The sequence below is a fragment of the Drosophila grimshawi genome, unplaced genomic scaffold, assembly GCF_018153295.1.
Source record: "Drosophila grimshawi isolate 15287-2541.00 unplaced genomic scaffold, ASM1815329v1 contig_1377, whole genome shotgun sequence".
NCBI lineage: Eukaryota > Metazoa > Arthropoda > Insecta > Diptera > Drosophilidae > Drosophila > Drosophila grimshawi.
This window is the reverse complement of record NW_025062900.1, coordinates 8113208-8257386: the sequence shown is the minus strand read 5'-3', so window position 1 is coordinate 8257386 and position 144179 is coordinate 8113208. Positions and strand designations below refer to the sequence as shown.

Here is a 144179-nt window from a genome sequence, read left to right as displayed (position 1 = left end):
TAAGGGATGGTGGGGGCTACACAGAGTTTGTACCGCTGCTGTTGGTAAATTAAAAAGCGTAGCTTACATGGCGTATGTGTAATATTTTTATTACACTTGCCTCCTAATTAGGCAAGTCAGCTGTCAGTTTGCCAGCTAGCCTGTGCATGTCAACTGAGCCACAGTGTGGTACCTCAGATCCGCATCTGCCTCTTTCTCTGTCCCTGTCCGTGGCTCTTGCTCGTGATTTACATTTGCATTTTCATTTGCGTTCAACTAATTTGCACGGTTTCTTTTCAGTTGGTGATTAATTTGCTCTGTATTTGGGCCAAGCGGGCATTGCAGCCTTGTGGAACAGTTGTCATAGACTTTTGTTAGCAAAGCAAGAATATGTCCAACGGGTGTGCGTTAAGAAGGCCATCTGATAAAAGATCAAGTGACCCAATTACGATTTTAAGTAGTCCAATTTGAAGACAAGTAGGCCAGAAATGGCAAAGTGGTTTCTACAAAATACAATTGTTTTAATCATCAAGTAGTGAATAAAAACTTTAGCATCTCATTCAAATTTTAATTGTTTGATAAACTAGATAAGATAAAATTCTAAAGATATTCAATATTAATTGCTTCATTTAAGCAAAATTTATTTTCTATCAAATATTATATTAAAATAGTCTATATTAGATAGATTAGGTGTTCTTAAATATTAGATTATACATATTTCATCAATATTATTATACCTTATACAGATATTATTTACTTCATTATTATATTTAATGAAGTGGCGTCATATTGCTTAGAGTATTTTAGTTAGAGAAATACTGTCTAATTTGATGGAATCCAATGTGCTATCTTCATATAGAAGTTCGGTGTACATATGTCAACTTAGATCTTACATTTGAACACCAGCTAATAAACTACACAGATATCTTCTCTCCTATGCGAATAAGTTTGAAAGTTAAATCCTCTACATGATTTTGCAATTCCACAACTCCAACATTACCACGAAAATCGATTTGAATTCAATTTGTTTGATTGCCGTCGCGTTTAGATCAAACGAACTAAATGCCAGCCACGTTCAAAACTAACACACGCACACACACAAAAGCAGCCCAGTCACACACAGTTCACACACACACACACACAGGCTGTTATGGTTGCAATCACGAAAATGGCCGGGCAATAATTGCGCGTGTCGTTGGCTGCAAACTGGAACTGTTTCTACCTGTTTCACATGCGAAATTAGCTTAAAATGTCTGACGCTAATGTGCAAACAGCCCCAAGCCCTTGATACCACCCGCTACAAGCCGCACCTCGGCGCACAGCACACTTCCGCACCCCAAACTTCCCGTCCTTGTAGCCATTAATGCCTTTTGATCTGCACCGAAAAAGAGAGCCAGCAAACTTTTCAACGTACGTGTCTGTGCCATGCTGAGAAGCATCCATGTAGAACACACACACACACACACATAGAGGCGACAGGTATCTTCACGCTGTTTGGTCTTCTGTTTCTATAGCTGACATCTCAGCAGCCGGAGCAGGTAACTTTCAATTGAACGCACTGCACAGGCCAACAAGTGAATTTTAGCCAACCAAAGCCGTGAAAAAGATACTGCCAGTAATGAAGCCTAGCATATGTAATACACCAAACGTTGGGTTCTTTAAATATTCAATGTGCTAAATTAAAAAATATATAAGATTTCAGTAACTTCATTTTTATTCTCTACAAAAATAATATGAAAATGTTTGCAAATAGAAGAAAACGAAGAGGGTCAGTTAAGAAGCAAGAAAGGAAAATGAGCTCAGATGAAAACAGATTTGACAAGGATTGAATATATAAAAAGACGAATTATGAATGAAAATAACTTTATATGCAAAGAAATACATTCGGCACTGTACTGAAGCTCAAGGTCTTCAGTAAGTGTATTTTCAATTTTACCTACAATAGATAAATTCATATCGTGCTTTTATTACCAATGCCGGCTTTATTATGGCCGTTTAGCGATTTTTTATGTCCTGAACTGTGGAACTATGGGCTGTCTGTCGACTGCGCATTTTATTGCATTGCATAACGCGCTGCGGAGGTGGGGGACCGGTTAGAGAAGGCTAGCGTAACGAGGTTGCTGTTGCTCTGTTGGCTTTTTGAAAACCATAAAAATCGAATGACGGCGGTCGACGCAAAACAAATCGATTTGTTAAATTGCAGTGCAAAGTGCGGGAGCATTCAGTAGGTTGGTGGCAAAAAATAATGGTAGAGGAGGACAAAAGGCTCACACCCACAATTGTCCTGTCTTTATGTCCTTGTCCATTTGCATGAACAGTATCTGTATCTATTAAAAGCATCAGAGCTATTCAAAGATCCATATCATTTATTATTTTACCGTATAATTTTACTTATATTCTTGTTATCTTCTTATTTTCAAACCTTACAAAAACAATAACAAGCTTTCATAAATAAATAAATTGTTTTGTCTTAAATATGAATATCATATTTTAATGTGTACATCCAAATGCTGAAACCCTTGTGAAATCTGTTCGCTTCTGCCAGAGTTGTGTGCATGGCGAATGGGAAAAGGGACTGCACCATTTTGCGGTTTGGTGGTTCGATGGTTGCGCTGGGTGGTTGCACGGACCACAAGATGCAATTTTACAATGCAATATTTAGTTTTGGTTTTTCAAATGTATGCTCATATTGGCATATTTATGTTAATCTTAATGAATAATAATAAACATTTTTATTTTATTACTAAATTTGTTTGTGCTTAAGGTAGAATGGCTTTATTACAATAGATGCACTTCAGTTAGTCACTGCTTTTGTCATTTTTATCTGGTTTTCTCTGTAGTAAAAATATAAAATTCAAATATTTTGTAAAATTTTATTTATATAGATTTCACCAATAAGTTGTATTTGTCAGCTAGATTTAAATAACAAAGTATTCATTTTGTGGGCTTACTTGAATAGCTCGCTTTTGACTTTTAAGACCACTTAAAATTTCTGTGTAATTATTAGTGTGATTTAAATCAGCTTGTGAGCATTTAAACTATTTGCGATTTGGGAGCCTTAAATTCTAGTTTCAAATAGAAGCTGCCAATTACATGCCATTTGTGCCTTGTCTCTGTGTCAGGCTTCGCCTTCAGAGCTCGACCACAGAAACCAACTCATTTATTCATGAAAATCTTGTGGCAGTACAGAAAGGAATCGGTACACTGTATCCTTTTCATTTTTGTCCAACCACAAAACACATTCCATTTTAAAAATCCGTAAATTAACAATTTGCAACAAAATAAAAAAGAATAAAAGAAAACTTAATCGAGAAAATGAAAATGATGAAAATGCAACTAATTCCTGACGGCTTATGATTATTAGCCAAGCCCACCCGTTACACTCTCTATTCTTCACCTCTCTCCATCCTCGTTCTTGTTATAATTTTTATTTTAGTTTGTTAGCACACATTTAATACAACAGCCCCGAGAGCCAAAGATTAACCTTCAACGTCGCTCAGCTGTATATCATTTAATTTTGCGGTAAGCTTAAAATCCAAGCTATTTCAATCCATTACCTCACCGTCCCTGTCTCCACGAACAAAAACAAAAATATGAATAAAACGCAAAAGCATCTCAAAAGGTATACGAATATAGTTTGAATAGCATTCGTTCAAGGTTGAAATGCGAACTGCCTGAGATTCCATGCGTATTTCTTTTCTGTGGGGTCTTTTGTGTGTTTCATCCCACTGCTGAAAGGTCAGAAAAAGGGCTGACGAATTTATAAATTGTAGGCTTAGTATGGGTGTATTTTAATTATAGACGAGTTGCCTTCCCTTAAATTGAGTTTTGCGAGTCTCTCTCTTAAACACTTGTTGAAACATGAAACTTGTGCCCGAACTAGGCCTTAACTGGCAGACAAACCGCATTAACAATGGCATTCAAACTGCATAAATCAGCATTCAAATTAGAAATTAGCCAAAAATACAAAGCCAAACCAACTGCGTCCAGATTCGAAAGTCATTCAGATTAAACTCTTGAACAGCTTCTTGAGGTAACTCCAGTTTCATTTATTTCTCTCGCTTTCGCTCTTGTTCACTCTCTGCTGTGGCTGTGTCTGTTTTGTGTCTGCAACTCATTCGTGGCACACTCGTCAGCGCACTCATTATTAGGCTCAAGTGCAAATTAGTGTGTTTGTTAGTAGGTTATTAAGTTCTCCTGAGCCTCCTTACACACCACCTATCCCCCTTCTCTCCATTCACTCCCTGCGCATCCCATTCCTCTATTGTTATGCTAACGAAATGAGTTTCTGGCAGTACGAAAATGTTTGCTGGCTTGTTTGTCTGCACAGTAAAACTTGAGTATACAAATTTCATTTCATTGTTTTTCGAGTGCACTCACAGCACTCAAAAAAAAACAACAACAGCAAGTATAAGCGAGTGCTAATGCTGCTGCTGTGTGGGCGTTTATTTTGTTCTGTGTGGGCGTGGCATCGCACTGTTCATTGTACTTGAATAGTTTTTCCCATCAGCGTCATCGTCGAATGAGCAAAGTTTGTGCAATTAACATGAAAATACTCAAGCCCACAAACACACACACACCTAAAAAGAGACCAAACATCTGACACAGATAATGCGGAAAAATTGTGCTGCTTACTTTTTGGAGAGATTCGCATAAAAAATGAAATAAAATCAATTAAGGCAGCAAACCGGAAGTTGCCATAACGATCATAATGAAAAAGTCTGCATAAAATAACCTTAATTATGGTTTACATCCGTTCACACAACGCTCTCCTCACGTAGCCCGCAAAGCAAGCAAAACAATTTGAAAACAAACGCGGGGCATAATAAAAATTCAATCAGTCCACTTGGAAAAAACAAAAACAAATGACAGAAAAGTACTGACCCAAAACACTCAACAAGCCACCAAAATGACATTAATTTACACATCAACGAAGCGAAAACGTCGGAGAGGCGGGCGGCGGGAGTTAAAAAAGAGAAGGCGGCAACAGGACGTTGCACAAGGAAATGTTCGAGGAGCGGCTGACCAGATGACAAAGCGCGTAATAAAAGGCAATAAAAAAGGGGCCAGGCGAAAAAATATAAATAACACAACATTTTTTAAGCGATTACAGAAATGATGGAAAATGCGATAAAGTTACAAAAAATAATGCCAAGAGCGGTTAAATACAAAAAGGCTAAAGTATTTGAAACAATATTTAAGCTTCTTAAGTCTAGCAATAAGAGAAGTGAATAGCTAACGAATTTTAAAAGGACATATTTTTAATAAATGGTTTGTTGTTGCATAGACAAAATAATTCACTTGTTTCTTTATTAAGGAAGTTTTGAATTTCTGAGGAAATTAAAAATAAATGTAAATATACTTTTGCGCGAAAAAAATTCTTCAAAGCAATTGCTATAACATATTCATATCGTTGAGACATAATAATATAATTTCGAGCCTCAGAGCGAAGATTGCATGGATTGAATCAAAGACTGAAAGTCGTGGTATAGTGCATAAATCCTGACATAGCGGGACTTAAGATGAAGTAAGTTATACCCGATTGCATGGCTAAAATAGAGCTAGGGACTACAATGTCGCAACAGTGGCTAAGCAGACTGTGAAATCTGTTTAAGTGAATGTTGAAGGAAATCCAGTGCAGGATATAAGACTATGCAGGCAGGCAGGAAGGCTGGCAGGCAGGCAGGCTTTTACAGGACTGGTCTGGCCATAACCGCCAAGACAAGCAAATCAAGCAACTGCCACTAATCACAAAGGCGAGCCGCAAGGCGAACGAACAAACAAAATGGCGCACAGCTGCCCCAGTAGAAACTGAGCATGTATGTGTATGTGTGCTGGATTTTGTGTTGGTGTGTGTGTAAGCAAGTTTGCCTGGGTATATGCATAATTGAATTTGATAGCCCAAAAGATTGTTATTGCTAGAGATTTGTGTGGTAAGCGTGTCGAGAGCTGAGTGAGTTCTCCAACAGCTGCTGCTACTACTTTAGCCCTTGCTGCTGCTGCTTCTTCTTCTTATTATTATTTTTGAGCTCTATTTACTTTGTGGCAGGCGCAGCTAAATACAAATATTTTCCAAGCCTTTGCCAGAAATGAAATTAATGCCAGGCAACTCATCCGATGTATCCACAGCTACTTCACATCTTAAATTTATCAACTTGACGACAGTTTGTTCTCCGTATCCGTGTAAAAATAAATGAACTTCTGGGCTTCGACACACATACACACAAAATACATCCGCACACAATTAATCAGAGAGCATTAATTATTGTAGATTTAAATTTAGAGTGTATGGTCGATGTGGTGGAGTCTGTTGCGTATACACAATGCCGGAAATTAAAAATACGCCATGCAGGCAAAAAAAGGACGGAAGTATATTATTATGCAGTAAATGTACGTAGAAGAGCAAGGCCAAGCTAGTAAAACTATGCAAAAGAAAGCGTTGTTACTAAGAACAACAAAATTTTAATATTTAAATACGAAAAACTGCTCATGAGGAGCCAACAACAAATGAACACTACTAAAATGTAAACAAATGCGCAGTGAAAACAAGATGGAAAGTGCGCCGAAAGGTTGATGGGCTTAAATATATCCTGTAAACGAAGGCATTGGTAGTTTATTTGTTTTATATATTCATTCTAATTCAAGAATATTAAAAAAAATATATTTTTTTATATATATAAATACGTGTAAATTGGCACACAATAACAATCTTCGCAAATATTTAATTAAACGGAATAACTCGATAATATATTTCTGGCAAAGAATGATACAACATTTGACAAGCTACAAAATAATGTAGAAGTACCATAATAAAATTGAAAGTGGAATCTTGAATTCAGAACTTTCGTTATTGGAATATTAACAGCATACTTAAATGATGCCAGCATCAAATGATTAATTTGAATAAGAAAAATAAATTATGCTGGTTTCTATATATATAAATTACTGCAAATTGCAGCTTCTGAGCATTTCCCGTTACATTTGCAGTCAAAAGGCACAATCCCTTCCATAACAAACCACTCGTAGCTACACATATATGAAAAGATATGCGAAATTCGTTGCTGGCAACGAAAATTTTAATTTATACAATTTTTAGCTGTGTGACTTCCTGTTGCAAAATGCAGTTCTATGTGCAGAGAGCGAAGTTTGCACAACTTGTTTATGATTTCATGTCAAATACGTGGTAAAGTGGCTGACTGTCCTAGCCTCTTTTTTTGTTGGAGATGGGAAGGGGGGAGGGGGTTTGAGGGGTCGTGACACGAAGTCGAAAGGCCTTGGCGACACCAGTCGAAATATCTACAAGTGGAAGTTGTACTAAAAACACGCCCCTATTTGGCGCTAGAAAACTTTGTGATTTACTATGTGCAGAGAGGATTCGTTTGCTGTTGCTGCAGCGTGGCATGTTTGCCATCTTCTGTTGCCTTAAAGCAACTGCAAGTACATGTTTATGCTGCATTTTATTCAACGGATGTTCAACTTTCTGTTGATTACATTAATATTGTTTATATTGTTAAGGATATGAAAAGTTATATTGTTTACAGTACATGTAATTTGAGCACAAATTGCTATTAATTAATCCATGTGAAGAAAAGTAGCCCAATTTCTCTAATTGAACTACTTAATATATGAATACAGACTATGAAACGGATATATTCTTCACTTATGAATACACTTTGTAATTCAAATATAATTGCATTATTTCCACTGTTTATTTGAATCCAAATCGATTGCTTATATTAATTTAATAACACTTCCTTTGTATTAGATATTAAATGTTTATTTTGTTGGTTTTATTGCATTATATTTTGTACCCACAATACAATTTTTATTAAACTTACTTATTAATTGTTAAATATTTATTCACGTATCTTTTCATTCACTTTTGTCGTACTGTAAAGTATATCAAATTTCAACTTGATATGTGAAGAATTTACAATTGCAGTTAAAGTGTTGGACTTATATTTTTAACAGTTGCAAGCGAACAGCCAAAGCTCACACACACATTCGTGCAGACAACTTTGTGGCATGCAGCTGCATTAAAACGGCACACAAACCACCGCACAACCTATCACACTCCCTCCCACTTCGTTCGCTCTCACAAAACGCGACTTCAAACCAAACACTTTGCATATATGTGTTCTCAGCATAAATGCATTTAAAATATATAAAAACGCGAGTGCAAAATAAAAAAAAAATATAATAAAAATATAAAAAAGTGTGAAAAGAGAAGAAAAATCTTTCATGCGCCTGAAAGCACGCTTCAGTATAATTTGCGGTCATGTTCATTGATCTCCTGGGAAGCATTAAAATTTAATGATTTATATTATGGAAACCATTTGGGAGAGTTGCGGGGCCACCTCCACTGGGCGCTAGGCAAATGAATTTATGTAATGTCTCTGCTGCGACGTGCTTTAAGGGGTTAACATTATGAAATTAACAACAATTTGACTTATACGCGGGCGTAAATGCCAACACGCACACAATCAAACACGAGCACACACACACACACAGAGAGAGAGGACAATATCTGGGCCCAAAAGTATGCTAAACAACCGAAACGACGGCAGTAAAAGTCATAACTCAGCTAGGGAAACTTGGCGAAAGGTAGTGAGAAATGTGAGTTTGGCCCCCGCAACTGCAACTATTAATCAGGCTTTAATTGTTTTGCGTGTATGTGTGTGTGTGTGCGTGTGTATGTGTGTTGGGTACATTTGTGTGTAGGGCAAAAGGACAGACAGACAAACAGAGAAACACAGAAGGAGAGAAACACACACGCGCTCGGTTGAGGCCCATGCATCATGCGGCCGAAATCTTATTGTAATCTCTGGCATTTGTCTGGATTTTTCGTAAAGTCTTTGAATAGATTTATGCGTCTTTGACAGGCACAAGATGTGAGCTGGTGTCTGTGTACCAAGCAGCTTAAAGTATCTTAAAGATATGCTACTGCCAACAACTTGAATAAAAATGTTCAAAACTTTTTGATATTAGGCTGCAACTAAAAAGTGATGAGAATTAAGAAAGGATATGTGAAATGGATTTTAAAAATTCAAATGTTTCATTAACCGAAGGCGGTAAGCCTTAAAAATTGCATTGCTTCACCATACAGATCTTTACAAATATTTGATCTGTAAAAACAAAAGTAAATTCTACAATAGTTCAAAAAGTTTTCCAAAATTATTTCATTTAAATAATCGGAGTCTTACGGAATTCTTTCTTAGTCATATATTTTTCTAGTATTTTTTTTTAATGTCTTCAGATAATTGAAATAATCGATAACATATAGTTTGATGATTTGCCAACTCTATGTGATGTCCCATTTAAAAATGGGCAGCACAAAAAATAATATTGCACAAATCTGAAATGCCAAATGCCAAACTGTATTTAAAGGCTTAAAAAAAAGCTACAAGTTTTAGTGTCCTCCGAAACCCTGTGTTGGTTGGCTGTTGGCTGTTGGCAACTCTCTGGCAGTGACAACAGCAAACCCCACCAACATACAACACTTGCCCGAGAGTACTGGGTATACCCAGTGCAAGTTGAAGTGGTTTTTGCGCTGTGGTTGCGCAATCGTCTGTATGAGTGTTGGGTTCTTTTGCTTGTTTCTGTATTTCTGTTTTTTTTTTTTTTTCTATGTCTGCACATGCTGCGGTCAAGGGTTGTGTTGGTGTTGCCAAAGTGTTGCCATATATTCTAAATATGTTGGTTGCTTGTTCGGTACGCCAATGACCAGTTGGTTATGGCCACTTGGCTGGCTAGCTGTTGGGGTGGGGCGGTTTAGGAGAATCCACATAAAAGTGGACAGTTAAACGCAAAAGCAGGCTCTAAAATCCACTTGGCAACTAAACGCGTGATTTATACCACAAGTAAGATAACAGCAGGCAAAATGCAAAATGGACTTTGAGGTAAGGCAAAGAAACCAAAAATGAAATGTTTAAAATAAACCCACATTTTTGTTTGTTATCACTGACATACTTAAAGCTTGTTTCGCTCGCGTCAGATAAATGGTTTATATACAAAAAAAAAAGAAAACTCTTGCACTGAAACCAATGAAGAGCATATTTAAGTTATTTATAAAACTATATTAATATTTTTTAATTGCTGCTGATGATATTTAATTAGAAAATATTAACAAATATGTTTTAGAATACTCCTTGAGCATTGATCTAACGGTTTTCAAATTTAAATTGCATTTCTTAAGTTAAGTGAATTGGGACTTAACATTGATTATTATTTCATCAAATACATTAAACCATTTAATTTGCTTTGCTACAAATTGAACTGTCTGCATTTGCCGGTGTCTGTGGAAATATTTGACTATGCTGAAATAATTAATAATATTTGCCCAATAGCAACAATAAAACTGATGAAATTTCTCGAAATTTTCAGTTAGTCGAATAGACACAAAGAAAACATTAAACTTTGGTGTCTGGAAATTCCATTTTTATTTTATTTTTTGCCTGGGATTTCTGCCGTTTTATGATTTTATTTAGCGTGTTTATCTCGTGTCCAGATTCACATGGTCACATATATATATGTTTTGGTTTTGTTTGTTTGCCAACTGTCTGGCCCTTACCAACTTTCCCTTTCCCCTCATCCTACAAGCGACCGTTTCTGTTTCTGTTTCTGATTATTTATGCGCACAAAACAAATAAAATGTTGCCCCATTGGCCATAGGCAGACAGTCTAAGCGATCCACTACAAAAATACACATTCTGAACCAATAGAGCTGAAATTTTTATTACAACACTGACTTCAATTGTTTTGACTTCTTAAATGGGCTTTATAATAAAAACCATTGAACACATCAACAAAAAAAATGTGATTCTTATCTTTGTGGTGCCGAAAATTAAATTTAGTCAACAATTTAAATACGCTTCACATTCATATACTCCTAAAAAAAATCAATACCTAAAAGTTAAAAATGTTATAGCAAATATTTAAGCTGAGTACTTTGATAGATGATAAAATGGATATAGCATACGAATAAAAAACATTTTAAAATTCAAAGCTGTCAGCTTTTGATCGTTTTCAACATAATGTCAAATGTAAGTAATATTCCAGCAATGAAATGTTTTTAGCTGAACTGCTCTTTCCCTAAACAAGTTGCATACAGTGGTAGACATTCTCAATATGTACGCACGTGAAAGAAGTAGACCTTTTTTGTTAACATGCCACGCCTTCTTTGTGTATGCTAAAATATGTACTCATTACATTGAACTAGGTTACAAATATGCAAACCATGCTAAGCAAAAATTGGATCTCTGCTTGTCTTGTACAAAGTTGAGTCGTGGTTGATGAAGGGATTGGAACGTGAAGCGGGACAGAGGAAATGGAAAACAAAGGCGAGAACCTTTCACCTACAACATGGCTATTGAGGTTTGGGGCATACACAAAACACTAAACAATGGCGCTCATCAGCAGAAGAAGCGCAATGAAAATTGGAAAATTCTCTTATTGTCGATGCAAAAAGAAATGGAAAATAGAATTGGAAAGAAAAGAAAATGTTTTGCACAGACCTCTCAGCAGACCTCTGCCTCAATGCCTGTTTCCAGCAGTCCCAAGTCCTTAATAGCTTACCTGCCAACTTTCCGTGTCTCTATCTCTGTGTGTGTATGTTTGTGTGTGTATGTTTGTGTGTGTAAAGAGAGTGTGTGTGTTTGTGTGTGGGCGTTAACGTGCCTATTAATGCCTTCGACCTGGTTTGTGGTTGCATTTTTTTATTTTCACTTGCATGCCGTGCTAAATTGTAAAAACAAAGAAATCAAACTTCAGTTTAACGTATGAGGGGTTCCCCGTCGAGCTTCTTGAGATTGGGCAAGCGGCGTGTGGCCTCGGCAATAAAGACAGCCGTATCCATGTTTTCGTTCAAAGGATTGCCCACAAACGTGATATCGATGAGGCTCGGCGGCACACCTATTCGTGCAAACTCGGCCCAGTCCTTAACCAAATTGTGCGATATATAGAATACTTTTAGGGCTTTCATCGCTTCAATAGGCTTGATTTTCTCTATATTGTTGTAGCTAACCCAAAGCTCCTCGAGGGTATCGGCGAGAACTTCAATGCCATTCAGATTCTTGAGATAATTGCGCGCCAAGCTCAAGATACGCAAATTTTTCATGCCCGAAATGCCGGAAATCTTCTCAATCATATTCGAGGACAAGCTTAACTTCTGGCACGCCACGAGGTTGCTGAGTGTTGCATCCATTTTCTCAATCGGCGGATACTGAAACTGCAAGCCAATATCTAGAGCCGATATTGCCTCCTGCTTGGTGCGATCCTCCCAGCGAGCCAAAGCATCCTTAATTGTTGTTGGCTTGGCCATTTTTATATAGGATTGTTAAAAATTATTTTTGTATTTTAATTATAAGTATCGATTGTGCTTGTAACACAAACAATCTGTGATGAAAAACACACAGCCAGCTTGAATAATGATTAATTTTTAGTAGCTTACTTGATTGGTTCAGAAACTGTTACAATATTGAAAATTTATCATTGTAATTGTGAAAAGTTGACTCTTATCTAAAAATTATTTATAATTTAACTCATATATGAATATCCACACAAATATATATATATGTACTTATGAGTAAATTTATATGAATGTATTTAATTTTTATTTTTTCAGCAAAGCATAAAATCTTCAGGCTTAAACATTTAATCAATAAAAATGTACGTATGGAAGAATATTGCAAATAATAGTTAGTGTTTTGTATTATATTTCTATGGCAAACCAAATAATAATATAAAATATGGCCGAAATACAATATGCTACAATATTTAAAAACAAAGCTATTGTCCAGGTAGATGAATTCTTTTTTTGAAAATAAGAGTTAACTGGCATCTTATTACATTCGCTTTAAGGCCTGAGGGGGGTCCTGTGCTGTGGGTACAGTCTTTATTTGCCCCCCTTCAGCCTCTGCTGCTTCTCTCACACATACATACACACATACACCATCTAAATGTAATTTATTTATTTCCCTCCATGTTTACTCGGCTTTTGGCTGCTCCCCAAGCTCCGTCTGGCACACGCTGATAACTTCATTGGCAATGCCTTTTGTTTGAGTCTGGTTTAGGGGCTGGCATAGGGGTATTTTGTGGGCTCGGGTTCGTTGCGACTCCACAGCTACCATATGCCACATAACCGTCTGCGCTTTTTTTAAGGTTGTCTTTTTTTTTTTTTGTCATGTTCGCCCTGTGTGTAGCTGGGTGTATGTGTGTGCTGTGCAAGGACCCCTAGGGAGTTTATTACACATATTTGAGGTGATAATACAGTTTGTTTTGCCCTTTGAGACCGTGGTCGGGGTAACTGCCGTCTGTTGCCGTTTGTCGAACAATAATTTAATTTTTGTTTTTTTATTTTTTTATTCGAACTTTAAATTGTGGCATTTTCATTTAAATATTTGTTAGCAGCTGTTATCGCACAAGTTGCAACATACATATTTTTAATTTATTGATGCGGCTCAAAATGGTAATAAATATTTAAAAAAAAAACTGGTGTCACACATTCCCATATGGCGTACGTTTTTGATAATCGTCCAGAAATTTGCCAAAACATATTTGACCCTTTTCTGTGTTTTTCTCTTACATTTTTTTCGTGTACCAAATGAAATTTGTTCGCTCATAAATTGCGTGCTCAATGCGGCAGAACTGACAAAAAGAGAAATAGAGAGAGAGAGAGATGGAGAAGATATGTTGCAAATTTGACCGAAAACATAGTTGAAATGCGTACAAAGTCTTATTTATGAATACGGTGGGCCTGTTTGGGACGCTAATAGGTGTAAGCAAATAGCTTGCCTTCAGGCAACTGAATGCCAAGAGATACTGGTACGGCACTGAACATTATAAGAACATCAAGAAATTGTAGAATTCATATATCACAAAAATCTAACTATTTAAATAATTGTAGGAAACATTCGACAAGGAAACATTCGTTTAAGGAAATATATTGTTCATACTGAAAAATTCATTAAATAATAAGAGCTGACAACTAAGCAGTTCCGCAACCAAAATGAATTTCAACAATTAAACAATGTTGGCTAGGCGAGTGAAGGGGGATGTTTTGCGTCGAGCCCAGCTAGAAGCGTCCCAAATGGACACATGCATTATCACTTACACGGAACAAACATATGAAACCGGGCAGAAGCTTTATTTTCCTCACTCTCGCCCATGCTCTGTACGAGTGTGTGTGTGTGTGTATATATGTGTGTGGACGTGTGTGTGTGTGGTAGCCCGAGAAGCCACAACATGTCCTGTCATGCAGCGCAGGACGTTGCGCAGCGGTAACATGCGGTAAACGTTACAGTTGTTGACAGTCGTGCTTGTACTGTTTAGGTTCAGTTAACAAGCGAGAGGCGACACAGCCAGAAAAATACTGCACAACCAACTTAGGGGAGTGGAGCAGAGTGTGAGTAAAGGAACTGAGGAGCCATCATCTTTTTAGTGCACAATCAGTTAAATGAATTAAAGTGGGCTGTGTAGTATTGCAAAATGCCATACTGTCCTTCCCTCTCACTATGTAATTAATTTTAATGTATTTCTTTTCATTTTTAATATCCCTTTTTGCCATAGCCACTAAATGAAAATATTCATAGTTTTAAAAATATTTTCTCGAAATCTTTTCGAATCTGTCGCTGTCTTTGCTTTTATTATTACTGTTTGGTAGTCTTATGCACACCAAGTTTGATCTGTTTTCTTCCAACAACTCTTATTGTGGCAAAAATTGAATAATTTTTGTCCGATTTCAATGTTTTCCGAGCTTAAGACATGTTGGCATTTTCACCCATATGTGCAATTTTAATTAATTATTCATAGTTATGTGCAAACCCTTACTTAGACTTTCCAACTCTGTGTTTAGCACACATATTCACTTTGTTAAGTGAATAGCTATGCATTTCAAGCTTCTCCAGTTTTGCAAAATACTTCTAAGTATGTCGCTCTGCATCCATTTGCACGGCTCACTTAAGGCAGCTAAACTTTTCTTTTAGTTAAAGCAACTCGGCCATAAGTCACAAAATACTGGCAAGTACACATTGTAACTGTTGTTGTTGTTGCCACTGCTGTCGTAAAACTTTTATGTACGAAAATATTTTTCCCTATAAAACACCTGGCCAAAGCAAAGCACCAACAAAAAAGTCACAGAGACGAGCGAAGGCGAGAAAATGTTGCATATTGAAAACTTTGCATTAAGCAAACAAATTGAGAGCGACTGAGAACCTGATAACGACTGAGAAATATAGTTGACTATAAAAATTGTAGCTTGAAACTATTCTCAAGGTAGTCTTGTGTACATTAAGACCAAGAAAAAATCTTTTCAAAATCTAGCCAAGACTGGGAACCAGCATAGATAGGGTTACCTGTCCTAAGTTTGAGCTTAAGGTTGTGTATTTGATTTTTTAAACTAAAACGGTTGATAAATATTAAAGCAATGTGCACGCCAATTAGGTCCTAATAAAATGTGTTAAAACTAAAATGATTTTCATAAGGAATAACTTGTTTATCATAGTTTAATATACAAGAAAAATAGTCCATGATAAATTAATAATTATTATTCCGATGTAGGCCTTATAAATGTGTTAATTATATATAATGATAGTTAGTAATGCTGTTTTTGACAATTACTAGTAGATGCTTGATAAATATTTCTCATTTAAAATAATTTAAATACCGGCAAATAAGAAAACATTGTCAAAACGTTCAATTATACTACCATGTTGACATCTAACTACTCCAAAATGTTTTTATTTAGTTTGATACCCTTGAAGTTACACATGTGTATGTGTACTCGCTTCTGAGTATATTCTGAAGTATCTGTAAGCAAGACTCAGTCCTAATTAAAAGCATATATCTGCATTGCGTGCCAATGTTTCTGGCAGTCAAGGATGTGGGGCAAAGCTACGTGGATGTGGGCTGTGTTCCTTGGTGCAAGAAGGCAACTCACGTTTCCTAAATCAATAATATTGCAAGCGACTGTTTAATTGGTCCGGGTAGGTATAGAGATTGCCCAATTTCTTGGGCACCCAAACATAGACAGCATTCGAGTTTGAGTTACATAACCGCAAATAGACAGTAGGAACCGGTTGAGTCATCGAGTTGCAAGGAGCCCAAGAGCCTTATCTGGAGCCGTGCTGAGGAAATTCACAAACAGTCTGACGTTTATGATTGCTGCAAACAAAAGCTACGATGACTGCACTTGAAATTGATAATTACGATGCAAAATATTTGCCTATTGTCCCTGCACACAACATACTTACACACATTTGTGCACTTAATAATGTTGTACAGGGAAGTCTATTGCTTTGGGCTTATTGATTGCCTATTGCTCATTAAATGTGGATAACTGGCAAAGATAGGAGGAACTGCTAATTGCTGCATCCTGGTTCGAAATTGTAAGCTAAGTAGAAGACTATGAGTAATAGCATTTGCTTGTGCTTTTGATATTTAACTTTGCATTGCCTCACAGATAACGCAAACCGTATCTATTTTTGGAAAATTCAAAGATTTTTGAGAATATTGAATCATTAAATATTAAATTCAATTAATTCGTGTAGGTATTTGAAGTGAAAGGCTTAACATTCCTCAAAATTTCATCCGTATTTATAGAACGAATATTAAATTACGAATAAGCAAGCAAAGTCTTTTCGCTATATTTCAATACTTCAATTAAGTAATATTTTATTTAAAAAAGGTTGCTTTATATTTCCTTTTTCTATTTCAAATCGTATTTGGAATAAGCTCATAGCACGGGAGCTACCATAAATGTATAAATAGTAAATATTAACAAATTATTCCCATTGGGGTCATCATTAGCAGTATAAACTGCATTAGAGGTAATTTTTTAATATTTAGGTTCATTTTTAAACAATTATTAATGCGGGGTTTTATATTTCAAGTGCTGGCAATTTGACTACTGCGACAAATATCCAAAATTGAAGTTGACGCTAAAAGAGGAGTGGATTGGGTCGGATAGAGCACATCATGTGACTTCATGTTGTATAACTTATTACAACCATAATTAACACTAAATTCCCCAAATGGCAACAGACAACTGTCAACTGCAAAATCATTTGGAGTATGTCCGAGCATCATCGTTATAGACAGAGATAGGCAGACTGAGAACAGCACTGAGGACAGAGAGAGATAGAGAGGAGGAGAGCGAGATTGATAGGTAACGTTAGAGAGAGAAAGACAGATGTAGGCTGAGTGACAGACTCGTCTGATACGGCTGACTGTTGTGCCGAGTGCTTGTCATGTTGCAGGACTCGCTTACATGGCAGCTGAAAGTGCTTCCACTTTGCCTGCCCTTACTCCCTTTGACCTTTCTCTCACTCACCACTGCTGCTGCTGACTTATGTGTTGCACCGTGCACCAAATTATAAAATGTTAGCTTAGGCCGCAATTTCACATATCAAAAAGTTGTTGTCAATGCCGATGGCATTTCCTTGTCCCCTAATGCACTGCGACAAAGCATTTCCCTCTCTCTCTCTCTCTCTCTCTCTCTCTCTCTCTCTCTCTCTCTCTCTCTGTGTATACATATATGTATGTGTGTGGACATGTGTGTGCACAACGTATGCGTTGAAATTAGTCAAAATCACATTTGGGTCACATGTTGCAGATATGCTTAACAGAGCATTCAACCTTAAGTATGAATGCGACTATGATAATTATGTGAGTTTCGCAATTCCAATAAGAGTTTTAAGCTAAACTATTTATATTCCATAGTAAATAAAAGAAATTCAATTAATTAATTTATCAGTATTTATTTTTATTTCTATATAAATCCGCAAAAATTGCAAGCAGTTAGTTCAAAGTAATAAGAATGCCGTATTATAATGTGAGATGGTTAATTTTAAATTACTCGAGTTACACAAATATTACAGAAGTCATAAAAGAAATTTCACATTAACTTGAGAAAATTCACAAAAAGAATATCATTCCATAAAAGAGTTATGCCACAATCGTCGGCAGCAAGTAGCTTGCCAATTTTCACTTAACATATAAATTTACATGTTTAATTAATGATACCCACCAATCCCCGCCCACGCGGACTCTCGAGAGATGAGAGCATTTCAGTCGTTGCGCAAATCGCTTGATAATTACTTAAAATAATCTACAGCCACACGATGTCTTTGTGGGCTACGCCCACTGGCAACAGGGAAAATACAAGGCTAACCAAGAAGTACAGAAAAAGCAGGCCAAAAGCATGAGAAGGCAAATCAAAAACACCCTTTCAGTGTCCCAAGCACGCTTACAGAACGTTTGCCAAGTGCAATTTCTCAACTGGCAACAAAAACAGCAACGCGATGACACCAAGAGGGGAACTATGTAAATGCAACTCAGACCAACATATTCGCTTAATGGGTTTTTTTTTCATTTATTATTTTATTATTATTATTTTTTCTTTATTTTTTCTAGTGGCAAAACTCGAAAAACAATTAAGCGACAAGTGTCTCAATTTCAACGTCACTTACTAACATTTTAAGCAACTCTCAGAGACAATCAGCCAGCGAGAAAGAAAGAGAGAGACACAGAGAGAGACCAACAGAGAGAGAAAGAGAGAGTGGGTGGGAGATTGCATTGTATGAAATGCAAAAGTTTTTACCATTATAAAGTTGCGTGACAAGAGTGCAGGCGGGTGCAGAGAGCAGAACACTATGAGAGAGACACACACAAAAAGTTAGGGGAAAAAACTTAATTATTTGTGTGCTCTATGGGCTGGTTATAGTCCTGGTCTGTCCGTGCTCTGTGTCAAATGTGGAAGGGGGCAGATACAAGGGATATTGCAACCCAGCATAAGTCCTTGATGTGAATGTGTGAATTCGCGCTGAAAAGTATGCAACGTATTTTAATCGAAAAGGTCTGCATAAAATGTGTGCGATCTTTTTGCAGTTGCAGCTGGGGTGTTTTAATAGCTTGACATGGTAAATTATTGGTATTAATATGCCAAAAAATATGTCAAATAAAAACATTCTAGACAAAACCAGTTGCCAGAAGCAAAGGTAAAATCAGAATTCTTTTAAGAATCATTTTGTATGCGAATACAATTTGAGAGTCATGTTTGCAGAATAGACTCAATAACTAACTAACAATTATCCAACAAAATGCGTACTCTACATATTGATAAAATACCTGAATTAAATTATTGTATATACATGAACATATTCCTCAAAATCTATGTAAATCTAATCACGCAAAAGAAATGTGCAATTTCGTCAAAGAGCAAACAACTTTGTAAAAGAGAAAAAGTTGAGGTGTGCCCGATTCTTGAATTTCTTGGCGACTAAGGCAAATCCCAGTGGATTATGCCATTTCGCCACATTAATCCCAACAACGTCAATAAACTGTGCGTAAACTGTTCGGTCACTCCACAGCAAACCACAGCAAGCAAAAGCACGCACAACCACGCCCACAGGTTACATTAAGAGTCGGCAAACGCCCACAGGTGTGGTTCAGTGCTGGTCAGCAACTGCCATCAGCTGGCTGAAGCATCTACGTACACACACACACACACACACACACTCACACATAAATACACACACTCACGCACACATAATTATACTCTGGCAATCATTCCCCATTTCGTGTTAAATAACACATTGAATCGGATTGCGGCGCCCATAACAACTTGCCCATACTTACAGCAACCCTTCGCTCCAGCCCATACCCGTTCCCTTCTCTTCTCTTCCCTTCCCTTCCTTTCGTCCAACCCTCACTCCTATTTCGCCGCTGGCAGCTTGTGCGCCTCCGTATGTGGTCAACGCATTGGGCACTCGATAGGTTTTTGCGGTTTTTTAATCAAGTTATTTGCGCAGACCATCTTTGGGGTTGGGGCTGAGGGTTGGAAGCTATGGACTGAATTGTGGCCATGGTGCGAGCCGTTTGCTTAATGGCTTAAGTAGCCCCTCGCATAAATAAATACTCACATATATATCTATATATATCCAACATATATACATATATAAATTATATATATATATTTATATGTATACATATATATTTTTGGGGGCAATTTGTTAAATGTGTGCTCAAATAAATCACAAATGTGTTTCGCAATCAAAGTTTTCTCTGTTTGCCCAACGCATTTCACAGTTTATTGTGGCAGTTGCTGTTGCTTCTACTTCTTATTCTCTCCCCCCTTTTCTCCTATGTTTGGTCGATTTCTGTTTTGTTCTGTATTTGGCGCATCTCTGGCATCAAATTTATTGCGTTAATTCGCATGTAAAATATTTCGTACAATTCTCTAAGCATTTATCAAGCGTTTTATTATTGACAGAGGTCAGACCAATTGCCAGCTAAATGGGCGTGGTGGGGACGAAAATAACTTTGCTTACAGTTGCCACATTAAATGTCAAAAGTTTCAGCTCAAAATAAAAATGGGAAATTTGTATTTATGTGGATTTATTTGTGGCTGCGGTTGGCAATAAATTCTGCTCAAGTTTCGGTTAATAGGCAAAATAATTTTGGCATATCGATATTAAGTTTTGATGCCTTCTTCTTCTATACGATATTGGAATGCTTATTAAAATGTCAGTAAATAACATATGTGTGTATATGAAACAAATTATTTACTTACTTGCATATGTTTGTAAAATGGTAAGAATTGGTTCAATATTAATCGCGAATAATAGTTTTAAAGTTCTAAGAATAATTTTTAAAATTCGTATATTATGGGATTACGCAAAGCGTCCAAACTTGTACTAAAATAGTTGTATAATTATTTTCAAATCAAGAATGCATCCCAAATATGTATATATTTATATATTCTATATTTCAAAGTTAATTAAAATTGTGATTGCATTGCAATGCATTATTGTTATAACGCGCATGAATTTCACATTTATTTTAGTTCAAAATTGGAAATAAACAATTTTACCAAAGTTTTCGGTCAAATTTAATAATTTTATTATTTAGAAATCGTAATGGAAACTTTGATTCTCACTTCAATTAAATATTCTGAAATTTAATTACAAAATTTTAAATGCCAAAATTATCTTTTAATATGATCACAAATGGCATAAGTAAAATGCCTCACAGACACTGCTGCACTGCCATTCATCCTCTTGTTGCCTCTACATCTCTTTCAGACATTGAGCGTCCAAAAATTTCTGAACAAATTTGAAAATTCCAAAACTCGCTGAAGCATGCGAGTAGAAAATGATAGAATCCGCAATGAAATGCACAAAAAGAAGAGCTGAGAAAAAAAAAGCACATCATGCAGCCAGAATACAAGACACACACACACACACACACATATACACACGCTGTGTGTGACTTCGCTGGCTGACATCGACGACACATTGCCGCAGAATGCAATTGCATAAAGGTCATAAGGCAAAATGGCAAAAGTGGGTCGCAATGTGGGGCGGGCCGTGTGGCAGTGGCATCAAAGTCAAAAGCAACTTTTCGGCGAGTGAGTGTTGAAAAGAGTCGGCGGGTGTGGCTGGCAATGGGTCTGAAGCTGGGGTTGGGGCTGGAGGTGAGGAATGACGAACAAAGACGCCTGGGAAAATATTTTGTCATGTCATCAAGTGTGCTGGCAACTGTTGCAGTGGCCATTGCCGCCATGTTGATGATACGCAAGCCGAACGGTCCATCCATCCAACTTGCCCCCTCTCTGGCAGCACTCCCTGTGCGCAGAGTCAGAGTCAATGGGACTGACGCCAGCAAATGTGGTTACAATAATTTATGCACTTGTAATGACAGACAACAAAGCGTTAAAGAACAGAACAACTCCCGTTGCCCAAAAGCCCGAACCCGAACCCGAACCAAAGCCAAAACTAAGGCCGCACCCGAACCCATATCCGAACACAAACCAGTTGCCCTCTGCTGTCAGTTGTGCGACTGACGCGCAATAAAATGCGTATCATGTGTGTGTATTGCCAACGATCTACCCGTCCGCCAGCCTGTCCACCAGCCCGTCCGCCCGACCGCTCGCTTGTATGCGGAAATGTCTGGCATGAGGCTCCGTCAGACGTTGATATGCAGGCTTCGTCACTGCTGGTTGCTGTTGTTGTCGTCGTTGGGCGCATTTGGCCTCCACTTCAAAATTAATTTAAAATTTATAGTTGGCGCTATTGCGTTGAATGACGCTGCGGGTCCCGACCTTTTAGCCAACCCACCAATAAAACTTATCCACTTTCACCCCTTTTTGGGATGTGTGTGTGGGCTGGCGAGGATCATGTATCATGCTGTTGAGTGATTTGCGAGTGTCAAAGGAGTCTTCACCGGGGTCTTCACGCCACTTCGTCGGTGTCCTTTGCGTCGCATTCGATTTATGTTAATATACGCGTGCCAGGCGTCAACCACAAAAGCGTTGCGCTGCGGCTGCAGCACTCGCAGCCCACTGCAATGCACACAATGCACGCACTCTGCCACAAAATCGATAATCGTTTAAGACAAACATTTAAAAATTGTATTATCAAGAGTTGTTTTTAAAATTGCTTAAATTCAATTTAAATTGGCATACTGATATACCTATGAATAATGCATTTAACTTATGCGTACAATTTATTTGCTTATATATTTGATGTTTGTGGACAAATTTTTAAACAAAATATTAATCCAAATTTTTGTTGGCTTATTTGTTGAAAATTTAAAACAATTTTTAGTACACATGGCACAGCAACTGATTCAAATCAATATGTCAGGCTTTGTTCGAGCTGCAGAATTGAAACTACACTCAGAAAAGCAATAATTTTGGAGAATGCCGATTTTGTTTTAATGGTGCAACATTTTATGCTTGTGATATAATTCCGATTTCTGTTTAAAATTTCCATTATTACCTAGGACTAATTTATAGACAAAATGCGGAATACCATGAATTTGATCTACAAAAATGATACTATTATGATATATTGTGATAAATAATATATTATTTAGTTGCATTTCCTGAAAGCTAATTTTATTGCACATTTCCTCACTAGCTACCCATTGTTATAAAACGTTTGTATTCTCAAGACATTCAGCTGCAGCACATTGACAGTCTGACTATAGCTTTACTACTCCACCCACACCATCCACAAACGTACCCCCCCTCACCCTATCGTACCCCGCTGGGTCGCTCATCAGCAGCTTTCTCGTCAACACAGTAAGTGGGGTAATTTTCAATGTAAACGCAACGCCTACGGCAGCTGCTGCAACAGGACTACCTCATCCAACCCCCAACCCCGTCCTCTACTCTGCTGCCCCCTGTGCTATCCTTTGAACAGTTAGCAACTTGAGGACAACTTTGGGCGTATGCGTAGGCCTTTGGGGTGTGGCGCCATTCATTTGCATTGTGTGCGGGCGGAGGATCTGGCCGCCGCGTACGGCAATTGCATTTTAAATGCAGCTGCCACGCCCCCCGAGGCATGTCTCAGCGACGCCAACGATTGTTAAGCTGACAGCGCATTCTGTGTTTGTGTGTGTGCGATGCTTGTACTACGGCTTGCAACGTTTTTATAGACTGCAACAAATATACACCTCTCTCTCTCTCTCTTTATTGCCCTATCTACTTTACGTTATCTGTCTCGTTTCCTCTTTGCTGCTAATATGCAATATTCAGTTGGCCTGCAGTCACCACGTTTAAAATATATATATACTTTTTTTTTTGGTTTTCGACTGGTTTTAATACCCTTGTCTTGATGGGGGAGGAGTATGTATGGTATTCATCTTATGTTCGTTGGAACTTTAAGTTGGATACTTGATAATTAAATTTATATATCCAATATATATATGAATACCATACATATTCTTATTTATTTATATAATCGAAGACGTCGACGTTAACCAAAGACTTACTATTTTATGTATACTATATAATATAGAAGTTTCAAGTGACAATTTCCGCTGATTCAAATATTCATTTTGAGATTTGGGTTAGCACACAGAGTATTTGTCATTCGCCTATGAGCGATTGTGACATTTACACTTGTTTTTGTTTCTTCTCTGTGCACCCAAACTTCAAACTAAGCATAAAGTGTTGCCTAATGGGTTTTGAGTGTTTTCGACAACTACAACAAAAAAAAAATGCAGCAGCTACAACAAAAACACCAAGGAATAGAAACCCGGAGCCCTGAAATATATGCAATGCAATTTTTTTGTTGCTTATTGCCTTGCAAAAGTTGGTCATTAGCGCGGCTTCTGCTGTTACTATTGTTGCCCCTGCCGCCTTAGGGTCCCTTGCTGCAACAGCAACAGCAGAGTAAATAACAATTAAATATTGTTTTACAGTGCAAAAAATCTCCTAATGACTTCGCTTTGATTCCGGCTCTGAGGTCAAGGATAAAATTCTTTTGTTGCCAGCTTTTTAATTTTATTTTGTTGATTATCGCATTTGTTGCATATTTCAAATTTTGGATATAAAGCAAACGTGTTTGTGAATAGCGAACTAAGTTGATATTCTGAATTTTATAACTAAAAGATAAGAAAATATAAATTGTCCTAAGGATTTTCAAAGTTTTTTAAAATGAATTCACTCAGCTCTTGAATTTTAACTAAAGTCAACAAAAAATACCCGTAAAACCCCATTAGTCTCCCACAAAAAAAATATAAAAAAATAAACATAAAATTTCACCTTTCGCATCTGTGCTATGCATATAAATCAACTATTATCATTGTGACACCAACAAATTATGATTGAGAATGTACCCAATCTATGCGTTGACCCAAGGGAACCATCCCAAACCCAAACCCAAAGCATAAGCAAATGTTTTGTGCGTTTTGTGTTTTTGTACAAACAGTCCAAACCCAAACGCTTTCCCCACCCCCTTCCCAAAGGCAACTAAACGCAAAAAATGACAAGCGGCGATCCGTGATATGAAAATCAAGTTGAATAAATCATTTAAATGATTACAGCTTAACTTTTGGCGCTTTTAAGCGAAATTAAATGAAGGCCAGACCGCAAAGGATTTGGCCAGGGCATATTCTATCATAAAAATTATTTATTTGCAACGTTGTGGCAAAGGACTTAAGAGGAATAGAAAAGAAATGTAACCCAAATCTATGTAAGTGAATCAAGAGAAATCACTTAAGTATATTTTTATGCTGGACATGCTGCCACGAATTACAAATACAAGGCGGCACGCACGCACGCACATCGACCAGCAGGATGGAAAGGACTCACGCACAAACACACACATACATACACACACAGACAAACAGCCGTCGAGGGGTCTTGGGTCGCTTGGCGGTTTGCTTACTTGCCCAGTCATTTGCCCAGGAGGCTTTTCGGCCTGGCCGGCCTGCAAGTTGTGCTAAAGAAGTGCCATCAAAAGGACATCAACACGTAGCAAATAAAGGACACGCCACAAGGATATGCGACACAGAGAATGCGGCCTCTGTTACGGTTGCTGTTTCTTCTGCTACTGCCGCTGCTACTGCTGCTGGTGTTCCTTTTGCCATTCGCTACATTGCAAAATTATTATGATTTATATAGCCTTTGGGAATGCGCACAGCTCAAGAGAGACTCGCAGGCGCAGACAAACACAAAGGACACAGCCACGATATGTGTGTGTGAGTGTTCTGTGTGTGCCACAATCGTCGTCGCATTGGCCGCAAAACTTTTGCCGCTTTTGCCTCTGCGACAAAATAGAAAACTTTCTTGGCATAATTCTTTCTATTTGCCTCATGCTCCGCCTGTTCCGCCTGCATCCAGCCTCCTGTCGTCGAACTTTGTTACCAGCCTCGGCTCGACTACTCGAAATTAGGTTAACACTGACGAATTAAGGACATTAGCGTCATAAAGAAATAAGTAATGAAAGGAGCTGCGCAACTTGAAACATTTTTTGCTGAGTGCGTAAAGCGCACAACAACACAAACAACAAATCAGGAATAGAACCGACATCTTCATTTCTCTGTGCGTTCGCTGCAGGCGTTGTGCATTTGAAAGGCATTTGGAAGGCGCTGCACGCAGTTGCTGCTGTGCCAAGGATATATATACATATACTATATATATACGAAATGAACGTCTTTCTTGACTAAGCAGACGGGGAATGTTGTCCTGTTGACCTGATGTGCTGTTCATGTTTGTGTTTATGTTTCTGTTTGTGTGTGGCTGCCAGTGGTAGTTGAACATGTGTTTCATTTGCTTTTGATCTCGAGCAGAAAATGCCAAAGAATTCGAACAAGAGCACAGATTTAAAAAAAAATGCAGAATATAATGTCTATTAGCTGCAATTTTCAGTCAAAAGAAGTAGAATGAGAGATAGAGATTGAATAAGCAGGAATATAATTACTGAAATAGCAAATAGCTCAGGCTGAAATAGCAAATAGCTCAGGCAAGTTGTATGGAATTTAACTTAACTGAAAGGGAAAAATTGTGTTTTACTCCTAACTTGAAGATTATTTATTCTGCTTCATCACTTTTGTGCATTTCTTTCAATTGCAACGATTTTCATTTTGCTAATTTCTATCGAACTTAAGTATTTATATATAATGATTATTTTGTATACCCTTGTAGAGGGTATTTAAAGTTGAATCTCAGACTTGCAACTCATTTAAGGAGACGTCTTCGACCCCACATGGTACATATATATACTCATGATCAGCTTCATTGGCCTAGTTCACATATTTGCGAAGAACTCCCTCAGCTTAAAACCAATTGTGATTAAACTTAGTGTATATTCCTCTATAGAATGGTGATAACCGGGTCGGACCACTTTATATAACTAACAGAGGAACACTCAGGTTATCTCGAGTGTACGGTTATCTTGAACACGCCGAAAATTACATGCCCTTGGGAACAAAAGTTCATTTGCTGACATCTAAATTGTTGTTCGGAGTCGAAAATATTATGTTTTCTGCTCCACAACTTGTGTCATGCACTAGCAACAATTTCCTTAAATAAAACTAACAGAAACAGAGATAATTAAAATTTCATAAGATATGTGTATTTAATCTTCGGATTGCATAAGATAACAGTTCTATTTTGATTTGATCTTTCGTCAATATGCAAACATATTTCTTCAATACAAATTTTTTATAGAACTAAATGAATTATTTATTTTTTAAGCTTAATGATACCTATAGAAAATATGCAAAGTTTATATATAAGTCTGAGTCAATAGCAGTGGCAGCTGTTTGTAAAACTTGTCACCTACGTCACACGGAAGACCCCTACCACCCCCCACACACACACACACACACCCACAACCACATCCCGCCGTGCATTGTCAGTCTGCTGCGCCCACGTGGTAGCTAATAAAATATTGATTTATGAAATTATGCACGGCAAGCGTTGTTGTCGTCATTGTCATCCTCATCCTCATCGTCATTGGCGGCGGCGTCGTCGTCGCCGTTGTGGCTGCCATTGCCTGTCAATATTTTGCAAATTTGCCAGCAGGCTGACAAAGCATCCGCCGACGCTCTGCCTTCCCTTCACTCCCCATACACGCCACCACTGGTTGCTTGGATAAGTGCTTTTTAAAATCCCACCCGGAGCGCTTTGTTTGTCTGCAACGGCAGCTGCTTTGCACCATTATTGGGCAGAGGACTGGCTGCTTCTGCCGGGCGGGGGGGTAGCAACAGTTAAGCGCTGGCTGTGTTCTATAACTGGGCTTAAGTAACCGCAAAACTTTAAAAATTTTTGACACTCCACCCCCAAATAAAAAAAATTGGAGGCATGGAGGCTTTATTTGTTTCACTCAATAAAGGATCTTTGATGTGTACTTTTTGTGACGCCCAATTCCACCGCCCACAGCCAACGCTTAACCCGTTGACCAATAAAAAAAAATATGAAGAAACAGTAAAACCTGCCAGTGGCCGGAAGCCTTATGGCCGTTCTCAACTCTTTAGCCCTATATCCCTTGTCCGCTGTGAAGCATGTCCTAACTCTGGCGACTGTCTTTTACAGTGTTTATTGATGCCTTTCTTTTTGTTGGTGCTATTGTTGTTGCTGCTGCTATTGCTGCTGTAGACATTGCTGACGTCTTTTGTGCCTTTTTATAGAATTCTCTTGGTTTTCAACAACAGAAGCAGCTGCAGCATACACCCACTCTCCCAACTGCTGCTGCTGCTGCTGGTGTTCTTAGTTTTCAAACATTGTCCTGTGGTTAGCAGCATGTAAAATGGTTTTATGCTAAAATTTCGTCAGAGTTTTCGGCAACTGGAAAAGTTTACTTGGCGCGTTTTGTGCATAGCTAAAAACAAACGATGAGTGAAATTAAGTAACTAATTTATTCTCCAGAGCGAGCTAGAAACTTGAAATGATTACTCAAAAGTTGTTGTAGATACTGGCCCTAAATATATAGATCACTTAAGTGCTCGCTCTAAAATTAAAAACTTTTAAGATTAGAATTGTTTACGCTTTGCGGCAACCCTTTCAATATATCATCACACGGAAAAGTATTTATTATTTAATTAGTAATATCTCACACATATTTATCTTATTATAACTCAAGTATTTCAATTGCTTGATATTTATTGATAATAATCATTTTTTGATTATTCCCTTAGGTATAAGTTTTAAATATTTTGTAGTTACACAAAATTGTCGAAATATCACAATTTAAAATTGATTTATTAATAGTATTAATTTGTTTTGAAAAGTAAGGCTTATTTGGGAAACTCAATTCCATTGTGGAACCGATACTGGAGCGGCCAGTGTGTTTACTGTACATTCATTCAGCATACCTGGCACTTCCGCTTGGACAGGACACACTCGGGCACATTTCCTGGAGCGCGGTACAAAACTGCTATTATGCCAAGCGATAAAAAGCGTAGCAAAAAGAAACTAATAAAAAATAAAATACGAAAATAGGAAGCCAAAACGAGCGCATAAAAATTGCATTAAAAATGCTGTGCGGATATCCGCAATGGACTCCATTTCCTTCAGAGCCAATTCAGATTTTCAGTTTCAGTTTTTTGGTTTTCCAGTTTTTTTTTTTCAAGGTTTCGTAACGGAAATGCAAAAGTAGACGGAAGTGCAAGTTGTGCAAGAAACTCGGTTGCCAACTTGCCTTGCCTTAACTCTAACTACAAACATACCAGCGACAGTTAACCCCTCAACGCCTCCCACCTATGTTGATCCAAAATGAGGCTCAAAATTAAATGCTTCCACATGAAAATAAAATAAATAAAAGGAAAGAAGAAATTCAAACAATTTTCTTGTCTTTTGCCTGGTGGCATTTTGACATTTTATTGCATACATTTTGGCTCATCGTTCATTCTACCCCCTCAGATCCTATGCACATCCCTCAGCAAAACTTTGTGGCGAGACCGTGTCCAATTTGGCACATCATTTAGTAGACGGGCTCTTGATGATTACCGTGCCTCGAATCCCCTTCTTTGACTTGCTGGCCACTTGTCACCTTCGCTGACATTGACGTCCATTAATCAATCAAGTGACATTGTCGAGTGCCTGCTACAACGGAAGCGAGGGGGTCATTTGGGGTGAGTTGAGGCGGGCATTTAGCAATACACAGCGAGACAATTAACAATAAGTTGCCGTTGTTGACCTCGATGTGCTTCGTTCTTAATGAGATGAACGCTAGAAGTTTTCTGATTTTTTGTTGAGTTCAAGCTTTTCTTTTTGTTATTTTTCCAAGCTAAAAAGATTGTAGCGATGGGCTGTGTTGTTAACTTCATGCAGAGTCGTCGTGTAAATATTTAATAGGGAGTTGCTTATCTGTTATTGTTTTGAATTGTGTAAGAGATTAAGAAACTTATTAAAGCATCCTTATAATATTGTTTATAAAAGTATCAGCACTGAAATTCCCAATGAGAGTTTAAAAAAATCGTTGTCTTTTGTGAGTGTTTTTGAGAAAAGGCTTAAAATCTAATATATTAAAGTAACTTTTATATTTACTCATATATAATTAGTCATTAATAAGTTAATTAAGAGAAAATTAATTACTATGTTTTTATAAAATAATTATTATTTAATTTATTTATATTAAAGTACAGAAGTTTGTAAATTTGTAATTAGGAAACGGCACTACTGAAGTTCTATATAAGAACCTTAAGCAACATTGTCTTCATTAAATGTTTTTTTTTTTTTGAGAGATATTAATATAATACTTCACCTTGTTAATAATATATAATTTACCTAGATTTAATCTGCAATATTTATGATATTGTAAATTTAAGCGATAAGTTGTAAAACATTGCTGTATCTTAAAATTTCAAACTTGCCGGCTAGCATGACTCAACTGTTTTGCTCTTTTGCTTGCCACAAAATATTTCAACTCACTTTGCGAAATCCCCAAGAGCTGCGCGAGTGTAATAGATACACCTTACCCCACCACGCCTCACCTCAGACCCCCACGTTGAACCACGCGCCACTGTGGCATCATCAACGTCGCTTCATTAGCTGCGCTCGCTGCAAAGGCCAATGCCAAAAGGTGTAAAACAAAAAGAACATAAGCTAAGCATAAAACAGAGAGAGAGAGAGAGAGCAAAATAATCGAGAAAAAGAAGCTGCTACTCATAGACAATATAAAAAAGAAAAACGAAGAAAGAAAAAACATAAGCAGACGCACTACCAACTTACCAATACAAAAAGAAAAAGTTGCAAAAAGTAGTAATAACAGCAACAAAAGGAAAAGCAACTGTTACAACAACAACAAAATGTTGGGCAGCAGCAACTTGACTCTTCTTTCTGGCACTGCTTCTGCTGCTGCTGCCTGTGGCTGATTGATCTCGTGGGAAATTTTGCACAGTTGCCGCAACAGCAGCCAACAACAACAAAAAGTAAAATAAAACTCAACTTTTTTGTTATTTGCTATTCTCTGTCACACTCTCTAGGTCACTCTCTCTCTCTCTCTTTCGCTCAGCACCTGCTCTATGATTATTTTGCCGCGGCATCTGCTTTGGGCTCGTCTTCAGCTACAGCTTCAGCTTCAGTACGAAAATTAACTTAATGTCACTTACACTTTAGTGCTTTGGGTTAATTTGGTTAGATTATTGTTAATATCCTTTGGGGTGCTCTCTGTGCTCGCTTAGCAAGTGTGACTGTCCCTGTCTCTCTCTCTCTCTCTCTTGCTATCTATCTAACTGTACTTGGGTGTGCGTGTGTGTTGCGTGTGGCAACTCTTGGCCTCTGGGCACATTAATCGCTGCGGCAGTTGTAAACTTTTCGGCATAAAAATGATGCATTGCTTTTCTTATTACTTGGAAATTGTTTTTGTGTCGCCTAAGAGAGAACTCTCACAAATTCAGAACTTAATGGCAGAGCAGCTTCTGGCTTTAAGTCTAAAATAATTCAGGTCTATCACATAATTCTTATTTTTATATTTATAAGCATAAGAAATTTAATTTTATAATAATTCAGGTCCATTAAGATAATAATTATGTGTAAATTGGTAAGAAAAGTAAATTTAAATCTCTTTTATTATTTGTTTCATTTTCATTTTATTTATTAAATTAAAACTAAGCTAAATGTTTATTTTCAGGAAACACCAAATGTTAGTTTATTCAACTTCTTACTATTTCCAAGTTGAAGGTTATTTATTATTTATTATTCAGTTTTCTGTGAATAATGTTTTAGAGTTTCTTTGTATTTTATGGCATTGAAATAAAGGAATTGTACGATTGATAATTTGGTTTGATTTCCAAACGCAAAAGTTGAAGTGTGAGAGAGCAGAGAGAGCACAGCAGCCACAAATTTGATGTCCATCATAAGTGGCCATTAGTCAAATGTCAAAAATGTCGCCATCAAAGCTACCTGTATACTGATACTAATGGCATCAAGGTCCATAGATCAAGGACGCTTATTTCAGTGTAAATATTTTTTTACACACATATTTACATAATGCAGACATTGTTGGCCCCCCGCCGCAGTCACTCCCTATTGCCACCATTTATTCAGAAACTGACTTTGCGGCTAATGCAGATGGCAGGCGAAGCGAAGCGTAAAATGCTTTGTAAATTATTATAGAGAAACAACAAGTCCCCAGTCACCTTGGTATGAGAAGAGGGACAGATCTAAATTCAAGGAACTGGAGCAGGGGCCATCAGTAATATATAAATATTTTTGCAGATAAGCAAGCTGTGCGTATATGCGTAATAAATTTCAATTGACTTCTTGAAAATGGGGTGAAGGTTTTCCATTTGCCGCATTCCTAACAGAGCATGTTTAAACATGAGCTTAAGACACTTGCAAATTCACACAGTGCGTTCAACTCGAAACATTTTTGCCGTTAAACTAATTTAACTGACACCTCCGCACTCCACACTCTCCAAAAGTCGCACCTGCTATCTCTCTGCACCCAATTAGAAATATAATCAAGAGAGCAGCCAATTCAAAATGCATATTTCATTTGGAGGCTTTGTCACCGCATTGACAATAAAAACATAATTTTTACGACACTCGTCAGGTGAACACATACTGAAATTCCACACACACACACTCTCTCTTTCATGTCTTTATAAATTATGCTTTAATTTGTATGCATGCTGTGGGGGCAGGAAATTGACACGAAGAGATGGGGGAGGGCACACTTTACTTGGCACCTGTAATAATTATATTAAGCATATTAAAACTGATTTCTGTGTTCATAAAAGTGAGAACTAAAGACTAAACATAAAGGATTTGCCGGCATTTAAGGTGATGATGTTTATGAAGTGAGTTTTAGCAGGGAAAATCTCTCCTAATTCAGCCATTTAATTGTTTTCGCTGGTTAGCTCATAATAACTAATAGTCTCGACTCGTTAACGTATAATTTGCAATTAATAGCAATTATTTGAAATATCTGTGTGTATAAAAATGTGTATGAAAATGGGATAATAAATTTAAAAAGCTTTCGAATATTTAAAACGAAATTATTATGGAAAGTATTGCGTATTTAATATATATTATAAATATTTGATTTTAATTAATTATTTAATGAATTATTTTAAAAGAGGTCTTAGCAATATTTTAAATTAAATGAAGTATTTAAAACAGTTTTGACTGATAAAACGGATTCTTCTGAAATGAGACTAAGCTTCAGAATATTTAATATAAGATCAAAAATTGTAAATGTGAACAGCCATTGAAAAATATTGAAATTTGAAATTTTTGTTGTTATATTTAATATTTATTACATTTTTAATACGCATGTAATCTTTTAAAATATTCTCAATTTAAACCAAATTAGCTAAGGTTATTCTTTTAAATATTAAATTAAAGATTTGACAATTTACCGTTAAGTATTCAAAATTAAGGCTCTACTCAGGCAGCAATTCGCGAAATTTCCCAGTATTTTTATAAGTTTTTTGGGACAATTGAAACCTTGTCTGAAATGCCAACGTTCATAACGTGGGGAATTTGTATATATCATTTGTTGTGCCTTTATTAATAATTAATTTCAATAATAATTGTTTCTGTTGATATTAAGCAATAGTTGTCCTTAATCAACAATTAACCAACTACGCATATGATCAATGACATTAGCTTGGATCCAATATAAAACAAATTGAAAAATTGCATAGAAAATTCTGTTAAAATGCTTAATAATATATATGAGATATACATTTAAATGAACGTATATATATATTTATAATCAATCTGATAATAATGCATTTACAATTACTACACTAGATTCCGAACATAAATGTACCTGTTACTTTAACATTTAATGTTAATGTTAAAATATCCCATGCTCATCATTCTCACTCTCTCTCTCTCTCTCTTGCAGTACGAAAACAATTGCTCATAGCTTACGCTCCTCGAGGAGCTGCCTTTCGTTAAGTAGACTCGCCCGCCCAAAACGAAAGCGAACCGAACCGAGCCGAATGGCCGAGAGAATAACGCGACGACGAACAGGACGATATAAAATTCCTTTCTGGGGTGATGCTAGCGACGATGACGAGAAAAATCAGCAGTTGAGCAGTTCCATTGATAACGTGCTACGAACTGGATCTACCCCAGGCGAGCAAGGCAACGCACGCAGCACACGAAGCTGTCGCCGCTACGTACAAATAACAACAATAACAATAAGCGAAAGAACAGCAACAATAACAGCAACAACAACCATTGTGCGATATAACGTACCTCGAGCACAGGCGGCGTATGAGTGATGTGGAGTCCGTTGCTGCTGCTGCTGCTTCTAGTGCATTTTTCATAAATTTCAGTAGCTTCGTTCGATGTTGCTCGTCAGTGTTTCTTTGGTATCCTTTTGTTTGCCAGTACGCGACGCGTGTGTTTAATTATTACTGCCTTTGTGTGTATGTGTGCATGTGTGTGTCATAGGGAAGCAGCAACGAACTCGTGTAACAGGAACTTCAAGCAGGAACTCCGAAATAAAAGATTGCGTGCTTGAAACAATTTTCTAATGTGCCAGTGTCAGAAGCTGCAATTAATTGGCTAATGGATTCGAGCTTAAACAATTTACAAACACAAATTACTGATAAATAATCAGGTATGTGAAATATACAAGTGGGTTTTAAGCTTGCTTGCCATTCGTAAGATGAATATATTATAAAATCAAATTGAATAATTTTCCCTAAAGTCTCATCTTACACTACTAGCCATTTTCATCAAAGAAATTCCTATAAAATTCAATTTCATATTTTCCCTTAGGCATTATTTGGCAAAGAGTTTTACTATCACAATCCCTGATAAATATAATTGCTGTTTAGGCCACTTCCTGATGTACAGCTACAGTTTTGAGCATTTTAATTAAGTTTCTGTTTGTTACACAGTCTGTGGCCCAAGGCTACCAGAAAATGTGTTTGATTTCAAATGATAACCATATTTTTACCACAAGAAATGTTCTTCAATATGTATACCATAATAAGCCACTTATAAATATATTTAAATAATATATTTAATAATAGTTGCAAGGAATCTCACATAAATTCAGCAAAAATTACGGATTATTTTACAAATGGAAGGCCAGTTGAACGTTGTTATTTAAGCGATTGCTAAAATAACTGTTTGCAAACAATAAATAACAATAAATATAACGTGCATTGGCTGAAGTCATATTTCAATTTGTTGTTAATTTAATTCTACACGCACTTTTCTACCTATTATTTTTATTTTTTAATGTGCGCTCATCAATCCAAACAATTTGAGGCTCGTGCTGAATTTCAATTAAACTCCTATTAAAATTTCATTAAACAGAGCAGCGCCCACAAAACGGCCACTAATTAGTTTGGCCACACCCAGGCCGAAACACTGCCCGCAAACAAAATTGACCTTCAACTGGGAGCGAGGCCAACACTCTTAAATATTTTCTTGTATATAGGCCACAACAGGCAGACGGCCTAATTAAACTTGAGGCCAAGGATGAGCAAATGTTTTTAGTGAAGACAAAAAACAAAAAAAATAAATAAAAATAAATAAATAAAAAGTAGAAAAAAGGACAAAAAAATCGGTTATTTTCATTTAATGTGTCGACATTTTCGCTTAGCCTGTATATTAAGGGTGGTAAATGGGAGGTGGTAGGTGACAGCAACCACGGTTTCTCCTCACCCAGTTTGACCTCTGGCGCTGATATTTTTATTTTTGCTAATTTACGTATTTCTTTGTGCTCGGCTTGGGTCGGCTCTGTGGCCCTCATAATTTACATGGGGGCCAAATGTTTTATTTGTTTTTGTTGTTGTTTGCTGTTGTTTTGCGAGCCAGCGAACTTTTTGCTGCCAGCCTCTGATTTGTTTTTGCATGTGTAAATGTATTTGTGTGCTGTCGTCCAGTTGGCGTCACATATATTTTTATATACAAGTATTTGCCTCCTTCTCTCCCAAGTCCCATCACTTTCTCTATTCCTCTTTCCATTTGTCTGACAGCGACTTAATGAGCTGCGGAAGTTAATGTGCAGCATTTTGTTGTTGCTCTACGTTTTGCTCGCAAATTCATTTGCATATTTGGGTTAATTCTGTTTCAACTTTATACCAAATACACACACACACACACACAAACACTGAATGACTGGCATTTTTATGCCGAGTACCCATTAAAAACTGTGTCTAAGGAAAGAGTATAGTTTATGTGTGTCAATGTAATGTAATAGAGAGATTTAGATATCTTAGATGCCATTCTTGTTGGGGATCAAAAGCTAAGACTTTAAATTATATTGTCTGTCCTAAAGCACCATATTCGTCTGCAATAAGGGTATTTATCTTCGGTACCCCAAAGATTACTCTTACTCCCCGTTAAGCTGCTATGCCAGTTGGCTTAATCAACATGCCATATCATTTGTCATGCTCCAAGCAAGTCTGAAAAAAAATGCTATTCTTTCTAAGATATTAAATTGTTTGAAAGTCTGCGGAAACAAATATTATAATTGTATCTCTGAATATTTAAAAATTTCTGCAGAAATGTGTGGAAATGTGCGCTTAGATTTGTATTTTCGTTTATTCCGGATACGTATAGAAATGAAAAATGGTTTTTCTTTTATATATTTTTGGTTTCATCATATTTTGCTTAACATTTTCTTTCTGCTTGAAAATGCAGCTCTCAAATGAACGTCTTGAAATCTCCATTTATATAACATGTGCGTCTCGAGTGCTAAGTCTGATGTATCATTTTAAATACACATACTTTAAGAATAAAAGAAAAGTCTTTTCAGTGATAACTGTGACAGTGTGACAAGTAGCCCACTCAGAGCTCAACTGAACAGAATCACTACAAGTAATATCCACAAAAATAGTTGAATATCTGCGATGCAGTTAGAAGAAGTTTAAATACCCTTGCAGTTACTTACCAAATTTATAATTTAATTTTCATATCTGAAGATCTAAGATATTGCACAAAGGCAGGAGAAGGTTACAAATTTAGGATAATTGAGCAGAGTTAAATTTTTTTGGGCTGCGAGCTAAATTTACAATGAAGCTCAAATGATAACCTTCTATAAATAAACAAAATAAATACATAATTTCATAAGAAATTTTGTGAATGCATTACAAGTCTTGCGTCTAAAGAAAAGAACTCACTGTCGTGGAAATAAAAAGCAAAAAAAAAAAGTAAATCAAAGGAGTGCGACTGACTTTTGTGTGTCCACAATGGAAACCCAAACGTGGCTTCCCCACAATGTCCTAGCATATGTGTAAATACACAAAGACACACACTCACACACACACTCTCTCACACACACAATCAATAGCGAAAAATTCGTTGTATAAACACGTCGCCGAACGTCCAAAATACAACATGAGGAAATCTGTAAGTGAGCAAATGTTTTTTGCGCAGAACCCTTTAATCAAAGCTGCTGCGATTTCGTCTACAACTTGATATTCGTTTCGTTTTGGCAACTATTGAGAACATTATATATATATAAGCCGAGAGAACTCAAGTACGTTGCTGTATTTTTTTGGTGTGTATTTTGTCCATTTGTATGCTCAAGTTCATTAGCGTCAGTTGGCAAATATTTACCACAGTTGCCAATCTCGTTACTCTCTTCTGTTGCCTTTTACTTGACTTTGGCTGCAAGCAACAAACATCATTAAATTTAATTTGTTGCCAATATTGATTGAACACATAAAGGTCTGTGATGCTGTGTGTGTGTGCCGACGGTGTGCATGAGTTGCCATCTAAAGTAGTCGTTAGTTTTCCTTTTAAAAACAAACATATGAGCCAATGAATAATTTTGCTTCTTTAGTTAGAAATAAAATGAGCAACTCAGAAGTCATTGTGTTTATATAACTAGAACAGAATACCAATCACTAATAGGATTTAATAATAATACAAGGTTCTTCTGATATCAACACAATATTCTAAAATCTTGAATGCATTCTTAAATTACTCACATAATTCTCATTTTTTGATCTTATATTACCCACAACACCAGAAGAACATTTGGTTTTTCTTATTATGCACTCAACCATCTACTCTCAAACAATGAATATATATTTTAGGATATCAATCAAATTTAAATAGCCAAACTAAGACTCGCAGTAGCAAATAACTAAAAAATATTTGTTGGTTTCTTTACTGACACCATGATGAATCATCTATTGTCGCTTCCAATACATCGTTTTTTTTTTTTTTTTTTGAGGAATAGTTTTTTTTTTATAGTTTTACTATTTTGAAAAATTCAGCAAGCATATCTATTGATTGATTATTAATACGAATATATTGATATATCCTTGATAAGAATTAAGGCAGGGCTATAATGTTTGTACAAAAAAAGGGAATAAAAATTGTAAAATAAATGATTTATAAGCCGGAATGCGAAGTTTCCGTAATATTCTTTTTGTATGTTATTCAAACATTTACTTTGTGAGTGTTTCAATAAGCTATTTACAGGATTGCAATGGATTCTTATAATGCTTATCACGCTGACAATTGCAATTAAGCTCTTCCAAACGATTCTTAATATGATCGAGAATCTCTGTAATATTAATCTTTTTCAAGTCCTCTGATCGTAATAGTTTGCACTCTTCACAAACATGCCAGAGTTTCATTCTTGCGATCAGATCCGCACAGAAGCTGTTCTCATTAGAATGCACACTGCGTATGCGTAACTCTTGATGTGTTGATGTAAAAATGTATGATTATTATGTGTAAATAAATAAGCACTTGAATGACTCACTTGATTCCGTGGACTTTAGTTGGTTTTTCTTTCGATAATTAATCTCACTCTCAGCCGTAAATTCCCGTGCGACATCATATTCACGAAGTCCATAGACTTTGGTCTCAATATTCCAAGTGTGACTGAAACCCGGATATGGCACAGAAGTCCAATAAGCAGAATCTAAGAACTGATGACGCATTTGTGCTTGGAAACTTTTGGCCGTCGCATACTTGTTGGCCATATATCGATTGTATAATCGATAGGACAGACTCGTAACGAGGGCATCAACTTTTGTGCGAAGACTAAGTGAAGATATGAATCAAGATTAAGAATTTTGAGTATTTTTCAATACGCTTAAATATCATTCGAAAGGCATTGGTTTAATTCAAGCAGTGTCATAAGAAATTACTCATAGCACACTTACTGATCTTCGCAAAAATCGTAATATCCTGGCAGTAATGCGCTCCGATGCAAGGAATGTAGCTTAAGTGCACAATCGTTTAATACATTCTCGAGGCAATTAAATTGCATATTCTTTAAATAGAGCATGTTATTGATGTATTTACGCGACCACCAGCCACGAAATAATTTTTGAATCTTCAGAGAGCTATCATTGAACATGTCCACAATGGTGGTCTGCGTATGTATCTGAGCCATGAGTGCAAAATGTCGCATGGCAGTAAAACTCCGCCAGGATCTTTGAATCACAATCGCAGCATGGCGCTGCTTCTCTATTAAATGGCGCACTTGCCACCCCCGATAAAATCTTTGAATGCTGCGTGCCGCCTTGAACTGCTTGTAATCGAGAAGCAGCAACTGGGTACTAAGGTTCGATCGGCGGTATTAATTCATTAAATACTTTACATGAGTTGCAAATGCTATTGAACTTACCGCATTAAATGTTGATCTAAGGCAGGTGAGCACTCCTCGCTAGCCTCATCTAATTGTTGACTCATAGTCGAATAATCCGAGTTAAACGGGGCACGTACGTTCCACATTTTGCGACAGAGAGTATTTTTGTTGTGTGTGGCTTGTTGTGCTCAACTGTTAACAGTATTTACTCTGTTTTATGTACATTCAAAGACTTTTAAGTCAAGGTAATTGGATTCGAATCCAAATTTGTACGTATTCTGTATACCAATTTTTGTATGTGCTTTGCCAGAATTATTTTTAAAATATGAGAACATATACATTTTTACTTTAGCGATTATAAATACAGATTTACCTAAATATGGAAATATTCAATTTACAAAAATATCCAACAAATTTATCCATCATAAAGTATAAGAGAGGAGAAAATCTTAAGCCATTAACTTATTATTCTTTGCAATTAAAAACTACAAAGATTTATATAAATTCATATAAATGCAAGTTTATATATGTATATTTACATATGTGTATATATGTTAAGATATGTATCTGTGAGTATACATATCTTAAAAACTTCGGATATGTTCTCTTTGGGGCGATGTAAATTAAATTTCGTTCTTACTTGAAATTCTTGTTGAATATCGCAGTTCAGCTCCTTGGAGAGGACACTGCAACTGCCGGCAGATATGGAGGAGCACGAGCACCGTGAGTTTAATTCATTTTTAATGCCATCGCCTGGGCGTCATCTTGAAACTGTGCTCGAGGAGACTGGCTCTCAACTTTTGCGCTGACCAGGGTACACAGTAGCAGTAGTAGTAGTGGCAAAGGAGAAAGGTGGTGTGGGTGGAAATACATTCAGCATACCACAAAAGCGGAAATCAAAAGTTAAAATAAACTGCGTTGTCGTCGTTGGCATCGGCGGCGTCTGGTTGTCCTTTGTGGCAGTTGCAATTGCAGCTGCCTGCTTATAAAGTTGCCGGATATCCGGTTGTTGTCTTCGCTCATTTTTCGCCATCTTTGCACTGACGTCCGCATCCGTCCGTCCGCGCGTCCACAAGTCCGCGCGTTCACGACTCGGCGTATCCTCGAGTCTGGGTCCTTATGCACGCGCCACTCTCCAATACCGCAACCATTTGTTCACTCCACAAGGCTCAGTCCATTGTTGTCGTCGCTGTGTTGCTCCGCTCGTAGTTTTGCTTAATGTTTCATTTATTTATATTTTAGCAAGGACTGCACGGGCCGTGGACCGTTCCGAGTCCTGGATACCATTGTAAGTCCCACACTATTGCCGTTGTTTCTGTTGTGTTTTTACTATTTGACGCTTGTTTACTCATTTCCGTTTGCAGCTTACATTGCAATCCTGCCCCCAGCTCAGTTTTTTGGCACCCCTGACACTCCATTGCATTGCGTAATGTCCTCGAGCGAATTGTCTGGAACTTAATACTGAATTATTGTATAGGTTGCTGCAAATTCTATAGAGAACAGCAACTTGGTTGTTTTGTCTTAGAGTACAAAAAGTTTTCTGATATCTTACTTTGAAAATCAGGAATTCATTTAGTTAAGAGACGTCCAAAATATTCTTAAATAATTGCTTTCATTTGGTTTAAGTAGTTATAAATTTTATTATTAAATGACTCAAAATATAAATGAAATATAAAAATATAAAAAAAATTATCTCATATTCAAACTAATTCTGAATCATACCTAAAAGCCGTAACTAATGTAAAGTTTTCATTATTATTTATGTAATAAAAAATTGTCTATATTAGATCTTACTAAATGGAACACTAAAAACAACAGCTGATTTAAAAATTTGTACTATTAACTCCACAAATTCTCACAGTATTCAACTGAAAATCAACTATCTCAGTTGCAAGGCCAAAGTTTTGGGCTAAAGTTTTTCGATTTGCCAATGCGGCAATTGCTTTTAATTTGCCTCAAGGCAAAAGCAATCAATCAATATTCATCAAAATGCGATTTAATTTGAATGCAAACCCACTGTTCGACTATCCCCCACCCCTTTCGCCCGCAGCCTGTGAAACTTGTTTGACTCACAAAACTTATCGATGTTGCGAACTTTGCAAAAGTCGCCGACAAAGCAGGCGTTGAGGATGTGACCGGGAACTTCGACACTCGAGGATCAGGTCGAGAAAGTGCCGAAGCACAACTAACGAGCACCTGTGACAGCTTCAAGTATCTGCTCAACAACAACAACAACAACAAAAACTACAACTTGATTTGGCAACTGGAAGTTGGCCAAGGTATCTTACCAGGCTGACTAAGAAAAAGTGTTTACCGCGTTTTCTCAGACGTTGCTCTAATTGAGCGAATTTCGATTTGCATACTTTTTACTCGTGGTCTTAATATACATAAATATGCGTATGCATGTGTGACTGAACTACATTCTAGGCCATCTGATTTTAGTTCTATAAGGATTTCAAATAGGGGTAGAAGGGGTAGTACCTGCAGGGGTATATGTCTCTTCAATATTTGTGCATCTAAAATATAAATTCCAATTGATTCCAACCTAACCTTTCAAGGTTATATAGATGATTCGTATAAATAAAATAATAAAAATAATAAAATTATAAAGAAAACAAATATTTAAAAAAATATATCATTGGAAATTTTTAAACAATATTGTAATGTCCTATTATGTTAATTACGTTCAATAGCAAAATTTATTCGTTATTTGCTTAAGTTCTTGTGAATTTCTTAAAAATGAAATTCCAACTTATGTCTAAGCTGCTTGCTCACATAATGTTTTTCAAATGTTGCTTTCATATTCTCCTTATTTATAAGCCGCTTAGACTCTGAGACAGCATTCAGAGAATTTAGTAGAGACAATAAAAAAATATATAAAAAAATGAACGTGAAACTAAATTTAAGAATTTTCTCATTTGCTCTCAAGTCTTTTCAGCAATTGCTTTTAATATTATTTTTTGCAGGCCAGCCAGACTAATATAAATTTTATGCTCTATGCAGACACCTTAAATATAAAGCAGCAAGCTGCAGAGAGTTGGTAAAGGAATGGGGGGACAGTTGGGGAGAGGAAGAGCACAGATAACAAAAATATTTTAAAGGCCACAAAAAGCATGTCCTTGTGTGGCAGGCTAAGGCCACTTAATGCACGCCAAAAGCAGTTCATGCGGCCCTGTGTATGGCACAGCTCATAAATACACACATGAACACACACACACATGAGCACACTCACACGCTGTCATCCTATAAGGACACATGTTTTGGTTTTACTGAGCCTGCTCGAAGGCATCTCTTCTGTTATACAGCGCCCCATGTGTTTGTCTATATGCTTGTAGTCCTGTTAATAATGCTTTTGATGTGTGCTAAAGACAGCCACAAACTATGCCATCTACTCGCTCTGCATCCAAACTATAAATCTGTTTTTGGGAATCGGCAGTTTTCGGGGGTATGTGGAGGAAATACTGGTTGCACTCGGCTGCTGTTAAAGCAGGCAAAGCTTCGCCCCTAACCTTAAAGTGTCCGCTGCAAATGCAATTTAAAAGCCGAAAATTTTGAAACAAGCAAATTGCGCAGAAAATGGAGTGGAAAAACAACAATTTGAAAAACATTTATTTCTCTTGGCTGTTGACTAGGCTTCAATAATTTGCTAGTTGCTGTCGCCTAAATTCAAATCCACAACGATTTGAGTTGAAGCCTCGATTTTAATTTGCCAAATTACGCATCAAGAGAACCACATAGTTAACCATGGCAATATCAGATTATCAACACATTTGCATTTAATGCGTTATCTTCCATATTATTACTCTACTATATACTATGTACAGCACTATGTCCGTGTTGTAAACACTTACAAGATATTCCTCGAAGAAAATGTTGATAAACCTTAAGTTCTCTTAACTCTTCCTTTCTTCCCATATGTCTCCAAAGGTTGTTAACTAATTCTCCATTTTATCATCACCCAAATCTAAAGAACAGCCCTCGCTTACCGCTTCCGCAGACTTTAGAATAGTCGCCGTGTCAATTTGATTTATGTATTACGTATACGCCACGCTGTTTATTTTTTTATAGCCTCCACTCGCACCTGAGCATCACACGCAGCTGAGCAATTACACCACCACCAACAACAACAACAACAACAGTGGCGACGCCTTAATGGCGCCAAAACAACAACAACAAAAATAAGAAAATAGCTGAAGCTAAGGCACAAAGAAACGTAGAAAAAGGAGCACACCGAAAAAGTAAGTCTATTAACGGCAATGACAAAGCACGCGAAAAGCTAATAGAATGACAGACCTGTAAAGTGCTTGTGTGCGTATTTTGGAGTGGGTAAGGGAAATGGGGCCGGCGTTTCAAAGGAAGGGAAACAAGTAGTTTGGCAAGTCTATAAAAATGTATTAACTGCTAGGTGGCCGAAAATAAAGTCATAAACACCAGAGACACCAGAGGTAGAGAGAGAGAGAGAGAGAGTTTTGGAGGGCGCTGGCAATGTGCGTATTATGATAATCAATGTGTGTATGTGTGAAATAGAGCACCAAAATATGGGCGTGTGAAATTTGGGCGAGGCGCTTGCTGAGAGATGATGCACACTCACAGAGGAGATCTCCTTGAGACCACAGCAAGTCCATTAAACCCTTATGATGCATGAGCGCAAATAAAGTGAGTGAGTGAAAGGCGCCAAACAATGAGTGTAGCGCAGCTTAAGAAAAAAGGGGATCAGAAAAATCAACACAGCAAAAAAATATAACAAAAAGCATAAGGGCGGGGGCAACATATGCCAAGCAGACTTAGGACGAAAAAAAAAAAACAAACAAGAGAATACACGAAAAACAAGAGCTGGGCAAAATTGTTACTAGGCATAGGCAATGTAGAAAAAGAGAACGAGAGATGGATAGAGAGAAAGCAGGACGACACAGTGCAGAAGGAATAGCCATAGGCAGAAGGTGTGATGAGACGAGTGGCCGAGAGGAGTGTGTGCGGGCGTGGTTAAGAGGTTGTGGCCCGCAAAGTGAGCAAACACTCGAGTCAAGTGTCTGGCTGGTTAAGACGATGGATGTGAGTGCGACGGTCTGCGAGTGTGAATGTGAATGGCGAATGCGAATGTTAATTCTGCGAGTGTGGAAAAGATAGTGAAAGTTCACTCAAGTGTAAGTGTGTGTATTTGTGTGTGCGGCGAAGAGCAGCAGCACTAAACAATAGATGTAAAGTAGATAAATAAATTAGTTGTAAGTGGATTACATATGAACAGTGAAAGAGAAAAACTCTACTGAGCAATCTACTTCAGCAATATAAAAGAGTTCCTAAAATGCCTATAATAATAGAGAGAGGAACTAACCAAATTTGAAGAAATATAATGAGAATCATGTAGAAAATTAAATAAAACCTAATTCGCTTTACAGAGATCACTTCAATGCCACATTTTGAAAATCTAAAGATGGCGAAACAACTTTCTCCAAGATTATTACTTTCATTGGTATATATTTTCCAAACATGATTTGTCTTTATATACCATAATCACAACATGTAAACCATCTTCATACTTGACACCTTTCTTGTTTTAAGAAAATAAGCTTAAATCGATTGCTCGGAAAGTTATTGCCTTCTATATGGTGTTTTTGACACATGTATGTATGTAGCTGCAGTTACCCACATTCATCTCAAACGATTCTCCCTATTCTTGACACAATTGTCTCTATCAATTCCTCAGTTGTTGCTGCTCATCACATTGTATTTTCGCTTTCAATTTCATATATTCGATGCTGATACGAGCATTACATAAAGCATGCTCTTATCGTGTTTCAACCTGCCCAAGACCGAAACCGAATCCGAATCCTCTGGCACAGTTGCATAAATAAACAAGCTATAACAACAACCTTATTGTGTACTCACACACACACACAGACACAGCAATAGACAGAGAGAGAGAGAGAGAGAGAGACAAAGAAAGATTTCAATACCTGAGTGCATTTTTAGCATTTCCTGGTGCCATCGCAATCCCCCAACCAATAGAACATACAATATATTATACACCTGTGTACAAAGAACAAAAAAAAAAAACAAAAAGAAAAAAAAAGCAAACACATTTCTGCAAGGCAGGCAATGCTCTAAAAACTTTGGCTTTGAGACCCGCAGAACAGCTACAGCCTCCACTCCAGCAGCAACAACAATAACAACTAACATAACAATTGTGTAAAAAGCATAACGTATTCGCGACGTGGCACCAGCCAAAGCAGAACAGGCTGGCTGCAAGTCCAACAGCAAAAAACCGCCAAAAATTGCTGAAGTGGAAGGCTGCAATCAACGAATTTTCAATGCTCTGTTAACAAATTACAAATTTCGAGTTGATTGATTAAATAAGGTTTCAAAGTTTGCATTACAGATTCTTAGTTGAATTAAAGGATTAAAAATTGAATGAATAACAAATCCCAATTTGTATCTCAGTGTTATAAAAAATACATTATTATTATAAAGTATAGTTAAATGTTACAAGATTAGCCAACATTTGGAGTATACCCAAGTAAAGAAGTATGTAAAGGTTGGGCAGCCAACTAACAAAAGGGAGGAAGGTTCAAGTTTTGGTAACGCTTACACAGCGAAAGAAAGAAGAAAGTTTAAATCAACTTGTGGGAATTTAGACAATTTTATAAACATGTACAAGAAAAGGAAATAAAATACATGTATGTTGTGGGCTGTTTGGCTGTTGGGCTGTGTGGGGTGTTGGTGTGTAAAAATGCATATAATACAAATTTAAAAGTAAACCAAGTCGCGTTGCGCTATCTGCGGATGCTTTTCGTTTGCTTCCCGAGTTGTTGTTATTGTTGTTGCTGTTGTTGTTGGTGCTTATGCAAATTCTCGGCGAGCGTCGTGTGTGTTGGGCCAGCGCCAAAAGAAGATACGAGTACGAGTACGTGCATTATATATATATATATTCATGAATGTATGAATATCTCGCATGTATAAACAGCGCGTAACTGAATAATAATAACAAGAAGAAGCACAGCAGTGGCACCAGCAGGCGGTCCAAAATGGAACGGAAAGATGGCAAGACGCAAAAAAAAACACAGACACAAAAATGTCACCGGTTTTAAATGGTTAAAAGTTTTTTACCCCATCTAAGGTACAAAAAAAAAACGTCCATTTGCGGCTTTTGCTTTAAAAAAGTTTGGAAATGAGAGCCGTGTGTTCTTAATATGTTTATGTTGTAAGGTTTCCTCCCCTTGTTTGCCGTGTGTTCAGAAACTTGTGACTGCCTGAAGAAAGTAAACATATATTTTATATTTTATTTAACTCGCAGACAGCGATACAGATTTTGCACTTTGGGGCTTCAGCTTCAGCTTTATTTTGACATTTCAATAGATAATATTAGCTCATCTTTGAAAAATCATATCTATATACTTTGAGAATCCCTTATCTTAATTTACAGATTTCATCCGCATTTCTCTATTAATAATCTCTCTAATCTGTAGAATCATTTTCTTAGCTTACAGATTTCTTCTCCAATTACAAATTTATACTTAAATTTTCGCAGTGCTATTTTTTCTTGAATATTTCATTAAATTATTTCAGGTGAAGTTTTCCAATATCCGCTCTGTCTTGGGTTTATCAGCTGACCCTTACGCCCATCAATGTCAAACTCCCTCCACTTTCAGCTCCGTTATAGCTAAAAAAAATGAAAGAAAAAACAAATCGCAAACATATTGTACTTTTCAATTTCTAACAGCTACTCGACCTACCCCTTTGCAACCCAGCGCCTGGTCAGGTCAGTCAGCCATTTTCATTTGCTGTTGACGCTTGCCCCTTGACACCCAATACAATCTCTACCACCACTGCCACCACTGGGCTGTCATTCTGCTGCACAGTGAAGCGTGAAACTTGTGCGCTTGTCACAAAAATGCTGCCTGTCAGATTTTGTTCGTTGCGGTTGCTTACATTACGTGGATGCTGCAGCTAGAAGGAAGGCGACGTCAACGGCGACATCGATACGCGCATATAAATTACAAAATAGTCGATGGGGCAACTGAGCTGCCTGCCACTGAATCGAGTTGCTTGACCAAGCAACCAAGCAACCCAGCAACTCAACCAACTACCGATTGCACTGCCACACGCTTCAGTTGCATTAGAATTTTTCTCGCCCCACACACTCCTTGCCCACATTACTGCAGCTGCTGCCACTCTACTCAATTCGTATACGAATCCGCTGGAAAGTGCTGCACAATCCTTGCAACAGCTGCATGACTGAAACATAGCACCAACGAATAACTCACTTTCCTATTTCTTTTATTACTTTTTCATGTTTTTGTTTTTGTAATTAATTTAGCTGCACTGTGCATGTAGCAGCTAGTTAATATTGAAGATAACTCAAACAGCAGATTTCATACATAGTTTAGTTGGTTTTCTGTTGACTTACTCACCTATTTGTTGAATGTTGCTGTTTGATCTTTAAGAGAGAAACTAGCTTACTAATTTTTAAAAATGTTTTGTGCCGATTACACGTCGAATTTTTATTATTTTTCATATACTCCGACATATTTCTGCTTGGACGACATCACACAATAAACAATTATTAGTTTTTATCTATTTTCATTATACTTATAAATCAATATTTAATTATACAATACATTATAACCATAAATTATTTATTTTTGTATAGGAATTTGAATAGGGCATTTTAATCAAATAAGAATGGTTTTTAATCAAACATCCTGAAACGTATTTAATTTATTTATTAAAAAAAATTTAATCCCCATTTCCAGCATATTTCCCACAGTTTTTCCGTATTGTCTGCTCTAAACTCTATTTCTTTTGTTTTGCGTTCCCATCTTCCATTTTCATAGTTCATTAGAGCTGCTGTCACTCTTCACTACTCTTATCCCTTCTCTGTCTCTCTCTCTCCCTCTCTTCTCTCTCTTCTGTCTCTCTTTGTCTTATTTCGCCTGCTCTTGGACATCTAACAGCTGCCATCGGACATTACAAAAGTATATGCAATTTGTTTGTATTGCTTTTGCCATTTTCGCAAGTCGACAGTCTTCCATTTTCCAACATACACTGAACTTCACCCAAGTCTGACATTGTGTTCCTTTTTTTTCGCTCAAGTCCTTTGGCTTGGAGTCCCCTGCACTTCCTGAGCTTAGCTAAAGCAGCTCTTTTAAGATCTGCAGCAACTAATGACTTTAAATGTACAAAGATAAGTAGCACTACGAAAGCAGCGAAAACGACAACGAAAAAGACGACGACGTCGACGTCGACTAAATGGGGGAATTGCGGGACGGTTCAAGGGGCAACCAAGTGGCTGCCAGGCATATGCACATAACAGCAACAAAAACATCAAGATGGGGTCTTGGATGGAACTGCCCCCTCATATCAAACGACGACAAGAGAAATTTGCTGTGCACAAGAACTTTCAAGCACCATGGAGCTGAGCTGCTGATCCTCCTCCTCATTCTGATACTCCTCCCGTTACTGCTTTGCTGAGTTGCTTGTGTAAAATAAACGACAGCTAATAATGCGCATAACAAGGCAGAAACGAGCAAAAGTTGACTATGCCAAGTAGCATAAGCAACAGCAGCAGCAGTAGGCAAGCTACTTGTATCTAAATACCCTTTCTTGCCAATTTATGTAAAGTAAGCTAAGCTTGAGATTCATGCTGTAAGCCTGCATATGACATAGCTTTGAGCCATGTAAAAATACGATGAATATTAAATAAAATAATTGTACATATTGCTTTAATATCTCACTACAATCGAAGAATCTTCGCTTGATAAATTGTTCAACAATTACTGTCACAGATTTTCAGCTAAGAGTATAGAGTTTTCGAGTGCTTAAAGTTTGAACGTTTGTTCTAGTTTGTTTGTTTGGTTGCATGCCGTCTTTCTTCTTTTTTTTTTTTGTTGGTGAGGGGAGGGAAGGGGTAGGGCGTTTGTGGCGCGACTTTAATTGGCACACATGACACAGACGCGCGCGTGACACAGTTGCCACTACTCAGAGGAGTGTGGGAGGGGCAGCGAAAGTGGGCACAAAGTTACGCCCATATGCATAGACACATTCAAATGTCGTCGTCGACGTCGTTGTCGTCTGGCCGGGTGTTGGGGCCTTGTAGCCCGAAATGGCTCCCCGGTTGATCTTTGGCGTGGTAGGCGTTCGCGTACACAGCAACGCCGTATGCAAATCAGTTGATGTGTGCGCGGGCACGCAGCCTACGGCATGCGGCAACAAGGGGGCAGTAGGGCAAGCGAAACAATGGCGAAAGCTCAAGTGTTAAGGGTCGCAGCTTAAGTTTAATTAGACGCGGGCATGTGATTTATTTGATTGCCCGAAACGCTCACAGTGCGCAGCTATATGTAGTTTTTGCCCCAGTCCCAGTAGCAAACCTCAAATAAATCATAAAGGATTCTTAAGTGCAATCCTTAAAAGCTGGCAAACTTTTAATCAATATTTTTGTTGGAATATTGAAGCTGGCTTTGAGTATAAAACACACACATTTGAATGCATACATAAAAATCAAATTTAATAACCAGTTGTTCTTTAGCCACTTAACTTAAGCATAACTTTTGTAAACATGTTTTCTTGAAGTTTATTTAGGTTTTACTTAGTTTTTGCGAAGTCATTTTGGAATATGTTTCCTCGACAACTCCTCAATTCTGGATTTTCGCTTAAATTAGTTGAACATATTTAACATAAAATAACAACAATTCCATTCGAGTCCTTAAATGCATTTGTATGCTTAACTCAATTGCATCTTTTTATCTCTTTTTGTTTTGTAGTATTTAAACTGATTACTAAGTATTATAAGTATTTTACTAACTCTAGATTGAAAAGTTTTTTCCAAAATTCATCAATCCTTTTTCAAGTTTTAAATTCATCTTATAATATATAGTATAATATGGTGTTTCAACTGTTAACTTATTATGCAAGTTGGCCCTATTTTGACTACTTTACCCAGCTCGACCACCTAGTTTACTTCAAAAAAAACTTTTGCCTTTTGCCCAAGTTGCACTCGCATGAGTAATGAGCGTTTCCATTTCACGATTTTGCACTTAAAAGCTCACCCAGGCATGCAAAGACTGAGACGCAGTGAGAGTGCACCGAAGCTAGAGAGTAAGAGAGAGAGAGAGAGAGAGAGAAGGAGAGAAGGAAAGTCAGTGGAGACCAACAGAGAGCCACATAAATAATAATATCTGTCAGCTAACTTAGAGCTACTTGTCTTTGTCTGCTTTATGGCTGATTCGCTACGTAACTTTAGCTAGGTAATTTCACAGTGGCGTTTGCGTAGAGGGGGTGGGGTTGGCTGCCTCAAGTCTGTGAGGCATAGTCACTCAGGCGCAGTCGAGTGCACAAAAGTATGCAACAGTCTGGTGGAAGCGGCATGCACAATATGTTCCAACGCGAACAAGCCAAAGTCGCTGGCATAAAAAGACAGCAGGCCACAAAAGAGCTAAATAAAATGGCGGCACACTCACACACACACACACAAACACAAAGGGATACACACACACACAATTGTATTTGACCTCCATTGCCTTGAAGACGCATCCGGCTTTCACCCTCATTCCGTGTCCTGCTCTTCTCCTGACTTGTCACTTGCACTCGGCGCTGACAGTTGGCCAGCAGCTTTCAGACTTCTAGCTATCAGCTCACTGCTCTCTCTTTTTTTTCTCATTTTTTTTGGCATTTCTTCCTTGCCACTGCCTCTGACAGTTGCATTTATTTATGCCGCAGCTAAACAGAGAGACCGCTATCCTCCAGTTTCAGCATTCCCTTTAAGTAGCTGCCAAAACTTTAAGCTTTAGTTGAGTCTGTGGATCTGCTTACCGTTAATATTTTTCATTAACAACTATGCAAAAATGTGCAACCTTCAACATTATTTTAAACTCTCTAAAATCTCTATAAAAGTTTGTGGCCGCGAATTTGTGGAGCTCGTGTGCGTGTGTGTGAGTTAAATATGTAATTATCCATAAATTATGTTCGCTTTTCAAATTAGGTAAGCTCAGCCCTTTTTCCACCACTTCACACACTCATATTTTCATATTACCCACTTTTAGTCCAGATTTACAGTCAGGTTGGAATATTTGTTCATTTTTAGTTTCTGAAATTTACGTTGCTAATTATTATTTTTCGGTTTTTCGTATATGCAGTAATTTGTGGATGTACTTCAGGTAAACTGAATGGGCATGTCAGGATATTAGGTACAGTTTTGCAGTGCGAGTGTATAAACGTTATTTGCATAATTTTGCTGAATTTCTGAAATTTACATCTGCATTACTTGTTATGGAGTTTTTCTTATTTTGCTTTCGGATCATCATAACAATGAGTTGGGCTAGTAATCTGTAATGTGGTGGAATATACTAACAGGTTTCATATTAGAGAATAATAAACTGATAATTCGTATATAAAACATATGAAATTAAATGAATATAAGTAAAACAATCCCAGTTACAAATTGTATTTCATTTAAAGATCAGGCAACTTATGATATGAATTTTGCCCTATCTTACTTTGATATAAGTCCTGATAGAATCTACTTTGAGATGAATCTAATATCAATTTCACTTAATCTTAGAATATGTGTATTGAGCCGATTTTTAAGACCACTTGTAAACTATCCAAAAGCAGCATTATTATTGATTGCCACTTTACTAACAATTTCCATTGGCTTGGATGATGGGGTTAAGAAAATCATTCGATTACAATACAAATTATAAATAACGATTTATTATGAACTGCAGCTGCAATTTCCCACAGTTGAAGCTGCGTTTGCCAATTGCACACCTGAATACTCACAGCCAGGCAGCATGACTCATGTGTGTGCAAGTTTCTGTCCTTAGCCTGGTCAATTGCCATGCCTGAAGTGAAGTTGACTGAGGGCACTTGAGTCGGTACATAAATCCCTAGCAACGTAAAGCGAAATAAATTGCCAGTTGCAGTTGAATTGCCCCACTGCCTCCCAGCCTGTAACTGTAACTGAGACAGTATTAGCAGAAATATATATATATCTATATATATATATACGGCTCCTTTATTTTGCCGTAAATGCACTGCCAATAACAACGTGAGCGAAAGAAATGTAATTTTCCGTTTTCTTTTCCTGCAGCTTCTGGTCAAAGCTCGGCGTCGGAAGTTTTGTTTATATGCTATGATTTTAGCAAACAACAAACTGAATAACAGAATTTACTTGCATTTTTGGCATTTTGGACCTGGCCAGTGGGGACCTTGTGAAAATATTATTTAAATTGCGCATACGACGGATTGGACGCCGTGGCAAAACTCTCAGACTCTGGCTAAAAACTCGAAATAAACTCGGCACATTTACCGCTAATCGCCTCCCCACAGACGCATTAACAATTTATCTTGTGTTATTTTATGCGAAAAGTTTTGCCAAATCCACACCAGTTCGACCCCCAACCCCTGATCCCCGCTGCCTCTTACAACCCACACCAAATCGAGTGGAGCATTCGAATTGAAAATTGTGCTGATGGAAAAATAACAATGCGATGCGCATTATTTCAACAGAGGCATCGATTCTGCTGGGAAATGCTAGCAAATGGCAACTGACTTTAATATATGTTTGTGTTTGTGAGTGTAAGTAAATGTTTTAGATGTATAATTCGAGTAGAGGAAACCACATTCCGAGAAGCTGACTTCGAAACATGAATTTTTTACCAAAAAATTCGTATAATTGAAATTCGATTTGATAAAAATAATATAAGAGGGATGGATATTTTAAACTAAGACACGAAAAATTCCACAGTATTTTTAATAAAATTAAATACATCCTTATTATCCACTTGAGGTTCCATCTTATGTATTGTGTTATTCAATATAAACTTTTCTCACTTGTTCTCTCAGTTTTAATCCCAATTTAATCAATTTAGTTAATCGAGATGCCAACTCTTCTGATAATTCTATCACCTAGTTGCCACTTACATAATTAATTTTCATAAGCATCAAATTGATTTTAATCATCGAATGTGCAAGCACCCAAATAATCATTTTCATCGTTAAGTAAAAGTTTCTGTTACGGACAGTTTAAATTTACGAAGAACTCCTTCACTAGTTAATTTGCAGCAATTTAACATCATTTGGAAAGTGTGTGTGTGTGTGTGTGTGTGTGTATGGAAATGCCGTCCCATTGACCCAGCACACAATCCATTCCAATTAAACATGAGAGCTCATAAAGTTTAGGCGAAAACCAAACGAAGCAAAGCAACCCAAACCATAACCCGAAACCCAAAGACCATAATCTTTATAGTACCCAAAAGGCCATGTGCGAAAATTACAAAATTAACCCAAGAGAACTGACCATGGCAAAGTAAAAAAAGGAGCAGCAGCAGAAGTTGAAGTAGATTCAGACTTTTGGCCTATAACAAAGGACTTGGACTAAATGCGGGGGTCAACAAAATGAGCTGCCCATTTCGAGAACTGAACCAAATGCAAATTTCAAAGTTAATCATGGTGAAATTATATGATATGAAGTGAGCAGCAGAGGCGGAGAGAAAGTGAGAGATAGAGATAGAGCCAGAGAGTGAACGGAGAGAGACGGATAGTTACCCTATAAAATACCCTTTCACATTGTTCATTTGTCAAACTGAAAAGAGGCAACAACAGCTGCTGGGGTCTGAAATAGTTGCCAGCCTTTTGACAGGATTGTCAAATGAGATTAAAATAAGCTTCGTTCGTCAATCGACTTGCGTTGTGTCCCCACATACAGTTTCGCACACATGACAATGGAACCATTTCGTATAAGAGTTATCCCAATTCAGCACCACTCACCGCCAACCCCTCAACCCTCTGCTACTTCCACTCCATGGCTCTGTCCTATAATGGCCGCAGCAAATTTATAGCAATTGTGCACTAAAAGGGTTTTTATCCACGCACAACAGCTTGACCAATAAAGCAACTAAGCGCATTTGAGCATCCCCCTTTTTCTCTCTCCCCCTCCTTTCGCTTGCGCTACCAATCTTCTAGTGTTGGACAGCACACAGGGAATATGTTACGGAGCCTGTGTGCAGTAGCTCAGTTTATTGCCAAATTGAGTTCTGTGTGCAGCTAAGAGCGGGAATGGGGGTAGATTTGAGGGAAAGAGGGTTGTTAGGGAGCACAAAGCATTGTTAGCTGCTGGACAAAATGTTGTCAACAACAGCTGCACAATTGAGATAAACTTCAATTTTCGTAAATTGTTTAGTTTATTGAAAAATGCGACAACTTGAAGGCTGCTGTCAGAGCAACGCACTCTCTTTTTCTCTCAGTTTATCCAACTCTCTCTCTCTCTCTCTCTCTCTCTCTCTTTCTGTATATCTCTTTCTCACTCACTCCCCCTTACCCCTTGTCTCTGTATATTTGTCTTTTTCTAGCTGCTTCTCCGTTAAGCGCTTTGAATTTTAATTCAATTTGACTTTAGTTTAGTTTTGAACGCACTGCTTCGACTCAATTTATTGGCACATTTTATTTTACGAATTTATTGAACGCGTCTCCTCGTTTGTGTCCTTCGAATTTAAAATTGAATGCGAGTTTGTGATGTATGCCTGATGGCCACTTAAAAGCTCAGTTTATTTGCCAATCCCTAAGCCTTCCACTCCATACACACTTTGCTGTCGTCTGCTTAAAACAATTGAAATATATTTATATTTTATTTCAACGTACCTAATTTTCGTTGGTTTGTTTCAGGTTTCAGTTTACTGTAGCTGCTGACCAGTTGAAGTGGCAAATAAATTGCTTAAACTTAATCAATCTATAATATTTAATTTAATTATGTTCGTTAACGAAAACTCAAATTCAATCATCTATTATTCATTTCTATTGATAATCTGATTCTAAAAGCTCAATTTGTGGACAGAAAATATGTTGATAGTGGAATCATTCTATAAATGACTGAACAATCTCTCTTTAAGCTTTGAAGTGTGAAATTTGACAAAACAAAGTAATCGAAAATCTAATTTAGCATTTTAGCTTAGTATATTTAGTCAGAGAACTTTTTTTTATTAGATAAGCGATGCTCACTCACAGAATTATAAAGAGTTTCAGTCATTCGGTGGCAGCTCCTATGAGACGAGGCCCCAATCTGCAGGCATGCCAAATAGCCTACAGAACTTGAAGCACTCTCAGTGAAACACACACTGGCATCCACAATTTGGGCTCTCAGTGTGTGAAGGTAGCAAAAACTGTTTAAGTAGACGGCTCGTTTAGTTGCATAAAAGCCAAGGCAGCTTAATTGCATACGTGTGAGTTTGAGGCCAACAAAAAGAGCTAAAAAAAAAGGATGAAACTGAAGAAGCGAAATGTTGTAGTAAGTCATGGGCGTGGTGGGCAGGGTTTGTGTATATTATACGATTAAGAGTGAGAATTTATTATGTATTTTGCACCATCGAGCAGGCCGAATCGGATGCTACCAAGTGCTGCAGCAGCCACTTGCCTTGCAACTAAGACTAACACACATACTACACGTTAGTTGACTGAAGATACCTCGACCCCTCTAAACCACCCCCCCCACAGTTCCACTCTGCTCAATGGCCCCCTGGAGCTGCAGCGTCTGTTGCGGTTTGGCGCTTGTTAATTTTACAGTGGAAATTGCTTTGGTATTTACAGTGCACTCGGGCAAAGGCGCATTACGGACACGCTGCTATCTTGCTCACACTCTTAGTGCCTCCCTCTTTCGCCTTCGCTGTGGGCCAAGTCGCTTGTGTTGTTTGTTTTGTGCTATTTGCGCTGCATTTTCCATCGACAGCTGCTCAACATTTTCACGTAACGTCTGCTGCTTGATTGTGTTTACTCACAGCGCGGCGCTTCCTCTACCTGACTACACCCATGGCCCTACAGAACCACCAGCACCACACACACCCACGCGAATGTACAAAAATATTCCCTCTTAGGGCTAATCAAGAGCGCCACTTTGTTTGATAGCCGCCACAAAGTATGCTTTGGCATATTTTGTAACCTGCTTATCTTTAAACTAATTTGTTTCCCCTAATTCGCTAGGGGATGACAGTGCCTGTAGGCGTGGGCGTGGGGGTGGTGGTGGGAGAGAGGGAAGTGGAGGGGCAATTGCCAACACAGACCCTAGTCTGTTACATTTCCATTCGCATTTCGCCAGTCGCTTTTTGTGGTCGCCTTTTTATCAAGTTTGCGGTGCGTTTCATTACCCAGACAAAGACAATGACAACAACGAATGACTATAAAACAATGCAGCATAAAAAGCAATGTAAGTCCTGATCCCAACTCCCCGCCATGTCCTTCCCGGCCATAGCCACGTAGTGCCCCTGTAACAAGTAAAAGTACTCTACGAGAATAAAACAAAGTAACTATAATAAATGTTTGCAAATAAATTTTGAGCTCTCAAATTTTCTTCTTCTACTTCTACTTCTTCCTCTTTTTCTGGTTTAAACCAAAGAAAAAAAAATGAAAAAAAGTTTAAGCACTTTGCTCTCTTTTCATTTGGCTGCGGCATCTCTGGTGGCTGCAGAAGAAAATATGTTTTATGTTGCGAAATTTGTAAATGTTGTGACTGATGAATAGGAGAGATGTTGCAAAGTCATTTGTATAAACCTACATATAAGAAGTCGAGCTTAGTATGTGTCAGTCCCTAACGACAATTCACGAAATTTGTGTGCGAACTTTGATTTGAGTAGTAAGACTAATGTTGAACGAATGCTGTTCAAGTATAGAAATTAACTTGATATAGCTCTAAGTATTTGATGAAAATTTCAAAACAGATTACAATTGATATAATTTCTATCGATATTTCTTTTAAATCTTAAATACGGGCTTCACACATTTGTCAAAATCGCGGATTTCAATTTGTAGAACTCCTTAAAGTATTTGAAATGGAAAATCAATTGATATACAATGATCAAGTACTTTACAATAGATAATAACTCAAGTTGGCACTTCACATTAAATCTAATCAGTCGCACACAAGATAAAAATAAAATATAAAAGAAAAACATACATTCAAAGGCGTTGCATGCCACCACGTGCCACAGCTTTGGCCTGCCCACAGTCACTTTTCACTTTTCACACAGTTGCAATCAGAAGCTCTGATCTGAGGTCTATAAGTATATGTGTATGTGTGTGAGTGTGTGTGAGTGTGTGTGTGTGTGTGAGTGTTGTTCTCTCAAGCGCATTTTCAGCTTAAAGGATTTACATTGAATACTGAATGTTGATACTTCATATGAGTTTAGTTTTCGACTCGGTCGCGAACCGTTGCTGCCTGGAAACAAAAGCCGGCAACGAGATTCTTCGATTTCCATAAGTGAATTTCAGCCCAACAGTCGCTGGGACATGTTAAGAAGCCAACAGTGGGCGTGGTACACTCTAGGGCGTCATATGCGCACAGACACACACTCACACATACATAAATACATACATATATGTATGCGCAAAGTCGATGCCATATCTTTGGCAAATGGTGTCATGTACGATATGTGAGAATCGTGTTGTACAATTTCATGGCTTGGATTTTGCCAATTTCAAATGTAAAGTCCCAGCCCAAAAGGGAACCCCCTTTAGAAATGTGGCAAGGACAACGGGGCTTGAGGTTCGCGACAGAGTGATGGAGTTGAAGTTTTAGCATTCGGCATCAGCTTTTCGTGTGTGCGTATTTGGTTTGCTAATGGGCAGCATTTGGGTTTTCAAATCAGTCGGAAAATGCACTGTGAGGTTACCACTCTTTTTTTTTTTTTGCCTCTTGCTGCCTTTTCTTCGCTGGAACATGTAAAGCCTGTGCAGCTTAAGGACTATGCCAATGATATAGTAGCTCTGCGCAGTTGAGGCAAAGAGGCATTAAGTCTTGTGACTTGTTACCATGATTGGTTTTATTAGACACTATGCCCAAACAGCGGATATTTATTGTGTGAGATAGATCAGACATGAAAGATAAACATAAATCAATCATTCATGAAATAATTCCAATATTTGACTTTTATAATTATTACTATTCAAATATAATAACATTAATATCAAACAAACGTTTAAGCATCTGTCCAATCGATATTAATCAATAGATTTTATACTTCTAAATTGACAACATCTTTTAATAAAATAAAACCCTTGAACAATTATTATCCTAAAGTATATAATGCTAATAATTGATACATTATTTATTTGATTTCAGGTGGCATGTAAAAGGCAACAGAGAAAAGTGAAATCATCAATTTAATAAAATAAAATAGTAACAAGAAAAAATCTCCCGTTTAACGAAATAAAGTGCATTTTAGTGCAAACAGGAAATGAAAATGCAAAAAAGGCAAAAGGGATATGAAAAAATGCAAATAACCAAAGCGAGTTCAATGCAGAACTCACAACTCTGCTAACCTCAACCGTATTTACACAATTCAGAGGGAACTAGCCCAGGAAACTCAATACGTGAGCGAAATCGTATGTGAGGCACTGTGTAGCTGACTGCTAATTGTGACTGGCAATTGAAGCAAAGCTCAAAACGGAATTCAACAAAAGCGCTTTCAGATATCATATATGCATTAAGTACAACCGCAAAATAGAAAACCAACCAGAAAAAACGAAGTAAATAATAATTAAAAAAAAAGGAAATTGCGACTGCGGGAAAAAAGAACACTAAACACGAGATTGCAAATGTAAAAATTGATTTCTGTGGTTACAACTACGGATATTGTTCGCATATATGGCTACAAATCGTTGCGGTTAAAAAGGTCGTGCGGGCAAATTAACAATAAAAAACGTAAAACAAATAAACTTTAAAAAACGAAAATAATCATCGCATAATCTGTTAAACGACTTTAACAGGATGCAGCTGCCAAGTATAAAACTGTGCAAGACTTTCATTATTTGCATCGCCTGCCTAACAGCACTGCCAGGTGAGTGTGTAAACAGTGTGACCAGAGTGCCATTGTATCGGACAATTAACTCACGAAAGCTCATATACAGTAATTGGATTTCTGGGTCACTTATCTCTTTTTGTGGTTTCATAATGTTGTGGTTTCAGCCTTTCGCTTTATAACTTTGCACAGTTTGCTCGATTTTAGCTCTCACTGGCAAATGGATAAACCACAAAAATGCCATAAACAACCTCAAACTTTTGTGTGCGGTGCAGCAAAATGAGTTCAAATATTGAAAGCCACAAATTAATCGGTGTTCCAAATAGTCAATGCGAATGTTATTTCTCTTCGATAAAGAGACTTGTTTTAAATATGAATTATTTATTCATTAAATTAAATTATTCAATACAAATATTTAAAATATATATTTTATGTCTGAAAGACTCTAAAATTGTTAGACAAATATGAATTAAAATATACATGTCAATAAATAAGTTTTTCTTTGGGCTACGTGAGTGGAGCTCTTAAATTTTCTTGCAGTTCTCAGGTGATAGTTAGGAATCGCATTGCCCAGGCATATACCTAATTTCCCGTCTGCGTATTTTATGACTTACCAACCCGCCAATTTCCAGTGTCCAACAGGGCACATTTTTGAATTTTTAAATATTGTAATTTGAAGCTAGGCTCCAGCTGGTTTGTCTGAAACGACCCCATGGAAAGTTCATTTGAGTTCAGTTATTCCGCTCTTCATGATTCATCGTCGCTGTCTGACGCTTTCGGCTAAGTGGATGCAATGACTTGTCATTTTGTCTGCATTTCCGTTAGCTTTAATAACGTTTTATATTTGGCCGGCTTAGCTCCGCATTTTTTACGACAAGCTTTCGCTTAATATTTTTATACGTATGTTTTAGAGTCGTAAATGCAGAGGCGGCTCCTTTATAAATCTCCACTTTATAACGCAGATCCCATTCAGCATTTTATATTAAAAAACTGAAAAGCCGTTGCACACTGAGTTGAACTTGAAAGTCGTTTCACCATCTACAAGTGTGCTGCATTTGAAGCTTGTGGGCGGTAGGCAATTCATCAATGCGACTTCCGTTTCCTGTCTGGAGCAAAGCTACACAACAGCTTGATTTTGACTCTGTTGACTCTTGACTGACATGCTGGCAAGTGACGTTGCCACAAGTTGGTCATATTTTTAGGTTGCCCTCACACACACACACCCACACACACACACACACACACAATCACCCACACACTCTCTTAAATACACAGAGTTGAGCGTAGTTTTGACGCCTGTTTTAAAATTCCAATCACGTCGCGCATATCCTTCACTAGACACGCATTTCAATGGCCAACTTAGAGAGGGCAGTGGGCACTAGTTATAGAGGAGACGGGAAGCGGTAGGCATCTAGAGGGAAAGAGTGAGTGCCGCACGTATGTTGCAAACAAAAATATACGCGAGGTTACATTGAAACTTATGTATATTTGAATATAATATAATATTATGAACGTGATAAGTTTGAAAATTTGCTTCACGAATTTTGAAAAAGTGTTAGACTAAATATTGGTACAATAATGTTGAAGACAAAATGTTTGTTTAAAACCGATGTCAGGCTACAGAAACTTACAGATCTTTGCTCGGACGAGCATAAAGGTTTTTAGAAGCGTTTGTACTTGGAGCGTTTTGTCAAGAACTCGAACAAAAAAAATATAGATAAAATATATTTTTAAGAATTTCTCCGTTCAATAACGAATCTTAAACGTTATGTTATTTGTTAAGCTTATAGCACAAATATATATTAAGATTTAAGTCATCTATTTTATTGTAATTGTTCTAATTGTTCAAATTATTTAATTATTCTACTTTAACTTCCTTGCTTAAATTAAGCCTTCCTCATGGAATAGCCGTCGCCTTTACTCATTTTGCAGCTAAACTAAACTTTTGACACACGGACCACATACACACCAACACACACGCACACACATACACACGCACATACACACTCACATGGACTTGTTGTGGCAGGCACGCAGTGTTCGCGACGACTGCCGGAAATGCCAAGAACAACGTCCAAAAAACAGCAACAAAATGGAGAGCAACAAAAATCAACTGTTGGCATGTTGACGATTCTTTTTGCGCCCCTGCCTCTACCCACATCCCCACTTTGCTGCCCTCTTCCTCTTCCGCTTTGTTGTTCGCTCGTTGCGTTTTTTCTGTTTTGTGGAAATTTTTGCCAGCGTAATCACGATTAAACTGTCAACGGCATACTAATTAGATTTTTATTTTTATTGCGCTATGACAGCGCCGCGTGACGGCGTCACCAGACGTCCCGCGTCCTGTGTTCCCTGTCCCGCTCCCCTCTTCCGTTCGTGTTGGGTATATGAGGTCTGCTGCTTAGCAAGCCTTGGCTCTTGTCCCCCTACCCCCCTTGCAATTCCCGCCAGCCGACGCACCAGCGCTATGCGCGCGCGTGCCTCGCATGACCAAGTGGCAGCTGAAATCCTGTTCTGGTTGCAGCACCCAGTTCCTAGACCTGATTCTGGTCGTGGCACTTTGTGGCGCCTGCTACTTTTGTGATTTATGTCTTATCATATTTATGAAAATTATTGTTATTGATGGTATTCAATATCATGGTCCTTGGAATGCTAAAACAAAAAAAAAATCTCTTTGATTGATTGAAATATTGAGAGCTGAAAACTTTGGGACTTTGGGTTACGTTAATGCAATTGATTTAAAATATACGTGTCAAAGATTCTAAAAATAGAAATCCCAATTAAGTAAATGTGCCAGAAACAATTAATTTAGGGAACTTTTCCTTTTAAAGTCAAGCACACATATTTTGTGCTCCAGCTCGTTAAATAATCTGAAGAAGCTGCTCTCGACAACTCGTAAGATACTCTGGCAGTGGGCATTATTATTCTGTTAAGCATTGTGTGACGTATTGAAGCAGATTTTTAAACTTTATAAGGTATACAAGTTGCCATATGTTGTATTTATATTTTGTTATCATAATTAAGCACTTGATATATTAGTCATTGAAATAAATTATTTGGTTCTACAGAAATTTTGAACAAACTCAACCATTAATTAAAATAAAATGATCTTATTTTTCAGTAAATTTAATAATAAATTAGCCAGAGTATTTTAACTTCAGTATATTACTTCCGTTACTTTTTCATTTTTATTTACTATTCTCCCCGCACAAATTCCCTATTTGGTGTTTTCTTTCTTCCTTGTTTTTTTTTTTGTTTTTTTTTTGTGGACAATTGTTGACAGTGTTGAGTTGTGTTTTTGTTTGGGTCTATTACTTCCAAGCTGTTGAATGCGTTACCGTTCTCAAGAAATACACCCAGCCAAATCCCCCAGCTTGAGCTCTGCTCAGCTCAGCTGCCAGCGTTGCCACCTCTCCACAAAGTTCTTTGTCGCTTCGCCTTTGTTAATGTTTTTTCTCCACCGCTTTTTTTTTTTCTTCTTTTCATTAAGTTCTCACCGGCATAGGATGTGAAATGTTTTGTTATGCTTGTGTTGTTGCAGTTGTTGGTGTCGTTATTGTTGTTGTTGGTGATGCTGCTGGCTCACTGGTCCAAGAGCTAATGCGGCCAGACAATGGCGGCGGCTGTTGTTGTGGGGCGGTTGGCGTGAGTTTGAAGTGAAATCGGAGCACACTTTTTAGCGTCTGGCTAAAAAAAATGTTATAAAAATACGAAAAACACAACAACAACAGCAAAGGGAATGAGTTACCCGTTTGTTGTTATTGTTGATGTTGTTGTTATGCCTGCTGCCAATTACAAATGCTTAAATATTTTTGCTAGCAATTTAAAATAATTATTTTATTTGCATGACCAACAAGCGACCGTTGTTGTTGCTGTTATTCTATGCAGTTTTTGTTTTTGCAAATTATATGCACTGTATGCTGAAGTATTTTGCACTGAACTCCCCATGTTCTTTGTCTGACAGCCTGAAGTCCTGCAGTTTTGCGGTTAGCTTTTTAATTTGTGCTCACACATAAAACCTCGGAACAACCACAACTTCGACCCAAACCCCAACTGCTACTCCCCTTGCCATTCTCATTTTTTATGTGTAAGCTATTGCTATTGTTCGGTTCTTGCTGTTGGCATTGAGTCTAAGAAGCTCAGAGCTTAAAGAATATAATCCAAGCATCAAAAAAAAAGAAGAAAAACCTTAACATTTTGCTATTTATTGTTTCGGAACCGAATTTAAAACTCTTTTGTAAATTCAACATTTTGCGTATAGCAAAATATACGTAATTGTTGTTTACAACCAAAAATCACAAAGCAAAGCTATTTGTAGTTTGTATTTAGTTTTATTGACTTGTGAAAAGTTGTTTAGAAAACATAGAAATTTATTGCGGATTGAATTTTATAATAATTTTATAATTCTTTCTCATGAGTTTATTTGATTGGCTATTTCAAAATATAAAAGTTTGCCTTCAGATATCATAAATTTTCGCGGAATTTCGTATTTTCAGATATATTACATTAAAATCATTGAAAGCCGTAAAAAAATGAAAGTCGTAATGTTGAAAATATATGCAGCATTTAATCCGCTATTCATATTCGAATAACCACATACGAGATACACAGGAGTATGAAAAGTTTTAAGTAGTTCGGCGTATCCCGAATAATAAAAAACTGCGAACGAATGGAATACCTATTCACAGCCACTAGAGTATTATGCGTCATCAGCGCGCACTTGCCACATTCGCTGTTCCAAAAAAAAAAATTTAATAAAAATAAAAATAAAAAAAATGAAGCAATAAAAATTATATGAAAATATAAACAAACAACAAAAAAGAGCCAAGTAGATATGAGCCGAGGCATGAGCGAAATCCACTTAAACAAAAACAAACAAATTTTGATGAATATGCAGAAAATTTGATGAAAATTTTCTTTCATGCGTCCTATGCTGGCATGTATAGCATGTGCGCGTGGCACAAGAGAATCAAGTTTTGACTCTTGAAGTAAGCGCTCCCATTGGAGTTGGCGTCAGCTCTTGGAAAGCGTCTGCAACAGATTCCCATCATCATTATCATCATCACCGTCATCAGGAGCAGCAGCCGCACAGGCGTCTGTGGATGGAAGCTATCATTAAATGCTCATCATAATCGTCATCAACAGGCCGCAGACGTGACGCCTCAAATGAGTATACATATACATATACATATACATATACATATACATATACATATACATATACATATACATATACATATACATATACATATACATATACATATACATATACATATACATATACATATACATATACATATACATATACATATACATATACATATACATATACATATACATATACATATACATATACATATACATATACATATACATATACATATACATATACATATACATATACATATACATATACATATACATATACATATACATATACATATACATATACATATACATATACATATACATATACATATACATATACATATACATATACATATACATATACATATACATATACATATACATATACATATACATATACATATACATATACATATACATATACATATACATATACATATACATATACATATACATATACATATACATATACATATACATATACATATACATATACATATACATATACATATACATATACATATACATATACATATACATATACATATACATATACATATACATATACATATACATATACATATACATATACATATACATATACATATACATATACATATACATATACATATACATATACATATACATATACATATACATATACATATACATATACATATACATATACATATACATATACATATACATATACATATACATATACATATACATATACATATACATATACATATACATATACATATACATATACATATACATATACATATACATATACATATACATATACATATACATATACATATACATATACATATACATATACATATACATATACATATACATATACATATACATATACATATACATATACATATACATATACATATACATATACATATACATATACATATACATATACATATACATATACATATACATATACATATACATATACATATACATATACATAACCACATCCCTATAAATAATATTCATATTTGTGTGTTTATTTACACTCCTAACAATTGATGGATGTGTTTGTGGCGCTTTTGAGTTTTTGCGGGTCTTGGGTTGCCGTGGATTCGGTAGCCTGTGTATATATGCCGGACATTGTGTATTCATAGACCCGAGAATGCTCTGAATAATTATAATTAAATATGTTATTTGCTTGAATATATATTCAGCCTGAAAGTTAACTAAATAATGTAGCAAAGCAGAGGACGGGGAGAGAAAGAAAAAACAATTAACATGAAGCACTGTCGTGATAAAATATTATCAGTAAAACGAAGACTACTAATTTAAGAAAAACAAATTCAAAGAAGTCGATTTTATAAAAATTAATTTCAGGCAAGCAGAACAGCGTGTCCACAAAATATTCGAAGAAACTTCTACTTCTTGGCAACATCAGAAGAGAAGAGTTTTTTATTTAAAGAAATAAATAATATACATTTATATCCGAATTATCTAAAAGCAGGCCAGAAGACAGCATAGATCTGGTATTGAAATTATTAGGTTTAAAATTCAAACATTTTCTTTATCTAAAAATATCAATGATTCCGAGATACAACCATTAAATATTTTCTAGTTGCATTTTCTTATAGACAACTTTAACATATCAAAAGTACAACGTATGGCTCAGTATACTCGTATGTATGTAGTTAATTTGCACAACAATTACAGAGCAGCCACTGTAATGCAAACTTTGTCAATAACTCAAACTCTCAAAAGCTGAGGAAAAGCCGCAGCACATTAAAATCACTTTAAAAATTGGGCAACTTTTACCGACAGAACAGGCCGAAAAGATTCCATTATAAAATATGGCGTACCTCTAACTGTTTCTTTGTTGTCGTTGTTTTTTTTTTTTTTAGAGTTTATTTGTGGCTCTGTGGGACTCTGGTTTCTTTAGCGCTTTTTTCTTCTTTTTATTATTATTTCGCACAATGAACGCACTTGGCGCACATTAAATAAACCCCCAAGAAGCATTTATCAAATTTCTCTTTATAAATATTGCCAGCCCAGCAGAGACTAGAGCTATGTAGTTCTCTCCCTTTCCCTCTACTTGTGTGTGTGTATATTTTTGAAACATTTATAAAAACGTCAGGTGCGGTGGCAGGTGTGGGGCAGGGACTGGGTAATGCGCTCTTAATGACAGCAATGAAGATGCCAAAATGATAAACAGCAAAAGCAACGGCCCAAAAGTGGCCGCAACCAAAGCGTTGGACATCAGAAAGTGGTCGAAAGGCAAAATGGCAAAAAAATAAAATAAAAAACAAAGAAAACTCCGCGAAACAGGAAATGTGTTTGGTCATTTTGTATGTGGCGGTGGAACAGGAACTGGGACTATAAAATGTTGATGGCTTTGCATAATAACAGTTCCCAATTTAGGTAAAGTTGTGCGTTGCACTAGATAAAAAGTGTTTACTATGTAAACTTTTATTAATTGAATATCGATGAACAGAATTAAATATAATAAAAATTAAAATGTATTCTGATTTTGTGCTAATTTTTGAGTGACAATTGCAGGCTTGATAGTGATTTATATTATTTATTTATTTATATTAAATTATTCCATGATTCTATGTGTTGAACTAAGCTGTAAGCGAATTTTAGGTGAATGTTGTCTACTTTTATTTGTTACCAAAAAGGTCAACAATGTTTAAACAAACAAAAGTTAGTTGCTGTCTACTGTACCCAAGCACAACTTCCCCATCGGGGTCTATCAACTCATCATATCCTTTTGAAAGTATTTAATCAATATTTTAGCCCAGTCTACCAAATACAAGTTTTTATTGCCTTTGAGTTATATGAAAGTCTTGACTTTACCATTCTTATGAATTCTCGAGCATTATTTTCCAGCCTGTTGTTTTCATGACAATTCCCAGTAACATCAACATCAACATCATCATCATCTTCGTCATCGTTGTCTTCTGTTTAATGAGTTGCCTTTTGGTTTTGTGTGGAAAAATAGCTTCTCATAGTATTCGTCAGCCCATTCAAAGTTCTCCCCACCTCCCACGCCTAAATTCCATGGCTTATTGATAACAATAAAAATCAACAGCAACAAAACATGCCATTCAAATGGTTCAGCTCTGCATTGTGGATTGTGAATCTATCTATCTATTCTGTCATTGTTTGTGCCGAAGAACAGCCATAAGGAAGGCGAGATGAGGACGAGACAAACCGATGACTAGGGAAAAGCTTCTCTTTTTTTTTTCAGATAACATTTGAATGACTCGACCAGCAGCACAGTCTGTTCTGGTCGCACTTTAAATGTCAATTAGTTGTCAAATGTTTTATGCAGCGGAGACAAAAAAAAATAAGAAGAAAAAGTGAGAAAAGAAACAGAAACGATGAAGAATTTGATGGAGCAGATGAAAAAGTTTTCAACGTTTATTTCTGCAAAAAGCACAATGTCGAAATAATAATAATTTATAACTATCAATGTCATAAGTTCATGACATGCTCATCAATCAATGCATTAGACAGCTCAACACTGGCTATGGCATGGGCGGCTTAGATGGGTGGGGAAGGTGGGTGGGGGCGTGCCACAATCTACAGAAATACGGGCAAAAGTTTTTCCCAAAAGACGTTGCTCGTCCAACAATTGTTGTCGTTGTTGCAGTTATTGTTGTTGTTGTTGTTGTTGGTACAACGAAAAGTTTTTCGCCTTTGGGCTGCCTTGCGGCATTACTCATAATTTTATGTTGCATGCGAATTTCTACGCTACAATTGACAGCAATTGCATTTTGCGTCCTTCCAACGACGACGACTAAGTCGAGTATTTGCCAAAGTTATCGAAGAAATGCTTGGCGGAAACTTATCTATTGACAACATTGCCAATCTTAGGGTGAGTGGGTGGAAGTGCAGATCCAAAGGATTCGCCATGCCAGACCAAAAGTATAATTTGATTTGCTTGGGTGCAAAACCTGAAGGCACAAATTTCGACAAAACATATTTTTGGGTAACTTGAATTAAGAATTAAGGAAGAAAGTTAAATCCATATATCGATTATAACTACAAAGAAGCTAAATAAAATGTATTTATATCTTGCGTACCAAAAATGTGACAGAAATTTATAAAAAAAAGGGTTAAAGAATAAAAGTCTATTTTATAGTCACAAATTAAATTCAATTTTAAAATTGGTTAGATGAAAAATGACAAAAAAATATCATTAACAAATAAATCTAATTTATCAGAGTATTTTAGATAAATAAGGAAATAAAGCGGATAGCATTGTGACGAAAAATGAAGCGCATAAGAGCAATGTAAGTGTTAATTGACCATTCTTTCTTATGTGGATTTGAAATGATTTCTACAATTGACATTCAACAAACTTATGATCTGCTTTATGGAACTGCTGTCACTGCACTCTATGCTGTATTTCGTTCACTTTGTACTTTGCATTTCCCTTTTTCGCGTTTACTTCATATTCTGCTTTCATCGTCATTTTGTGCTGTTGCTGCTGTTGCTGCTGTTCCTCACGCCCAGGGCTTATTCAAATAGAGTCAATTTTTGTTAAATTTCCGCTGACCTGCAGTACGTTCATATATTTATGCCCGGAATGAATCTGCTGCCAGTTCAGTTCGCCCTGAGTTCTGATTCTGCTGGATGCTACGTGGGCAGCTGCCTTTCTCCGGTCGCTATGTGCCCTACCCAGCCTGTCCTGTCCTGCCCTGCTCTTAATCCTGATCAGCGGAATGTGTCGGCACAAAAGCCAATTTAAAAATGCCAACAATGATTTATGTTATGTATTGGTGCCTCCTCTCTCTTGCTCTATCTTTCCCTTATTTGGCTCTATCCCTTTCTCTTTCGTATTTCGCACGTAACTGCAGTAATTTAAATGCCTTACAACATCGCGCTTGAATGTAAACAATTAACCCTAATGATTAACCCTAACAAGGCCCACATAACGCCTTGCGCCTGGCGCTATGTAACAAATAAAACTTAATGACTTAATGCTCCGGCACAGGTTCCGTATACGTTAAGGCTTGCGTGTTTCGACCAAGTGGCAAAAGTCGCATAATTAAAACAACAATAACAACAACAACAACAACAGCAACGACAATGACCGTCATGTTGGTCCCACTAAAAACTAGTGCTAACAGCTCTATTTATATAAACGGCTCAGCGGCAAGCGACAAAGTCATTGACTTCCTGTCCCTATCACATAGCGCCGTTAGAGCAAACGGAAGAGGTGAAGAAGCGATGGATTAGGGGAGGAGGAAGGAATAGCATGTGTGTGTGCTAACAATACTGCAGTAAGGGCACAATTAAAGTACACGAGACACGGCGACAGAACAATAAAAAAGAACAACAGTCGGGCATACAAAAAAAAAAAAAAGAATGCTCGAATACAACTAACAAATACCCTAAGATTGTGGAAAAACTTACACCAATTTTCGACATGGTTTTTTTTATACATTCTATTATTTTATGATACCCATATAAAATACAAACAGAATGCAAACGAAAATTGATATAAAATATTGCTAAGATTAGTTCTCCTACGATCATGCAGAGATATTTTGAAGGAACGGCGAGAAAGCTCATTAAACTCGCATTCGCATTTATAGAAAAAAGATCTCAGATTATAATTAAAACGAAAACTACTCTTGATCTCATTAGTATTGTTTGCTTCAATTATTTAAATACGCTACAAATTCATACTGAAAGTAAAAGGACTCGCTCTACTCTACTTTTTTTTTCCATATAGTAACAACAAACAGAGAACACCAATGGGATGACAATGGTCTGCTGAACCTCTCTCCTCACCCTTTGGGTGCTCACATAGTTGGTGGCAGTTACAAAGAGCCATTATAAACATATGTGCAAACGGGTGCCGAGGAGTCCTTTCTCCCCACACACACATACACACACACACACACTTGCACTCTCTCCCCCCCTTGCGACGCATGCTCCTTTACAGCAATTCAAGTGCTTCCGCATTGCCAACTATCTACGCATAAAAGTGTGAGTAAGTGTGTATGTCCTGGAGAGGAGAGGAAAGGAAAGGAGAGAATGGGAGAAGGGGAGAAAGGGGTGCCGGGAATGTCTTTCTGTTTGCTTAGCTAAGCAAATGTGGCCATGCCAATATACGACGATGCGAACATGTGTGCGTGAACATTTATAAATGCCTGCTGATAAGAGTGTAATTATCGAGATCTCTTTACAACTTTAATAGGACCTTAGCTCAACTGGTTTCAACACATTGAAAATATGATGAAAAATATGATACAAATTTCAAATAAACATATAAATTGTTGAACTATTATTGAAAATAGAAAACATGGAGCCAATAACTAACTGGGAGCCAATGAGAATTTAAATTTATTTACATTTAAAGCTAAAAAATCTTGGTCACGAAATATTTATGATATTTTCATTGTTTATAAAATGTTTTATTTAATTGCTCGCTTTTAATTTTATTCTATTTAATATGTTACCGTAATATAAATTTTATTTAAAATTTGTACATTGTTTCAAAATTGTTTTTTGTCCACATATAAATAAGGAACAATATTCTTAACAATTTTTATTGCCTCTCCATTTTTTAAGCGACAAAATAATATTTAAGACAATGAACTTATTTACTATAATTATTTTCCATGTCACTCTCTCCATTCTTATCTTTCTGCCATATCTAGCACCTAACTTTAATTTCGACAAGTGTTTATTATAGTAACTTAATAAATTAAACAGCAAACTGACCAAAAAATGTTTACACACAAAGTTTTTAAGCAGTCCGCCTCAAACTGTGTTATTATATTATCACACTCTTCCTCTTCCTTCTTAGCTTGACATTCTGTGTCTCGTTTGCTTTCCTGCATTTTTGTTTATATTTTGTTAACATTTTTGAGCGCTCCTTTGTTTGGCTAAAGTGAAATAGTCGACACGCGCACGCACACTAAACAGCAGACACACACACACACACACACACACACACACACACACACACACACACACACACACACACACACACACACACACACACACACACACGCATACACAAACACACAAAGTGAAATTAAATGGCAAACAGGGCTGAAATCCAGCGTATTTTAGTCGGTTGACCAAAAACCGGTCCGCCCAAAAAATGGTCGCTTTTTGTTTGTTTATTTAGGTGCCAACGGGATGATTACAAATAATTTGCTTAAAATGTTCCATTCGGCTGCACGCAATTGCCGCCGGTTGTTTTGTCAGGCTGTTCACAGTTTTCGGCCCAAGCAGAATGTAAATACACAAACAGGGCTACTGCAATATACATTATACTACATACACACACATACATATATATGTATATATATATATATATGTATTCAGTATATATGTAGCTAACCTTATTGCTCGGCATGTTGCTATTGTTTGGCATTTTAATTGAAACCTGTCCCAAATTTGACACTCCAGTTGAAGGCGATAATTGTGAACGCAGTGGGGCAGTACTGTCAATTTTATTGTCAAATATAAACTAATTTCAAGATTTTCTAAGCCTGAAAGTATATTTTTGAATCCACACTATTGAACAGATTCGAGAAACCTCTATTCACATTTCAAATATCCCATACACTATGCGTATTCGGGGCCCTGTCAAATGACTCGTTCCATTTGCTCTAATCCACATTACACGCAAATTAATTACCCATAATTAATAAATTTGAGCACTACTCAAGTCACCAGACAATCGCAAAGGATTAAGGCATTAATCACTCCCCTCAATATCCATCAGCATGACGCAAATTGTAATTAAACTTTCACAGCTAAACACATAATTTGTACTGCGAATTTTGCCCATGGTTATATATATAGCAGGATTTTAAGAGTCTGTCCAAAAGCCAAGATGCAAGTGGGACGGGCGGGCAGTCATAAATCTCTCAAATTCGTCGTCAACTCTGCATTTGATGGCTGCGCTATGGGAGCTACCACCTAAACCAATTATAGCTCACGCCAAACATGATAAATCAATAAGGCGTCCTTTGCACTGCACACAAGTCATGCTGTGTATTTCTTTAGTCTGTTGCTGTTCACTCTTCGAACAATTCGACTGTTAACTTATAAATAAATTAATATACGAATTTTTCGAAGATTGATTCAACCAAACAAAAATTATATACTCTATTTGAAGGTACCAAAAAACTTTTATCATTATTCAAATTCTCCGAATATGCATTTAATTATTTGATTTTATTAATTAAATAATCGTTCTTGGTATATCAGTTCTATTTGGCACAGCATCTTGATAAATCACAGAAAAAAACAAAAAACACTCTGTTCGAATTCCAAAAATTCACTATTAGCTAACTTATATTAATAGTCAATAGCAGTTAGCAGCAGGCCTTCAGCTCGTAAGCCAATCCATGTTATAGGTTCAAACTGATTAACGAGAGGTGCAAAAGATACTCGTGTCTAGACATCATCCATAAGAAGTAAAGTATTTTTTAAACTAAATATGTTGACTGAATTTCAGTTTAAATATTTGTATTTGTGATACAAATCAAATTAGAAAATAATTATATTATTTGTATATTGTTTTTCTCTTTTTTGGCCATGTTATTCATATATTTATACAGCCATTTATTGCAATATTCTATTGACATTTTGCCTCTCTCCATCTTTCTCTGTCTCTTTTTAGGTAATTGATTATACAATGAAATTAATTGATGTGTCTGTCTGTGTCTCTAAATCTCTGGAGTCGCTTGAGTAAGTATCAGGCAATATTTCACGCATTTGAGTAGGACGAAAAACAACTACTAAATAATTGTTAATGTATTACGAATAATTTATGGCACTATTTCATAAAAAGCAATAATTTTTCAATATCAAACCAGGCGGCAAACTGGCAAGAACACCCTGAATGCTGGATGGGCGAGGGCAGTTCCAAAATATTTTGCTACACAGTTGCAGTTGAATGTTTTCCGTTACATCTACCCATGCCCCATCCCCCCTGTGACTACTTCGTTTGCTGCTGGCTGCTTGCGTAATAAGCTTGATAAATAATAAAAGAGCTCTAGTAAAGTAAGGAGCGTTGCTGAAGGTGGCTGAAAGGGAGAATCGGGTTGAGCTGGGTTTCGGGTTACTGTCGCTACAAAGTGAAATTTATCATTTTTCATAGCTGCAAGCTGCACTTTCTGAAACATTTCACTCAGCGCCAAGTGGCGTCTGAGGGTACGGGGGAATGTACCACGTCAAGCCCCCAACCCCGACCTGGCCATAAACTCATATTTTTGGCTGCTTAGACGTCAGCGTCTCAAAAGGGCTGCTCATGTTTGTTATTGCTACTGCTGCTGCTGCTGATGCTGCTGATGTTGCTGCTCGGGCTGCTGGCAAATGTTTACGGAAAGAGATTAATTGATTCCACTTGGCTGCATACAGAGTGTCCCTGCTCAGTCTCAGAGAGTAGCCAGCCAGAGGACACAGCCTGCTTTACTCCCTTTACTCCCCTCTCAGCAACCAGTCGGTTTGAGGTGGCAAATGTTGCTGCGTTTGTTTGCGGGTTTTTGCTAACGGCCGTTTTAGAATGGTGAGTGGAATGAAATTCAACTGTGCTGAGATATAATAGTTGTCTTACAGATAATGCTTCGTAACTGAATTTCAATCATTATAAGCATGTCTAGCTACAAAGAAAATCCATCAGTTTGTCTGCCAGTTTTTGGCCAGTTAATTCCTATGATTGGGGAAAAGCATTGAATCGAATTGTAAACAAAGTGAATTATACAATTAAAGCTACTTCATCATTAATTTTGTTTTTAAAATAAAAGTCCATTCATCATAATTATGTTATTTATCAATACTTTCATGCACGTTGCTTTTCCGTCTAAAAAAAAGATGAGTTTAATTGAATGAGAAATGTCGACAGTCAAAGATCCATCTCTTTATTTCAAAATATCTCGAAAATAAATACAAATATCTACTAGATTCGCTTAATACATTGATATTGCGGAAAAGTCAGAAATTTAATCAGATTGGTGTGATACGTCTCAGCTGGAAGTTGCACATTGAGTATTTAATTAAAACTTCAATTTTGTTAAATGCTGATTACAGCCCAAATTATGCAGCCCAAAGTGTTGCATAGCAACTGCAGATACCACGCCTGCCCCCACAAGGGGCAGGCTTTAACTTTTATAAAGCTGCCACAACAATTTGAGAAAGCGCATATGGAACCCGCATATATATATATATATATATATATATATATATATATTGGTATACCTTACATGATTAAAACTTTATAAAGGGCTTGCAAAAGGATTTCGCAGATGTTTTTATGGCTGTTGTTGTTGTTATTTGCGCCAGCGCAGTTAACAAGTCCTCAGAAACAGCAGCAGCGTTTTTATAGTTTGGCAGCAGCTGCAAAACTTTTGCTCAAAAGTTGTCACAGGCGCCAGTTTTGGCCAAGTTGATGTTGAGGTTACTCTGAGTCTCGTACCAGCATTTAAGCCAAGTCTCTGCCAAAGAAGCCAAGCCAAAAATTTGCGACATGCTGCACAGTTTAATGTTTGACAAGCAAAACATGCAACGCCCACCGTCTTTCCCCCTCCCCCACACAGCTGCAACCCTCTCGCTGCCAACTGCAGCTGCAATTGTTACCACACATCCTCTCTCTTCGCTCACGTTTGCGGTTTTTTTTTATAACTTCAGCCTCAGCTTGTCAGCCATTGAAAAGTGACAAATAGATTTAATTGCTTGCAGAAGTTTGCTGCCAAAAAGTTTTGCGCTTCAATACTTTTATTTTGCGCCTTTTATTTAATGTTGTTTTTAATTTGGTTTTATTTTATTTTTTATAAAATTGTTTGTGTGAAATTGACGTTTTATTAATTGCTTGTAATTACGTTTTCATTTGTCGGACTAATAACGATTCTGAATTAAATTTTTAAATATTGTTAGCTGCATTTCACTTAATGTACTGCTTTTATATACTAAGTTATTATTATATATATACTGAGTACTATATGTACACCCTATAGCGCAACAGCCTGCAGCATCATTTCATCTGCATTAACATTTTAATGGCACACCAGCAAAATGATTAAAATTGTAATTTCATGAGCTTTTTTTGTGCTGCTTAAAAATGAGGAGAGGGTGAGTTAGTGGATGTTACCAGTAGACGGTATGATGCAACTGGTTGAAGAATCAGTAAAAAGTTTCTTGGCTTGACATAACTTGCCATTATTTCGATAACTAACTGGATAAAAATGGTAGAAAGTTGTACGTAACAAATATATACTCAAATATATACTCTCAGTTGTGATCAAAATCCGAGTCGATATAGTCATATCCGTCTGTCCATTTGTATGAACAATCCGATATCAGGGATTATCAGAGCTAGAGAGTTTGTTTTATTTTATTGATAAGTGTCCCCGTTTCGCAAATATTAACAATTAATTTTCCAATTATCACATAAAATATAATTAATTATGAAACTGCTGAATTACATCTTGTTTATTTCATTTGTGTACAATTACATATTTTTTTATTTTTTTTATGGCGAGGAAAAAAACAAACCATTTTCAAATTTTACGGAATCGCTAAAAGTTGTTTCATGTCACATCAAAGGATCAACTGTCGCTATTTAATGTCGCAAAATATTACGAGTATTGCGGCTACTCAGCGCCTGATGCATAAATGGAGAATTATGACTTTACACAGCATTAACGACAACAAAAATATAAAAGGAAAAAAATGGTGAAATAAATAAAAACATAAATTCACGATTAATGCATTTTTTATGTTAAATAATAATGCTGTGAAATTTGAATGGAATTCAAATTAATTTGAATGGTATAACAGCCATTAAAGAAGTGTTATGAACTGTTTATTGAGGCCAATTGACACACAAAACAAAATACAAAAGCACAATAAAAAATTCAGAGTTTAATGCGCTTTGAAGTTTTGCAGTGAAGCATCGACAGAAACAAAAGCTTGCCCCATATAGCGAATTGGCTGGCCAAACATGGGATCAGGCACTGGTTAGCAATATGCATGTGAGTGTGAGTGTGTGCTTGTGTATGTAGGTGCTTATTGGATTACCTAACTGTCGCCAGAATGTATCCAGCTGACTGTTGTTCGTCCTGTTCGTCCTGTTTGTGCTGCTTGTCCTGCTTGTCCTGTTTGTCAATACTAATCTGCTGCTCTCGCACATGACAGAAATAGCAGAACTACTAGAGCTGCCCCACAGTAAAAGAGGGCAGGTGGGGCACGGGCTGTCAACCTCCTGCTGCGATAGCGACAACACAATCAATGTAGAAATCGAAAGCAGCGGGTATTTTGTGAAGGCCGTGAAGGCGAGTATTTGAACCGGAAATCAAAATAAACAACAGCAAATCAGTCAAACAAACAAACAACAAACAAGAACGAGGCTCTGCCTAAAAGCAATAAGGTCAAAATGTCTTTCAACCCCCCCATCACCTTAATCCCCCCACATTCCTTGGCTTGGGCTATTTTCGTGATACAGCTACTTCAGCATGTCCGACTGAATGTGTGACTAGTGTAAACCAAACATGTGCTCCAATAAAAGCTAATGGCACTCTTCCAATCAGTCGGCCACTTTCAGGCCTACCAAAATAGTATTGAGGTTTTCCCAATGTGGCAAGTGGAGAGTTGGGGGAACTTATTACAATTAGCTGCAAATTAATGACAGCCGAAATAACTTTGAGTTAAAGATATGTAGCACTACAGTGAGCTTACATATGTTCTATTGTTGGTGGTGGCTTAACGAGTTTGTTAAGTTGTGGCTAACAAGAATTCCATCAAATGTATTTATAATCTGTAATCATTTTAATGTACATGCAAAGACCTTCTCTTTTTATTAATAATTGAAAATATTATATGTTTTTAATTAACTAATGAATACTCTTATCTTAATTATATTTTGATGAACGATGGCTTACAAAAGAAGGGTTTCAGGAAGGAAGAAATTAATTAATTCTCATATTTTGAAGAGGTATTCAACATATTTTTGAGTGCTAATACTTGATTAACTCCACAAACAAAGGTACCTAATAGCCACCCAAGTATTTCATTGATTTCATTAAATTGAACCCGGCTCCCATTTTTGAATGTCCATCAAGCAAATTGAATATGGTAAAAAAGGGTCAACAAATTTGCTAACCTTGTGGAAATTGTGAAAGTGTCTGCAATTTATTTTGATTCAATTTATAAGCGACATCAAAAGACAGGTGACAGATGCTTTGGCACTTGGACTGCGAGTAATGCCATTTACAGTCACGCCTACAAGCTGCTTCCTTCAACTTCTAACTTATTTTCTTATGAAAATTACATTTTTACATAATATAGCAAGAAGAGAACGTTAAGGCGAAGCAACGAAAGGGGACTTCAGTTCGTCAGGCTGTCAGTCAGCCATATTTTATAGCCGCTGCTTGAGTTTGTGGATTTTCTTTGCTACTTTTTTTTTTTTTTGCGAATGTTGTTGCTGTGGTTGTTGCTGCATTGACCACTAAAGTTGCCGTAAAGCGGCATTAAATTTGTGTTCTACTCGAGTCGCTGCGGCGGCACTATAAAAAAGTGGCACTTGAGTGGCCGCATTTTCAATGGGTTTTAAGGTGCCTCCATTTTCAACCCATTGCCACCCTACCAGCCTCGTATTACCAACACTCCTCAACATATTTAAGTGCAAATGATGTTGTAAATACAATTTTTAGCAAGAAAAATGTCTTCATCATCAAGTGGCTTCCCGCTAACGGTCAATCCCAACTCCTCCCTTTTCCTTCTTCTGGTTATCCCCAATACAAAATGGCGTAAGAGCTTTAAAGCTGCCTGCTGTGACCGTTGTTTTTATTGATGTTGTTGTTGTTGTAGTAGCCAAAAGGTTTGCTAAGTGGAAATGGGTGCTTTGTGCTGAAAGCGTTCGTAATGTATTGAAGAGGGGGCTGCGGGTGGTAGTAACTGTGTTAAAATGTTGTTTATGCTAGGGTTGCACGTGCATCGGAGAAAGTTTTCCTAGGGGATAAAGCCAACAAAGATTTGCAAGCCGAAGTTACTGAGTATCAAATGAAAATAATCAGTAAAATGCGTTCTGTTAAGAAAAATGAAGGATTTTATTTAAATTAGCGAAAAACAAGCCTACAACTATTTCAAAAATACTTCTCTAAAGAAGCACTTACTTTGTGAATAAAAACTACAAAATATTGACATATATTAAGCAAAATAATGTAATCGTCAGAGCAGCAATTACTGCTTGTTATAGTTGCCTTGCTGCTTGCCTGCCAAATGCAAGTGAAATCTCTGCCAACGACTGCGAATTGGCTTTAACCAATTGCCAAAATCCCAGCTAAAATCCTTAAGGTTCTGCTTAAACTCCAATGCGGCATAATAAGCGGAAGCGACTTAAAGACGGCAAAGCGCACAGAAACCAAAAGAAGATAGTGAATGGGCTACGCTTCACTAGCTGCCAAGCAGAGCTGAGCAGAGCAGGGAGTTGCCCAAAATCCACAACCGATAGAGGGAGCGAGAAAAAAATCATCATTACCAGAAATGTCCTGCAGCGTCAATTTGCGGACGCCGTTGGCATTGTGCCCTCTGGCCAGGACCAGCACCGGGAGCAGACCAACAGCAGGCCCTTAGCCAGACACTTAAGTCTAATGGTTTTGTCAGCCACGCCCCATGGGCGCATGGGCGTGGTGTTCTGGAGTGCCACTGCACGCATACAAATTGACAATTTTATTAGCTACATAAATTAGTGCAAATAATCAATAAGCAATGTGCCAAAAAGCAGACGAGCACAAAATGGGCAAATGGAGTCGAAAGGACTGCAATTGCGGCATAAATTCAATTTATTTGCCACAATTGCCGTTAAGACGCTGCAAAGCCTTAGTGCGATGATATTTGTGTGTCAATTAGATCCTCGGGCTAACCTGTCTGACACAGCCCCTTCCCTCTCTCTCTCTCATTCTCTTTCTCCCTTACTCTGCTTTACTTTCCCCCTATATTTCTTTTAATCTTATTGCATTAAGTTCCACCTGCAACACTCTTCCCTTTTCCTCGTGCACCAACTTGTTTAATTACTTAATTTGCGCGCATTTGCGTATTGCATACTTTGACGTAACTGCTGGATCACAGAAGAGGGAAAGGAAAGGTCGAGGAGTATTCCAGTGGGAAGCATTGCATCCATCCAACCACATTTCAAAGGGCTACCAACTGAAACTTGCTCACAGCTGTTAGCTCTTGTTGATCCTTTCAATTGCTGTGTTAATTAGCTAAGTCGAAACAGTTTGCTTATTCGAAAATGAATTCTCAGAAGTTGGCAGACGTTTCGCTGGCATTTTTCTGCTGTCCATCAAAATATATAAAGTGCATTTTCAGGTTTTTAGTTGAGCTAAGTGATTACTGCATAATTTTTAAGAGTTTGTTTTAACAAACTTGCTGACGGATATAGATTTTAAATAAAAAGCTGTATTGACTGTAATTGTAATCACTTATAAATACGCTTGAAATAGTAGTAAAAAAATTAATGTCTGTAAAGTTATTTATTAATGTTTCCAAGGTTTCCATGAAATGACTGCTCAAAATAATAGTAGTGCTTCTGCATTGACTACTACTCACCCAAGTTGACTACTACTCACCCAAGTTGGTAAATATTGATTGGCTGATATTTGGTGACTTCTTTTTTATTGTCAAAAGGATTTGGATCTGCCGATAATTGTGTTAATGTTGTTATCCGAAATCCATGTTTTGCATGAATGGTTTGGATACATTTTAAAACACCAAAATCGTGCGATATACTGTCCACTATTATACATGTGTACAAAATTCATGAACCAATAATTGGGCCAACTATACTTCATTGAATTAATGCATTTATTATATTATATAAATATTTTTTAATTTAAAGACTCATGTCGTGCTTAATGACGTGCTCGTATCAGGCTGCAGTCACGTACAGTAAGCGAGTAATGAACAAGTCGTGCTGAGTCGTGTCACGAAAGCCAAGCGTGACTTTCTTTTTGGTGCATTTCATTATTTGCTAAGCATTTCCTTCTGAACATCGCAGTCATCTGGCGCCACATCATCGACTTTAGTTGGCTTCAATGAATGCAAATTGTTTGCTCTGCTCGCTGGCTGCTGGCCAAGTTGAAAAGAACTCAACAGCTCTACACTTAAATGCCGGAAATGAAATACAAGCAAGGCGACAAACAAGGCGGGACCCGGATAAGAGGCAAGGGTTCTCGGCTTACACAATTTGCTGTCAAACTTAACTGAAATTAGAACGTGATTAGATTTCATTTAAGCATTAAGCACAACTGACAGCCAGCATGACAGCTTAATTGGAGATGGAGACTTGCGTCTGCTCTATTCGGGCTTGAAAATGATATTTTGAGCACGCAAATTTATTGATAATTAACTGAATGCTGCAGATAATGAAAGAGAGCTATAAGGATATGAATGGAACGTAGCAGTTGAGCTGGACACATTAATTATATTGTGCATAATTAACAAATCTCGACTTGAAGTCGCACACACAAACACACACACACACACACATTGGGGGAAAGTTGGGGGAAATCTGCTCGGTCAAGCGCATTAATTAAAGCTCACAGCCGAATTGAGTCCACGCAAGTAGAAGTTATTAGTTGAGATATAGATAAAGCTGGTGCTCGGTCTAATTTACGGTATTAATGGCTGTGCAGAAATGGCATGAAATTATCTCATAATTGGTCGGGCTACTTAAGCGCATATATATATATATATATATACATTTGTTTGTGTGTATGTATGTAAGTCTGGCAGCGAGACGCAAAAGTAGATTATCAAGTGAAACTAAAGCCACTGTGGCATGTGTGCTGTCAATGACAGTTAAACACAACACCTATGTCAAAGTCCAAACATGGCAAAAAGAAACAAGGGCGTTTAACAAGCCGACACGTAACATGCAGCCAAAACACAATACAAGAAAAGACAACAGCAGACAACAGACGACAACGAGTAGTCGCCTTAATCGTTGCGAAGTTAAACAAACACAAATAGATTGGTTCAAAGTTCAGTCAATACACAATGCCAAAAGTCAAATTGTGACAACTGTTCGGTTCTTCTGCAGGAAAGTAAGAGTTGGCAACCAAAATGACAAGCCCAAAGGCAAAGCAAAGGATGTGAAGGCGTCAACAGCAAACCAGAATGCGAGAAACGGCCTTTGGGCCCAACGGCTGATGATTGGTTTTATTTTGGCTCACAACTTTCGATCGATGGTTATTGACTACTAAAACAACTTTATGGCTTTATCATAGCTTATATGGCCGCTGCTACACTATACATATAGTTTTATATAGATATCTATGACTATCACAACATCTTTAATTTGTAGTCCCCTTTTTGTCGACCTAAAATTTTTTTTTTAACTGGTATCATTAATGTGTAAGTTTCACTTGCCTGCAAGTCATTTCTAGTCATGTTGAACGCATTTATGTGTCCTTTCATGCGGCAAATGAAAAGCTTAACCAACCGCTCTCCTCATTACCTTCATCATCAGCTAACAGTTTATATTAGCTTGGAGAGGGTGGAATGTTGTGGGCAGGCATTGCTTTACTTTGCATAAATGCGAATGCTCTCGTCTAGGAGAACCTAATTAGCTTACAGACAGCGCAACATTTCATTAAACAAATGGTCCCTAGTGTATAATTTTAATACGCAATTACAGCCAACTCAACGCCACTCAATTGGCTGATAGTAAGCCCCATCCTCCGCTCCATCCATATATATATTTATATACATATATATATATGTATATACTTCAACATAAGCCGGGAAAATAAATTTGATTTGATGCTCATTGCGTTGGCGGTTACCTACGCTATCATCGGGTTGCCTGGCAGTCGTTTGGGAGGCGATTGTGCCGAGGGTGGGCTTTAAATTATTTGATAATTTATGCGAAAATTATGTGACAATTGAGCGAAAAATGCGAAGCAAATTGCTGCTCGAGTTGCCGGGCAACATAACTGAACAGAACTGAACACAACACACGAGGAGCTCGTGGCTTAGGAATCGGCTTTATTTGAAAATGTGGTGTCATCATCAATCAATTAGTTGCCATGTCAAAAAGGGCCACGATGCGACACTAGACCTCGTACCAGGCCGCGTGTTCTGGCTCCGCGTACGACTCCATCTCCTCAATGTCGTTGAAGATGCGCATAGGACACACAAACTTGAAAAACTCAAGTAGCACAAAGTAGATGGACTCCAGCATAATTATAGAAACGCAAACAGAGATTGCACTGCGGCCAGTGGGAGATGGTGTAATATGGATGTAGGCAACTAGCCAGGGACAATTGATGAGCTAGACACGGTGTAGGCGAACCCAGATAACAAACTGACTTGACCAGTGCTGTGACCTGAGCAGAAACATGAGATAAGTTTGGCACTCTTAATTATGTTCACTCACCAGCAGCATGGAAATTTTGCAATGCGTTTAATTGATTGGAGCGGCTTGTGTTTTGTGCTTTGATACTTTAATTTCATTTCAGGAATAGAATCTGCTGAAAAACTCCTTCATTACTATTTGTTTGTATCGCTCACAGCCTACTATAAGTTTGTTATACTTTGTTCAGTTTGGAGCACTATTAAGCTTGACACCTTCACTCTCTTCACCTTGGCCAGCACTCGCATTTCCAATTAACGCCACAGCACCCGCAAAAATGTTAACCACAGCGTCTCAATTACAGCTCACTTTGCTGGTTTTCCACCCCCTCCAAATCGGTTAACCGTTTAAGGCCACAAATGTGTGTTACCTGAATTATTTAAATGCCTGAATTTGTGCTTAACTATTAGATTAACGCATCTACATAGTTAATGATTATAATTCCTGCTACTCAACACTGTTGTATGTGTCTCTACGCCCCAAGCAGTGTTGCCAATAAGCGTTGCCAATTTACTACAAATACTTACAAATCTGGCTTACAATCGATAATAATATTTCGTTTCGATAGCGTTTTTCTGCCCTCACATTGAGTCTTTGATGGAAGTGACATTAAATATTCAGTTGAACGCACCAAATCTGTGGCTAAGACCCGATTTACGATGTAAATATTATACAATCACCTATCGAAAAAAGTTTACCGCTTCGCCATGGTAATTAAGAGCCACACACTGAGCACCTGTGCACACACAGATGCTTTTACAATTCCGCCCCTAAATGCCACGACCACAAATTGTTCCTCTTCAGGTACATTGCAAGTATCTAAAAACAAAAGAGAAGTGAAATTGTTGATTATTTTTTATATATATGGTGTCAAAAGAAAAATTTGCTGCATACTTTTAGGCTGTTGGTTAATATTAACCCTGGGCAGCAGCAACGAGCACATTTAAAATGCAATCAATCAAAGCTGGCCTGGGAGGCAATTTGGGGCGTTGTTTTTGTGGGCGTGGCCGACAGACAAAAGCCGCAACAGCGCAAGATTCAAATTAATTATTATGCATATATCAACATTTATATGCACAAAGGCATACACATTTATATTAATACATTACGTATGTATTTTCATATACAATTCATTGTGTTTTTACTTGTGCGCATATATGTATTTTATATTATTTGTATATCATTGTGCATAATTTTTTAACAACTGTTTATTAGCGCGATTTCAGCCGCAGTCCGCTGACGATTTAATTTAATATTAATTTGCTTTTTCCTTGCAGAAATGGTAAATGTAAAAGTGTAGTTAAAATGCATTCAGCTTTTACTCTCAACGGTTTCAATACTGACGGCGCCACTAGCGAAGCGTGTGCTAAATGTTTGCCTGATTAATTGAAAATAAAATGAAATAAAATAATGTTAAAATTATGTATTTAAAACAAGTGAAGCCAAATACACAAATAAAACTCGAGGCTGACAACAACAAACGCAAATTTGTCGCCGGATTGAAAATTAATTAAGCGCTTATTTAATATTCCAACTTTTGTTGTTACTCTCCTGACTTGTCGCTATTTATTCAGCTGTATAGATTTAATGATCAAATTATGCGACCTGTAATTGGGTCAGATTAACGAAGGTAAACCAATTTGAAAGTGATTAAGGTCTGTCTCTAAGTTGAGCACAGTTACGTTATATATGGTTGCTTTAAAAAAAACTTTGAACTTGAGACACTTTGATTGATCTGAAATTTATAAGTATTTGGTGTTTATAAAATGTGGAATATGATGATGCTCTTCAGATAAGACTTTCGGACTTTAAAGAAAAATCAGATAATTTATTTATTATTGATTTCATGTTCCCAAAAGTTGTATGTTCTCTATTAGTGATAGTTCATTTTTCTATTTCAATATATTCAATGTCTTTTTGGTTCTTGCACAATTGCTTACTCTCCTTTTCGATCGTATGAACTCGAGTTCATTATATTATAATCATTGATTGTATAATTATAAATAATTCACTTTGCTTAAGTAACAGTTGTCTATATTCAGTTCTCTGAGACATCTAATTGCATCTTGCGAAGATACACACTGCTCATATCTACATACACAGATCTCCTCGTAATTAAAAATTCCATTATCTGCTGGCTAAGTTAAAGACCCAAGTGATGCTTTGGAGCTTTTGTGGCATCAGCATTAACAACATCAGCATCAACAAAAACTTTCTCAATGGCCACTCAAAAGTTGAAGCTCAGCTCTTTGGGCAGGGGCCACTTCACTTCATCATCGTCATTGCCATCGTTCACAGACGGCACACTCTTACAATTATTGCCAACCACATGGACACGGATGCGGAACATGGGGCATACAGCATAGAGCATGGAGCATGGAGCATGGCATATGGACATGAACAAGGACATGAACAAGGACACTCTCGGCTGCATGTAATAGTGTTCAATTTTTCGCATTTTGCTCAGGCAACTCGACGGGCGGAACGATGTCTGAGCGATTGCAAGCGACTACTGTTGCTGTCCCACCTGCCACATGCCACACGCCATATGCAACTTGCCACCTGCAAACTGCCAGCCATAATAATATTAAACAATACATATAAATCACTCAGCTCTCTGACAACGAGCCAAACGTCCACCAGGCAAGCTGGCAATCCGGCAATCCGGCAAACTGGCAAGCCCGACAAACCCGACAAACCCGCCAACCGGGCAACCGGGCAACCGGGCAAACTGGGGAAATGGCTCTGACAGGCTGAAGGTTTTCATAAAAATTTACCGTCATAATGCTTATTTTAAAAGTCAATATGTTCGCTGCCTGTTATTTTAACACCCAACATGTCCAGGTGCCAGCGACCGGCATGCTCTCTCTCACATCCATTGTAAAGGACAGCAGGCAACAGCAGCAGCAGCAGCAGCAGCAACAACAGCAAAATGTCAACCAACAACACAACACAACAAGCAGCAAACAACAAACAGCACACAAAATAAAGCCAAAGTGGGCAAAAAAAAATTGGCTGGCCAAAAAGGAAGCCAGTCGGAGAGGACCTGCAGCCATCTAAAGTTAAGCGACACATGTCACCTGGCCAAAGCCCTTAAAGAAAAATGGTATGGTTGACACTCTGCTCCAGCTGCTGTACCGACTGCTGTAGCCGAATCACCTTTTTTCCTTTTCTTCTTCTTGTTCTTGTTCATATCCGGGCCGCTGTCTTCCGCTTTATATGACATGATTATGTGCAAAAGTGCAACAGGCAGCCAGTCAGGCATTCAGCCATTCAGTCTGACCAGCCGACAAAACGGATGTGCAACCCCAACCCACTCTTTCAACAACCATCAACCCTCCGCCCACTTTCTCCGCAATGTGCTCACCTGACGCGATGTCAAATGGCCCTCAACCGTTGCCAACACGCTCCACGTGAATGGACGCTGTTTGAGTCAGGAACTGCAGTTCGGCTTCGTTGACCTCCTGTCAGTGTGATCCCATTTAAGATATGATTTAAGATAATAAACATAAGGATACTAATAGCTTATCGAATCATTTTACTGTACACTAAGCGTTCTACAAATATTTAGTTTGTTGTAGGTGAAGTAAAAGTATTGTAAAATCGGTTACCAAAGTGAAATATAATACAAACAAAGTAAGGTGTTCAATTTAAATTTAATCAGTATCAGAATGACCAATAATGTATATGGGCTGTGGTTTCGTTCATTCGGACAGTATGCGAATTCCCTTGGATGGTCGTTATCTCAGTTGATTATTACATCGGAATCAGTACTCTAATTGCGCTCGACATTATGCTAAAATCCTTATGCACAATCTGTCCGTGATAGCGGGTGACTGGCAATTGAACAACCCTATTGAAACTATGCCGGACTATTCTCGATCCGTGACGAAGACTTCTCTCCATTCAAATTTGAAAATGGAATCACCGTTCTAGAAATGGGCTTCCTCTCACAACCAAATATTGGCATCCTCTGCCTTCCCAGTCCGGGCGCAGTGTACGACTCCAGTGTCTGCATAGCGACTGCCTGGAAGCTGAACAAGAAGGACGATGTCATCATTGTTTTATTTATATGCTTACTAATACAAATATGATTTCTCTATTTGTCCTCTCTGTTTTTTTTCTTTATGGAGCACATTGCGCATGATGAAACTGCATAAATGAATTGTGAACATTTTGTTGGTGCTTGGAAATATAGTTATTTCAATCTGGTCAATTTAATGTGCCTTACCGGGTACAGTGGTCGGGAATGGGTTAATTCGCGTTTCACTTGCCGCCGTCAATGAACGTCATCTCTGCTCTGCTCATGTGACAAGCTCCCATCCCCAGAAACGGCTTTGTTGCTGCTGCCCGTCTGCCTCTGCCTTTGACCCACTTTACAGACCAAAAACGCTGCTGCTGCTGCTGCTTATCGGCGAGCGACGTCGAGGCCGCGAGCGCGTTGTACTTTTACCGATAAAAAGAGAGAGAAAAGAAAGAAAAAAAAAGGGAAATAAAATCAACAAAACCGAATTTGTTGGGCGATGACGTGTGCGTCGTCTGCGCTTGCTGATCGCCTGTTAAATTAGCAAACTATTTAAAATGTTTTAAACTTTTTTACGCTCTGTGTTGTTAAATTTTATAAACAAAATAAAAATATTTATATACATATTGAGAGTGAGAGAGAGAGAGAGACACAACAATAAACTGTTTACATATTTACTTTTGCTGATCGCCGAGATCACTGCTTATGGGGCGGCTGCGTCGTCTTCTTGTTTACCATAATTCTCGGCCCGGGCCACAGAAATGAGTGCTTTGCTTGTCGAGCGTCGTGCGTCGAACGTGGAGGGTATCTCGATCACTACTCCCATGTTCCTCTTTCCCTTTCTCTCTCTCTGTCTCTTTCTCTATCTCACTGTTGTTGCTCGACGATAAGCCCTCAGCATAGCGTTGTTTCTTTGCTGCTACGGCGTAACGGTAATTCCGTAAAACTCTATGAAATACGGTATTATTTTGTACTAATTTGAATAGGCGTACAGCTTTCAAGAGCAACCTATCTCTCACACACACATGTTAACAGTGACAACTCACTGATAATTTCGCAGTTGGCCCAATCTTGTGTACACACACACACACATATATACTTATATATGTATATACACATGGGCTTATACACATGAATGTGTTTGAGTGTATTCACTTCACTCACATTCACACTCACACACAGAAGCATTTATTGTTGTGCGGGCTTAATTTGTTTATTCGTTGATTTGAAATTCTTCGCTTAGCTGTGGGACACATTTGTTTAAATAACGCAAAATACACTGCCAGAAAGTGGCATAAATTAAAACAGATATCAAATATATATAGACCTTAGCTATGAATATATTAATTGATTCATTTTCTGTTTCACAAATATTTGTATTACTTTTGTTCTGTATTCAAAGCGGAGTCGATTTCAGTAAAGTCTAAATAATAATATTCAAACTAAATCTAACCATGATATTATACTACGCTAATTTTGCTATACAGTTTCTTCAAGTGTAGTCGTCCATGTATGTGTATATGTATTTGTATGTAGATACAATCGAATATTCTGTCTGTCGGCATTATGTTTTATCCAAAGTGAGAAACACTTGATGGCAGAACCGGAACAGATACAAACACTTCCTCTAAGAAACTGCACGCCTGTGATTTTGGATAAATGCTCCGCATGGCATTCGCCACAGAAATATGCGGCAGTTATTTTGCCCTATTCATATGCACGTATTATTGGAAGATGAAATATGATATTTGCCTTAGCTTTTCTCGAGTCGGTTATATTGCTGCTATGCACACTGCTCAGCAATGCGATAGATATAATACACTCACTCATACACATAGCCGTGTATTACATCATATCATTTGATTGTTCGGTTCCAGTTGTGTGGCATTGACTCACTTATCGGACTACCTCGAGGGGGCTTTACGCTCGCCAGCCGCTACAACGGTCCGCCTACCCCCTACCCCCGACTCCCCATGCCCATTTCCAGTGTGGAGCCCACTTTGTGGAGCGCGTGAAATGCATTAAGCAAACGACTTTCAAGCGTTTGCTGTGCGCTTGTTACAAAAAGTTTATGATTTCGTATTAAACAAAAAAATTAATGTTTTATAGCGGACGAAAAAGTATAAATATATTAAGTTGGATGGTTGTTTACCTTGCCTCTATAAGGCAGAATTTTTACTCATTGTTAAATTAACCCTATAAATGTGAAATGTTAGATGTTCCCCAATAGATATTTCCAAGTGCCGTCAAGTGTAATAGAGTAATAATATTAGTCTCTTAATCTTAGTGCTTATAAATAAATTATTTAGTTTATTAAATTAAATGGAATATAGATATAATTTTAGTTTGTATATACTTTTAGAGCAACAGTTACAAGATCAAGTTAAAGGTTTACCATATCATTAACCCCTCCGGCTTTCTAGCATTTAAACGTCAGCCAATCGTCATCGTTTACTCGCTGCTCGCTCCCACTTCAGCTTGCTGACGCTCTCTCTCCGACGCGTTGTAATGCTACAGCGCTCTCTCTCTCTCTCTCTCTCTCTCTCTATCTCTCTCATTTTCTGTCTCTCATATTCTATCTCTGTCTGTTTGCGGCGCTCTCTTTCTGCTTGCTTGCGTTTTGTTGGCGTTGGGTTCAACGATCCCCAAAAGTTTGGAGCATGCGGTTCGTTGAACTGCCGAAACGAGCAACTGTAAATGCCGCCGCAGTTATCGCTTTCAGCGCCGGCAGCTGCCTGTTGCGGCTGCGCGCCCGATACACGCACAAGGCGTCTGATTTTTCTTTCTATCGTCGCCACGCATCGGTGCCACTGATCGTGTGTTGCTGGGTCAGGGGCGGTCCCTGAACGTGACACCATTGGGAGGCATTTACCTCGTTGCTGGCACATTGAACCTTGTTTGTGAAGTTCGAGTGCAAGTCATTGCGCTTGCCCAAAACTGGGTTAAATAGCGCTGGGCCAGGGCCTCGACCCCGACCCCGACCCCGACCCCGACCACGGCACCGTTGCCTTGCCTTGCCACAGGGCCGGCCAACAATGTATGTGACGTGGTCATTACTTTCGGTTTTTATGTAGAAATCGATAGCTTGCTTTGTTTATGGATCAGGCGGCCAGCAGTCGCAGCAGTTGCAGCAACACCAACATGAAGCATTTATTACAACAACAAGGAATTTCGTTGCGTACAATTATCATAAGCACATTCAGTCTTCGTTTCGTTTCGTTTCGTTTTATATGTGATTTTTTTCTTATGGTTTTTTTTTTCTTTTTCTGCTAGTTGCTATGCCAGTGTTAACATATAGCAGCTGCCTCGCCCCCCTCCCCCATTCCCCTGCTGAGCACCTAGGGCGACTGATGTTTTGTTGCTTCGTTGCCTTTTGTTGTGTTCACTCTCGCTTTTAAAACATGATCGATAATATACAGGCATAAAGTAACAGGCAAACATAATAGCCCAGCTAAGCGACACGCGACTCCATAATTTCTGTTGTGCGTATCTTGGCCTCTCACTCTCCCCCTCTCTCAAGCTCTCTATCTCTCTCTCTCTCTCTCTCTCGCTCTCTCTCTTTCTCTCTCTGTTTTTCTTTCTTGCAATCTCTCGTCTTCTCTCTCTATCCCTCTCTCTCTCTATATTGTGCTCTGTTTGCTGTTGACCTTGTTGTTGTTTGTTGCTTTTGTTTTTGGTTGCCATTGAAAACTTTAACAATTGACGGGAAACGCGGGCAGCAGCATAAAATAAACCGCTCAGAAAAAATTTTGTATTTTGAGATTGCTAAAGATACTATTATGAGAAATATTACCTGTAATCTGATAAGTCTTTTCAACATGCATTAAATAATATTCTTCTTAAGATCCAACAAAACGAACAGTTTTACTTTTCATAATATTCTTTAATCGAAAATTGTTCGAAAATTGTTGCGTTTGGAACTCTGTGAAATGCATTGCTAAAGATACCATTATGAAAAATGTAGCTTATTCTCCGATTAGTATTTTTAAGTAAAATATGTTATTCTTCTTAAAATTTAACAAGACGAACAGTTTTATGATTATATTATTTTTATAGAACAGTGGTAATTTTCGCATCTTCTGCTTCTGTTCATTCAATTCCTTTTCATTTATATTCTACCACTTCCTCGGAGCGTAAGTTTGTGTTTGTATGTGAATACGTAGTATATACTCATACATAAATACGTACTCATACTCATACTCATACTCATACTCATAGTCATTTACTCGCATTATGAGCATTCAGTAGTACGACGATTATTGTTGTTCGCTTTTTGGTTTTCCAAGGTTTTCCAGTCCGATCAGATTAGCGATTCAAGGCTTCCTTTATTTTAACTTAAACTGGCCATGCTGCGAGCCGCTTGGTAAACCTTCTGTTGGCCTGGCCAAAATAGAACAGCAACGGTTTCTAAACAGTTGCACTTCTCTGCCCTTTAGAGTATTGAGAGTCCGTGTGTCTCTTTAGCCACTAAATACATTCCTGGTGTCTGTTTCTCGCCTTTCGACAAAACAAATAGTTTTTGTTTACGCAAATTTGTGCGGCCCATTGAGCGAAGCGCCCGGCTAGATGAGCGGACCGGCGTACGACACACGGCGTATGTGATTAGTTTTTTCGTACTATTTGGAACCGGCGCTCAGCGATTATGTGTAGGAACCTCACGGCTCTGGGGGCAGCATGAAGTTTTTATGTTGATATGAATACAACAACTGCGACAACAACGACGAACCGTGTACAGAGCTAGCGAGTGCCATAAAAATCAACGTGAAACAACAATTAGCATTCAAGGTTAACCAGAAATGAGCTGACAGACAGACGCGTCGCAATGCGTTGTGATACGAGAGAATACGGCGTTCAACAGTCCCCACTTGGGGACAATCCAACACCAACAACAACAACACAACAACAAGACAACAGCAGCTAAGCAATTGTTTTAGCAGACCCAGCCCAACCAACAGAAACAACAACCGGTTCTTGTGCTAACAGCAATACATTTATTATGTATCTTAATCTGCATTTTAGTTGCTCAATAAATATGTTGATCTTATGTCTAGACTCCCTAGAAATACTTGATATGCCACATAAATAAAATAATTTAATTACATACAACTTTGTGTAAGTTTTTCTAAGACATAAAGGATATTTTGCTTAATGAACCAAGAATTTGCATTGATACTGCTAGAAGACAAGCAGTGGAAAATGCAACTTAAACAAATAATACGAAAAACCATCACATTCAGTATTTTTTTTAGTAATTTAGCAATTTCGTGAAATTATATGTTATTAATTATATTACTGTTAAATTGATGTCATTCAATTACATAAAAAATGTTTAAGTTCTTTTAGAAGATAGAGTATTGAATACAGTATTTGCGTTCCTATAGACTTAATGTTAATTTATATATTTATAGCAATCTATCAAATTCAGCAATATTTATTTTCATAAATATATTTAATTTTTCATTTAAGAACAGTCCACAATTTTTAAAAAAGTTTGTCGGTAAAGGGTAAAGAAACTAGTATTAAATATGGTACCTGTAAATTGAAATATCTTATTTAAATATATCAATTCTGATTATATAATTTTGTAATCATAAGACGAGTCCAATTGAACTCAAAGTCTTTAAGATTTATCGATTCAAAATTTGATATGTATGCACGTAGGTAGATATATATATATATATATATATATATATATATATAAATATATATATATATATATATATATATATATATTTTTCTTAACTTAGATAAAGATTTTGCTTAAAATTTTCGACTGTCTAACTTAACTACGAGGTATCTCGCAGTCGAGCACACTCGCCCAGAGACCGCTCTTACTCAACTGCGAGTTCAATGATCCCACGTTACTAATCTACAGATTAACATGCTTTCCTGCAGCCCTGATCAACAGCATCAGCGCAATTTCCTATGTATGCTACGCTGCTTTATGATTTATGATGGGTTGGTTGCCAACGCCAGCCGCGAGCGTTGAGCCCAAACTCAAAATTCACTTTCGATTTTCAATTTTACTAGGAAGTTTTTTATAGATGCGACCAGGCGCTCAGGGCCACAAGGGCGACGGTCACCGCGATCGGGCCAAAATACGCACTGTTCTTGCTGTTTCACTCGCACACACATGTTGGTGGGTGTGTGTGTGTGTGTGTGTGAGTGTATGAGAGGTAGTTTTATTTTTTGGTAGCTCATTTTGTATGTCTTTTTTTATGGCCGAAACGATTAGTGACCTACTTTTTCTTTTTGGGCTCGTTGTGTTTTCTTTTTAAGCTTCAGAAATTTCATTGTTGATTTTTATACGTATTTTTGCGGAAGAGAGCAAGCTAAAAATGTGATGAGAATTGTATCACAACAACAACAATCAGTTTACTCATTGAAATACAACACTATTCATCATGGAACCACAAAATAATAATAGCAAAATAATTTTTAAACAAATTTATGTGCACTAGTTACTCATAAATTAGAGCAATTAATGCTTCTGTGTTAAGAATATATATACTTTAAAGTGTTGTTGATTCATACAAAAAGCTTTTAAATCAAAAAAATAAATAATAAAAATGTTATTGTACTAAATATAATGGTATTAAATCAAAAATATTGGAATCAAGCTATTATTAAATTACCATATCTGGCAGGAATGTTTAAAGTGTAATTAGTAATTTGGTAGCTGAGCAACTTCTTTAAATTGGCAATATAGGAATCCAGAAGTACAATATTTAATTTATAAATATTAATCAAAATTAAAAGAAAAAACACAGCAGAAAGCAATATTATTATCAATTACCATATTTGGTAGGCATATTTAAACCGAAATTTGTAATTTAGTAACTGTGCAACTTAAACGAGGCTTATCATAAGTCTCTGTCTTTGTATTTGTGTATATATAGTTGTGCGCACACACCTATACAGGGACAAGTAAGCAAATTCCGCGCTGCTCCACAAAGTTTTTCCATGCACAAAAATCCAATGTAAGCCGCCAGGTATCATAATTAAGCTACAATAACTTGTCATATTTAAGCCGTTGTGACAATGCTCACGGCTTGTGGTGCTTCACTTGCTGCACATACTATACTATGTCTCTATCTCACTCTCTCACTCACCAAAACCATCTCTCTCTCTATGTTGTGTTTTACAGAGGTGGCTGTTGGGCTGCGGGATGTTAACGTTCGCATTCCGGCGGCCGTTAAACGCGGCGATAATGCGCTCTTAATCTGCAATTATGACATCGAGAACGACACGCTCTATGCGGTAAAGTGGTACAGAGGCCGCAGGGAGTTCTATCGCTATACGCCGAAGGAGAACCCAGCCTGGAAGATATTCACGAAAACCAACGAAATCGATGTGGAGGTGAGTCTCAGTTGTATAAGTGCTCATCATCGTGTTTCCTCATCATGAACCAAATTGAAAAGGAGACCTGAAAGGGCTGCCAATGTAAATTGCTGTAAATAAGTGCAAAAACGTTGTTGTTATTGTTGTTGTTGTTGTTATAGGTAGTGGTTATATTAACGACAGCAACAACAATACGCAGTGTAAGCTGTTTACCATCGCTTCAGTTCCATTTCTCACAGTGTATATGTACGTGTGTGTGTGTGCTTTTCGATGTTTGTTTTATACATGTTAAAAAGTTTTAATTAACATTTTTGACTTTTAACTTGCTGCTGTTGCAGTTGTTACACACGCACACACACACACACTCATGCCTTGCCGGCCATTTTATCCTCCACATTTCATTGTTGACTTTTGTTGACATTGCGAAAATTAAAAGCGAACTGCCGCAAAATTGTGTTCAAGCTGTTGCATTCAGCATGTCGCAGTACTGCACAAAATATCTTATATATAAACTCAAGCCCAGAGTAATCGTATATATTATATTGAATATAATAACCTCTTTGGCGCACAGTGGTCACTTTTTGATTATCAGCTCAGCACATGAACATCACGAACTTAACTTATTATTTTCAGTGATTTTCATAGTTTTTAATATTATTCGGTGAACTCTTAAATATGTTTTTCGCTGGCTTAGGATCAAGCTTTTCTTTGTATTTACTGTGAAATATATTTCGAATCGCGCCGAACTTTGTCTTCTTGTTCGTAAAAATAAAAAATAAGCGAAGCGAAAAACATATTTAAAATATCTCTTATTATATTTCAATAGTTTGCTTTTCATTTCAAGGATATGTTTTTAACAACTGCTTATTGACGTTTGTAATTCAACAAGATGTTACTCTGCCAACATTTTAATAGTATTGATTTATCTCGTACGGGCATACTAAAACAATATTCTAAAGCCTCTGAACAACAGACATTAAATTCGGTTTTTAAATGCGACTTTATTTATACTTAATTTGATTTATATAGAGCATCGTTTTATTATGAATATAATTAATTGAAATGAAATCCTACTATTTCATTTTCTAGCGCTTGAAACAAATATATTGACCAAATTTAATATTGAAATTAAAAAAATAAATAAACAAATTATAAATTATTAAAAACGTGAAAAGAATATACTTTCAAAGAATTATGAATTGTTGTTTAGGGGCAATAAACTTTTTATTGCAATATTATCATTTTTAATATCAACTCAATATTTTTTTTTGAATTGAATAGAGCTTAAATTAAATTACAATTACGCAATAACATATCTCTTGACAGACCACAAAATCGAATGCCAGCCATGTGCTGTTGCGCAATGTGCCCACCTCCATATCTGGTAAATTTGCCTGTGAAGTATCCGCAGATGCGCCTACATTCGACACCTCCATTGTGGCCGCCGATATGGAAGTTGTCGGTATGTAATCAAATGCACTTTCCCGTAAAGATACAACTTTAACCTTTAACACGCCTAGAGCTGCCTACACAAAGGCCGATTATAACGGGCATTCATTCACGTTATCGCCTGGGCGATGTTATCAATGGCAACTGTTCATCGGATTATTCAAAGCCGGCGGCTAATCTCACCTGGTGGATAAATGACATACAGGTATATATGATAAATAAAAAATTGAATGAAATGAAAAAATTGTGGAATTTATTAAATGTTATTGTGGAACAGGTGCCACCAAATTATTTGCATGTCTATGACATACAACGACACCTGGCTGAACACCTGGAATCATCGGTGCTGGAGCTCAATTTTGTCGTGATAACGCATCATTTTATTAAAGGACGCCTCAAGGTTAATGGCTATAGTTAATCTTTTAAATATGTCCAAATATATATTGAAAGTCTTTATTGTGCTCTGACAGCTAAAGTGTTCAGCACGCATACACGATATCTATGCGCAGGAGAGTGAGAAACTCATCGAAGAGGATCGTCCCCGTATTTTGGCTTCAGGACGATCGCCAGATATGAATATGTATCCCTTTGATCAGCCTGGCGATGCCGATGAGCACAATGAGCTCTTTTTGACGCACAAAAGTAAGTCACTTTATAATTAATCTCAAGCCAAAAGTAAAATAAACAAGAATGATATAGTCAACCTGTTAAATATACAGAATACTTTGGAATGTAACTTGGTTGTAGTTTATTCGATCCAGTGTATCCAGTATATATATAATTAATGGGGTTGAAGATGCTTCCTTTTGCCTATTACATACTTTTACACAAAATCATTATCTCTTTATTAATCATCTAATACTCTGAAACTCTTTGTTATCAGTTCCATACGATCCCTTAACACTTTAACAGACTCAAATTCTCCCCACACTTACTTCTTTCATAGTATGTAATCAATAACTCATTTGATTAAGGACCGCACATTAGTTAGCCGCCACATTGCAAAATTGCTGAACGTTTGTTTAAAAATTAGAACAAATCCATGGCCAAAGATAAGCAGAGGCCATACTGACACACACCCACGTACACTAGGTTCATTGCTGGCTGGACAATAGGTATACAAATCTTAGCCTGATTGTTTTGCAACTAAAACAAATGCGAAGGAGACCGCTGGGGATTGGGATACATTACACGCACGCCATTAGAATGATAAACGGAGGATTTAATATCAAAGTTAGTGGAAAAAGGACGCAGGACGCCGGACAACGGCAGCAGCTCACCTTATTAGCTATTGTTGTTGTTTGCTTTGCGTTGCGCCACGATTTATTAATGCTCTGCGCTAAGCTACAAGCAATTAATTCAAAGATTAATTTCACCAGCGGGTGCCACAGTCAAAGCCCCCGCAGCCCTCACACAATCACCACAACCACAGAAACCTCAGTCTTAACCCGCTTTTAATATGTTTTCTCCCTGTCCTTTTTTATTTTCACAGATGCTGCTGTCTCCTTCAGACAGTCGGCACTCAATTGGCAACAGCAACTTACTCTGTTTGTGCTAATGGGTCTATTGCACTTGGCCTGGTCAGCAATTCAGCCCCGAAGAACGAACAGGACGAACCACCAAAGTATCTGTAGCCCGACTCAGGAGCAGCCCAACTCACAGAAGAATGTGCGAGAATTGCAGTTACGGTGATGAGCTGGCCAGGGAGAAATGGAGACTTCAAATCGCATGCCGAGAAGAGCAGTCGCTGTGTCAGACCCATAAGCAAAGGCCTATCTATATATAATAGTTTTCATATACACTTTTATATATATAAAATGTATATGTAAATCAATCAGTGAAGCTCTTGCAACAATTACGACATTCATTTATATAAACAGTGCATACATATATAGCAAATCAACTAGCAACATTTGTCACTAACTTTAACGTTTAGCGAATGTTGGTTGTGCATCATAGACAGAGAGCTGCCCCTCCCCCTCATTAATCTAACACATACATATAGTATATACCAATATTGAAAACACATACTGTATAAATTCTTTATTTCGATTCTTGCAGTTTTGTCAGCTAAACCTAAGTCAAATGTAAATAAATCATAAGACATCTAAATTCAAAAAAAAAAAAAAAATTAAAGAAATATCTAAAATTTAAGCAACTTTTTCCGTTTTATTTTAAGATAACGGTTTTCCTTCTGTTTTTGGATGTGCAAAAGTTTCAACTTTGTGATTTCTAGGCGTCTATTCGTTAGTATATTTACTAGTATTAAATCAAAAAGGAAAAAGGTTGGTTTAGAAAACTGTACAACCTAACTAAGTATTTAACCATTGTTAAACAAGTGTGAGTTTACTTTTAGTTAAAACTGTGAATTAAATGGCAGCCAAATAAATTGAGTGTTTATTTAATCCGATTGCTGGGCTTACTATATATGAATGTGTATTTATGAATATGTAAGTATATAACCAGTTTATTATATTTTCAGAACTTTGCAGTGCTCTGCTGCCTACAAGAATACCATAATACAATTTAAAATTTTTGATAAACTTTGCCAAGATTTCAAAGTATTATGGAAAGCATTTCTCGGCAAACAATGCAGTGTTATTGTTTGTAATTATCGATCAATTATTTTCTAAGATTTCGCTCATTTTACAGCTCGCAGAACAAGTCGCACAGAAGTGAGACCAAACGCTCCAAAAATGTACTAACAAAATTAGTCTTATGCCGATACAAATCTTGGCAAAAGTATGCAATGAAATTCGGCCAGTGTAAAATCTTTGCGCCTCCCAAAAATATGCAATGATCAGCTTAGTGCATTGTAGAAAAAGTATGCCTCACAATGAATTAGTTGTGGCATGTGGCGCAGCCTAATTTTCAATAATCAAACTAAGCTGCTTGCTGCTGATTCTGTTCGCTTTGTAAGTGGACCCTCTGCTAACGAACCACATTCGTTCCAGAGTCTGATTCTCTTTTCTGCTCACATCCAGGGCCAGAGCTAATGCGTCTGTACTGAAAAAAGAAAATATGGTTTGTATATATCACTCCAAGTAATTCTAAGTCAAATGGCATTTCAGCATATAAGTCAAAAGTGGATGAAACTGGAAAATGTATGGCACTTTTGCGAGCACTTTCTACGCTTAAAAAATCATGATTAATGTTTTTAGTTCAGTTGAGATAACAAGAACTCACATTTTGAACTATTACAATTTTCAATTATTAATTTCCACTTGCATATTATTTGAAACTTGCTATTGTTAAGCAATTTTGGTTTGATTTTTTTTTCTGCTCTTTGGGGTTCGCCTTGTCGTCCTCGACAAAGTGTAAAATATTATGGCGTCAACTGAAAAAGCCACAAATGAAAAACTTCTAATTTGGGTGACAAAAACAACAAGACAAGGCATATAATGGGCCAAACAGTGTGAAAGTGGGACAGACTGACACAAAAAAAAACAGCGTCAAATGGGTTGGCAGTCTGCACAAACCGACCAAAAACCACTTGGCAGCACCCCACTTAAAACGTGCTTGTCAGTACACCGCACGTCAGTTGACTAGGGACAGAGAGATTATTTTGAATAAACTCAACTACTATATGAAAACAAAAACATATAACTGTTATTTGATTATCTTTTACGAGTCTTTTATTATTATCTGTCCAAATATATCAAAATAAAACTTGCAGATTTATAATATAATATTTCTGAGAAAATTTCTAATAATTTTATGTTTTTGAAAAGCGAAATTAAGTTTTTTGGAAACAAGCAGCTTTATATATTTAGAAATTAGTAAGCATTCTAGAGCTGAATAAAAAACAAAACAAACTTACCTGAATAATACTTAGAAAAATGTTTTAGAAATCAGAAGAATCACAAAAATAATGTTATCATAAAAATTTTTACACTTTATACTAACCTAGATAATAAGATTTAAAGAAATATTCGAATAATAAGCAAATCAAATTTTAGTATACAAATGTAAAAAATAGAAGAATGAGACAAATACGCTTCAACCTAACCTAGTCTGTTCTAATAAGATTAAATAATATATTAGTAAAAATGAGCGAATATTATTAAAATGGTTAACCCTATTCGTGTGTTGAGTGCTGTAGCGTGTGAGCACGTGTGTGTGTGCGTGTGTGTGTGTGTGTGTGTGTGTGTGTGTGTGTGTGTGTGTGTGTAGGTGTCGTCGATCTGCCATTGCATACTATTTGGCGCGTCGCTTTGTTGTTGGTGTTTGCAATTTCGCACTCGACTGCATCTCAGCATATCTGAATGTGATTCAAAAGCTCTATATGTGAGTTTATGTGAGTGTATGCATATGTATAGGTGTGTGTGTGTATGTGTGTGGGTGTGAGTGTGGGCGTATGTGCCTTGCTTCTTACTAGGCGTCTGTAAGCAGGGCGTGGTCGCAGCCCATTGCACTGTTGCAAATTTATTGTGCGTGTGAATGCGCAACTCTCTCTCTATCGCTATCTGTATCTCTGTCTCTGTCTCTTTGTGTGTCTCTATCTCTGTCTGTCTTTTTGGTATGCGGCTTTGCTTTGCCAGTCAGCGAACCCATGCAATTGCTCGAAAATGACTTTTGGCACGAGTCTGTTGCAAAAAGCGTCGATGGGGACAAGCTATGATACTCAGGGCTGAAGCAGGAGCAGGAGCTGGAGCTGGAGATGGTGCTTTGAGTGAGGCTGCAGTTGGATGCTGCTAATGGACAATCGAAAACGCATTCAACTGGCAATTTCGGTTTTGCCCCATGGCGCCATCGTCAGCTGTGTGGGCAAATTGATTCCCGTTGCGGTTGCTTGGCACCAACAGGCGTCGCCACCAGGTGGCGCCCTCATTAAAACTGCACTGCAACATTTCCTTCGCGCTCTTCCTCTGCACAAATTGTCAAAAACATTCAAAATGCTTGTGGCTAACTTGCTAGCGAATTTGCAGTGGCTTTTTCTTGTTTTTCACTTGCATGGAAAACATTTGTTAATTGCTTTTCAGTTACTGCGATTACTCTTTGTCTGTCTATCTCTCTCTCTCTCCCTCTCTCGGTGTCGGCACAAGAATAGCTGAAAAGCAAAAACATTTAATTTTTTAATTAAAATAATTTAATATAAAGCTTGTGCTTGCTTTGCCTTCAAGTAAACAATGTGAAAGATTATGCAACGTGTTAGTTAAAAAATGTCAACTGCAGAAATATATATAATTTGTTGTCCCGAAATTATAGACATTTAGTTTGAACATCTTAAAATAATGAGTTATATTTTGAAATATATAATTAGACACATTATTTTTATTTATTTCTTCTTATCCTTTCATAAACTCTCCGTATTTTTTTATCTTTTCATTTAAATTTTTTTTCAAATATTTGTCTATAAGTTTTTCGCTGTTTAGGTTAAATGCTATCAATAAAATATAAAATTTTCGTTAAATGATTGAACTAGTTAAATAGAAATAATTATTGTGGAATTCATATAGCACATAAAGTAAGCGACAAACAGCACTTGTAAGTTTATTATACATATTTATACGAGAGTTGCGCTTAGTTCAAAGATGCAAAGAGTGCAGCACTAACTTAAGGTCCAAATTATGAGAGATCAACAAGAATTTAGCTCCAGCGAACATTCTCACCAGGTTCATCGATTTGTTTATTTGATTGGAAACAGTTGCTTTTTTTTTCTCACAATTTATAAATAGCAAATTGGAAAAGCTGTTCGGTATATTCAGTGCGCATTTATGTATAGCTGAATACAGTTCGTTCGCGCGATTCAGACCAATCTTTTCGAGAACTTGTGGGCGTGGTGGCAATGCAAGTGAAAACGCCGATCTGCCTGCTGCAACTCTTGTTGCTGCATTCTTTGGCCTGGGTGCAAGGTATACGATGATCAGACCACGCAATGTATGTGAACTAATTAGGTTTCCATCTTGAATTTGAAGCGCGTCGCGGCTTTGGTCCCGGTGATCAGGACTGGGGCTATGTGGAGGTACGCGAGGGAGCTCACCTCTTCTACTGGCTGTACTATACGACGGCGAACGTGAGCGCTTATACGGATCGACCGTTGGTCATCTGGCTACAGGGTGGTCCCGGCATCGCCTCCACGGGCTGCGGCTGCTTTGAGCAGCTGGGCCCCATTGATATTGAGGGCAGGCCACGTGACAGCAATTGGGTGCAGCATATGAATGTGCTTTTCATCGATAGTCCCGTTGGCACCGGTTTTAGCTATGTGGAGCAGCCACATGGTCACTATGCGATGCATAATAACCGCATAGCACTCGATCTGGTCGAATTGATGCATCAGTTTTTGCTGCAGTATCCTGCCTTCCAGCGCGTCCCCATCCACATCTTCTCGGAAAGCTATGGCGGCAAGATGGCGCCCGAATTTGCCCTAGAGTTGCACTTGGCGGAGCAGCGCGGAGAGCTGGTGTGCCAGCTGAAGTCGGTGGTGATGGGAAATCCATGGACATCGCCGTTGGACAGCACGCTATCCTATGCACCCTATCTGCTGCAGATGGGCATTGTCGATCACGTTGGCTATCGGGATATTGCCGGTGTGGCGGCCGAGATTGCTCGCTTGGTCTATGCTGGGAAGTGGCTACAGGCGCTCGATCAAAGCATCCAGGAGGTGATTGAGACGCACACTGGCGGCGTCTTTCTATACAATACACAGCGACGCGTCCATGTCAACGATGTCTATCGCTATGGTGAGGATCCCCAGCTGCGTGAGTTTATGGTTAACAATGTGACGCGGACACTGAATCTGACAAACATGTCCGAGTGGATGGCGCAGAATGCGACAGTCTTTATCAAACTGGGCGGCGACATCTTCAAGCCAGCTGTAGACATTGGTAAATTGAATTGCCTTGAATCACAAAGCTTAAAACTCAATTGAATTCAATTTACAGTTGCCCGCCTGCTGGATGAGACGCCGCTGCGTGTGGGCGTCTATTCGGGGATGCTGGATCTGCTGTGCGCCACACCCGGCACCGTCAACTGGATCAATCGGATGCAGTGGCATCGCAAGGATCAGTACGTGTCCGCAACACGTCGCCCCCTGCGCATCAAAGGCATGCTCGAGGGCTACGAGAAGCAGGGCGGTGGTTTCAGCATGTTCTGGATTTACCGTGCAGGTCATCTGGTGCAGCAAGACAATCCAGCGGCCATGTCTCACATCCTGCGTGAGTTTACAGGCTTCGGATGATGACTGACCTCTCTCTCTCTCTCTCTTTCTCTCACTCACTTTCTCTCTGTGTGTTCTCCGAAATAAAGTATGAACTGAAATTAATGTGTGTTTGCTTAAGTCAATGCTCAGAAACACAATCGACCAGAAAACTAGAAAAATTGTCTGATTTTAAGAAATAATTTAATCTATATTTAAAAAAGTGTTCTTCGAAGTTAAGAAAATGATTACCTTGATGTTTAGAAAGACACAACCTTAATTTTGATATATATACTTTCTGAATAATGGGGTAAAATAACACTGTAAACTAAAAGTGAACTCTCAGAGGTTCAAAAACTGTGTCAGTATTTTCTTCAGCTCTTTATGCTATCGTTTTAGAGAAACCATGACTACTGCTGAGTAATCTTTTAACAATTTACTTGAAATTAAGTCTAATTGGTTACAATGCGGTCTACCACGGGGGCCACAAGCAGACGTACGGAAAATATCATCATACCACCATACCTGCTCTTCATCCCTCCCTTCCGGATGCCCTTTTCTGTAGCGTTTTACAGGTGCACCACATCAATTTATTTTCCACACAAAAGCCTATTAAAACTCGCACACACTTTGGGTAGCATTTGATGGGTTGTTGTGGGCCTGTAACTAAATGTTTGCCAAATGGAACCACTTAACCTTTTTTTTCTTACTTCTTCCACATTCACCTTTGTTTTTCTCTTTTTGCTGTGGATGCAATTCGCCCGAGAAAAATGAGAAAAGTTGTGGGTGAGTGGAAGAGCTACTGCGTTCATGTCTCGAGCCACAGAAAAACAAATTAATTAAAAACTTAAAAGTTTTTCCAGAGCGGTGCGAATTGCTTGGCAAAAAGACAGAGACAAGTAAATGAGAAAGAGAATCGCTGAGGCAGAATTTTTTTTTCAATGCGTTCTGTTCTGGTTAATCAGAAATGCACAATTGATTTAAGTTAAACTTGTTGATGACATTCCTACCTTTTTCTTATATGTACCAGCTGTGATTGGATGCTTTAGTGAGTTGAAAACAATGGTAATAGGTAGGAAAGTTCATTATATTGTGGTGATTGGAATAAGAAAGCAACGTTCTCAATTAAATATTTAAAATCTTAACTCTTGCTTAAATTAAATTTAGTAAATAAAACAGTTGTAAAATTAAATTAATTGGTAAATACTTGAATAAGACAACATTTTGCTTTTTTAATAGGATATGTCCATCTTAACAAATAGTTGTTGCCTTAGTTACAATTAAATGGATTATGTGTGGCTGATTTTCGATATGATATAGTGATTAATTTCCTTTGGCTATGTTGATCTATGAACAGGAATGGGCCTTTTATCATCAACAACTAATTAGTGAATACTTAGATGAAATTCGTAATCGAATAACAATTACCCAGAGAGAGGGGTGGGTGGGGGATAAGGGGAGAGTTTTTGTTTTTCATCCGAGTCGGCGCCTCGTCACGTCAACGCACAAGTAATTTTCACACAACTTAACGCCGCATATCGTGCATATTAATTATGATGGGAGTCGAAGGAGACGGGGGACGAGCGTAAATCTAATTTGGTAAGACGACCTAGGCAGTAGTCACGTATGTGCAGATTGGCTGAGGAGAAAGCAATCCTCCTGCTCTGTGGCCCTACAACAGCCACATGCTAAATGTCATTTGCGAGCAGCCTCGAGCAGCTCGAAGGCATCCGGCCAATGCGCCTGCACGTATGCTACGCAGGATTCACAGGATTCGGGGACTCGGGGTTTTGGGTTACCGTTTTGTTGTTGGTTGCCACGTGCACAGACGCCAGCTATTGTAGCCACGTCAAGTATTTATAGGCAGCATGCCAGGATTTAGCGCGTCGAGGCCAAAATTCGGCTCAAAAATTACTCATGTGCGACGGTTGAGTCGCCCCCGTTTGGGATCTCGGCTCGTTCCTTGGCAGGGGCCAAAAATAAATTAAATGCCTGCACAAAACAAAGGAAAATTCTTCACAAGAAAAATGCGCTTGCCAGCTGGGAAGACAGGTGCTGCTGCTCCAGTCACTACTCCTCCAGCTGCTCCTTCTTTTGCCACAGCTCCTTGCAGGTACAAGCACGATAGCTTCAGTTCAACAGAGGCAAATAAATGAGCGTTAATTAGTAATCAGTCAAATACATATGTTGCCAGCTCTTATTTACAATTACTCCACGAAAAACCTCAGTAAAAGCTCAATTTTTTTTTTGTTGTACTTCGAATACAATCTACACATTTCATACATTTAATACTTTAACAAGCGTCGTCGGATTTTTTGTGTAAATCACTGCATTTATACTAGTTAAGGTACTAGTAGTATATACCATAATTTAATAGCAATTAAATTGGCTATATTGATTTGATTAAAAACACGGTTGTCATTTAGTACTGCATGTCACGAAAGAAGCCAGAACAAGCCTTAATAACTTTACTTTACTCATTTATTAATTGGTCTGCGATGGGACAATTCAAAAACATTGAAGTGTATCAAAGATGGATATTTTGCAGTGGCAAGTGCGGACATCGTGCTCCTGCATTATATCTGAGACATCGGCGAGAAAACTGTTGATATTCCCGGGATTGACTAAAATGTCTCGGCTAATTGTCAGATTTCTATCATCCCAAATCTTCCACTTACGCATGCTGTGGATGACATCGCCGCAAAAGTCCCGCTGCATTTTATTGCGCTGAGCCAATATATTCCCCACATGCTTACGGAATTTACCTGGATATGTATATTTATATATATATATATATTTATGAAATATTATTATTATGAAAAGAGAATCCCTTTGGTTTAAGCAATTTTCTAAAATTCAGCGCGTTTTTTTTTTTTTTTTTTGTTCGGTGTACTTACGGTTAGCCATGGATTTTTGTGCCTGGTGCAACCGTGGATCCAATTGAGTCTTTTCATATTCAGCAATAATTTGGTACATGCGACGATCCATGTCCTTGCTGTACATCGTGTCCTCGCACGGCGGATTGCACAGGCTGTTGTAATTGGGCCCGGAAAAGGGCACCTCCGTGTGGTGGATGCTGTTCTTAAACTTATCGCGTTGCGCCTTGACTAATGAGAGCATTCGCGCCGAATTAAGCAAGACGCGAATATTGTGAAAGCGAAACGAGATACTACTCAGCAGCTTCTCCACCTTCGACAAACAGCTGTGATTAAGTGAAGAGTAAAGTCAAACCAAAAGTTATGGAAATTATAAGAATTCCAGTGTAAGTATTTTTAAGCTTCAAAATGAACGCAGATTTTGAATGAAAATAAGTCTAAGACGTTACTTGATAAGAATCGAGATCAACCTAACCCTATCAATGATATACACATGCCTAACAACAGAGTCGGAGATGTTTGCTCCAAACAGAAACAGTTAGGAAAATTTAAGTACTTACTGCGAATTATGCAGAGAGTAGACGCCTGGTATCGAGTAGGTGCGCAGCAGATGATGCAGCCTGTAGGCGCAACAGCTGAGCAGCTCCTCGGCGGCGCAGCGTTGCATTCGTTGCAGATTGTAGACATCGTGCACCGTTTGTCGTACATTCCAACCGCGGTAGACAGCCTGAATTTTTGTTGCTGACTGATTATAATGATCGCTCACCGCCTGCGTTAATTGTTCTTCTATGCGATCTATGAAATTGTTGCGCACTCGGAAGCCGCGCCACCAACGCTGTATGGTAATTGCTGCCCGCAACAGATTAGCCCCCTTCTTGCGCGTCTGATAGCCCCGCCACAAAGCTTGTATGCATCTCGCAGCTATAAACTGTTTGTAGTCCAAAATTAATATTGCAGTGCTGCGGGTGATGATTCAATTTAAAATCAGCTATATTATGTGTTCATATGCTTACCGGTTGTGACTCTCGGACTTGGCAGACGCAGTTGACCATTGATCTATTTCTACTACGTCTTCATTTCTGTAATCAGAGGTTAGCGAAGCCATCAATTTATAAACGGTTCTTGTCCACTTACTCAGGCTCCGAAATCATTTCATATGAATGTGACCCTTCTGAGTTGACGATTACACGCGTGCCCCTCGTCATTTTAATTTCTTATTTTATTTATTTTTTTTTGATTTTGTTATTTGTTGTTTTTTTTTTTTTTTACTAAATGGGTTGTTATGGACTGTTATGTGTTAGATGTGTTAGGTTGTTGTGTGTAAAATAAATTTGTAGCTGTATGTCATGCTTAAATTTTTTCAATGAGGATATGTTTCGATCAGACTTTTTGCCTTTTCTATTTTACTTCACTCTTTGCCACTACAAAGCTTGACTTGGAAAGACCGTATTTGCTAACTTTTTATTTATTTTTTTATTTGAATGTACTCCACACAGTCACCATGTACACTGACTACTCGCCTATATGTATATGTATGTATAAATATTGCCAGAGTGAGTAAGGTGCCCTTAATGCCACGGTATAAGTATAAATATTTAATAAATAATAATTTGTGTCTGCAGACATATTTACGGCTAAACTAGGTTCCAAACTATGCAATAATGTGCAGGCTAACAGTATGTAAAAAGTGTTTAGCTAAAATAGATTAAATGGAATGTCAATAAGTGCTCGGAAGACAGGGAAGGAAAACAATAAAACTTCCAGCGACAGCAGCTTCGGGCCAAATTGTTTAAAGGTGAAAAATAGCACGCCAACAAAGGGCGTACGCAGTAACTCAAGGTGCGCCTGGCCGTATGACAAGCGTTAACTTTTCACTGTTGACATCCTCTTGGCGCACTGCTGCTTCTACTGCTGCCCAATCACCCCTCCATGTCCCTTCAGGACTCCACGAACACGCCCATACCCTGAGCTGTTCTCCGTGCGCTCAATCAATTTTGTCAATTTTCTTTTCGTTTCTTTTTTTTTTTTTTTTGTGCCAATGCTACTTTTTTATATTTTTTTTTGTATTTTTATTTAGGTACATCGCACGTTTGGTTTATTTATTCCTGCTGCCTTTCAGAGTTGAAGCTGCCTTCATCGCCATTACCTCATTGCCCTTTCGCATCCACTCACTCGCTCTTCATCTTCTTCCTTCCCTCTCTCTCTCTCTCTCTTTCTCTCCCTCTCGCTCTCTCTCACTCTCTATCTCTCTCTCTCTCTCTCTGTCTCTGTCTATCGCGACACTTCCAGCTCGTTGATGTCGACGTCGTTGCTGATGATGATGCACGTCTCGCAATGCTCTGATGTGTGTTGATATTTGACACTTTATTATGTGCACATCATCAATTTTAAAATTATTGTCAATGTACCGAAAGAACACAACAATATGTTCGATAAGCTGTGTACGTTGCCAAACAGCACGGAACGGGACCCTTGGAAAGCGATCAATGCACTCTGTTATCATTATTTGATAATTATACAAACCACAATTGCTCAAAAAATTATTTTTTTTTATCTTGAAATCTTGCGAATATAAATTGAATATTTTAAAAATGGCTGATTTCACTTGAAGAATAATATCTAATTGAAATAGTATGACTTAAAGGCAATAGATACTGTTGATTTTTATAATTACAGATGGGTATTACTTCATTGATACAAGTGAAGCTATGCAAATAATGTAATATTGAAATATATCAGAACCGTTGGCAAAAAATAAGGAATGCTTTTAATAAAGGCAGATTCCATTTCTAAAAATAATACAATATGTTCTAAGTTATAATCAAAATGTAAAAAATTTAAGGAAATCATATCACATCGGTAAATTGGATCAGTCTAAGATCTAAGAGTAAGCGATAATCATAATTTAATTTTAAAACAAATAACAAAGCTTACTTCCAATAAAAATAAATATTTATTTGATTATTAATTTATCTATATTTCATTGTTGATGAAAAACCGATTAGTGCGATATATTTCAATAATTTTAGAATTTTTTTCTTGCACAAGTATTGGAAACATTTTAACAAGCATACATAGCAAGCTTGCTGCAGATATCTGAGTAAGCAAAAAGAGTGTATCAATGGTTGTTATATGATATAGTCACCCGATTACAAACACTCACACACATATCCACATGCCAATCGGGACGCACATTTGGTTTGCCGCAAAGCATGCAATGAATTTTTACAGCGCACATGCAGCGCGTGGGCGTGGCAGACCACATTCAGTCGCGTTGCAATGTTTTACTAATAATTTTCAATATAATCAGCAGCTGTGACGACGCCGATGCGAGCAAGGACGCAACGAGCACAAGGAGGAGGATGTGCAGGACGCACACGGAAGCCGACGAGGCATTTGCACAAATGTTGCTAATGTATAAACATTTGAGGCTGCCGGCAACGTTAAAGGGAATAAAAAAAATTGAAATGCCTGAGCGCCCAGCAAAGGTTGCCTTTCGCAGCAGGGTGGCGTAGCAAACAGCCCGCACACATTATGTGGCAGTGGCGCAAACGCGGCAGTCGGAACCGTAATGCGTTTCGGTTGCGGCGTTAATTTTACCACATGTGGCTGATAAAAATGGGCAGGCGTAAAAAGCCGCACAGGTAATGGCCAAGTCTTAAAGTGTGCGAAACTCAACTCAACTCTACAAACTTTTTGACAATGTATTTGCGTAGACCCCAAAAACCGAGCATGGCTAGCTCTTTAGACGTATCTTGTCATGACTTTTAGAAATCTAAAAAATATAAACTTATTTCCCATTTTAAAAATAATAATAATAATAAAAATGCAATTCATACATTCATATATTCATACATTGTGGTCTTCATGGGGCTTACAAATCACTTAAAATTTTTAGAATTCTTCATTTGCTTCTTTATCCAATCCATTTGTTTTATAGTATTGGTAAACATCATCTGATTTGTATCTCTATCATGGCTAAGGGAGCCAATTTGATAATAGACATTATTGATCTCTTTATGATTGCGGCAAAAAATCGCAGATCCGGGCAAGTACTGAGGGAACTTTTTATGCTTACTTATCGCGCACAGTAAAGTGTCCTGTGTGCCTTCGCCACATTTGGTCAAATTTGATGAAATGCTCTTCATAATCTGTCGGTTATTGGCACGGCTCGGATATGGACTCCAACCAACAACTAGACAGCTCTTATAATCGTCGAGTGTGACGCTTGCATGTGGAGGCCGGCAGATGAGACCAATGTGCATCGTTCTGTAGAATCTCGCATTTAAAAAGAGTAGAGCGATATCATTTTTGTATGAATCCCTGGAATATCCCTCGTGTAAGACGACATTGGCAGAACGTTCTTGATATGGTAGAATGTCGCTATCAGTGGCCATATCCCAATGGCCGGCTCGCACCATATATTTTACGCGTTTCGCCAAACTGGTGGCGATGCTGACCACGACTCGCGGTGCAATTAGCGCACCAGCAGCTTGAAATCTATTCCCACTGTCCATTATGCTCACCATCCAGGGAAACTCACCAAATTGTGTCTCGCCCTCATCGTTGCCCACGATAGTCATATAAATGCCCTGGGTATTGGAAATGCCACAATGTGTTTTCGTCTTAAGATCGGTCGTAACTTCAGAATTCCAATCCTGAACAATTAAGGGTTTGATTAACAGATCCAAATGGGAATTAGAAGAACACATGCAGTGTCGTACTTACAATATTATCTTCTGTGCAGCAGGCCTCCATATAGTCACAGTCGCTCTTTTCCTTCAGATTTATTAAATATTTGCCATCTATGCGTTTTTGGCCTTTGCACTTCCAGCGTTTGACGCAACGGTTTTGCTTTTTAGCCCCACATTTTTTTATTGGCTTTTCTGTGGTTGTTCTTGTTGTTGTAGTTGTAGTTGTTGTTGTCGTTGTGGCCATAGTTATCAGTGTTTTAATGCGATTAGCGAAAAGTTCATTAATTTCGATAAAAGTATGAGCCACATGTTCACGCACCTCTGACGAAATCTCTTTGCATTTTGGTGCCATTTTGATATTGATTTGATTAATTAAATTTTTTTTAAACTTCGACAGCTCAGGATCTTCCTGCTCAACAGCCGACATTATTTCAAATAAGTCATCATAAACACTTGTGGTCGAATCTGATTTATTGTTATATGTCATATTGTATAAACCACTATATACGGAATCAGATTGGTCTGAAGGATCAGCTTGCACCGGACAGATGAAAATCATCACAAGCCATAATAAGCATTTTAATAGTAGCATTTCAAAAATCCACAAGGAGGAAAGCAGCAACTTTAATCAGAAGTAAAACAATGGAGAAATGTAGAATATGTATGTATGACTGACTAAGACTTACTTTAATATTTTACTTCATATATATATAAAAAAAATGACGCGATAAACTAAGAAGTGCTCGTGGCGCGTTCTTAAAGCGAACTAAATTTACTTGAGCATAATAAATGTTTGTTGCTTAACACGCATTCATACACTGAAAAAGCATATTCGATTTCAATAAGCAAAACATAAAAAAAAATAAATAAAAAAAACAACAAATTAGTTTTGCACATCTTTTCAGTATGATTTGGGAATTATTCACATCTTAGAATATGCTAAATGTTTTACATTATTTTTATTTTAAGAACTTCTAAAACTTTAAATCAGAGTCAAATCAATATTTTTTTAAAAATATTGTCGTACATATGGAGCTTATATTATACATCACTGTTAGCATCGAAGACGATTGTGTGTCATTTTCATAATTTACATATTTTTATTTAGTAATCAGAAAAGTTTTGAATTTAATTGTTGTCAATGCATTGTATTAACGTTTTTTTAAGTGCAATTTTGTTTTCAAAGCTTTATTATTATTTCGAGACTGCTAGGTCTACCATATCGTCTTCTGCATAATTGTATGAGATCCACTAACGTTGGTTGGTTGTATAGTATATATTTTGAAGATCAGCATTACCAGCCACGTCCATATTCGGCCACGTCCATTTCCGTCATTTTGCTGATGAAATTCGACTCTATCGGTTCGGTATTTCAAATAACTGACATAGTTCGAAAGAGAAGATCTTGTATGAAATATTTGTTTTGTTACCAATATATTCGAATAACACTCACTCAATGAATTATTTGAACTATGACATATGGAATGCCTGCAGAAATCATTTAAATAGATGTTTAATATTTTACATTCAGTTTATTCTTCAGAGCCTTGGCAGTTTTCAAAATCATAGTTGTCTTACACATATTTATCCCTGCCTTATTTAATTTGCATCTCATTTGATTTGTCAGGCGTCGTCATTGGGGATAATTAAATTTGCCATAAGTCAAAATGGAAAATGTGGCAAACGAGAAGAGTGACTAACGCCATTTCGCTAATTTCCCATTCAAATCACGCCCTAATCGATGCCAGTGCAACTGTCAAATGACTCAAAGATGACATTTATGTACATGACGACAACGGCGTCCCCCGTCCTCAGCTGCCCTTCCAACCGCACGCCTATCAGGCTGCTCATCATCAGACAGAAGGCAGTACTTTATTGCCAGCGGCATTCGTCGGAGATGTTCCTTTTTTTATTTTGCTTTTTGCAGTTGTTGTCAACATTTTGATTTGAATGCTGTCAACATTTTAGCAACAAGATGACAGACAGCGGCGATGTGTGAGGGGCACGCAAGCATTGCAGATCATTTGAGTCAGAGGGAGAGAAATCTAATTGTTGTCAATTTGACATTGCAAATCAGTTGGTCAGGTTGGTTTTTCTTTGGTTCTGTTTATGTTTTTGGGGTAGACCGAAAGTTAATTTGTCCGCTGTCAAAACAAAGGCCATTGTCAACGTATACATATCAAAAACCGAACCGAAATGAGCCGCACCACAACTAGCACTCTCTGACAACTCTAAAGTCCTTTAATTTTGGCCTCTGTTGTTTGCCGCCCGTTGTCATGTGGGAAAAGCCTGCACCGCTCCTGCTCCTGGTTTTCCACACTGTTCCCTCATGGTCTGCCGGCAATTCCTTATTGTTCTCGGTCTAATTTTGCATGCTGCTGACATTGTCCTCTTTGTGGTCGCCGCAGTCTGTGTTTCGTTTTAATTTAAAGATATTCCTATATATGCATATGTATATGCGGAGAGGGTATCAAAAGTCAGTCATCTCTTCATATATATATATGTATATTTTTTAATCATTGTCCTATCCATTTATATGAAAAATGCAAAGATTTTTTATATTAAAATTATTTATTTATATAAATACATAATCAGCATTATGTACATATGTATATAACAAATATTGTTGCAGCTGAGCTTTAAAGATGATTCACGCTGAGCAAATCTCAGATTAAAAAAAAAAACTGCTTATATGCCTTATCAAGCCCAACATATTTTTAGGTATTCACTTAATATATATGAAATTGTTTTGCAGTGCTGTTGGAAATTCCAGCTGTGAAATAAAATAAGTAGAAACAACCGATACGTATACGTATGCAATATGTCTGATTACACTTAAGTGTATTTGAACTTCGTTGCATTGCGAATTCAGTTTGGAGTTGGTGATTGTTGGAGTGCATCTGCATTATTATGATTTGCGCTATAATTATTTTCCCTGCGCCTCGTACCCAGCACGGTGCATGTCCTTGGTGGCCCAGTGGTATGAGAACCTGGAATAGGGATACCAGTAGACAGCGTTTTGCTTGTCACGCAAATGTTTCATGTCAGATTTACGCTGCTCCAGCCACTTTGTGCCGGATATATATATACGTATAAAAACATATATATATTTTTTTAAGTGTGCTACAACTTTATATGCAGCATTCTATATATAGCCTTATACCCTGGCTGCGCCAAGAACTGGTAAAAAGGCTATATTGATTTTGTGCGAAAACAATGTAACAGGTATATCTATATATCTATAATATATATGTCTAAGTATTTTCAGCACCTGCGCTGGCCATAAGAAATGGGAAAACTTCCACACCTGCTTACAATTGAGCGTGCGCAACTTTATTCGATGGGATGTCAATAAAGCTAGAACCGATACGACAAGTGGGTACAGGGTATTTCGTATTCGAGACCACTTGACTACAGCATTCGTACTTGTTGGATATATAGCTCTACAAGTATATGTGCAGGATGTATATGTTTCACAGTATCGGTGTCCAAGCTTGTGCAAGCCTGCGCAGCTATCCAGTCCAAGTCTGCAACTGCCCACTCTCCACTCACTATGTGACCATGCGATAACTAATTTTTTTCAAGTAGCTAGGCGGCACAGTGAAATAATAACAGAAATCATTTTTATGAATTTAATTTTATTTGGTCAACCTAATGATTCCACTCATTTCGAATTAATTTGTTCATTTATTTGCAAAATAGCAGGTAGTAGATTATGTGTATTTCTAGTTTTAGTCTCAAGTGTATATTTTTAAATTAATTAACGACTTGTTGTAAGCCAGCCTAGCACTTGCTTTGTAATTATACAAAACCATTTTTCATATATTTCAATGGATTTTGAGCCACTGTGCCTTGTCGGCGCTGCACTCAAACTGCGCCTTTTATCACGTTCTGGTGGTCGCATGCTATATTTTTCAATTTGTAAACATATCCTACGTTGCAAGTGCTGAAAGCCGGCAACAAAAAGAAAGAGCGAAAAGGAAAGCTCAGCATTAGTAAGCAGATGGCACGCCCACAGTTCGCCCAAAGACCCCCGCACCTCAGCCAGTGGCATGAAACGCATTTGTTTTATTTGTTTGGCGTGTTTTTCATGTCAACTTAATGTTTATTAGAAAATGTCTGCTCAAATTGGACTGGACATTTAAGACACTTGCAATTCAGAAAACAAAGATCAAATACCCTCTGTTATCAAATATACTATTAAAGTATTTTGCTGACGTCGTTTCAGAGAGATAACCGCCACTCGGAGAACATACGAGACCTTATTAAATGCCTTAATCAGTGTACGAAAGTAGATGGCACAGCTCGGTAGCTAACTTGTTGAATAGTCTTGTGGTCAGAAAACAAAATATAAAACAGCGAATTTGTACAGTTTACCTACAATTATAATGTAATCAAACATAATATAATAATATGATTAGTTTTCTTAATAATTTATTACTAATATATTAAATGTTGTTTTCGGTATAGCACGCAATGCTTCTTTATATCAGCTTTGTTGGGGCCCTTGCGCATCTAATTTTTTGCTCTGCTGCTCCATGCGATGAGCTAAGGCCTCGCAGCTGCATAGGTTATGCGCTCAGAAACCCATCTCGGATATCTACTGAGGGTGACTCAGCTGTAGAGACAAATGCTTTTTGCGGAAAGGATCACGAATGCGTTAAGAAATCGGAGTGTAAAAGTGAGAGGGTTAACCAGCATAACGAGCATTACGAAATTACCTTTCGGACAGGCATGAATGGGCCTAACTTTTGTGGTAATTTGGAAACCTGCTGTCATAAATCTGATAAGGTAATCTTAAATTTGAAATATTTAATCCGAATGCAATGTATAAGCTTGAACATTTTTTAGATTTTACGAACTGTGGTAGAGGCCAAGATATCAGGATGCGGCTTAAGGCATATTAACGGCCTCAGTAAAACCTTAAATTATGATACGAACCTGGAAGCGCAGTTTGGTGAATTCCCCTGGATGGCGATTATTTATTCGAGTTCCACAACACCGTTAAACTATATTGGAGGTGGTTCCATTCTAGCTCCTACCATTGTGCTAACAGCAGCACATAAGGTTATAAGCCTAAGAGCAGACCAGCTAACGGTCAGCGCGGGTGAATGGGATATGAAATCCGTTAAGGAACCATATCCACATTTGAATCGTAATGTCTCGCAAATTATCACTCACGACGGCTACTCTCATGCAACCAATAATATTGCCCTGCTGGTTTTACAATTCAGCTTCAGCGGAATGCCAAACATCTCACCCATCTGCTTGCCCAATGTCCACGAGAGTTTCGACAATATGCGCTGCATTGTCACCGGCTGGGGCGCAAGGACCACAAATACCTCCATTTCTCAAGGAATTCTTAAGAAGATCATTTTGCCCGTCCTGCCTCGAGTCGAATGTCAGAATAAGCTGAGTAAAATGGGTATGGATCCCATATACTTCGATCAGAGCTCCATTTGTGCTGGCGGCGAGAAGGACGTGGACACCTGCAACGGCGATGGAGGATCTCCTCTCGTCTGTCCCATCCGAGGTCATCCCAATCGCTTTTACCAGGCGGGCATTTTGACCGGGGGCATCGGTTGCGGGTTGGAGGGTAATCCTGCACTATATACTAATGTAGCGCATCTTATGCCATGGATTAACCAACAACTAGACAAATTGGGCATACCCAGATCATTGTACACTTTGTAATTTATTTGTGATTTTATGATTTACATATGGTAACAAATGCAAATTTTCAAATTAATATCGATTAAAATATTATTCGCAAAACAAAGCAAAGCAAAACTTCCTTCCAAAAATTCAGCAGTCCAATTTTCCACTTTTGTGTGTGAATGTTAAAAAAGAAATAATATCAAATTTTACCGTTAAGTTTTACAATTTTATTTATATTCTCCTTACTGCCAGATAATATATATTTTGCTTTAATCCATTTTACTTAATTGAAGGTGAGTCAATTGTATAATAAGAGTTGGGAATTGAATAAAGTCTGAGCTGCTGTTCAATCCATCCTCGAAGGAATTGGATGTTGGTATATACGCCAGCCACATTTTCGGTGCCACATTGTAAGCCCCAGGATACCATACCGGCCAGCATATATCGGTTGGAATTGTTTTCAATGGGACAAACTAGCGGAGCACCGCCGTCACCAACACAGGCATCATTGTCCTTCTCACCTCCCGCACAGACGAAGCTCTCGTGCAGATTAAAGTATTCACCTAGTCGGGTTTTACGCAGCTGCTTCTGGCATTCAGTTCTACTCACAAATGGCAGATCGACTTTCTTAAGAATATGTGGGTAGTCCATATCCTCCCAGTTGCGTTTACCCCAACCGGTGACGAAACAGCGCTTATTGGTGAAATCAAAGGCCGGGTATGGCAAGCAGATGGTGCCAATGTGCTCGGCCAGATTGAAGGGTGTGGTTAAAATGAGCAGAGCTATGTCATAGTAGCCACTTTCTCTATTGAAACTGTCGTGCACGATTTTTCTCTCCACTGCGCGCTCCTCGTGCGGTAGGATCTCAATGTCAATTTTAGTATCCCATTCCCCAGCTATGACTTTTAGATTCCGAGCCGCCGTCCATATGACATAGTGGGCAGTGGTCAGGACCACCTTTGGTGATAAGAGACTTCCACCGCTCGAATTCACGGCGGGATATTGAGAAGCTAGAATTCTCACCATCCATGGAAACTCGCCAAATTGCGATTCGCTTTTCATCGTATTTTTCAATGTCACTTGAACGCCCTCCGGATTTCTGTAGCCACATCCCTGATACGAGTAACTTTTCTTCTTCACATTCTCTAACTTATCAAAGATCGAGCAGCATTTCTCAAGCCAGTAGCAGCCCAGTGCGATATCTGACGAATTTAATATCTCGCGATACTGAATAATAAATTTGCCGTCTGTGATCATTTTACCATCATTGCACAAATGTCGCGGCACACATTCCTTTTGATATCCACATGATTTCGCACTGTTAGCAGTGCCCAAAAGAGTAGTGGCCAGTAAAAAGTACAGGAGAAAGCCAAACTGGCCAAATGGAATTTTCATTTTCAAAAGCAAATAAATGAACTGATGGACTCGAGACTTAGTCAAGCACTGACTGCAAAGAGAACATACCGCTTTAAAAATCCATTTAAAAATCGCCCATGCGGTTCAAAATGTACATGATAAGAAAATCAGAGACGCAAATAAAAAAGAAGAAATTATAAGATAGATCATTTAATATAAAAAAAAAACTGAGTGCTTTAAATTTTCAAGTTGAAATTCATTTTAAAGTTAACAAAGGTTCAGTTTACAAATTTTTTCAGTTGGGTTTTGTATTACAAGGTTTCCACATTCTTGCCAGAAAATGCCGAGCTATGAAATATTTCTTCGTTGTATTTGCATGATCTCAGTTTGGGGATCATGTTCTGGCTCACGTTCGTCGCTGTTATTGCGATTGTCTGAGAAGCATTCAAAAAGAATGAACAATATTCTATTTAATAATGCCACTCATTACAAATTTTGTTAGCTGGGATACCTTAAAAAATGTATACAAAAAAAGTTTACAAATTAAAAACAGTTTTCAAACGCTTAATTTCCTTATTTTATACTAACTCAACTTCTCAATTTTGTTCAGTGTACGTAATCGTGTATTGTTGAAAACAAAAAATGAAACGATGACAGAATACACTACTGAGAATTTTATACAGATAGCAAGTGAATATTTATAATATTTTGCTAAAGACTGCTCAAAATAATCTTTAGTAAGCAACAAAAGGCATACATAATATGTGTATACATACATATATTTCGGGTCCGCTTCCAGCGTATTTTTATTATTATTATATTTTAAATATATTAATTCTATTTAAATCTAAAATTATTTGAAGCTGTCTTATTATAGTATGCAAATTATCTTCATTTACCATGTATTATTTCTCACATGATTAACCAAAAAAACTTAATTTCACTGCAAATGATAAATAAATTTCGATGATTTTTTAGTAAGCCACAAATAAAAGACTATTGCATCTGAGTTAAAGACTATTCGTTTTTATAGTCCACTAGATTAGCTCTAGAAGATCAAGAGTTCATTTTCACTCCAACTTTTCACCTCTCTTATTTCACTTACCCTTCAGACATTTAAGACTAGAGCCAAACTTCTTTATCCATGCTGCAGACTATGATATCAAACCACTAAAGGATTGATAACTACCGACGAGCTCTTGAACTTTACACTGAATTGCACTTAGAGCTGTGAAAACAAGTGAAAATAAAGAGAGCAAGTAGAAATCATCAAGTATTATTATCACTCGATGCAATAAATTGTATGCATTGAGCGGGGCCAAAGCAAAGTTAAGTGTCAGATGCTTCGGTTTTCATTGGCACCGGCGCCTGAAACGATACGTTCCCTGCTCCTGCCCCTGCTCCTGCCCCAGCTCCTGCCCCAGCCAGTTCTCGACCGCACCTCGCAGCCTTTGTCTGTCCCGGCAATGAGTGCTTCCTGTTTCCGGCGTCACCACTGTCTGGTAACAACTGTAAGCAACTATAACTGTCGGCAAGTTGGCTTTATTATTTCCACACTGTTGAATATGCATATCGACGGGCCTGTGTAAGGGAGCTAAGGGGAGTGTGTAGTATAGGGTGAACTCCTGGACTTTGTTTTGCTTTGACGACTAGCTGTGCCCCTTGGCTCTTGTAGCTGCCAATTGTGGGTAGTGAGTTCTAGGCGGCAGCATTATCACTACCCGTAGTAAAATATTGAGGGTGCATTAAATATTTCGACTCCTGGCAGCCGCAACACAAAGGACCGGCCGGCTCCATGTTCTGGCCAAGGCAAAACGCAAGTAGCAAACTATGTGGGCTAGTCAACATTGAGCTCAAGCTCATGCTGAAGCTGATGCTTTGTCTGCATTTTATATTAAACTATTTGCTGTTGCTCTGCTCTTTGAGTGAAATTTACCTACAGCACATTTTATTCTGTCTATTTTTTTTTTATTTTGTGAAACAATTTTGCGGCAGAATTTATGAAAAATGTTAAACAATTATGTGCATGTAGCCGCAGCGCCGCTCACCACAAATATGAGCAGAAGGTAAGAGAGTATCCGATACAGGTACGGTCGAAGTAATCATCTCAAGCGATGACTCAAAAGACGATTTTGATATGGCAAGTAAAACATGTATTTGAGAGATAACAGAAGAAATAATAAGTACCCGTAAGCTAGCCACAGATTTTAAAAATAAAATTCTGATTTTTACATATTATTTTAAAATAATAATGAATAACTTTCGACAACTCAGCATTGATTGAAAGAAAGCATTTATTATACACTGAACTCATTTAAAATTGATAAAAATCACATAAGTTAAGATGAAAACATCTCCGACCCCATACAAAGTATATATTTTTTAAATCAGTATCAACATCTGAGTGGTTCAGGATAAGTAGTTCAGTTGTCGAACACACTTGACTAGAGCTTGCTTTCTCTATATTTATTTACTAATCGACCAGGAGCAGTTTAAGTGTTTAATCCTAAGTTTAATTTGTTGTCGTTGTTCCAAATCAAGTGACAAATTCATTCGATTCGTTCACTTTTGTGTTGTCTAAAAATCAAGAGCTTATATTTCTCGAATGTGCTGATGAGCGTGTATGTATATAAATTTATGAGTGCGTGTGTGTCTGTGTGTGTGGGAATGTGTGTTTTGGCTGGATAAACAATATTGTGGAGCAGAGATTAGTAGCTTATTTTGACAGGAGCTGTCAGTGTTGCATTTAGTCGAGCAGCTGCCTGTGTAAACAAACAAAAATATTTGCAGCAGCAGCAGCAGCAGTAGCAAGCAAATCTGTAGCAAGGACAAGTCGCTGTGTATCCTGCTGCAAGTGAGTCGAAGGATGATTCTCATATCTCTGGCGCAACGAGTACATGCTCTTCTGCTCGAGTGCCCGCTTCGAGTGCACTCAGTCAACCCCCCACTTTATCCCTCTCAACCGTAGTCGAACTCAACTCGGGCATAGTTTTTCGAATTTCTTGCCTTTTCATTTCTTCATTTTTCATGTGCAGCAGCGGCTCCAGCTAAGCTTTTAATTAAATGCAAGGAAAATTCAATTTTAATTAAAATTTTTGAAGTCTCTGGCCTGGCATGCATACGGATATACCGATTAAGATTTTTTGGCCACTAGATTCTGGGGAAAGGGGTTTGGGGCGGTTCTGCGTTGTCTGCTATCGAGTGTTTGCCAAACGTGTAAAATTGAAAATTAGGAAATCGAATTGTAACGCCAGATACGTTACAAAGAAAGATGAACACAGACAGAGATAGATAGAAAGATAGAGAGAGTGAGGGAGAGAGAGGGAGACAGAGCGCGGTTGTGTGTGTGGGAGAGAGAATGAAGAGCAGCCTGCAATAAAAATACCCCTTCACATCCCACCAAACTTATCACTTCAGAAATGAGGCATTTGGGGCATCATACAAAGCCAAAATTGTAAAGTAATTGGAAATGAAAACTCATTTTGGCCAGAATCATCATACAGATGACCAAAAGGGGCTGGGCTGGGGGAAGAAGAGTGCAAATCGCATTTGCACAAGATATAGAAAGTAATTTGATGGAGCTTTAAGCAGCTTAAGGCTGCTAATACTGGGTTTAATTTAAAAAGTAAACTATGCATAAAAGGTGCTTAAAAACATAGTGTGAGTTAACTTAACTGTTATTCAAGCAGATTGCTTAAGAAAGCTGGCAGTATAAGAAAGACAAGTATATAATAGTCTAGTAAGTAGATTGTAACCGAATGGAAGATGCACTTTATCCACACACATGAATAGCCAGACATAACTTCGTTTTGTCTAATAATACAGTGAATTGTTGATATAATAATTCATATCTAAAATAAAACAACAAATTGATAAGGAAATATCAGGAAATATAAATTATATCCATTTTCTGAGCGATCGGGTAAAGGTATCCTCGAGGCTAGCCATATGTAATTATGCAACATTATGATGTGTAATCTTTATATTCATATGACAGTAATTGAAGTTTAAATTTAATTCTTCCGGTTGTTAAATATATATAAGCGTTATAATAAACGATAAAGGTGTTTGGAGAAGGACTATATCAGGCTATCAGCAGAGTGGGTGCGTAAACTAAGCTTAAGCTCAACTTAAACTTCCAAAGCAAAAACTTTGTAAACTTTTAAACACTTTTGCCGATTATTTGAAATGTTAATTCGTTTTCTTTGAACATGAAGCTGTACAATCCAAACAGACCCTTACACAGAACTGCTGTCTCAGATCTAAATAAATATATAAATATCACGCATGCAACTAGACGTGACAATTCAGTATTTAGCGACACCCAAAGTCGATGGGTTGGGCCCCTTTGTTAGACTTGTGGCAAAAAGTTTTTTAGACCCATAAAAGCTGGGCCAGATTTTGGTTGGCATTTTGCACATAATTTAAACGCCTACATCCTGTCAGTCATAAATTACACATATTACATGCACGTATAAATCGCAGACCAGATACGGCGATGCTAAAAATGCGCCCAGCAAAACTGTGGAGGAAACTGGTAGCAAAGTGCTTAACATACTTTCTGGCTCACGGCCCAAGAAAGAAACGTCATGAAGCCACACACACACACTTAACCATAAGCAACACACACACACACACACACACTTTCAAATCCACATTCATATCGACCACGACATCGACATTCATGTAGGCAAATAGGCAAATGCACGTAGCGCACAAAAAGTTGTAAAACTTTTCCCGTTCATACACACACACACACACACACACACACACACACACACACACACACACATTTACGTGTGGCAAGTGAAAGTTAAAAGTAAGTCAAGACGCTGGCGAGCAACTTTTACTTTTGCTTAAAGCCAAAGATTATGTCAGCCTGACGTGTGCCATAAGTCCGTAGAAACCCCTCTTTTTAAATTGTCCCGCGAAAGTTGGGAAAGTTGTCTATACTAATTTAGATGCCTATTGATATGGTGATATGCTTTATGACCAAGCCACATAAAAAAGCACGTGACTAAAGGATTATCATACTATTAGGTGAGCAATTTGAAGAAATTTGTCTTGAGCAAAACAGACTCTGCGTATCTTAAGTTATTTTGTACATATTCCTTAAACAAATACAAAATCCCATTTCAAACCATACATCGCTTATATAAACTTAATTCAGATGTTATCGTATCCTCTTGAAAAGATTTTCAATCCCACATATTTCTAACCAGCAATCTGCTTAGAAAGATACATTAAAATGAGGTTGTGATAAGTTACAGATATTTACCCATATCTCAACAACTTTTTAATACCAAGCAGTTTTGGGATTTTTGATAGCTCATTTTATGATTTTCAACTTGGAACGTAATGCTACAAAACTGGATTTCCTTTTTAAACAATATATCTTAGTGGAAAAGTATGGCTTACGCTATTCAGTTTTTATTATTTGTAAAGATTTCGAGGCTACAGAAATTGGATAACCATCGGAATTGACTTTTTGAGAATTTTCAACTTAAGTCTGTTTTTTGCAATATTTTTTTAATATCTTTAAGCTCTAACTATAAATTGTTGACTAAACTTTTTATGCATATTACAACGTATAGCAACTATATTTTTAATAATTATTTGATGTTTGAAACTCCATTAGTTGGTACGATAAAAGCAAACGATTCATAGACTTGCCTAGACAACAAGAAGATTCTAGAAGATTCAATCAAGGGATAGCGTTGCTCTGTGAGAGCAGATAATGTGCGAAACGCATTGAAGTCACTTGTCTGCCACCATTTGCTGTTTGCCACGCGACTTTACCTTAATCGACAAAAAGCAGAGCTTCATCAAACACAAAATAATAGGGCAAGGAAACAAAAAATGCTCTGATGACGACCATCATTGTGGTGGGGATGATGGTGTTGGTGCTGGTGCGGTGTCCGTTGGGGCGAGGCGAAATGAAACCGCCATCAATGAACCGCAATTGTATTTGTTTGCAAATAACTGAACGTTATCTCAGACTATTTATCTTTATCTACAATAACAGCAGAACGGCGCTGCGGCAACGTTGCTCCTTCATTCAAACCGAAGCGATGTCCCACGACCCCAAACAATGCAAAAGGACACCGCCGCAGTGGCCGACGCGACACAAATGGGTTGGTTAGGAGGATGGATGGTTGAGAGTAGTAGCAAGGCAATGAGATTGGTGTTTCACTGTCCCAGTGTTTCAGTTTGCCAGTGCTCAAGCCAAGGCGCCAACTGAAATAATGATGCAAGCGCCATAACAATAAAAGTGGAGAGAAAATGGTAGCCGAGCAAATGGCAAAGTCCAAGTCCATCCAAAGACAATACAAACAGTCGTGTTCCGGCCGCAACACTAGCTGACGACTGCTCCAAGTCTGTCCTTAACTATTACCATGACAATGGGAATGCAATAATATGGTATAAGGTCTCCACTTCAAATGCAACCAGCTTAAAGTCGATTTGCCAAACGGTAAGTATTACTTTGAGCTGAAAGTAATATACTGTACACTGTATACAACTACCACAGCAACCCGCTTAGCCTGATTTGGGTGCTGCCTGTCGCTGTTGTTGTTATGATTAAAGAGGCAAACACCAACATAATCTGAGCGTATTTCACGCATAATGAAATTTAACCCAAAGCGTTTAGGGTTTCAGCTTGAACTTTAGCGGCAGCTGATTGTGCCTAAAACCATGCAAATTAAATTTAATGGAAAATGTATTTTTCACATTTTTCTCGTTTGGGCCACAGGCGACGCCGACGTTGCCGATTTTGTTTTCCTTTCTTTTTTTTTTTTTTTGGTTTGCCCTTCGGGCTGTTAAATTTTTTATAAATCAAATTGTGCCTTTATGGCATGCATTAATAAATAAATTCGTGCAACAAGTAAACGAAAGAGTGCACGTAAAACACATAATGTGTGTGTGGCACATTTATGCATTTATATCTGCCTCAAATTGGAACACATAAGCTCTCTCATGTGTAATATTTTATTTTTAATTTACTAGCACATTACTTCCATGCATTTAGCTTCTAGTTTAGTTATTATTAATTGTCGCTTATATTAGTTGTTCTATTCCAGATTTATTAAATTAATTAAAATTCCACTGCCAATATTAAAATGAATATAGCTGGAAGTGGTTAGCCTTCAAATGAAGATATTATATTTATTTTTAAACTTCTTAATATAATTTTCCGATTTGTACAAATCGTTATTAGAGAGTATGCTTTTCTTTCTTTAAGTTCCGGTGCATTACTGAAGCTGTTAACATAATATTTTCACAGCATAAACATGTCTACATACATAGACATACTTACACATACATGTAATCAACACTTAAAGCACATGCTGACTCCGTTGCTCTTTGTACATATCGGGGACAGGGAAAGAAGGGAGTGTCTGAGACGCTGAGAGTGGTCTGGGAGTGTTGAATTTTTTTTGAATTATGCAAAAGAGTTTGTTGAACTGTGCGGTTCGTTGTGGTCCCATAAAGGGAATACTTAAATGGGATTTGGGAAATCACAAGCAGATAGAGAGACAGAGGATAGAGTGACAGGAAGAGACCCGAAAGCGCACACCGTACAAGTTGCCAATAGGAAATGGCGCAAGCCGAAATTAAAAAGAGACGGCAAATGCATATGTATGTGATCTCGCTCTTTGATGGCATATCAAATTGCATTTCGGGGGCGCTACGTAATATAATAAAGAGGTGTTCAATACACTCCGAAAATACATATACAGACAGTTATATAAATATATATATATGTGTATATATATCTGTACAACTGTGCGCATAAACTTGTTAAGGCAGCGCATGCTTTCCAATAAATTTCCCCGGCGTTAACTGCGAAATCCCATTGCCCATTTACTTACTGGAAATGCAGCGTTGCGTTGTGCCGCGTTGCACAGTGCAGTCAGTGTGCCACCTGCAAAATTGCAACTTAACAATGCTTGAGAGTCGCCCCATGTTTGGCCTCCAAGTGGATGCCCCATGTGGCAACGCATGTGGTGTATAAATCAATATTGGCAATTTAAAATTGGCTGGCGGTGTATGAAGCCAATATCCGGTGCTTCAAGTATGTTACGCCCTCTCCAGAAAAAAAAGCGAAAAAAAGGAAGCCAGGAAAATCGGGATAGTAACATGGGCAGCGGGGTGGGATGTGTGCTGTGGGGTAAAACGTGAATCTTAGGCAAACATTGTGTGAAAACGTTTAAAATTGCAGCTCTAGTGTAGATTTCTATAGAGGATTGAGTTTTCCAGCAGGCAGAGTGAGAATTGTAAACTAAGGGGTGGAGGAGGTAGGAGTAACCTAACTGGTCGCGAAGTCTATTCAAAATGCGCGTATGTGGCCCACTGTGGCCCTTTTACAAAAGTGAAGAAATAGGTAAAAGCGGACTACGGGATAAACGAGTATCTGAATGGAACATAAATGCTGATAGGGCAACGCTTAGCAGAACCCTCCATTATATCGTTATATGTGTACAAGTTTGGCAAAAGCACTGCCTTGATTGCTCTTTAAAGATAGACAAAAATGACATCAATTTAAGTAAAACGCATACAACTGTTTCTATGCAGAAAAGTTATTAAGAGGTATTAGAATAGTTATCTATGGGCATATGCAACTGAGAAATATAAGTGAAACATGAAATTGCCTACAAATTTTCTATGTTTCATGTAGAATTTAAGCAAATCTAATTTTTCAAAATTATTATAATAGTTAAGTCTGAATTTTAAATGCAGACACAAATCTGTATTACTTATTAACAGTTCTCGCTAATTTACTTAGATCAATTTTAAGTATAACAAGAAAGAACATTTAGTTAAACTGCTGACAACTTTGTTTTTTCCTAAGGTCTAAAATATTACAACATTTTTGTAAATTTATTGTAATTATTAAATTTGTTTTCTTCGTTTTACACAAATATTTTCCCTACTTATGATGGTATAAGGTTATTTTGAATGCTAAAGTGTATTTCTACTGGGACCATTGAGATGGCAAGAACAAAAATGCAATTAAAAGTTTTTGTATTTTTGGCAAAAACAAATAACAAAATGCTTGTGCACTTGACACGCCATGCAAAATTGCCTAATTATGCGTTTATAAGTATGCAAAATCAAAATATTATGCAAATTACACAGAGAGAAACGATGTTACGCGACGAAATGGGAAGGGATGTTGGGGATTGCGGATTTGGGGATTGGGGATTGGGGATTGGGGAAATTTAAATGGTTTTTGTTTTGATTTGATGACATCATCATCGAAATGAAGCGCGTCAAAAACGAATTATCAGAGAGCAGAGCAACTGAATTTTGTTTACGCGCTCCACCAATGCCACTAAAGTGGGACAGAGCGTGAAAGAGAGAGTGACAGAGAGAGAGAGAGTGCGAGAGAGAGGGCAGTTTTGCGGCTTGGCAAAATGTCGAAAATAAGAGAAATTGCGTTCAAAATAAAATTGGAAAGGAAAATCGGCCATAGTTGTTATTGCTTTAGAACTGTTTTTGTTGTTGCCGTTGTTGTTTATTGTTGATACAATACAATAATAAAAATTCGAAGAAACAGGAAATGAAAAATCATTCAAGCATAAAGTATGAAAACACACAGATAAATACCAAATTGCTTTTACCCTCCAAATTTATTGTTTATATATGTATATATGTGTATGTATGTGCTTGCGTGTGTGTGTGTGTATGTATGTAAACTATTGAGAAAAATTTGTATCTACATAGACGAGCTCATCTCGACAATCATATATATAGTATGGCCATTTTATGTCGCCCCTTAAAGTCAATAGACATACATATATCATTGGATAGTTGAAGACAAACCACATACCCAGCAACACATTTAAATTTAAATTTGCGACATAAAATATGAATTAATTTTTCTTCAATTTCTGTTATAACTCAATGTTATAGCTTTAGTAAATAAAATGTATTTAAAAGAAATAAACACCTTATATTTATAAGTGCTTTGAGCATCTAGCAATACGTGTACTATTATACCTGCCATAAAATACTTTTACTAATTAAAAGCAATCTACTTGCTTGGCATTTAGTGACTGCTGCACTTTTAACAGTCGCCTTCAAATGGCCGTCAATTCTCAGTCCAATTCGCTGGTTGGTGCCAGAAGGAGCTTTGCATTAATTGCCGTATTCCATTTTAGTGTTGACCCTTTTGGCACCTGAAAAGTGGTGCATAAGGGATTGCAAAATAAATGCGAGGGTTAAGTAGCACAACTGGAAAAGAGCTGATAAAAAGAGTAGGTATGCTCCACTCAAAAGAGAGCTCGATTGACAGATACCTTGAGTACAGCTGTTAAATGTATTGAATCGATTGAAAGCCAGGTTATCCACACTCAAATGTCGATATCCCAAAATGCTTTGCACAATATGAAAATATGTGCAGTTGATCAATAATAGGTCAACGTATATTTAAAACTAATTTATTTTTTAAATAATAGATTATTGATATTCGCAAAACGTGCGGAGTTTTAAAGTACATTCCAAGTCTAAAGTATCCAGATCTGGTTAGAAGGACGCGACTGTTTACCCTGATGAATCATATACATTGTTTATTTGGTTGGAAATGCTTCCTTCTGGCTGTTGCATTTTTATTGTACCCCTTTAACCAATTTTCTGTGGATATAAAAATAACTTAAGACCCAAGCATTGCAAAGATAATGAAAAAGTTGTTTGGGCCTGCAGATCGTTTTTTTTGTTGCCATATATTCGGAAGAAAATGTTTTTATCCGAAGATAGCGATGGAATTACGACATGGCAAAAATTATATGGCTATCACTTATCCTCCACAATTTTGGATAAACTTAATTAATACATATTTATTCTAAATTTATGAATGAGTGCTAAAATCAAATGGAATATGGAATTTATCATATTAATATTTTATTTATATTTTACAGTCATTTTGAGGCAGTTTATCGATTGGTCAAATTGTGTCTGCGACTTGCACATGTCTGTGTATTTAATTTGTAACTTACACACACACACAGACTTAAGCATCTGGTGTACTGCATGCAGCCTAAAGTTGTGCTATTAATTAATTAAATTTTGAGTATGACAGCGCAGTCGCCGTGGTAAGTTCTGGTGCACTATTAATCCTTATTAATTATATGCTGCCTGTGGATTAATAGCTTGTTTTGTGTGTTGGCATGCGCCCAAGAAACACACACACATACATACATACACATACACAGAGTTACACAAATCCACGCGTACATGACTGCATCGCTGCCCAAAGTCAATTGTAAGTTGTGGTTGTTGTTGTTACTGCTGCTACTGCGAATGGGGGACATTGATAGGCCTTTGCACACAGCGGGACAGCAACACCATGCCAATCCCCCTCACCCCTCATGCAAGTCCACTTAACAGCCCCCTTTGACTGTTCGTGACAGTTGAGACAGCGACTACAACTCAATATACTCCCCCCAATTAGAATATGCCCAGTCCAGCTGCATGCATGCGAAGGCTTTAAATTGCTCCAGTTCATGGTTGGGAGACATGATATTGATAAGACCCACTTAAACTTTGAGGCATGTCACTCTACAACAACTTAGAATTATACAAAGATTTATTTAAACTGTATACATATATATCCTCATTTAAAGAAATTTTTATTGGTATATTTAGAATACAAAGCAACGAAAACCTTAAATATTTCAGAGCGATTTATATTTTAGGTAGGCTTTCTTAAAATCAGCTCGATTTTTTCTAATTGCGACTAAGAGCCTAACCTCTTTACTTTTTTCTGAAGGACTATGATTTCTCAAATCACTTTTTTAATAATTCAGTAATAATTCAGAGCTGCATTTAGTAGCTTAGTGTACTTATGGAGCACAGGGTATTAGGTTTTGATATGCTAGAATATAGGTTGGTCACACCAAAATAATGTAAACATGTTGAAAACTTTTCCAGCTTTGCTTTTAGTTAGTCCCTGTAGGGAAGGTGCCTAAAATGCTTTCAACAACTTTCAGTGAGTGCCATTAAATAAATGCGCCCAACGATTTGTCGAGGCAAAAAAATCGTTATCTTTAAAAATCTTGAATAAAAACCTCCAAGGGACATGAAGTTCTGAAGTTAGTTACCGGTAAGTCAACTTTATTTTCATCAACTTTGTAATCAATAGCCAAAGAAGGCAAATAGTAAAGTAAAAATTAAAAAAGAATAAAAAAGAAATGGACAAATAAGTTAATCAATTTGCTTGAAGCAGGTAAGGCGTGATAATTACGTGTAAACTGTATTCAAGTGAAGTGCAAATAGAGAGTTGCAATTAGACAAGCTGTCATGGCAATTTTATAAAATTCACGGCGAGCTTTTTCTGTGTGTAACGATATTTACACGGCTTTGGCGTAAGGTTTTTAAATTTCTAGTTATTGGGATTGGAAAAATTGAATGAAATAATCGAAATACTTGTATCTATGATATATTTTTTAATATTGAATAGAATACGTTTATAAACAAGATATATTACAATTAATAATATAGCTGATTGTATTAAAAAAAAAAGATATAAATACGCAGACAGTTTTACTGCTTCTTGGTAGCAATCCGATGCTTGTAATTATATAGAGATCGAGTTAATTTAGAAAATTACAATTATCATCCACTCCGCGCAGTGGCTTCCATTTTATCCAATGAAATATTTAACGTCAATCAGTCGCCCAAGAAGATTTCCATTAACTAGGCCGTATTTACTCATTTACACTATATTTATTTATTTACTCTGAACTTTTAGTGATTGCAATTTATTTAAATTCAATTTAGTGGTCAATTGGAAGCATTTTTTTGAACAGTATTTAACGTAAACTAATTGAAACTTCAACTGGTTATGTTAAAATGTTTGCCCTATTGATGGATGGGACAACAGTAATTAAGACAAGCTCATGGAATCCATCTATAATTTCAAAATAGGCATGTATGTTAGTGTAGTGAAATTTTTATTTTTCTATATTTTATTCGAGCGTAATATTTGATAATATTTTAGTGCAAAGAAAAAAAGTTGAATGATTTTCATGACAATAAATTACTGCTTTGTTTTTTTCCTATTAATTGTTTTCTGATGATAAATAATGTAATTGTTGTGTTATCAATGAATATTTTATGTTTTTATCACAAGTCTAGTAAAATCGCGTGAAAATTAATTAAACTGTAACACAAAGTAACACAAATTAAATAATAAATGAAATAAAATTATGTTTTCTAATTATTATAATTTTTTCGTGGCGACTTTTTTTTGTGCTTAATTAAAAAAAATAATTTAAGCTTATATCAAAATGATTTTAAGAGTGTAATATTTGCATTATGATTGATCGAAATTGTTGCTTTTTGATATTATTCAAAAGCATTTTTGTCAGAAAAAATTCATATGTAAAAATAACATAGTACAAAGAATTGGAAAGCAAGATAATTCAAAATTAAATTTACATATGACATATTTAAACATTTATGATAAAAAAGGGGAAAATATTTGAATATATATGAAGCTTATTCTATTTTAAATAGCAGCAATTACATAGGTAAATTGTCTAAGCATCTTAAACCTTAGAAACTACACAAACAGGTTGCCCCAACAATTTAGAATTTTACAAATAGAAACCTAAGACAATAGCATTTAAAATAATATGCGGCCCACTGCTGAACGAGCAAAATCCCTTTGCCTTCTGCTGCTGTTGCTGCTGCGGCTTGGTCAGATTGTCACATAAATTCTGGGCCAAAACAACAAACATAAAGGCCATATATTTTTCAGTAAGGCAGCCAGGGGACAACAAAAATGTTGTGCCCCGAGCAGTAGCAGGCGGCGTGGCACTTTGTCCTGCTTTCCTTTGTCCAGGCAAACGCCTTCGATGCAGTTGCAATTTACTCATTTTTCTCTTACGCACACCCGATGGCAATTTACTTTCAACACATTTATGCACACACATACACACATGCGGCATGTAATTGTATTGTATTTTCGAGCATTGCCATTGCAGTAAAACAGAGCGGGAGACAGAGAGAGAGAGAGAGAGAGAGAGAGAGAGAGAGAGAGAGAGAGAGAGAGAGAGAGAGAGAGAGAGGGAGAGATGGAGTAGGAGAAAAACCATTAAAGCAACAGCTTAAAACTAAAACAAAAGTGTGAAAATATTGAAAGCTTGCTTACAACTGGCCGAACTGGCAAACGGCACACTGTACAGTGCACACTGCAACAAGAACAACCACAGCAACTTTCTGCCTGCCCAGCTAGTAAAGTTATTACGGTTGAGTTCCACAGTTTTGCAGTTCTATAGTCAGTTGCCAAAGGATATTCGCAAGAAAACGATGCTTTCACCATGAAATACTTTTTGTAAATAATGTGTTGCACACACACATACGTATGTATATATACAAACACACATGTATAGATGTTCACACACACGCATACCTACGCACTCTAGTGCAAACGTAGCCTGTGCTAATGGTGCTGACAGTTGCTCATTGGCTCATTGGTGCATGATGTTTAAGCGCACAGCCTGTAAAAAATATAACTCTATTAGGAAAAACTTTTTCAAAATTCTCATTTTTCAAATTTATCAATTATTTTTAAATGCTAAATATTTAGGCAATCTTTACTTACTGAATTTTAGATTGTGTTCCCCAAATAATATTTAACAATTTTGAAACTGAAATTCAAATTTACTTACCTGTCAATCACTGCATACCTTTTTCGATAATTTTCCCATAATTTGTACAGGATATCTGCAGGCTTAACAGGTTGCGTTCTAAATGTGGTCTTGTTATTATTTTAGTTGCTTTCATTTTACGCCCAGGCATATAATTTTTATATAAGCACAAAAAAAAAGAATGGAAGCAAAACGTCTTTAAGTGTTTTTGAACGGCTGCACTATAAATTCTTTTAAAGCTCTTAAGCCACAGCAGAAAACAAAGCGTGAATATAGAGATGTAGAGAGAGATAGAGAAACAGCTACATAGACAGAGAGAGAGAGAGAGAGAGAGAGATAGAATTGTAGAAAATGTGAATTTAGGGTTAATCTGTGTAGTATGGGGTATGGGTTGGGTGGAGAGGTAGATTTGCAGCCACCCTCCGTGCATTCATCATGAGTGCTTTGCTGCTTAGTACTGAGGTTAGACACTGGGGATAGTAGCCTAAAGCCAGCCGCTTTGACCAATCTTTGAATTTGTCTTAGCCAAGGAGGCATCTCGGTGCCCTGTGTTGATAGCCTCATAAGCCCTCAAAAAAGAGAAGTTTGAGTGGCCGTTAATTGAGGCTTGTGTGGCTTATGTGGTCAATATATTGTGGACATATAGTAAAGTGCTTTAAATTGATGCAATAAATGCGACAATAAATTTGTTAGTTATGCAAATAATGTGGCCATCGAGCTTCATAAAACTCTGTGGCTGAGTCAAGTTCATTTTACTACCATTGAAAAATTTGACATTTTGAAAAAGATAAAAATTCTTTAATGTATGCGTTCTAGAAGGGGAGTATGGCTATATATTGCAACATGAAGCTAGTCAACAGCTGCGTTCCAGGTGGCAAGAAACGTAAAAGAAAAGTTCAATTGTAAAAGGCTAAAAATACTCACAGAAAGATTTTACTAAATGTAATTTATGCTGAAATCGTCAGCATATTTTAAATATTTGCATATCTGTTTTATGAAAGTTTCTTTTACTGAATTTCATCAGTATAATAAAAATTGTGGGTTAATCAGAATTCTGAATGAATATATATATTCGCGTGGCAAGATACGTAAAAGAAAATTCAATTGTAAAAGGCTAAAAATGAGTTCTCATCATACTTTAAAGATTTACGTCAATGATTTATAAGTGTATATCAATGTCTAAGTATATATCAATGACATTCAGTACAAAAGATAGCGAGGTTGATCAAAATTCCGAATGGTTCAAATAATACAGGTCCAAATATATCAAAGTGTTCTACGAAATGCACAAATTGACGCGAATATGTATGTGCTTTGAGTTGGTAACGCGACTTGCAATAAAGTCACTGTGTAAATAAATTTGATGTAATTAAAATCAAATATCGTGTGATTTACGAGAAATATGCCACAAATTTCAATTCAGATGTGTAGCACGAACAAAGCACTTGCTTTGCAGCAAGGTAGGCAGACACGCTGAATTCGCCCTTACGGAGGCAACGTGTGCAGCCACTGTTACTTGCAACCAGCAACTGCAACAGAGCCTGAATGCAAACTATTGTGTTTAATTGTAAATATTTTCACACACACCTGACACCACACGCAAACAAACAAATAGCGAGTAACTGAGATAGAAATGAGCCGAATGTATGTGTGTAAGAGAGACAGAGAGAGACAGAGAGAGACAGAGAGAGAGAAACCAAGAGACAAAGAGAGAGGGGGAGGTGAAATGTTCGTGCATTGATTTTCGCCTCAAGGTGTTGGAATTACACAAATTGCAATTTATTTGTTTTGCAAACCAAAACCCAAAAACTGCAACCCCCTCACTGATTAATATGTCTTGCGTTGTGTTTGTGTGTGTGTATTTCTGTTTGCATTTAACTGGCATTGAAGATGATGATGAGGAGGGGCTGTGAGGAGGAGGGTAAGCGAAGGGGTAATCTACGTTGCTGATATGCATGACCTAGACAAATATTGTGCGTTTGCAAGCACTTTGTCATCTGAGAAGCTGCTGCCCAATGTTCTAGTCAGAGCTGGAGAGTTCTGGCGTACCAAAAGGACACATTTGTTATTTTGAAATATTTTGTTGATTTTGGCCACACTTGCTAGAAGATTTTACCGTTGCTCGAGTGCAAGGCATTTGAGGTTTCCATTTGGCTAAAAGCTGTATACACACACATACACACACACACACAAACACACACACACACAGGCACACACAGACATTGGCTCATACATAACTCCAAGTGGCACACTAATTGTTGACAAAAAAAAAATAGAAGAAATTCCAAATCCATTTCACATGCTGAGCAATTGGTTTACCCTGGCGTATGAGTGATTTCATATTGAATTATGGCTTTTGATGTTTGATTTTTGTCTTCGTTACGCTTTGCAAAATCCTTAATAGATTTATGTTGGCCAACGATTGACAACCAGACTAATCCAATATGCAAAACTCTTTTTACTAGCATTATAGGTCGTCTCCCGGTACCCCCTTACCTTTGGTCTCAGTTCGACAAGCAATTGCAAATGTCCAAGTGTTCAATTTACGAATGGAAAAAAGTTTCACTGTGAACCAGTTGCCAGTTGCTAGTTGCCAGTTGTCGAACGGCATTTTGGGCGCCGCTTTGCGCTCCGCCTTGCTCATCCGGTTTTTGCGGCACTTTGCCAAGAAAAATAGAAACGTTGCCCAGTTTTTGGGTATACAAAGCGACCAAATTAGTGTTAAGCGTGTGAACAAAATGCAAATATTACACAGCTCATTAAGCTTCAATTGGATTTTAACACTCCGCCAAAGTTGGCAAGCGAATGGGAAGCTTAACCCAGCAGCAAGCAACATACCTCTGAGAGAGGCAAATTGGTTTGCAGAGGTACGAATAAAATCGATCTTAAGAATACTATTCACCTCTCATATTTTTTTTTAAATAGACTTTCATACAACATTTTAAAGTATTACACTGAATTGTGGTTGGAGACGTGGGTATTTGCCTAAAACGAAATAAGAAAATGATCAGCTTTTGCCTTAATACTGCTCTAGAAAACTACTATATATTCTATAGGCCGATAACATTTTATCAATTAATCCTCTTATTCTGTAGAAGTTTTGTTTTGAATTTCACACACGTTAAAGCTCAAATTGGATATTTCGTCAACACCATGAGATCCAATGGCACACACATACCTTCCTCTTCCTCTCCATCAGTCTCTATTTTAAGCCGAAACTGCGCCCAAAATAATCGGAAATCGACTGTCAAAACAATTTTCTAATTCCAGATTCTGTTTGCCTGCAGCTTCGACTCGTTTTATTGGGGAGTTATGTGTTGGGTGTGCCCTAATATATAATGCCCCCAGCTTCACTGTTAATTTACGTTTAATGAATTTTAATTGGTCCAGCAACGACAAGAACAACATCCACAGCAGCACCAAACAAACAACAACAATCGCTCACGTACACCACAAAGCGACCAACAGTCGCGTCACCCAAAATGACCCAAGCAAAATTGACAAATGACATTGCGACAGAGCCCCTGGAAAACGAGCGTCCAAAAGCACAAAATTGAAGCTAAAACTTTTTTTCTTCTTTTTTTTTTGAGCGCATTTCGAAAGTTGGGGCATCTATGTATATTGAGGGCCAAACACGCGCTTGCTGTTTACTAATCAAAAATTGCAAACACGTTTTATATTGGCAACACAAAAGTCATTTATTCAATTTGCAAACCAGTTTTACGTTGCGTAATCTAATGAAAAAGGTCGCCGAATCGAGTTGAGTCGAGCCGAGTCGGGCCGCTTTTTAGGACTATACATATAGATATATAGCGGCTAGTTGTGTAAGAACCTCTCTGGCTGACTGCCAATATTCGTGTTCGAAGCTAAACAAAAAACAAGTTAGTAACTCTAATCGAGTGAGCTCGACGAACACTTACCATGGACCCAAGTATGTGCCAAAGGTCGTAAGCATCTTAGATTATTGATTTCGTTATTAATATTTCGAAAATATACCAAAAACAAAGCAAATTATTGATCAAATGAAACAGACTTGATAAACGGATCCATAAATCAAATTTGTCACTAAGAGTTATACCATCTAAGATCGACATGATCATAAAAACTGGTTTAAGGAAAGAGATGTATGCCTTGTGGGATCGGGTCTGTCTCTTACATACTTTGACAATTTCATTATACCCTTCTTTTCAATAGTGTTTAGGGTATAACAAAGTCAACACAAATTTTTAGTTCAAACTTAAAATAATAAACGAATGACGTCAGGGCATTGGCAACAAAAATGTATAAGTAAATGTTATTGAAAATTGGTATGCGACTAAAATATAGCAAAAATTATAGCATATATAAGTGAGTGATTATTATAGCTAAGAGGGAAACCGAACTGCGCAAAGCAGAACAGAAAAAATATACAACAAAAAATGTTTGTTTATATTTATAGAAAGAAAGAAAATGAATAAAACAAAGCACAAATTATGCCAAATAAAGTTCAGATAGTTAGATATAAACTAAAAATTAAATTGCATGCGATTAACAAACGTAAATATTAAATGTTATAGCTGAAATTGAAACGGCATTCCCGAAATACGAGTTTAACTTATCCAGACTATAGACTACAGATATCAGCGGGCGGGCTGGGGGAGCAGACGTCAACTATTAGCGATTGTGAACATGAAAAACAGATATGCAAACGTGGCAAACAGCCACAGTGCTGTGCCATTGTGGCATGTTGCAAAAGGGCGGTGCACAGTATTCGGGTGCTGAAGGGTTTGGGGAAGGCGTTACGAAAAACCAATAAAGTGCTTAAATTTGCTACCGTACATTTTAATGGGCAAATGAAACAATTTTGTAGCGAGCCAGACAACACACATCTGCAGCAGCAGAGCTGAACCCCAAAAATGCCACGCCTTATTCAAACACCCCGCCAACACCAACCCTACCGATTCCATCCATTCCATATGCAGATTAAGCGCGCATTTAACAATTTACGCTGCATACACTTAGGCGCGGCGGTGCAGTGCCCCATAAAAGGCTTCAACAAAACTTTCGTTGTTGCCTGTCACTCGTTGTTGTTGCTGCTGCTATTTTTGTTGTTGTTGCATCAATAAATTAAATGCAGATTTTCATTTTGGCGCCCAGCACACGCAATCCAATGCGCCATGCCTCCAGAGTTGGAACCAATGCCCCTTATTTCGTCTGTCACTCTCGATTGCCGGTTGCCGGTTGCCGGTTGCCAGTTGCCGGTTGGCATATTCGCCAAAGTTTGCCACAGTCGCTACAGTTGCTAGTTAGGCGTGGCATGCAAATTGTAACATACAGTTAATTATTTTGCACAGGTTGCTTGCGAACGCACCCATTTCCCATTTCTGTCCAATGTATCACATTGAGCTCCACTCAGTGGCAACTTCTTCGCCAACTAACTAATTGAAATATAACAGTCTACTTCCGCTCACCCCCCTTTCTCAATCACTGTTCCCTCTCCGGCCGCTTATTTAATTAAATGAGGTAAAAATGGCCCGCAGAAGCGACTTCGTTGTGTTAAATTACATGTAAAATTTCATTTAACATTAAACTTAAAATAAACTACTATTAAGTTGATGTCTTCGAGCTATCTGAAACTTTATTGTGAAACTTACCTGAACATATAGTTTAAAGTGTCACTGAAAAAAATGAGAATTAAAGTTCCGAACTGAACAGTGAGCCAACATCAGATTACATATTTGAAAAAAAACTGAAAAATCATTAAATTAAACAATAAAGCAAGTAATTTATTAATATTACTTTGACTATTAATATGTGATGCAATATATGTAAAATTTACGAAATTAAAGTAAAATATGATTACAATTAAAATAAATGTAATATATTTTTAAAACAATTTGCTGTTATTTTTGATTTGTAAACATTTTTAAATTTCCAGATTTGTATTCCAATTTTCCAATGTTTCTTCAGTCACTCTTCAATCACTCTTTGAGATTTGATCATCAAATTTCACTGGCCGGAAAACCCAAAACCAAATCAAAGCTCAAAACACAAAAATTGAGTCCAGACCAGCGAAAATTGTGCGCCAAGTGCGAATCGTGTTTTCACGGAATGAACATGTCTTGTCAAGCTATTTAAGCGCGGTGGGGGTGACTAAAGTGCTCTGCAGGGGTAACTAGAAACCGAATAGGATAGAGGTACCAGATATGGTAAGCGGGTGTTGGCCAGGTGTGGAATGGCAGCACACAGGCTAACCAAATCCAATTGACCAGCACTGGAAACCGAAAATGGGTTCGAAAAATTCAAATGGGAGGTGAGAGATATCGCAAGAGAGAATGAGACAGAGCGATAGAGAAAGAGAGGCAGAGAGAGAGAGAAAGATAGTGAGCGAGATAGGGAGAATTACAGTTACGTGTGATAAATAAGGTTTTGTTGGTCGACAACTTTGCTTTGCTTTTGCCAAAAACGTTGCATACTTTCATTTTCGTGGTGCGCTCCGCTTGCGTCCTTGTCATCGTTTTACCTGACAGCCATTTGAGCTACACAACTATTTTCTTTCAGCTTTCTGTGTGTTTCTCCTGTGTTTGGTTTTCTGTTTGCCTGTTGCCCTCAATGTTCCATTTTTCCAAATATTTCTCTTCAGCTCTCTTTGCGGTCGTAGGTCTTTTTTTTGTGCTTTTTTTTGCTGTTAGCAAAATTTGCATTTGCTTGACTTACGCACAGATTTGCGGCTATTGCAACGCAACGTTGCAGCTAACGTTGATGTGTGTATCAATTTACCAAAGACTACGACTGTGATCCGATTGCATTTTCGGTTCAGTACAGTTTGGTTTGGTTTGGTTTGGTTTTGGTATTGATATTGGGGATTGGCACGTTGCAGACTTTAATGTTTGTCAGGGCAAACATTTTCCTATTGCCTGACCGCACAGATAAGTCAATTGGCATTCTATCTGATTGCTGGTTTTCTGGTGAGTCGCCAAAATGTGCATTGGTGTGTGTGCGTGAGTGTGCTTCTCGTTTGTATGTGTATCAAAAGTGAAAAAATAGAGATTAAGGCAAAATTGAGGTATGCTAGCTGCACTTGCTGCAATTGTTGAGAAATTTTACTTTTTTTATAAGAGAAATAAGTAAAATTGTAAATAAATTTGTATCAATCAAAGATTATTAAGTACATTATATGTTTTGTTTAAACTGATGAGAAACAAACAATTTAATTCAATGCTATTTATCTACGTAAGTTATGAATTTAATTCCAATTGGCATAAAATGTACGCAGAATTATAAAAAGAAAAATTTTATTTCACTCACATACAATTTTAGAAAGCGTAAAGTATTTTTATATTTAGCCTGGAAACAGATACCATCAAAGACTGCCTTTGCAACAGCTTAAATGTTGAAATTGGGCTTTCAAGGAACCCTCGAAATAACTTCAACAGCCATTTGCATCTGCAGCTCATACCTTTCATTCCAAACATATCATACTTTGTAGCTGTAATTTCTTTGAGCGCTCTCTTAACGACTTTTCACAAAAGTCATAACCTACAAGGCGCAGCCAAATAGACACAAACACACAAACACACACACACACATACAAGCACAGAGAAGCCAAGAGAATGACGCCGAATTCGACTTAAGTGCAAACAATTAAAAGACAAACAACTCAATGCCAGCACACACCCACAAACACACACACACACACACACATACATACACAAATTCAGACAGCAGCCGTGGGAACATTTTGCGACAGCACCAAAAGTTTTTGACAGCTCAAAAGTCACGACGACAACTGAGGCACAGTCTTCATTTCTTTTCATTTGCGTTTCTCTCTACGCTTTCGTTTGTGTTTTTTTTTATTATTATTTTTTTGATACCCTCACCAAATGTGCAAGTGCGCATTTGGCTTGGTCTGTGATTTGTTCTGGGTAAAGCGAAAACAGATTTTATCTATGGTTTTTCTTCTTTCTTCTGTCAAATATTTCAAGAGAGTTTCAGATTTATTCCAGAAACTGCTTAAGCAAGAAAACTAAATGATTAAAGTAACTTCCTTAAATCAAGTCATCAGCTAAGCATGTCCATAAATAATTGCTAACATTAAAAATGTCCTTTCAATAATTATTTTTCATAAGATACTTTGATAACTAGGCAATTTTTGTATTTTATGTATTTCACAAAATTTAGTTTGATTGCCTTACAGTTTGTTGTGCTTATTATTTATTTTTGTGAGAAAAATTGCGGATTTTTAAAAAATAAATGAAAATATTAATTTTACTTATGCAAAAATCTACGTATTAAGCGTTATTACCATCCGTATAGTTGCAAGTGAGCCTCACAGCAGCCAGTGGCATATGCTGTTTCCTACCGGAAGTGGATGGCTTATGCGTGTCAACATTCAGCTTGATTATTTACAGTCATGCCAGAGCAGATAGGGCAGAGAGCCCAGTCAAGTTGTCACCTGCCACTTTTCTCCTAACGCACGCAAGTCACTTTTGCACCTTTTCAAGTCATTTCGGTTGCCAGAAATATGCTTTGCATTTAAATGGCATTTTCTTTTTAACCTTAATTTTGCAGCGCTGCTTTTCTGCATATTTTAAGTGTGTGTATGTGTGTGTGTGTATAAAGGCATGTCTCTGTCTCGGAAGCTGTCATCTACGTTGGCATTTCATTCAATCTCAATCATTTCTACAGCTTCAGCGTCAACATTCCAGGTAATAAAATGCCACACAATCTGCGCGTGCCGCAATTTTGATTTTTCAGCCCAAAACACACACACTCACGCACCGAGATAGAGAGAGATGGGCGGTGGCACAACCAAAGAGCGCAGAAGCTCAAGCCTTGGCTAATCTTTCAGCGACCAACAGACCGCAAATTAGCACAATGCGGAAGGGGCAGCATAGATGGAGCCGTGGTTGATGGTGGGTGTGGGGAAAATATTTTGACCTGGCCTCGTGCATTGATGATGATAACGTGGCCGCTGTGGCTGCTGCGCTTGCTGTTGCCCGTCTGCGTTGCATATTCACGCTGCATTAGCTGCTGAACAGGCACAACAGCTTATGGGGCAAGGGTTAGATAGCAGGCAGCAGAAACCAAAATGCGCTGTCATGGCATTGCGTGCGGCATTTGTTTGTTGCTGGCATCGGTTGATGCTTTTGACACGAGCTGCTGATTTTGTAACACACTTCACATATTGTAGTTGTTGCTCGCTCTCTGTTGCTCTTTCGACTGGGGCTTCGGTTTTGGTGGCTTAAGCGCTGCCCCGTTAAACATATGCTAATCTGAATATTTTGAGAGGACGAAGAATGACACTGGACTGCCCAGATAGAAAGAGTTATAGAGAGAGATAGAAGCAGTGCTTAAAAATTTGCATTCGATATCAGCGCTTGCTGATTACTTAAGTTGAATCAACAGTCAACGGTAATCTGGAACTGTTCTACTCTCTGTCCCTATTAAAGTCACTTCAATATATTCCATCTTCAATTTATCATATATACTTGATAATTACCCAATTACAAGTAATTCCCGTAATAAAAGCAAATCAATTGTTCAATTAAGGTAGACTTATGAAAAGCCACATACTTCAAATTTAAGCAACTTTTATGCAGCTCATAAAACGGGGAAAAGCTCTTCATTTTCACCTGACAGTCATGCACGTGCCTCTGACTCACAATCAACTGCAAATGCCGCACAATGAAAATTATATCTTTTATTAGCACAATGAAGTCATAAACATTTCAACAGTTAACCCTGGCAAAGTCAACAAGTCAGCAACAGCGATGAAATCTACAGTCGCACCCAACTCTTTTATACCCCCACCAACTCTCTCTCTCTCTCTCTCACTCTTTCTGTCTCTGTCTTTTTCCTGCACACTCACACACACATTCAAGCACTGGCACTGTGATAAGCGATCAAAAATCCACATTTACATGCAACGCTGCGAGTCGCTGGCGCAAGCGGAAGCGGAAGTGCAGCAGTAGCAGCAGAAGCGGCAGGAATAGCGCTAATATAATATCAAAAATGACTTCGGGGGCGTCGGCAAAAAGTTGCATCTGGTCACAAATCATCTTATGGTGTGTGGTGTGCTGTACACGTGATGCAACCCACTACTGAGCCAGTGTTGTAAAATGCTAACGAGCCCAGGCAAAACGACAAGCTTTGTTGCCCTCATCGTCCGCGCCGCTTTTGAGTAACTTTCAGACATAGCCCCTTGTTTCTGCTTTGTGGCCTGCAACTAATTTGGCTGCATTCGCCGTCGACGGCATCTTCATTTGCGTGGCTTAAATGGGGTGTTCCCGTAAACTGGTGGAACATTAGCAATTTGGAGTTTAATTTAGACTTATAATAGATGCTGTGAAATAAGTTTATTATCTTAATGAATTGCCAAAGATGTTCCAGAAAAATAATTTCAATTATTTTCAATGGTTGAATCAAACATAAATTGCTTTAAATATAATTTATTCTTTTTTATGTACATATCTCTATTTTACCAGACTAATTAATAAATTAATTCGTTTCGTGAAAATCAAAATTTTCCCAAATATTTATACACATAGAAAACATTTCAATACATATATAAAAGTTGTATTCTACAAACTAAAGATTTGAAAGGTATTAAAAAGAAACAAACTAATGCATTAATAAAAAAAAACTTATTTTTAATTTGCAATTTATACAAGCTTACACGCAACAAATGTGATTCGGAGTAGATATCACTTTCCAGCACAAATGATTACAGCTCACAGCACAATTGGGCTTTGAGTTTTTGGGGGCCAGCTGCAAGTTGCACCTTTGCCAGCTTCTGTAGAAGTTGCAGCTATAAAATTCCAATTTAGTCTGCATGCGCGACGACTTTCTTGGCAGTCAAATACGCCTCCAGCCCCTCGCCCTCTCTTCAACCACACCAACATTCACTCCGCCGGGCTTCAGGCTGTTGCCTCTGCTGTCTTTTGGCTGCTGTTTCTCTTTCTCGTTTTTGGTTTTTACTTCGACTGGTTTTCCACTTTTCGTCTTTTCCTTCTCGTTTTATTTCTGGTGCAATTTTATGTATTTTTATGGTAGGTTGCTGCCGCTGCCGCTTGGCCCGGAAAACGGAAACCGAAAATTGCTACTTATTATGTTACTAACTTTGTGTTGCAGCAACGTTGCGCTGCTCCCTACCACCCGTACCTCTCTCCCGCCTCATCCTGCTGCTTCTTTTGCTTTTGCAAACTCCGCAACTCTAGCTCAAACTCAACTCTTCTGTGCTGTTGTTGGCCCGTTTGGCTCGTGTGATAATGTCAGGTTTTGTTAAAATTAAATTGCATGTCTTGCTGAGTTGAAGTTAAATTATTGCCTCCAGCTTCCAAAGGTGTGGATATGCCTTGCTTTCCCTCTCTCTCTCGCTCTCCCTCTCTCTCTCTCTATCTCTACGCGAACTAGAGATGAAGTTACGCCTAGAGAGAGGGAAACCTTCAAAGAGTTGGAAAACCGTGAACGCATGAATATATCCTACTCTAAGTAGACTCTTACAGAATTTTTAGTACTCATCAGCAAATTGAGGATGAGTCAAAATTTTGGAGTAGTTTAGAGCAGGAATAAGCAATAGCACTTGCAATCGGACAAAGATTGTTGCTACACAAAAGTGTGGTATTCGAATATTACAACAACAGCCACAGAAAATACTTCTCAAAATTAAGTTGTGTGTGGTTTTTAACGCTTCAAAGAGTTTGCACAGTAATCGCAGTTCCGACATGTTAGGCAACCCTTTTGTGGAGCGCCTGGCCAATCCATTAATTTACCAAAACAACAACATTCTTAAAACGCCATTTGACGCACTCCTTTTATGTGATATATACATACTTTTTTGGCATTGCGGGATGTCTGAAAATATAAAGATTTTCGTTAGCTCCGCAAAGTATGCAACAGATTTTTTCTTGGCACAGACTCCGCATGATGCCAAACACAACAAACAAAATGTGTGGCAACACAATGAGCCTCGCTTCCAGGGAACAACCGCCGATTTTTGCAGGCGCCATCAGCGCCACAATGTATGTGTAGATTCCTGTTGTTGTTGTTGTTCTTCGTTTCGTTTCTTTTTTTTTTTTTTTTTTTTTGTCTGTTGTTGGGCACACGCTGTGATTTTTACCGGCATTACGAAATATTAACATCGCAAATGCTAAAAACGACACCGCATGTGGCGTGCATGGGCAAGAGAAATGGTAATGGAGTTAAAAATAGCGTCGGTTGCCATTGACGGGGGTAGGTGCGAGGTGCGAGGTGCAAGGTGCGAGTACAGCGGGGGGTACACGCATTTGCGTAACGAATTGGCACCTTAAAGCGCAATTTGCATAATAACTCAAAGCAAAGGACTGCCAGAGAGTAAAAAGCATAGTTGAAAACTAGTTAAAGCAAGAGTTGTCTGCAATAACGTTGAAAGATAGCGACTGCTCAAAATTTAAGAACAATATGGAATATTTCATAACAATATAAATAA

The 144179-nt window shown here is 37.5% G+C and overlaps 8 protein-coding genes and 1 long non-coding RNA gene across 11 annotated transcripts; 4 read left to right on the top strand and 5 right to left on the bottom strand.

The window, feature by feature from the left end:
* Positions 1-11688: 11688 nt before the first annotated feature.
* Positions 11689-12327, bottom strand: LOC6561648 (dynein axonemal light chain 1). Its single transcript, XM_001988744.3, has one exon. The coding sequence runs from the start codon at positions 12296-12298 to the stop codon at positions 11750-11752; it is 549 nt and encodes a 182-aa protein (XP_001988780.1). The 5' UTR covers positions 12299-12327; the 3' UTR covers positions 11689-11749.
* Positions 12328-15788: 3461 nt separating this feature from the next.
* Positions 15789-16583, top strand: LOC116805313. Of its 3 annotated transcripts, none has more exons than XR_004365122.1 (3): positions 15789-15959; positions 16046-16361; positions 16436-16583. It is a non-coding gene; the product is annotated as an uncharacterized LOC116805313 (long non-coding RNA). The 3 variants fall into 3 exon arrangements; XR_004365120.1 differs by having other exon boundaries at positions 16043-16361; XR_004365121.1 differs by having other exon boundaries at positions 16039-16361.
* Positions 16584-33800: 17217 nt separating this feature from the next.
* On the top strand, positions 33801-97486 carry LOC6561355. Its single transcript, XM_032736596.2, has 8 exons — positions 33801-34289; positions 58339-59056; positions 93713-93924; positions 95233-95368; positions 95427-95560; positions 95633-95755; positions 95826-95997; positions 96848-97486. The coding sequence occupies exons 2-8, from the start codon at positions 58987-58989 to the stop codon at positions 97045-97047; spliced, it is 1047 nt and encodes a 348-aa protein (XP_032592487.1). The 5' UTR covers positions 33801-34289; positions 58339-58986; the 3' UTR covers positions 97048-97486.
* On the bottom strand, positions 38045-39434 carry LOC116805331. The gene is made up of 4 exons (XM_032736597.2): positions 39279-39434; positions 38812-39210; positions 38406-38689; positions 38045-38339 (listed from the first exon to the last, which is right to left on the bottom strand). Exons 1-4 carry the CDS (start codon positions 39383-39385, stop codon positions 38110-38112), a joined length of 1020 nt encoding a protein of 339 aa, XP_032592488.1. The 5' UTR covers positions 39386-39434; the 3' UTR covers positions 38045-38109.
* Positions 97487-101066: 3580 nt separating the features above from the next.
* Positions 101067-102634, top strand: LOC116805256 (retinoid-inducible serine carboxypeptidase-like). The gene is made up of 3 exons (XM_032736136.1): positions 101067-101210; positions 101274-102182; positions 102240-102634. The coding sequence occupies exons 1-3, from the start codon at positions 101144-101146 to the stop codon at positions 102533-102535; spliced, it is 1272 nt and encodes a 423-aa protein (XP_032592027.1). The 5' UTR covers positions 101067-101143; the 3' UTR covers positions 102536-102634.
* Positions 102635-104956: 2322 nt separating this feature from the next.
* LOC6561356 lies at positions 104957-106608 on the bottom strand. The gene is made up of 5 exons (XM_001988748.3): positions 106504-106608; positions 106383-106448; positions 105930-106328; positions 105391-105695; positions 104957-105258 (listed from the first exon to the last, which is right to left on the bottom strand). The coding sequence occupies exons 1-5, from the start codon at positions 106572-106574 to the stop codon at positions 105002-105004; spliced, it is 1098 nt and encodes a 365-aa protein (XP_001988784.2). The 5' UTR covers positions 106575-106608; the 3' UTR covers positions 104957-105001.
* A 1032-nt stretch (positions 106609-107640) lies between these two features.
* On the bottom strand, positions 107641-110127 carry LOC6561357 (phenoloxidase-activating factor 2). The gene is made up of 3 exons (XM_001988749.2): positions 110098-110127; positions 109448-110027; positions 107641-107708 (listed from the first exon to the last, which is right to left on the bottom strand). The coding sequence occupies exons 1-3, from the start codon at positions 110125-110127 to the stop codon at positions 107641-107643; spliced, it is 678 nt and encodes a 225-aa protein (XP_001988785.2).
* A 4453-nt stretch (positions 110128-114580) lies between these two features.
* LOC6561358 (phenoloxidase-activating factor 2) lies at positions 114581-115781 on the top strand. The gene is made up of 2 exons (XM_001988750.3): positions 114581-114854; positions 114915-115781. Exons 1-2 carry the CDS (start codon positions 114798-114800, stop codon positions 115755-115757), a joined length of 900 nt encoding a protein of 299 aa, XP_001988786.1. The 5' UTR covers positions 114581-114797; the 3' UTR covers positions 115758-115781.
* A 193-nt stretch (positions 115782-115974) lies between these two features.
* On the bottom strand, positions 115975-117114 carry LOC6561359 (phenoloxidase-activating factor 2). The gene has a single exon (XM_001988751.2). The coding sequence runs from the start codon at positions 116976-116978 to the stop codon at positions 116001-116003; it is 978 nt and encodes a 325-aa protein (XP_001988787.2). The 5' UTR covers positions 116979-117114; the 3' UTR covers positions 115975-116000.
* Between the last annotated feature and the right edge of the window lie 27065 nt (positions 117115-144179).

Coding starts and splice junctions, on each gene's coding strand:
- LOC6561648 (XM_001988744.3), bottom strand. CDS start 12,298: ATGGCCAAGCCAACAACAATTAAGGATGCTTTGGCTCGCTGGGAGGAT.
- LOC116805331 (XM_032736597.2), bottom strand. CDS start 39,385: ATGTGGAACGTACGTGCCCCGTTTAACTCGGATTATTCGACTATGAGT. Junction 39,211..39,278: donor TTAGATCAACATTTAATGCG/GTAAGTTCAATA, acceptor ATCGAACCTTAG/TACCCAGTTGCTGCTTCTCG. Junction 38,340..38,405: donor ACTAAAGTCCACGGAATCAA/GTGAGTCATTCA, acceptor CAACACATCAAG/AGTTACGCATACGCAGTGTG.
- LOC6561355 (XM_032736596.2), top strand. CDS start 58,987: ATGCAGCTGCCAAGTATAAAACTGTGCAAGACTTTCATTATTTGCATC. Junction 95,561..95,632: donor GGTGGATAAATGACATACAG/GTATATATGATA, acceptor ATTGTGGAACAG/GTGCCACCAAATTATTTGCA. Junction 95,756..95,825: donor TTATTAAAGGACGCCTCAAG/GTTAATGGCTAT, acceptor GTGCTCTGACAG/CTAAAGTGTTCAGCACGCAT.
- LOC116805256 (XM_032736136.1), top strand. CDS start 101,144: ATGCAAGTGAAAACGCCGATCTGCCTGCTGCAACTCTTGTTGCTGCAT. Junction 101,211..101,273: donor TTCTTTGGCCTGGGTGCAAG/GTATACGATGAT, acceptor TTGAATTTGAAG/CGCGTCGCGGCTTTGGTCCC. Junction 102,183..102,239: donor CAAGCCAGCTGTAGACATTG/GTAAATTGAATT, acceptor TTCAATTTACAG/TTGCCCGCCTGCTGGATGAG.
- LOC6561356 (XM_001988748.3), bottom strand. CDS start 106,574: ATGACGAGGGGCACGCGTGTAATCGTCAACTCAGAAGGGTCACATTCA. Junction 106,449..106,503: donor GAAATGATTTCGGAGCCTGA/GTAAGTGGACAA, acceptor CTCTGATTACAG/AAATGAAGACGTAGTAGAAA. Junction 106,329..106,382: donor AAGTCCGAGAGTCACAACCG/GTAAGCATATGA, acceptor CATCACCCGCAG/CACTGCAATATTAATTTTGG.
- LOC6561357 (XM_001988749.2), bottom strand. CDS start 110,127: ATGGAGGCCTGCTGCACAGAAGATAATATT. Junction 110,028..110,097: donor GCTGCACAGAAGATAATATT/GTAAGTACGACA, acceptor TTAATTGTTCAG/GATTGGAATTCTGAAGTTAC. Junction 107,709..109,447: donor CACTTTACTGTGCGCGATAA/GTAAGCATAAAA, acceptor AACACACATCAG/AGCATTGCGAGACGTGCATC.
- LOC6561358 (XM_001988750.3), top strand. CDS start 114,798: ATGAATGGGCCTAACTTTTGTGGTAATTTGGAAACCTGCTGTCATAAA. Junction 114,855..114,914: donor GCTGTCATAAATCTGATAAG/GTAATCTTAAAT, acceptor AACATTTTTTAG/ATTTTACGAACTGTGGTAGA.
- LOC6561359 (XM_001988751.2), bottom strand. CDS start 116,978: ATGATCACAGACGGCAAATTTATTATTCAGTATCGCGAGATATTAAAT.